At 46.5% G+C, this 144,179-nt stretch overlaps 2 protein-coding genes, 3 long non-coding RNA genes and 1 other non-coding gene across 10 annotated transcripts; 4 read left to right on the top strand and 2 right to left on the bottom strand.

Annotated features, from left to right (window-relative positions):
- The first annotated feature begins 20,384 nt into the window (after positions 1-20,384).
- On the top strand, positions 20,385-21,156 carry LOC120678613. The gene is made up of 2 exons (XR_005676650.1): positions 20,385-20,703; positions 20,861-21,156. It is a non-coding gene; the product is annotated as an uncharacterized LOC120678613 (long non-coding RNA).
- Positions 21,157-22,294: 1,138 nt separating this feature from the next.
- Positions 22,295-55,302, bottom strand: LOC120678615 (2-oxoglutarate-dependent dioxygenase AOP3-like). The gene is made up of 4 exons (XM_039959870.1): positions 54,886-55,302; positions 54,432-54,756; positions 54,016-54,334; positions 22,295-22,576 (listed from the first exon to the last, which is right to left on the bottom strand). Exons 1-3 carry the CDS (start codon positions 55,236-55,238, stop codon positions 54,068-54,070), a joined length of 945 nt encoding a protein of 314 aa, XP_039815804.1. The 5' UTR covers positions 55,239-55,302; the 3' UTR covers positions 22,295-22,576; positions 54,016-54,067.
- LOC120678614 (probable inactive 2-oxoglutarate-dependent dioxygenase AOP2) lies at positions 22,315-23,930 on the bottom strand. The gene is made up of 3 exons (XM_039959869.1): positions 23,451-23,930; positions 22,997-23,321; positions 22,315-22,895 (listed from the first exon to the last, which is right to left on the bottom strand). The coding sequence occupies exons 1-3, from the start codon at positions 23,801-23,803 to the stop codon at positions 22,629-22,631; spliced, it is 945 nt and encodes a 314-aa protein (XP_039815803.1). The 5' UTR covers positions 23,804-23,930; the 3' UTR covers positions 22,315-22,628.
- Positions 26,570-26,708, top strand: LOC120680349. The gene has a single exon (XR_005677618.1). It is a non-coding gene; the product is annotated as a small nucleolar RNA Z247 (small nucleolar RNA).
- LOC120678616 lies at positions 51,917-52,732 on the top strand. The gene is made up of 2 exons (XR_005676651.1): positions 51,917-52,214; positions 52,372-52,732. It is a non-coding gene; the product is annotated as an uncharacterized LOC120678616 (long non-coding RNA).
- Positions 55,303-64,541: 9,239 nt separating the features above from the next.
- Positions 64,542-77,155, top strand: LOC120678617. Of its 5 annotated transcripts, none has more exons than XR_005676655.1 (31): positions 64,542-64,754; positions 64,864-65,030; positions 65,111-65,163; positions 65,632-65,691; positions 65,901-65,960; positions 66,404-66,507; positions 66,652-67,042; positions 67,153-67,488; positions 67,922-67,981; positions 68,192-68,251; positions 68,697-68,800; positions 68,945-69,335; positions 69,444-69,610; positions 69,691-69,779; positions 70,213-70,272; positions 70,483-70,542; positions 70,986-71,089; positions 71,234-71,899; positions 71,980-72,032; positions 72,501-72,560; positions 72,771-72,830; positions 73,274-73,377; positions 73,522-73,997; positions 74,173-74,273; positions 74,515-74,553; positions 74,707-75,034; positions 75,314-75,416; positions 75,505-75,576; positions 76,118-76,440; positions 76,616-76,669; positions 76,959-77,155. It is a non-coding gene; the product is annotated as an uncharacterized LOC120678617 (long non-coding RNA). The 5 variants fall into 5 exon arrangements; XR_005676656.1 differs by having other exon boundaries at positions 74,786-75,034; XR_005676652.1 differs by lacking the exons at positions 73,522-73,997; positions 74,173-74,273 and having other exon boundaries at positions 64,543-64,754.
- Positions 77,156-144,179: the final 67,024 nt, after the last annotated feature.

Below are 144,179 nucleotides of genomic sequence, written 5' to 3' on the forward strand. Positions count from 1 at the left end.
TGGGACAGGTGTGGGTTTACTCTTGTACATACCATATTTCTTTAATATCTTTTCTAGGTATGTTTTCTGTGATAATGTCAACGCCCCAGTTCTTCTGTTTCGATGAATCTCAATTCCTAAAACGAATGAAGCTTCACCGAGATCTTTCATATCAAACTTTGAGGACAAGAATTTCTTTGTTTCCAGTAGTAGATCGACATCACTGCTAGCTAGAAGAATGTCATCCGCATGCTGGATGAGGAAAATGAATTTCCCGTTCTTGAACTTTGCATAAATGCAATTGTTCTATTCATTTTCTTTAAATCCAAACTTTCTTATTGTTTCATCAAATTTCAAATACCACTGCCTTGAGGCTTGCTTCAAGCCATACATTGATTTCTTTAGGCGGCACACTAGGTTTTCTTTGCCTTTCATGACAAAACCTTTTGGCTGTGCCATGTAGACATTTTCATATAAATCCCCATTCAGGAATGCTGTCTTCACATCCATCTGATGTAGTTCTTGATCATAATGTGCCACTAAGGCCATTATTATTCTGAAAGAATCTTTACATGAGACCGTGAAAAATGTCTCATTGTAATCTATCCCTTCTCTTTCCGTGAAGTCTTTTGCCACAAGTCGCGCTTTAAATCTTTCTATGTTCCCTTTGGACTCACATTTCCTCTTGTAGACCCATTTGCAGCCTACTGTTTTGGCTCCTTTAGGAATTTCTTCTAAGTCCCAAAACTTTATTGGCACTCATAGATTTTATTTCATCTTCCATGGTTGCAGTCCACTTGGATGAATTCATGCTTCTCATGGCTTCTTCAAAAGAGGTGGGATCATCCTCCATTTGAATTTCTTCGCTATTATAGACTTCATGGTCATCAGAAATATCTGGTCTTCTAATTCTTTGTGGCCTACTCAGGTTCACTGCAACTGGCATTTCTTGAACAGGAGGCTGCTGCTGCTCCCCCTCATCCGTGGCAATGTGTTCTATTGGATCTTGAGAAATAGGTTCCTCATTTCCAGTTGCAGCCACGACAGGAGAACTGACAACAGGCGTTGGCACTGCAGTTTCCTGTGCTATCGGTGCCACAATAATAGACAACGAAAAATAAGGCTCTTGAGTCATCGGAGTGGGAACGAATATCCGCTTCTCTTCAAGATCAATTTTTCTGGCTACCATGCTCCCCCTGATCATTCGATCTTCTAAGAAGGCAGCATGTCTTGTTTCTATAACTTTGTGTGTCTGTTGGGACAGTAGAAGCGATATCCCGTAGACTTTTCTGGATAGCCAATAAAATACCTTACTGGACAGCCCCACACACGAAAGTGATTAAGCGAGGGTTCTCTTTCTGTCCATAATTCATACTTCTGACCATATCCATCGGGATATGGTTCCTTCTTTCTGCTACTCCATTCTGCCGAGGCTCGCCCGGTGTCGAATACTAGGCAATTGTGCCATTTCCATAAAGAACCTCGCAAAAGGTCCAGGAACTTGATCATAAGGAGTGTGCCGACCGTAGTACTCTCCCCACGGTCGGATCTTACTATCTTGATCTTTAAATCATGTTGATTTTCTACTTCTGCTTTAAATATCTCAAATTTATCAAATGCTTCTAATCATTCTGTATTTTTTAGCAAATTTTCCTTTAATGCAATCAATACATTGTTCCAATTCTGAAAATTCTAATGGCGGAAGAATTGATGCTTTCACTAAGCGCTCTATTCTCCCCCTCGAAATATGGGCTAAACGACAGTGCCATAATTTTGACAAGATTGCATCAATTCATTTGCATTTCTTAGTAACATTCTCATGTGAGGAGGCATTCTTATTCTCAGGCAGTGATAGTAAATATAACTTGTCTTGTTGATAGGCAACTATATTTCACACTTGCCATCACCAAAACGACTTGTCATATTTCTTCTGATTTGTAGTAGGTGGGAAAAGTTTCTTATTGTTCTATAGTTCTTGTTTTTCTGCTGAACATGGAAGACAAGCTCACCTCCATTGGCGGCCTTGAATCTATCCACTTTTTGACTGCGCATGGTAAATGGTTTCTCAACATTCCTATTTTCTTGCTGGGTGTTATAATTGATAGGAAAAGTCGAAAAGTCCTTGGGAATAGACTTGAACACCAGCTGAACAACAAAGGGATCTGGAAGAGGCATGCTCATTGTCTTATGCTTGTTTGCCATGTGGCTCATTTCTAGAATGTATTCTTTTATTCCACCGCCAGCATATTTTTTGGTCATAAGCTGCTCAGTTAGAGTAGCAGCATAAGTCTTGGAAAAGTGACTCAGTAGAGGTGGTGCATTTTGGGATTGCCATTCTTATTCCATCTGAAATGGAACCTCCGATAATCATCAGGTACTTGCGGTTTGAAATATTCCAACGTGCCTGCTGAATATCCCATTTGGTCCAAGCAATATCATGGGCTTTCTCTCAAATGGCCCACACATCATCTGCTTCGTTCTGAGCCCTTATGGGGTTTTCTGGTTCTTCTGGTACTGGCATTATGATAGCCAAATTTATATTAGCCATCACCAGAGCAATTTGTAACTTTTGAAAATCATTTTCCATAGTTCTGGCCATTTAATTCTGGAATGGCATTCACATATGACATATGATTGGATCACAAAATTCAGAAATTTGAGTACAAATTCAAGATAACAATAATGGCATGTTTAACTTTAACTTTGGTCAAAATTCAAACATACAATATTCTGTGCATTAAGTCTAAATCACCTTTGGGCAGAGATAGAAAAAATGCATAAAACTTTTTGGGCAAGATTATAATATTGTAACATCAACTTTGGTCAGAAATTACAATATCATAATTCACAAAATTATGTATTCAAATCAAAATTCTATATTCAAAATTCAAACATACAATATTCTGTGCATTAAATCTAAATCACCTTTGGGCAAAGATAGAGAAAATGCATAAAAATTTCTACCCAAAATTATAATATTGCAATATCAACTTTGGTCAGAAATTACAATATCATAATTTACAAGATTTCTGAATTCAAAAATGAAATTCTATATGCCTCTATATTAATTATCCCATTGATTCAAATTAACATAGAGGGACAAATTAAATTCTTCGCGGCGGAAACATGTAAAATTCTAAATTTTCATAAACATATTTATGTAATTCTCTGCTCTTTAAATAATGCATGTTGGTGCATTTATTTGCAGAGAATAAATTCTAAGCAAATTCTTCCAAAATTCATATTCAAAATTCTTTCTAAAGAAGAAAAAAATCTTTTTCTTACTTGCGGCTTAGAGCCGAAAACGGCCCACGGCCCGCAGTGGGCAGCAGCCCCCTCCCCGCGCCCAGGGCGCAACCTGGGCCTGGGCCGGGAAACCGGCCTGGTGCAGGGTCCCTCTTGGGGCGCATCTAGCCCGATCGGCCGGCTGGCCACTCCTGGCCGTCGGATTGCATCCGACGGCTGGGAGCCATCCTCGGCGGGACAAAACATGAACCGGCCAATGATCCCGGAAACCCTAGGCTCATTTGCGCGCCCCTCCCCCGGTTTCTTCGCCGGTTCCGGCGGCGGCGCCGCCGCCGGCGACTCTCGCCGGCGCGCGGCCGGATCTGGTCGCCAGGCGACTCCTTCTTTTCTTTCTTGTCTTCCCCGTCCTCCCCCGTCCTTTCTCTGATCTGAGTGAGCGGCAGTCGCCGGGGCCGGCTGGAGGAAGAGCGGCGGCGCTGCCGCTAGCCCCCTCGTCGGCGCGCGCGCTCACCCGAGTGGGAGCGCGCCGCCGTCGAGCGGCCTGACGGCGGTGCCCGTGTTCTTGAACGAACAGCGAGAGGCGACTCGGCGTGGTTCTGCGCGCACACGCGTACCGGCGTCCCGGCGGCGCGACGCCTCTCCCGCGCGAGTGCTAACGACGCCGGCGGTGGTTCTGATCCGACCTCCTGCACGCTTGCGTCGGCATCCCAGCGTGGAGCGGCAGTTGATTCTTGTGCCCGCGCACTAATGTATGGATGGTTCTTGCGGTGCGACGGCCATTTAGACCGGCGAGTGCCACGGCGAGGACAAAACCCGTAGGTAAGTCCCAAATCTGAGTATTCTTAGGGTTAGGGTTTCTGGGGTTCCTCGATCTGAGAGTTCGATTCGCTTCTTCTGAGTTCAGTGCCATTCTCGAACTGAAAATTCATAGTAATTTCTTACCCCATTTGCCAATCTATGCCATTGATCGGCCACTGATACCATTGTTAGATTTCTAGGATGATCTAGGAATAGATCGGATGGGGTACAGTTCTAATCATTGATAAACAAGAGTGGATTTCCTTCTTGACCCGCAACTAGAAAGAGATAGGAGGTTACCAAAACGTGGTCTAGTAGCGACGGTGGCAGAGCTTCCCGTCATTGGCAGCACCCCCTCAAGATCGGGTTAGTGCTAGGGACTCTCGGTGGGGTTTGTGGCAGCAGTGAACCTCATGTTCACGCCCAGGCCCCCACCTCCCTTTTATACGGCGCTATGCGACAGGGGCCCGCCAGCCCATGGGCTGGTTGAGCGCCCCCGATCAGGGCGCGGACCAAGGGTCCAACTCGTCCGTTGGGCCGAGTCAGAGATCAATTCTAACAGGGACATCCCCGACCGTGCTGGGCAGGTCGGGCAAAGGCCGCTGGGGTGTAGTGCTCGTTATCTCCCCTAGTTCGAAACACAACAAGGCCAGTTGAACCACGTTAACTTTTAGGGGTCCGAGTCAGATGAGACAGTTGGGGGGGGACCGCACTGGGCAGGTCAGGCAAAGGCTGCTGGGGCTTGGTCCTCATTATCTCCCCCAGTTGTTAACATTGCACTGCTCGAGTAGAAATCCCCTTGAAGAATAACATAAGCTCTTGTTGCGGCTCGCCATGTGTCATTGTTCGGGTTTCTGCCCGAGTGAAAGTTCTCTGGTTCAACTTTTTGATGATACCCTTAATATATTCCTGGAGCTCGCAAATATGTGATTAGAAAAAAAAATGAACACTTGACTCTTAGTCATTCAGGAGAAAGAGTTTAATATTAACTTCCCTGTTTTCTGGAAGTTTTCTATCCGGCTGAGCGGTTTGCGCCAGTCGCCTGTCAGGCCCCCCGAGTTGGGGCGTGCAGGCGTGCTCGAGACATCCCGTCGCAGGCATTAACTGATTGAGCCTTGATGGAATCCAACCCGGGCTTCTCGTGGGAAGGTGAAGGGTTGTCTTAGGCATCGCACGTCCATTCTGAGTTCGAGTGTGACTATTTACCCTGTAGTTATAAGGAAATAGGGAGAAAAAAAGCCCATGCCTTTTCATCTTTGCCTCCCACCTATTGCCTTTCTCCAGTTTGCAACCACCTCTCTTGCTATCGCCATTATTGAGTTCAGGTGAAGCAAGAAGCGAGTCATGGCGCTGTGGAGGTCGTCTGTTGTCTCGGAAGATTGGCTCGAGGACGTCGCTGCGAAGGGGATCATTCCTCCAAACGAGGTTGCTGGATGGCGAGCGCTGCTGGCGGAGAATGAGTTGCCTGTGCTGGAGGTGGAAGAGATAGCCTCATTCGTGGCTTTCCACGAGCGGGGTTTGGGATACCCAGCACATGACTTCTTGCGCAGGCTCCTTCACCACTGAGAGATCAAGCTCCAACATCTCAACCCCAATCGCGTTCTGCATCTAGCGGGCTTCATGATGGTGTGCGAAGCACTCCTGAGTGTGGATGCCAATCCAAACCTGCTCTGCCACTATTTCATTACCTGTCAAGAGTCAGTGACTGGAGAGAAGAATGGAGCTCCAGTTGGCGGATTTAGAATCCAGCGCCGCCCCAAGCGAGAGGGTGATTATCCCGCATACATTCACACCGATTCCAATCGGTGGTGGCACGGTGAGTGGTTCTATCTGAAGAACCATGAGGTTTACTCTTTTTCGAATTTCATAGGAAGGCATCCAACAAAGTTGCCCTGCTGGTCCTGGGGCATACTAGGAGATAAGTAGAAGGAAGTTGACTTTGACTGCGGCGTTGCGGCGTTAGTTGGTGCGGGGATTGGACGGTGTGCGGTTGCTTGGTACCTTCCACAGCCGTTGCCTCTTTCCACTTGGGAGGCATTCGTACCTGTAGACGCAAAATCCGATCACACACTCGAATGCGCTAGAACTTGTAGTTGATCGTTGACACGATCTTCACAAATGAGCTCCTTGCGCACAAACCGATCAGGGCAACTGGTCAGACCGGTTCTACATAGAACACTGCGAAAACCAAAAACCTTGAGCTCGCGAGGGACCCCGTCGGAGCTCGTGGATCTTGGGTTGCTCTGAGGTCGACAGGCTACTCAGAACTCCTTGAACGCCATAGAGACAAGCGAAGAATAGCAGATGGGGATGGAAAAGTTAGGGTTTCGAGATAAAAGGTAAGGGTAAAGGTGTTGGATCGATTTGGATTTTTCAATCGGCCGTGACCCTTCATATATATAGGGTGGGAAGGCCTATACCCATTAGGAGTCGAAATCCTAACAAATCCCATGTAAAAATATAACTCCTAACTTGGATTGGGCATTTCGGACAGGTTTGACCGGTCTGACCGAGGTGTAGGGTCTTCCGGGAGGCATAACTTTCTCATCCGGACTCCAAATTGGATATTCTATATATGCATTTCGATCATCTCGATGAGATATACGCAATGGTGCAGTCCAATTAGAGATTTAGCAATACCTTCCAGATTGGTATGACCGGTTTCCAGGGTTCACAAAACCGTTGGGAACCGATCCGGTTTGACCGGTTACCGGTCAAACCGGTCCGGGCCGGTTCCGGTTTGGGCCAGTATCAAACTGGCCCAAATTCAAAATTCAAATTTGAATTCAAAAAATGAAAAATTCCTAAAACTACTTTAAGGTGCGATGAATCTAATGGTGTCAAATTTTCTCAAAAATTCGTTCATTTAGTATAGTTTGCGGGGATTTGAAGTTAAACAAAAAACAGTGTGTATACAAAAGTATACAAATACAATGTACAAAAGAGGGTTAGAGGGTTCATTTAGGCTAAAACATGTTATACAAACATTCATTTAGTATACTTTGCGGGCATTTGAATTTAAACCAAAAAAGAAAAAAAATTGAATTTGGCGGGTTACCAGTCAAACCGGCCGGTAAACTGGTCAAACCGACCGGTATACCGGTACGAACCGTTTGCACAGAAGATTTTAAATTCAAATTTGACTTCGACCAGTTTGGACCGGTTTCCGGCCAAACCGATCCGGTATACCGGTACCGGACCCCGCTGGTTTGGCCGGACCGGTCGGTAACATAAACCCTGCCGGTTTCTACACTCGGTCTGACCAGTTTGCCCAGATTGTCCAACAAACCTGAATTATGCCAATTTTGTGTATCAACATATGCCCCCTGTTTCTTGATAAAAGTTGCGTACCAATCTCTCAAATCCCAAAAATGCACTTGAACAACGAGAAGCACCTCTGCATCAATCATGTCTTGCTTTTTTGTATATCGATCATATCATCTTGTGTAAGTGAGACAAGCCTGAGTATATATTACCTCAACTGTGAACCAAGTTCTTCAAAGGAACTACTTCGGTCCATTTAGTAAAATAATCTGTAGCAACTAAGACGAAGCGATACCCCTCTCAAGATGGAGGATTAATCTGACCAATGAAATCCAATCCTCCATTTCTGAACGACCATGATTTGATAATAGGATGCATCAACGTAGCAGGCACTAATCACCAAACCGCAAAAATTCTTCACACCCCTTATACTACTTGAAACAATCATGGTAGGCCAATAAAAACTGGCTTTTCTTAAACAACCACTTCATCTTATGAGCTGATTGATGTTTACCACAAATGTCTTCAAGAACTTCCCTCATGGCAACTCTGGCCTCATCCGAGTTCAATCATTTAAGAAATAAATCTTCGGCGGTGCGACAATAGAGCTCATCATCAATAAAAACATATTTGGTTGCCATACATCGAATATTCTTAGAACCTGCAACTCCTGATCATCGGCTTTAGTGATTGAATCATCTTTCATAGCTGAATTGGTGTCACCAGCAGTCTGGGCGGTCAGACTGGTCCTATTGCTGGTCAGACCGGTCTGGGCGGTCAGACCAGTTGCATCGACCGGTCGAACCGGTTCGTCCAGAACCTGCAACTTGGCTTTTGCTTGCATCAGCTTTCGAATGTGAAAATATTTCTTCACAATTGGGTAGCCAGATGCTTGCTGAGCCATAGAGTTACCCTGCATTCTCTTCCTTTGGTATATGTCTAATAACAAATTCATCAAAGGAAAAAAATAATATCAAGGCACTTGTCAAGATATGCATTTAAAGATCCATTGTAACACTAGCATACCTTGGATACCTGCTGCACCACCAGAAGTGAATCACCAAAGGCTTCAATATGTTTCATGCCCATAGATTGCAAAAATTCCAAGGCAAATAGAAGTGCTTCATACTCAACTTGATTATTTGTGCTATCCTCTTTAAATCGGTTTGAGAACTCAAAAATAGCACCACTCAGAGAAATCAAGACAGTACTAATTCCTTGATCTTTATCACAAAACGATCCATCAAAATACAACTTTTATGGTGTGCAAGTAATGTAGCTGACATCTAAATCATGCTCATCATTAATCTGATGCTCAACAATGAAATCCACTACAATTTGGCTTCTCATAGATTTCAAAGGTTCACAAGACAAATCATATTCAACTAAAGCATAAGCCTACTTGCCAATCCTACCACTTGAAATCGGATTGTGCAACATATGTTTGATCACATCGGTTTGACATACTACTATGCAAGTACTAGATAGTAGATAATATCTCAATTTGGTACAAGCATAATATAGAGACAAGCATAACTTCTCAATAAAAAGTATACCTTGTTTTCGCATCAATAAGTTGTCGGCTTGTATAAGTGAAGATATACTCCTTGCCTTCGGTTTCGTTGAGTCAAAAAAACTCCAATAACTTTGTCTTCAGCTGCCACATAAAGCCTGAAAGGAACCCCTCTCCTAGGCGCGTTGGGTACCGGAAGTGAAGATAGATATTGCATGATCTTTTCAACTGCTTGTTGCTATTTTGCCCCCAAGTAAATTCGGCTTCATTCTTTAATCGAAGAATTAGAATAAAAGCATCAATCTTTCTAGATAAGTTGGATATAAATCTTCTTAATAAATTCACTTGGCCTAGAAATTTTGCAACTCTCTCTTGCAAGTAGGAGCATTTGCCAACTTTCTAGCCCGAATCAGAAAAAATTCTAAATCGGCTTCTATTTGCTGATGTTAAATCTTTCAACCGGCTCAAGTCCTCAAAACATAATTATATTGAGCATCCCATGCAAACCGATCTATTGAACAGAACCTTCATGAGGTAAATTATCGCTTGACAATATTTTACCCCCTCCCGGAGCACTAAAATGCTATTGAGCTCCATATTGCTGCTTTCTTGGTGTAGCATCATGATCCTCTAGCCCCTCATCGTCCTGTACTGAGCATATCAGTGGTGTTTTTCCATCACAAGGAATTGAAATAGGCATTGCAAATTCGGCTTTCTTCTCTGCTGCAACCTCAACCGGTCCGACCGGTTGCTCTGAGCAGTCAACCGGTCGATTGCACCACTCAAACTGGTCGCCTGAGGTGGTTCGACCGGTCGTGCTAGCTGGTCAGCTGCTTTGATCCTCCATACCTTGCCCTGGGGTACAAAAGGTCTATAGCGGTTGAATTTTTTGTTCCTCAGTGTCTTGAACTCCTGCTCCTTCTTCCCTTGAAAGCATAGGCGCTGCAACTTCCTCTTTTGAGTACGAGTCAACCCTGGAGGACACCACCTTGATTGAAAGTACTTCAATGTTGAACTACTGTTGCTGGTCTCATGATCATTAGCCATGATCGGCCCTTAGACAGAAGGATTGACTGATTTACCATAAACCATTGGTCTTTTACTCATATCTTCAACAACTACTTTAATATCACCGATGAGAACAAGAGAATTAGTTTTAACCTTCTCTGGATCAACAGTATGCTGCACTTCTACTTTCCTTCCATTGACATGACATTCCTATCTTGGAAAAGGAGCTTTTCCCGACCTTTGATGAGACCGATATGACCGGTGCAGGCTGTCGCCTCTGACCTGATTGGTGGGGTCCCAAACGGACGTGCACTGGTTGTATCACCCAGCCAAACACAGGCTTCTGTGATCCTCCTCCCTATGGTGAGATGTTGGGTGTAGAATCGGATAACAATAAATCCAAATACCTTCATGCTCCCATGCAGGACAACAAAAACCCAATGCCGGTGACGCCCATGACGTAGTAGCATACACCTTCTGAAGACAGAATACTGTAGTTCTATCACCTCTATGCTTGTTGGATTCTCCCCCTAGGAGAAGAACGCTTGCCTTGACGCGGAGGTGAACTTGATTCTTTTTTTAGTGGCCGATCTTTTGGAATGGCCTTCGTGAACTTGTTCAATAATTGATCAAAGGTGAGCTTCTACTTTGCAACTTTTCCTTCACCTTTGATTCATTAACCTTCCAAGTACCCACTTTCGGACGTTTGGCCTTAAACATGTTGGGCCGGCTCTGTGCCGGAACGATCTGACCGGTTAGGTAGACCAGTCTGACCGGTTGTACTTGAGAAGGAGGCCGACTCGAGTCTTGTGAGGAACTTGCTTGCCCCTTGAGTATAGAAGCTTTGGCAGTAATTTTCAATGACTCCTTACCATCAGGAGTCTTCTCCAATGTCACTTCCCTAGCCAGAATCGTATCATTGACATTCCTCAGCCTTGGCTCACCAATGATAACATTTTTTCCTTTAGCTCCTTCAGCTTGTTCCAACTGAATGAGCACCTTGGCGTTATCTTGATCAATAGGATCAACCGGGAATGACACCTTGTCAACTCGCATCTCATGCATCGTCTATTGTGCTTCATTAACGGACGGTTGGACTTTTCAATGAAAGATGTTGCAATCATTAGTTGTACGAGAAAATGTATTATGCCACTCGGCGGTATGGCATGAGACAACTTGATGTTTCCGCTTCTAAGAAATTCACTAAATATGCAATCACACTTACAAACATCAAAAGTGAAAAGAGCTTGTTCTTACTGATTTTTTGGAATAGGTTTAAGCGATGAACAAAAGTATGGCTTAGCTTTTGAGGAACATATGAACTCAGCAACTTCATTTTTCTCATCGTCCGAATTAGATTTACAATCAACATGTATGGACTGATGAGTCTCACAACTTTCTTTCGCATTTTTTTAATCTATATTCCAAACTCATGGCATAAAGTTGCAAATGATTTATGGAAAGAAAATCAAAGCCCTCAAGTTTTTCCTTATAATGCGAAACCAAACCATAAAAAACCAAGCTAGCCAAATCTTTTTCAGAAACTGTAAAATTAAAACATCGGTTTTTTATATCTTTAAATCTTTTAAAGTAATCTTGGATAGATTCTTCTCTACCCTATCTACCAATGTTAAATCTGACAATTTTGCCTCATTGTGCCCATTATAAAAATGATCCTAAAACTTGCGTTCTAGTTGATTCCAAGATTGAATAGAATTCGGGGGCCAATGAAGCAAACCAATAAAAAGCGGTTCCAGTCAAAGATAAAGAAAACAAACGAATTTGCAAAGCTTCATGGAAACCAGCTTTTTCCTAGTTGAAAAATATAATAGTCAATGTGTTCCCAAGGAGGTCTATTATCATCAGCACTAAATTTCACAAAATTTGGAACACAACATCCAACATGAAAAGAAACCAAATCAAATTAAGTGGGATATATGTTTTGGCATAATGGAGAATTATCCATATTCTCACCGAGTTTGGTTTTCATCGCAACAGCCAAATCTTCTTTTAACTCAACAAGATTGGCTTCATATCTATCACTCGTATACGCTTGTGCTGTGGAATTAAGACAATGTGCTATGGGATCATTTTATACCATCGTCTAAATTGTACTCATTGCTGTGCGGCCCAAAGAATTTTCATGTACATTTTCAGAAATCGGTTCGTCAAGAAAACCAGATTCCTGTGATGGCAAAGGCAGCACATAATTTATCAATTCATTTATTCGGCTAGGAGCCGCTATTGACGCTTGTTTAGAGACCAATTTCAGGAGTCAATTTGATCAGAAAATCTTAAGAGTTTAAATATTTTACATGCATATTTACCCCAAATAAAGTCTAAACCCACTATGCTCCTAGAAGTTATACAATGTTGGAAAAGAGCTAAATGCAGGTTGTGAGCACCTTATGATCCACGGCAAAAATTGTCAGACCAATAAGAGCATAGAATTCAGGCTTACATGGATCCAAGGGCCCACATGCAGCATCAAACCGATGTATCCAAAGGCCAGGCATGTGGAATAGGGTTAAGGAAGCAGGTGGCAGCCCTCCAGAGCAAATTGGGGGTGGTGGGGCCCAATGGGCCATCGGCCGATCACCCTGATCGGCCGATGTAAGACTCTAATTTAAATTTCAGTATTTAATAATAAATTTAATAGGCTTTGCTTAATTTTCTAAGGTTTATTATGATTAGTCTTGCATTTAATCTAATTTTGTTTCACAAGGAATTAAAATTTTTCCAAGATAAATATGTTTGTGCATTCATGCTAGTGCATAAGTTTTAATTGGTTGAGTGATTTGAATTCAAATTAGCTTGAGTGTGTTTGGTAAAGAAAAGAGTAAGAGAAAGAGAAAACCCCAACCAGACCCAAACCGCTCTGGAAACCCAACCCAAATCCTGCGCTAGGCCCAACCTGCCCGGCCCAGCTAAACCCAGCAACCCAGTTAGCCCAGCCCGTGTTCCTCTTCATTCCCGGCGGCCCATCCTTTCCCCTTGCAGCCCAAGCCAACTTCTTTCCTTCCGCGCGGGCCCAGTAACCAACGCCCGGCCCAGCGTCACGGGCCGCTCACTCTGTTCCCCGTCCCACCAAGCCCATGCATCAGCCAGTGCCATGTTCACCACGGACGCTCGCCGGTTCGCCGTTCACCTCGCTGACACCCTGGGCCCTCGCGTCAGATCCTCCCTCCCCTTCCTTTCTCCGTTCAGCGCAACGCCCGCGCTCGAGATCACTGGCGAAACCGCCGGGGATCCCCTTCCTCAACCACACCCTGCGATCACCGGCTCCCCTGCCTTTAAACCTTTCCCCGTGCCCCCCTCTGCCTCTACACTAAGCCAATCCCTCGCCGCAGCTACCCCGCCTTGCCTCTGCTCGGAGCAGAACACCCCGCCGCCGCGGCCACGCCGCCGCGGCCACGCCGCTCCGCCGTACCCCAGCCCCATCGGAGCCGCGCAGCAGCCTCGCCTTGACTCCAGTAACCTTTCCGAGCACACTGCCTCAACCCTAGTCCAAGCTCTCGCCAGAATCGAGTTCGGACCTCGCCGCGGGTGAGCTTCACCGCCATCGCAATTCCTTTCCGCCGTCGAGGTCCTGGCTTCCCTGACCCCGTGTGATCTCTCACAGGACCTACGCGGACCTCCCTAGTGGATTAGCAGGCCAGGACCCTCTCTGCAGCGCCCCTCCACGAGCTTCGTCCCCACTGCCGCCGCACGGCCTCGACGTCGCCGGCCCTGCACGTCAACGCCGCTCGAATTTGAGCCTCGGTAAGCACCCCCAGGCCTCCCTGTCCTTTTTGCGCTAGTTAAATTGGCCCTTGATGCACACTAGGTACCCAGGCATCGCACGCCGGCGTTCCCACCGCCGCGCACGCCTCTGCCCCGCCGTGGCGGATACCCCACAACACTGTGCTGCCCTGCACGACCCCTGCACAGCCTTTCCCATGTCTTGTGCAAGCCCCATGTCCTTTTTGCACACGCGCCCGAGCCACAGAACGGCTTGCACGCCGCACTCCGGCGAGCGTCACCACCCAGCGCCGCCCCTCGCCGTGGTGAGCTCTGACCAGGCCCTAATCCACCGCCATGAGTGCCTAGTTGGGTTACGCGCGTCACGTACTCCACCCACGGCCAAACCGCACCCTGAACCAAGCCCTGGAACACCGGATTGGCAAACTCCGGTGACCCTGTTGTCGTGCGCCGCCGCGCGCCAGCGCTTCCGCCGCCGCTCCCCCGCCCAACCTTCCCTGGACCAACCGATCGAGATCCTACGGCCGCAGTTAACCCGAGCCGAGTCAAACGGACAGTGTACCGGTCAGCGCCTGGATTCTTGCTATAGAGTTCCTGTCCTTTTAGGTTTTTAACCCGTGGTCCTAACCAGTGTAAAAGTAATTACATCTAGGCCCTGTTTTATTCACTTAGACCCCTGAACTTTCCCAGTTTTGAACCCACAGTCCGGCCGGCGTAGTTTTGCGCGTTAGCCCCTGGATCTACCCGTTAATTATGTATAGGTCCCTGGTTTTTGCAGAAAACCCCTGGAAACTCTGTTTTTCTTACAGTTTAGCCCATAGATCTTGTTTTAAGCCTAGTTTTCGCGTTCTAGCTCCGTTTTAGGTGTTCTTTATGTCCACGCGATCGTTGTAATGCGTAGTATAGCTTTAGCTCAGTTTTATACGCTGTTTTGATGTATTCGTGTACTGTTTCTTAGTGTTTGTTTTTGTTTCCATATATGTGTATGTTTTCGATGATTGTTCAGCGTTGCGATCGCGAGTAGACTTCGTGCTACCAGAGGAGTACCCGGAGCAGCCACCGTCTTCACAGCAGTTTGAGCAGAAGTAGGAGTAGTTTGAGGAAGGCAAGTATAACATGAACACCACCTATCACCTTTAAATACAATTTCATACTGCATTTTAATACTGTATGCCAATAAGGATCATCCTAGCCACTTTATTACCTTATATATCCCTTGGGTTGCATTTTGGATAGTTGTGCTAGGTGCCGCGCTATAACACACTTGGTCCTTTTTAATTAATTTGATTAATGGTATATGCAACTTAATTCTGGGAGTGGCCCGCTTGAGTGGCTCACGTCTCGTTAAAAGTGGTTTTTCTAGAAACATAGTTTAGGGGGCCAGCACGGTGCTTAGTGCTTGGTTGGCCACTCTCCCTAAGGACAGGTTCGTAGAGCGACAATCTGGGACAACAGCGCTACCACAAGACTGGAATGGGACGGTCTTGGCTTACTAATTAGGCCTTTTTGGTTTGGAGTAACTTACCTGCGGGGCAAGGGTGGTAAGCTTCAATGGTCCCTGCTCCTCCGGCTTGGTCTGTGCTACGTGTCTTGTACCCCCGTGAGGTGGGCCCCATCGTCGCTGATCCAACTCTTCGCGGTTACGCCTTATCAACGAGATTCTTTGTAACGGCCTCGTAGTGTGCTTGCTAGCCATCTCACCTAAGGAAGTGTGATGAACAACTAGCGTAGCTCACGACTTGTGGGTAAAGATGTGCAACCTCTGCAGAGTGTAAAACTGGTATACTAGCCGTGCTCACAGTTATGAGCGGCCCAGATCCTCCTTTAGTGAGGTTATCTTCCTTTGATTAGGGGGGTTCCCCGGGTGGTTTGGTTTGCTTTGCTTCTCAGTAGTATCATAATTAATTCTGATTAATTACTATGTAACTGGGGTATGGTAATTCATCAACTTGTAGCAAATATCTTTAATAAAATTTTGCCAAGATTAAAAGCTAATGCAGTTAAGTCAGCTAACCTTAGAGCCTCATAGTTTGTGTTATACTTGTTGAGTACAAGTTCTGTACTCACTCTTGCCTACTCTACCCTTTTCCTCTTGTTCTCTTTGGGGACACCCTAATGCTGCTCAGTTCCCGGTGACGCGGAGGAGTTCACCCGGAGCTACTAGGAGTATGAGGTCTTCTAGACATTCGTCTCCCAGTCGACGTCCCTGTGGCGCCCAGCTTCCGAGTTTCGTATTTGTTTTACGCTTCTGCATACTCTGTATCAGACATTTTTGCCATTAATGTAATAAATAACATTCGTACTCGCTTTATTACATCTTTTTATTTGATATGTGCTGTGATATACTGTTCATTCTGTTGTATATACGTGTGACTTGATCCTAGCACGTATATGATTGCTCAGTTTATGTCCTTTTGTAAACCGGGTGTTACAGCTGACTGGCCACTGGCGCCACCAACCTTCCCCCTTCGGCTGAAGCTTTCTTGCCGAGAGACCCACCGTGGCACCCTCTATAAATATGAGGGGGGGCTTAAGAATAGAGATACCACAAGTTGAAGCTCTAGCTCAAACACCCTCTTGTGTAACTCTAGGCTAGTAGAGTTTAGGTGAAGTAGTAGTCGGGTCCCCAGATGTGCTTCCGAGAATAGGTATGGGTTTGCTACTAGTTCTCTTTTGTAATGTTCGGTCGTATGTAATAAACTTATCTTACAGTTATTTATATCTGCATTATTTATACCCTGCAGTATCAGACATAGAATTCATGATTACTTTGCTTTGTTACTATATACTTTGCCTGGTTTGTGTTGGTATTTCTTAACTCTCACAGAGAAATCCGCAAGCGCACAGAAATACCGTTGTAGCATTTCACTCGGAGAGTATTCAGGGTATCCTATTTTCCACGAGGAACGGAGGTGCAATGCTCTTCTAACTAGTTTACCCGGAGGAAGAGAGAAGGGTGGCCTTTGGGTAGTGTGGTTGTCTAAGAGAAGAGATACTTAACAGAGATAAACTAGCTCTCGCTTGCTTGCTTCGGGCACCGGCTTACTCCTAGTCTGCCAAGAGTATCCGACTATTAGCTCTACATCCAACCCTCACGTGGGGAACTACAAAGGACGGACAGGGTTGTCACCACCTGCCGCCTACCCCCGACAGGCCGTGGAGAAGGTATGCAAACAACGGTAACCTCTAGCCTAGACACCACGTCTATGCTATCAATTACTACTCTAGCCCCGACTCCGTTCAAGGCTCGAGCCTTTAGACTAGAGCAACCGTCACGAGGACGGACGAAGATCCCACAAGAAAAAGATAACGAAAGCTTAACTTAGAAAAGAACTCAACAAGTAGACGATAACCCGAGTACTTACTCGAAAGAGGCTCGTATCCACTGAGGTACAAGCAGAGGGAAACCGACAACTCTGGCACTCCTCTGACTTCTCCTCACACACTCCCTAGCCTACTCTACAAGATAGCTCTAAAGGTGGACTATCCCCTTCTCCTTCTTCTTTCCAAAAATGTGTTGTGTTGTGAGGGGTGAGGGAGGCCCCTTTTATAGCCCAAGGAGGTCGGTTCCCGCCAGAATTAAATATGGAAACCTGCTCAACCGCCTTTGAGAGGATAAGAGCAAATCACCAGCCAAGATGCACCTAGACTGGTGTCAGTCCAGGTTCGACCGACCCTGTGGGTCGGCCGGCCCCACTCTGTCGCCTCTGGCCACCGCCTTTGGCTTGGTGACTGATAGGTGGGTCATCTTCTTTGATATGTGTGGGCCGGGGTCTTGTACATCGGTTTGCTCCGACGAATGGGCCCTTCTAGTAAGTGTGACATAGGATTGGATTTTCTGTGCTTTTGCGTTGAGTCTTGTGTACATTTACTTTGAATCTTTCTTTGTATTTTTGTCATCCTTTTTGCTGTCATCAAGCTCGCTTTTGACCAGATTTTTATTATCAAAATCGGTCATTGCGATGAACCACAATTTGGATATGTGGAAGAATATGGGATGATGTATGGTCGCATTTGCTTTCTACTATGATCCAATGGTGAGTAATAGCAAGGATATTACCAAAACCATGGAGTAACCAATCCAAATAATGAGTACGGTGCATCAACACTTGTACCTTGATGTAGGCAAGAATCCGATTGCTCTCGGGGTTTTGGTGATGATTTTGCGCTATTAACTTCATTTCGCCGATTCTTCTGCTTCTGAATAGCTCCCTTCTTGTATTTGGACAAGAGTTCTTCAAAGCTCGGCCATACTTTATTCTTGTATTGGGATCTGTTCTTAGAATTCCTACTATGACCGATCAGACCGGTCCTAGAACCTGTGAGATAGGTTCTTGCAGAACCGACACCATTGCTTCTATCTTGTCCTCGAGCGTCGAAGTCATCAATGTAGATCGAGGGGTCTTATCCATAGACCTTTCTTTACCAATTATGATATTTTCCCTTTAGCGGCCGAAACAACACTTTTGGATTTGTGAACTCAAGTGTGTTTACAGGAAAAGGACCTCGATCAACTTGCATTATCAATAACCAATTGTCCTACATCTATGGCCGATTGTATTTGTCTGCGGAAAAATATTATAATCATTAGTAGCATAAGAGAAAGAATTATGAAACTTACAATAACCATATGCTTCTTCAACTCATCATTGGTGGCATAGTATGAGAGAATTTAATCTTTCCAATTTTCATTAACTCATCGAACATCCTATCACACTTAGATACATCAAACGTGAATTTAATTTCATCATGCTGATTTTTCTGAATCGGCTAGGGAGAAGCACAAGTTCTTGGCTTATCTTTAGATGACCCTAAAAATTGAGCAGCATAAACCACTTTTCTCTCCTCATATGAAGAATCACAATTTACCACATGCATGCCAAGACAATCAGATTTAAGTTTAGAATCTTTACTTTGGCTTTCTTGAGCCAAAAATCTTTACAACACTTAATGGTTAGAAACTCATAGCCTTCAAGTAGAAGATACGGGGGTTGGAAGAGTTAGGGTTTGGAGGAGACAAAAGGTAATGAAAAGTAATAAATTGATATGTTTCTGATCAATTGGATACCCTCAATCGGCCATGGCCCTTTATATTTATAGGGAGTGGTGGTCTTGCCCCATTAGGTGTTGAAACCCTAATTAATTTCGTATCAAAATACAACTCCTAACTCGGACAGGGTTGTCTGTACCAGTCTGACCATCTTAGCCAACCAGTTTGACTGGTCCGATCTTGGTCAAGCCTTCATGAGCTCATAACTCTCTCATCTGAAGTCTAGATTAGGCGTTCTATATGTATGCATTTTGATTATCTCGATGAGAGATACACATTGGTGAATTCAAATTTACATTTTAACAAAGTCACCCAAACCGGTTTGGCAGGTTTGTGGGTACCGATCAGATCGGTCTGTATATATAGCCATGCCAATTTTGGTTGTCAACATCCCGCCTACACCATGAGTGCCTTCTGATGCTGAGCCACCGTTGGCGCCACTCAAGCGCTGGATCGACAGAGGTTTTGTGGGGAACGAGGTGGGCAGATCTGAGGTCAGGGAAGTGGTGGAGTCAACACCTTCCTGGAGAAGAAGCAGCATAGACTCGTCATCATGCGCCACATGGGCCTGCTCCTCCATCTTGACCTTACCGTGATAGTGTTGGGTCCAGTGGCCTTTTTGCCGCAGCGCTTGCACACATCTACAGAACCGGACTGACCCGAGCTGCCCCCCATCGGAGTTGTTGCTACCGCGTGGCTTGCCGCTGCGTTTGCCCCGGCCACCGGAGCTCAAACCTCTATGGTCGGAATCTGCCACCTTCTACTTGTACTTCTCCCGCCACTGCTCCTCCATGAGGAGGTAGCTTGCCGTTCACAGCCTAAGGTGGTGCCAGTTCGTCGTCAGTGGCTGCCATAAGCCGCCCAGTGACCTCCTTGATGGTGAGCTCATGGATGTCGAGGAGGGTTTGGATGGAGATTACCAGCTGCTTGTACCTTGCTCTGGCGACGCATAGGTAATTGGCGACAGCCTTGGGCTGCAGCTCTGGGTCACCGAGGACCCCAGTCGTTGGACGATTTTCATCAGATGAAGTGCGAAATCTTCAACGGACGCGCCTTCTCAGAATGTGGTCTTTTCATAATCAGCTCACAGGAACTGCACCGTCGACTTCTATAGCTGCTCATCATCGATGCGCATCATTTTGATCGCACGCAAGGTGTCTTGGCTGACAGTTTCGAAGCCAGGGCAGACACTATCTCCTGCGGCACCCCACTGCAGGGTGGTCCGGTCGTCATGGAAGTTGGTGTTCCCAACACCCCATAGGTGGCGTGCCTTGAGCCTGAGCTTCATCAACAACGACTAGAGTCTAGTTTGTCACCGGACGACCCGATCTTGCCCGCCGGCGGCAACCAACCTTGGCCCTTCGTGATGTCATCATGGCACGCTAGATCCTTCTTATGGCTCTGATGCCACTGGTTAGTCTGCCAAGCGTTGATCGCCGACGAACCTGCGAGCGTGTGGACACCGAGTTGAGCAAGTGCAAGAACAAAAACTGAAACACAAGTATTTTGTGATGTGGTGACTGATGAAGCTGCAGCGTTTTCTGTGATCTCTACTCCTTTTATAAGTCTTTTACCCGTGTACAATTAAAAAAGATAGTGCTGACCTATGTACCACTAAAAAGTTCGTTCACACCTGTGTACCATCACACGAACTTTTTTTTTGCTCTATTTACCATTCCGTCCATCTTCTGTTATTTAACGGTTTGAGAGCAATGAGAGGTAGGACCAGGGGTGTAAATTGACCATCTTGCCCTTTACACTTGCAGTTACCAAGGAAGGCAGCAATCCTATCCTCTCCATCGGGGATCGATTCCTAGACTCCAGATCGAGCACTGCCAAGCGCCACCCCTGTCGGCGTCGCGCATCCCCTGCCGCCGCCCGCCACGGCCAGCAAGAGCAGCGCCGCCCCATGGAGGAGACGTTCCGCTAGGAGGCCGCGCGGCTCGGGGGGCCGTGTGGGGAGGTGTCGGCCCGGCTGCCGGTCGGCCGCCGCGGGCGCCGGCGAGCTCGGGTCCCGGCTGCCGCAGGCGCGGGCGCGGGGGACCTTACTGGAAGTCTGGATGATACAGGCGTATGCTAGTAAAGTCAACCAACACCTTACTGGGTACTCTTTGTAGTTTCCAGTTTTCCACAAATCTTCCTTGAGAACCATTCATTCATGATTCATGGTTCATATTCGCATCGAGAATTGCCACATTCTCTTTGAGAATCAAGTCCCCAAATGCCAAACTGTGAACTGAGGCTTGCCTCTTTTTGTGCAGGTTGAATGGCAAGGAATGAGCTACCTTACCACCTTTTTAACTCCTGAAGGATCTGAGAAGTAGCATCGCAGGAAATCGCAAGCCCTTTTGGATTATGTACAAATATGCCATGACTTTAGTAGGCTAATGATTCTGCTTCATAGAAGCAGTACTAATGTAGTAAGTTCACGGCTCTTTGACTGGTGAAGAATCAGAGCGTAGGCTGTAGCAGGCTATCAGACAGATTATGACTTACGACTAGAACATATATCTGTATGACTATGTTAGAACTCTGATGAACCGGTTATCGGAACCTCTTTATCTTTAGTGTGTTCTGTCTGATGTCTGATAGCACTTGGCGGTGCTGGTGCACCATTGTTTTCGCTCTGAACTTGCCCTGTCGGTCTGTTTGTGCGAACTCGTGTCAGAACTTGAAAATGATGCCTGAGTTCCTCAGGCATCCAGCGTTCAAAACCTCGAGACCAGGTCGGCATGCCATGCCGGTTGGCACCATCGTCATCAAGCTGCTTGTCAGAAGGAGACAGAACAGCTCAGCTCCATCGCAGATTTATAAATTGGAGTCCAAGAATCCAAGATACAGCTTGAAATTAGAGGATATTTGGTTCACATGCACAGCAGCAAAGGCGTGCATGCTGCATTTGAAGGCACACAACAGAGTGGCATAGAGGGGCAAACCAATTTTGGGCACTCAAGGGTATAATTAAGGATGAGAAATGGATAACAGATATTTGAATTATCTGATATTCATATCCGCTTAAACATCAATATGGATATTCATATCTGTATTTGAATTTAATGTGGCATTAAAGTGGATATATCCGAATCCGATTTTCATTGATTTTCTCTATCCGATTCCGCATCCGTATTAGACAATATCCGACACTATCCGTATTCGTTTTCATTAAAAAACTATTTAGAAAATTATATTTGTTTCTCACCACCCATATTATTAATTTTTATACTTAAAATATAGAAAGATTAAATTTAATTTTAAATATTTTTTTATCTTAAAATTACTTCTATATTTTCTATTTATATATAATAAAAATTATTTATATGTTTGTTGCAATATATTTTTATTTTTATTTTTATGTATTTATTGATAAATAAATTAATTTTTAACTAGCTATCTTTATTACTTTAGTTTGTACATGTATGACGATTTTATAATCTAAAACTACTAATAAAGAAAATAGCTAAATGTTAGCTCATATGTCAAGTCAATATCCGAATTAAATCCGAATCTGAGGCATCCGTTTTGCATTCGTATCCGAGAATATCTGAATTCATATCCGTATTCGATTTAAAATGTGTTAAAAAGTGGTATCCAAATCCAATTCCGTGCGAATCCAATCCGTTTCCACCCTTAGGTATAATGGTGTTTTTGCGCTCTCGTTAGCCTATCCATTCATCCAAAATGATACACAGGGCAAAAAAAAAAGTTCGCGTGATGGTACACAGGTGCGAAGGAACTTTTTAGTGGTACACAGATAAGCACCATCTTTTTTAATGGTACATAAATAAAAAAACTCTCGTTTTATTCAGTACAACGAAAACGGAAAGGAAAGCAGTGTCCGAGTGCTCCTCACGCCGCGGCATGGTCGCGTCCATCCCCACGACGCGCGAGGCGAGAGCAACCCTCGGAGCGCTGGACTCGATCGTGAGAGCAATCCAACTATGGCATGCGGGGCCGCACAGGACGCGTGCTCAGCATGCCTGACTCAACACAAATGCATGTAAAAGAACCAAGCCCACGTACGAGGCTTGGCTAACAGACTCCGACTTTCTCCACACCGCAGAACTCCTTGAGTGGATCCTCGAGTTTGCGCCCTTCCTCGGAGAAACGCCACTTGGAGTACTCCTCGTGCCTCAGGGGGTTGTACAGCAGCGGGTGCTCCGCGTCGACGAGGTCGTCCGGCGGGCGCACCGGGACGCCGTCCTTCTGCCGGCGGCCGAACAGCACCGAGAACCGGTCGCGGTTGCTCGGCGTCCGCACGCGGTGGTAGCACGCCGGCACGCGCCCGTTCGTGGCGACCTGCGCGCACGGGTACACAACAAACTCAGTCGAGGAATCGGCGAACCGTGATGGCTCGGGCCTCCGAGAGCGAGGAGAGTGCTACTTAGATCGTAACGTACCCTGAGCTGGTCGCCGGCGACGAAGGCGAAGATGCCGGGCTCGGCAGGGACGGCGACCCAGCGCCCGTCCCCGACGTGCACCTCCAGGCCTTCCACCTCGTGCTGGACGATCGCGTTGACCATGATGTCGTCGTAGTGCGGCGGCAAGGTCACGGCGGTCTCCGTGTCCGCTGGCGCGCCGTAGTGCCAGATCCGAATGACGTCGATGAGCATGTCCAATTGGGCGCTGATGCTCTCTCCCCGGACGCCGAGGCCTTCCAGGACCAGCGTCTCCACCATCTCCTCCAGCTTCAGTATGTTCTTGGCGAACGACACCATGGTCTCACTGGGCATATAGGCGGACATCACGTCACGAAGAAAAGGGATCGATTTTGTTCTCCCCTATTCAGGACTACAGAGCATCGCAAGAAGACAGCAAAAGACAGACGAGAAAGGATCTACAGTGTGGTCTCACCAGAACTCCGGGTTGCCGTCCGGCCACATGAGGTCGGTGAAGCCGCGGACTCTGGCGGCGTCGGCGGACTCCTCGACGACGAGGCTCTCCCAGTTCATACCGTCGATCGGTCCGATGTAGCCTGTGAACTGCCCCCTGTTGTTCAAGTTGCGCTTCTTAGCTTCGATGGGGAGCGCGAAGAGCTCCGGCAGGGCGCGGGCGAACAGCGCCTGGTGGAGGTCGGGGCCGAGCGCGTCGTGCGCGACAACGACGAAGCCGTGCGCCACCATTGACGCGGTGACCGCGGCGCGGGCGGCCTCCCACCCCGGCCCGCCGGGCTCGACGCCGCGGAGGTCGACCTTGGTGAGTTCCATAGCTCGCACCTCTTTGCGCCTAAGATCCAATAGAAGCCGGAGGGAGTGGTGATTCTTTGCAATGTTTCTAGCGTAGAAGCTTGTTCTCTTATATGGCTGTTTGGATCCACCTAGTAATGTTTAGTCTCCATCATCCAACTCCTGTATGCATGTGATGGCCATTTATGAGCCCACGTCGGTGCGGTTTACCAGACATAGACGGCGAGCGAAGCGACGCCTTTGCAGCCTGGGGGCAGATGAGCTGTGGGCAGTCCACCGATCTTGCCTGGTAGTGAAAGATAGGAGTAAAATATTGGCACGCATTTTTCGATGATCTATGGAAATGCGTGTGTTAATGTGCATCCAGTAGGAAAGTCAGAGATTGTTAGGCCAATTTTAGTTTCTGTTTGGAACCAAATTTTTTTCGAAAGTCCCTATTACATCAAAAAGAATCTTACTATTTTATAGTATTAAATAAAATCTGTTTATAAATGTTTTTTAACAGCTGAGTGCTTTTTCGCGAGACGAATCTAATGAGCCTAATTAATTCATAATTTGCTACAAAAGAGGAATGCAGCCGATGTGCTAGGACTATCTTGTCTGCAGAAGATCGTTACTTTTCGTATGTTAGCTTATGGAGTACCGGCTGATGCTTTCACTACACCACATCACCAAATTAACGACGGCCCTTGCGGGGTTGTGGTGTAGTGGGATATGGTTGCATTACATGAATATTGACATAAGGCCATTCTCAGTGAGAGTGTCATAGCAGTATCATAAGTATTAAATTTGCTGACATGTCAAAGTTCTTATGCAGAGAGAGGATGGAAGGTGACATGTCATAGCAGCGGAGGCCACGGACGGTGTACGCGTCAGGTGCCGCGCATCCAATTCCCAACCCCTCCCGCGCGGCCGGATTCCTCGGCATCGGGGTCGCCGACGGCGAGGCGCTTAGCAACCGGCCCCTTGATGAGCAGCGCGATGAGCTGCTCCTCGAGGTACTGTTGCAGCACCTTCTCCGGAGGCGGCTGCAGCGGCGCGGAGGACTTGCGCCGGCACAGGATCAGCATCCTCGCCGGCGACGTGCTCACTCCAACCACATCAGTTTTTTATCAATTACTCACGAGAAATGGCAAATCACCCAAGAAGAAAGAGATGAACAATTTCCTTGCCTGCTCCCAGGTCGGGGTCCAAGGGCCGTCGGCGAGATCCCCTTCCTCGTCCATAACACTCAAGTGCATAAGTGATGAACACCAGCACAGGAGCGCTTGGTCCAGATATTTCTGGGAACAAGCGTTAGGAAGCCCAGACCTTCTTTTCTTTCTTATTTTAACCATATTGTGGGCCCGTATTTCGCTATTTGATACTCCGTATCACCGTATACTTTGAAAAAAAAAACTTGCACGCTTTCCCGAATCTCGAAAGCCGTCCGCTCCATGCCGCCAAAGTCTGGCGGCCGTCCCTCCGATTGACGCCCTCTGACTTGCTACGGTCTCTGCCGGGAAAACCACGCATCCCACGCGTATAAAGAATGCTCCGTCTTGAACACCACGCATCCCCCGCCAATAATAAAGAATGCTTGCCCATCCGTTTTGGATCCTGTATACACGAGAACCCTGCATACATATGAGCCCATGCACGTTCCGGTGCGGTAAACAGATCACACCAGTAAACTCCGTAAACGAAAACCCACATTAAATATTTCGACACATATATAGAGTACTAAATAAAATATATTTATAAAACTTTTTATATGAATGGGCTGTAAATCGCGAGACGAATCTAATGAGCCTATTTAATCCATGATTTGCAATAGCGATGCTACAGTAATCATCCGCTAATTATTGATTAATCATTGATTAATTAGCATCATTAGATTCGTCTCGCGATTTACAACACATATGTGCAAAAAAAATTATAAATAAATTTCATTTAGTACTTTAAATTAACAAGATTCCAACACAAAATTTTTGCGCGTAAAACTAAACACTGCCTTACTAGACCTAGACGTCGAGTGAAGCGACGCTTTTGCAGCCTGGGGGCAGAGCTTTGGGACGTGTGTTAAATGAACTTGTATTCTTCTGTTATCACGGGCACAATAACCTTGAGCTGTTAGTTGTACAAGATAGAGTTGTTACGTGTAATCTAGGAAGATCAGCCAGGTTGTTGTGCCGTGACTTGTAAGCTACGGTGGAGGCTATTTCCACCCCTATATAACACGTACAGTGGCCCCTAACGGGTTCAACGCTTCCGATATCTTCTCACATGGTATCAAGAGCCAACCTCAAATACATCTAGATGGCGACCTCCTCAAGCGTGCCGGCGATCCTTGCCTCGCCGCTAGGGCTCCCCGTCTCCGAGAAGCTCTCCAAAAATAATCTCCAACTATGGAAGCTTCAAGTCCTCCCGGCTATCCAAGGTGCCCAATTGCTAGGGTACCTTGATGGGTTGGTGGCTGCTCCGCCCAAGGATATCATCGGCGTTGATGAAAACAATAAGGAAGTCGAAGTCCCCAACCCTGAGTACGCAAAATGGGTGGTGATAGATCAGCAGGTTCTAAGCTACCTGCTGACCACGATTACACGGGAGGTTATGCTCCAAGTTGGAGCAGCAACAACTGCAGCCGGGCTATGGGCTGCGGTTGAAGAGATCTTCACTTCGCAGATCCGTGCTAGGGCTGTCAACACTCGCATCGCGATGGCAAACCTCAAGAAGAACAACCTGTCCGCAGATGAATATGTGGGCAAGATGAAGGCGCTAGCAGATGAGTTAGCCGCTGCTGGGAAACCCCTAGGCGAAGATGAGCTTGTGTCCTATGTTCTCACAGGCCTTGACGCAGACTATACACCGATTGTCGCCTCCCTCACCTCTCGACGTGAGCCGGTCACCTACAACGAGCTCCTGTCTCAGATTCAGAGCTTCGAGAGCCGCCTTGATCTGGTGCATGGCATCAATGGAGGAAGTGGATCTCAGTCCTCAGTAAATTCTGCATCTCGAAGTGGAGGAGGGCGTGGCAACGCTGACCCCAACTCTTCTGGTGGTAGTCAGCGTGGATGCGGCCACAACTCATAGGGAGGCCATGGCCGTAACTAGGGAGGACGAGGCCGTGGCAATGGAGGTCACAGGCCTCGCTTCAATGGTAGATGCCAAGTCTGTCTCAAGGAAGGGCACAGTGCGCAGCAATGCTGGCATCGCTTTGATCCCGACTATGTTCCAGATGAAAGGAACGTCAATGCAGCCATGTACTCCTATGCCGTTGACACTAATTGGTACACGGATACTGGTGCTACAGATCACGTGACCAGCGAGCTTGACCGGCTTGACCAGCAAATGGTGTAGGTATGAACATTAATCATATTGGTAATGCTATTGTTCGTACCCCTCATCGAGATTTGCATCTAAATAACGTCCTTCATGTTCCTGAAGCTAAAAATAATCTTGTTTTAGTACATCATCTTGCTGCTGATAATAGGGCTTTCCTTGAATTTCACCCAAACTTTTTCTTGATTAAGGATCAGGTCACGAGGAAAACTCTCCTGGAAGGCAAATGTAGAGATGGCCTTTATCCTCTTCCCCAACCGAGCCGAAGTGTCCTGAGTGCTACAAGACCGAGTCCTACCATCTGGCATAGCAGACTTGGCCATGTCTCTTTTCCAATAGTTGATCGTGTCATTCATGATAATAATCTCGCTTGTGATAGGAAAGACAGTATCAGTTTTGTGTGTGACGCCTGTCAGCAGGGTAAAAGTCACCAGCTTCCATATCCCAAGTCGTCTAGTGTTTCAAAGTTTCCTTTAGATTTGGTGTTCTCTGATGTATGGGGACCTGCAGTTGACTCGGTTGGGCGTAATCGTTTCTATGTTAGCTTCATTGATGATTACAGCAAATTTGTCTAGATTTATCTCATTCGGTATAAATCTGATGTGTTTAAGCGTTTTCATGAATTCCAACAACTTGTTGAGCGCTTATTCAATCGAAAAATTGTTGCTATGCAAACAGATTGGGGGGGGGGGTGAGTACACAAAACTCAATTCCTTCTTTAATCAGGTCGGGATCTCTCATCTTGTGTCATGCCCTCATGCGCATCAGCAAAATGGAGCTGCCGAGCTCAAGCATAGACATATAGTTGAGGTCGGTTTATCCCTTCTAGCCCATGCCTCTATGCCCTTAAAATTTTGGGACGAGGCCTTCCTTGCTGCAACTTACTTGATCAACCGCGCTCCCACCAAAATTCTTAATTTTTCTACACCTTTTGAAACCCTTCTTCATGAGAAACCTAATTACTCTATGCTTCGAGTATTTGGCTGTGCGTGTTGGCCGAATCTCCGGCCCTACAACTCACACAAACTCTCCTTTCGTTCCAAAAGGTGTGTCTTTTTAGGGTACAGTAATATGCACAAAGGCTTCAAATGTCTCGATATATCTACTGGTCGTATCTACATCTCACGGGATGTTATCTTTGATGAGCATGTTTTCCCTTTTTCTGAACTCCATGCTAATGCTGGTGCCAAACTCCGTGAAGAGATCAGTCTTTTTCCTTCACGTTTGCTTCATCCATCCTCTTTTCCTATGGGTACAACAATGCATACTGATGTGATTAATAGTTCCAATAATTTAACGGTTACTACTGATAAGAATTCTGCTGACAATAGTGGCCAGGAAGTTTCTGCTGCAGGATCAGCAGATGGACTAGGTGCTGAAAGCGAGGAGGATTTGGGTAGCGGCGCATCTTCCCTACCCGCGGGTGACACATCTCCATCGGCTCCCACGACAATGTCTTCAGTTCAGTAGCCTACATCGCCTGAATCTTCATCAGATCACGCGTCGTCTCTGTCAGGGGCCACGGGGTCTTCTGTGCATGTCCCTGCTGTAGCTCCGGTGGCTGCTCCTGCATCAACCCGACCTCATACTCGAATCCAGAGTGGGATTAGCAAACCAAAGGTGTACACCGATGGCACTATACGGTATGGTCTTTCTGCTATTGCCGAGTCTGAACCACAATCCCTTGAGGCTGCCTTGCGAGATCCGAACTGGCAACAAGCCATGCATGATGAGTATATGGCCCTAATGCGTAACAAGACATGGCATCTTGTTCCACCTAGTGCAGGGAGGAATATCATTGACTGCAAATGAGTGTACAAGATTAAAAGGAAATCAGATGGATCCATTGATAGATATAAGGCACGGCTTGTTGCTAAAGGGTTTAAACAACGCTACGGCATTGATTATGAGGACACATTTAGTCCAGTTGTCAAGGCAGCGACTATTCGCTTGATTCTGTCACTTGCAGTTTCCAACAATTGGTCGCTTCACCAACTAGATGTCAAGAATGCGTTTCTTCATGGATTACTTGAAGAAGAAGTGTTCATGAGGCAACCACCTGGGTATGAAAGCAAGGATAGACCGGGTTATGTGTGCAAGTTAGATAAGGCGTTGTATGGATTGAAACAGGCCCCTAGAGCCTGGTACTCTCGGCTCAGCGCAAAGCTGCAGCAGCTTGGTTTTAAACCGTCCAAAGCAGATGTATCCTTGTTCTATCTTAATAAAGGAGGAATTACAATGTTTCTTCTAATATATGTAGATGATATCATAGTTGCAAGTTCTTCTTCTGAAGCCACTGCAGCATTGCTCAAAGATCTTCAGGCGGAATTTGCACTAAAGGATCTTGGCAATCTTCACTATTTTCTGGGAACTGAGGTGAAAAATCTGCATACTGGTATTCTCCTAACACAAGAAAAATACACGTAGGAGTTATTGCAGCGTGTCAATATGAGTGACTGTAAACCTATGAATACTCCTATGGCAACTTCAGAGAAATTGTCAATATATGAAGGGGATCCACTTGGACCTCAAGATGCATCACGTTATAGGAGCATTGTTGGAGCACTTCAATATTTGACATTAACCCGACCAGATATATCATTTGCGGTTAATAAGGTGTGTCAATTCTTGCATATGCTGACTACTGTTCACTGGGGTGCAGTTAAGAGAATTCTTCGATACTTGAAACTCACAGCTGGGACAGGTCTTCGTATACATAGATCTCTGTCTACACTTGTGAGTGCATTTTCAGATGCTGATTGGGCAGGCTGTTCTGATGACAGAAAGTCTACAAGAGGTTTTGCTGTATTCTTGGGGTCTAATCTCATATCTTGGAGTGCTAGAAAACAGGTTATTGTATCAAGATCGAGCACTGAAGCTGAGTACAAATCTATGGCTAATGCCACAGCAGAGTTGATGTGGGTTCAGACCTTGTTAAGTGAACTTGGTGTTCAATCTCCAAAGCATGCGCGCTTGTGGTGTGATAATATAGGAGCGACCTATCTCTCAGCTAATCCTGTGTTTCATGCAAGGACTAAGCATATAGAGGTAGATTTTCATTTTGTTTGAGAAAGAGTAAGCCAAGGGCTTCTACAGATTCGGTTGGTGTCAACTGGAGATCAGATTGCAGATGGGTTCACCAAGATGCTTCCTGTTCGACAGCTTGAAAGCTTCAGGCGCAACCTCAACTTGGAAAAGTTGTGATTGAGGAGGAGTGTTAAATGAACTTGTATTCTTCTGTTATCACGGGCACAACAACCTTGAGCTGTTAGTTGTACAAGATAGAGTTGTTATGTGTAATCTAGAAAGATCAGCCAGGTTGTTGTGCCATGACTTGTAAGCTACGGTGGAGGCTATTTCCACCCCTATTTAACACGTACAGCGGCCCCTAACGGGGTTCAACGCTTCCGATATCTTCTCACAATGTGCACCTATCGACCCGATCTTGTCTGGTAGTAAAAGATGAAATATTGACACGCATTGTTGGATTAGCTGTGGAAATACCTAAGACCAATTCCAAGAGGTTTGCTAAATCTTCTTGAATAGTTAGAAATAAAAAGAAAAGGAGAAGAAATCGGCATCCAACAGATTGTCTATCTTCTTGGTCTTGCTATCTCGCTCGGAATACCGCCCACCTCACTCACTTTCTATACCGAGCCGCTCCGATTCGGCATCTGGCCTTCGATCTACGCGGTCCTGCTTTCCCGCATGCGCGCGCTCCCGCCCAGTCGCTCCTACAGCCTCACCCTCGCAGTCTTGCCCTCGCCTTCGCACCGTCGCGGCACCACTCCCACCGTCCCGCACCCTCGCCCTCACGCTGTCACGGCCCCACTCCCGCCGTCACCCTGCGCGCTCACGCTGTCATGGCCCCACACCCCTCCCCCCATCGCCCCCCTGCGCCCTCACCCTCCCATCGTCGAGCCCTAGAGTCGTCGCACCCTCCTTGCCCAGCGTGGTGGGCCTCAAAGTGGACGACGAGGTGGCATTGAGGCCGCGGACGAGGAGGAAGCACGCTCTCACGGCTTCGCCCTTGCCGCCATGCCCTCGTCGTCCCGCCGTTGCACCGCTCCTTTCGTCTCAAGACCTTGCCATCCCGCCGTGAGCCCCTGTGAACTCGCACCGTCATGGCCCCACGCCCGTCGTCGCCCCCAACGTCCTCACCTTCCCGCCATCGAGCCCTGCTGGCACCGTCGCGCCCTCCTTGCCCGGCGTGGTGGGCCTCAACGTGGATGACGGGGGCGACATCGAGGCTGCGGATGAGGAGGCGATAGCGAGGGTGAGCTAGTCGTCGGTGCGACGGTGAAGAGGAGGCAGTCCATGCGGCGCAGTGATTGGTAGGCGAGGAGTGCAGGCGTCGGTGGCCGCGGTGGGGACGGGAGGTGTGGACCAGGACGAGCAGGTGACGGCGTGGGTGTGTGGAGGAACGGCCGGCTATACTAGATGCACGTGGCCTACGGCCTCGTCGGACGCCAAGGAGGAGGACGGGGATGCGCACACGACACACTACTGCTGGGGCATGGCGAGGAGATGATGTGGAGGTGCCGCGGATGTGATTTCATTATGGATAGGCAAGGAATTTAGAGAGGTCGTTGGTTGGTTTCCTCACCGTTTGGAAACCTTTCTATTTTTTTTACACACCATCCAACTTGCTAAATTTATCTAGGATTATTGCTAGCCTATTGGAGTTGCCGTGCATCCACTAGTGAAGATCGTTGTTGTTACTCCTTGTTAAGTAGGAGTAAAATAAAAGAAACTTGCATGTTCGGCCTTGTTTTGGAGCAGTATAAAAAAATAAAAGAATACCCATCGGTTCGTTATATGTGGTGGAACTTGCCCACCCGAGTTGTGAGTCCTCAACTCGATATATATGCTTGTATTTTGTTGAATTTATTCTAGAATTAACCAGTGTTATTTCGGTGGTAAATGACGCTTTCGTCGACAGCGAGCTATATATATCATGACTTTATTAATCTTAAGGATATGCATGCTCTATTTCTCGAACGTGCTCATATATGGATGGAGTTGTATGAATATATGCGTAGAGATAAGTGTATGTGTGCGTATTTGTATGCATTTGTAATTTTGTACTTTGTTTCTTGAAAAATGAACTTGAGTGTGTGGTAAAATGAACTCGAGTTCGTGGTAAGTTACCCACTAATATAAAACTCAGATTGCCCCAAAAACATGTTATTTTATAAACTCCGATTGATGCCGTCTGACTCGCGTACTACTTGCTGTTGTCCCTGCAATCCACGTGAATAAAGAATGCTTACCCGTATTTCGCACCCACGTGAATAAAGAATGCTTACCCGTATTTTCCCATGTTAGGTTACTCAGTCGGGTGATGCTTATCGAGTTAGAGTAAATTCCCTGTATGTCATTGTAAAATTGAGGTGATCCCTTATGTGCCATTGAAAATTAGCTCATCCCTTCTATGTCATCGTTTATAATTTTCCATCCCCTCAATGCCATTGCTGTTAACTCTCCCTAACAGATCCGTTAAAGCTTACGGCGAAAAGACCAAAATACTCCTATGTAGGATGAAGCATATTTCTTACCTTCATTCCTCCTATGCCATTAGAAACAAGAACAGTATATATTGATCTGGTTATTTTATCAGGAGATGGAGGGCAAACATAATGACCGAACAACCCATATAGAGAGATGTCAAATATATAAAATTCATTGCAAGCTGCCAGTGGTGTTCATACAACTAGTTTTTGATTACCAAACATGCATCGTTACAAGCAACCAGTGCTGTCCATACATGCCAACAGTAGTACATGCCTCAATCTAGTAGCACCACCCTCAAAAGGTTGAGCTCTACAAGGTTCCAGCAAAATAACAATGCATAGACTAGGTTTCACAGAAGAAGAAGCAAAATATATCACATCAACTTGCAGCCCATACATAATGAATTGCATAACTAGACATTCAGATCTGGCAGGGAAAGCTTTCTTTTGCTTCTAGTATGTGAGGCAGGGCTATCCTTGTGGGGGGTTGTCTTGCTTCTAGTACCCATCGCTGGACTATCATGTGGCACTAGAACTTGATTCTTCTTCTTTTTCTTTGTTGCTGCCTTCCCTTCAGTCTTTGCCTTCCCTTTTGCTTTCTTCTCTTTTGTAGGCTTCAAGATAGCTACTGGTGGAGTGCTTTCATGTGTAGGTAGCATTGGGTACTCAATGCAAAGTTGCTCTATCTAGTTTGAGCCACTTCCAGACCTGCACATGTGTTTCATGGATGAGGACAGATTATGATTGTGATATGATCTAAATGGTGTTGAATAATTAAGTGGTGCACATGTACCTGAGAGAGTGTCCAGAACCTAAGCTAGCTGAGTCACTTTGGTTGTCATACAAATATATAAGATCTCAGGGATTTATGAAAATTTTCAGAAAACTAATGTAGAATGTAAGTGTTCAGATTCTTACCTAGGTGGAAATTGCATTGTTTTTTGTGTCGAGCCAATAGGTACAATGCTGCTCTCACTTGATGGGGCTGTAGTTTTCTTCTTTTTGTTTGGTGGACCCCTATATACCATGAACAACAATTAAATAATGTTAAGAAAAAGCAATTGTAGATAACATATGATGGAAAGGCTAAATCAATATTGTAATGCGTACTTTTCAGCTAGAAGAGCTGCAATGTCATCAGGATCACCATCCTTGCACTTTTACCAGCGATGGCCATATCCCTTGCAAATATGGCACTTATGTTTACCTTTGGGCCTTGTGCCTTTACTAGTCTCCGTACAGCCTTTGAACCTCTCGTTCTGCCTTCTACCCGCTGTAGACTTGATGAGTGGTGGATGCATGAAGAAATCATGGTCAGATTGTGCCCATTGTGCCTTGTCAGTCATGGCAGGGATTAGAGCCCCATATGCAGTTTTGAATTTCTCAACCGAGTAATATGTGTCAACATATTTCTCCAAAGGTTCTCTAAGAAATGTGATAAATGCAATGGCGTGTTTGCAAGGAATGCCTGTAACATCCCATTTTCTGCAAGAACAAGTCATTTCTTGTAGGTTGACAACACATTTATAGCCACTGCCACCTTTCACAGAAACCTCTCCAAGAATGTCCCCACTTCTCTGTACATTCATATCCAAATTCCTACTTTTCTCCCTCAAATCTTTGATGATGTGTGGCAAAATGGCTCCTTCCATCTTATTTGATATGTCCCTTCTAATATGACTCACTTTGCGCACCCAAACCACCACCCTCCACATGTGTTTTAGGAGCAGCATAGTACACACCTTCATCATGAACTCCCACATGTTCTTTGTGTGGTTTAGGATTTGGCAAGCAGCCATCATCATCATCAGGTTCATCACTAGGTTCTACAGGTTGTTTGCTAGTAGTTGGCTTACTATGTTGGCTGGATACATGCTCGGTTGACTGGCTTGTTGTTGGCCTACAATGTTGACTGCTTAAAGGCTGGGTTGATTGGCTTGCTGCAGCAAGAGATGGAGCAGCAAGGGATGGGGTGCAAGGGATATCAAGTCCCGCTGAAATTTCTGGATGGCAGCACTCAGCGATCGGCACATCTCTAGGTTCAGTGTATGTAATGGTCATGCGCACCTTCTTACTATCAACATGTTTGCTAAACATTGCAAGCAATTCCTGATCTGTTCTCACTTCTGAATATTTTTTGACATTATCATAATAAAAGACATGCACTATTTCCTGGTATCCATGAAGGAATTAATCCACAATTTCTCGTACAAAGTCCTTGAAATTGCATAGATCAGAGTCCACGACTTTGCTGAATCTATAGCATGGAATATCCTTCCTACAGTTTCTAGGATTGGCTTTGAGATGGATATCTAGTAGAAAACTGGTCTTAGGGTCCTTCCTGTTAATGAGGGACCATCAAAACTAATCGTTTCTGGTTCTAATTCAGATAATTAGGGGATGAAATTGGGAAACGAAGTAAAGAACTCACCCTTTAAGAAAGCCTATCGGGGTGGTTTTCTTCTGTTCCCATCGTGGCTGCCTACGCCTGCGTGAGGGGGGGGGGGGGCGGCTCGCTCCCGCCACCCGGTGCCCACGAGGCACGAGCCCCAGCGCTGGGCCGCCTGCCCAGCACCCGCAGCCAGCCGTTGCAGGCGCCGCCTAGCGCCCCCCAGTGCTCGCGCCCGCGCGAGGGGGCATAAGGGGCCCGCGTGAGGGAGGGAAGCGCGTGCCGCAGGGCCCGCGCGAGGGAGCCACGGCTGCTTCCCCTCCGCACCGGCGCGCCCTCGCTAGGGTTCGGGGACGGGAGGGGAGGATTGGTGTCGGGGAGGCGGGATTAGCGTCGGGGACGGGAGGGGGTGTGCACTCGGGGGATAAGGTGACAGAGAGATATTTTGGTCTTTTCGCCATAAGCTTTAACGGATCTGTTAGGGAGAGTTAACAGTAATGGCATTGAGGGGATGGAAAATTATAAACAATGGCATAGAAGGGATGAGCTAATTTTCAATGGCACATAAGGGATCACGTCAATTTTACAATGGCATATAGGGAATTTACTCATCGAGTTATCGTGCCCTGACTGGCTTTGACCCGTTGACTCACTCCCCGACACGGCTGTCCCAGCAAAATTGGGGATCCTCATAGCATCTCCAGTCGGAGACCTCAAATGAAGTCTCTAATTTTGTATTTAGGAGCTGACTTACATCTTTTAAGGATTTAAATTTTGCAACAACTCTAGCGGACTGAACAAATTAGAGACCCCATTCTTGCACACCTCTCTCTCCCGCACTGCTCTCTCGTCCGTCTTCACTGCTAAAGTGCTCTGCACGGTGGTGTGCTCGGCACCACGCCGGCTCCTCCGCAGGCAAGCTTCCAGGCTCGGACGGGCTGCCCTTTCGCCACCTAGCTTTGGCTAGCACAGGCCGCCACTAGCCTAGTTGCGTCATGCGCCCCCGGAAGGGGAGGTCAGAATTGAAGGGAGGGGCTGGTCGGCACACCTCCATGCCTGCCGCGGTTAAAACTCGAGCGCCGGGGTGGCGGAGGAAAGCAGTGCGGCAAATTGAGCTCGGCGCACAGCGAATCAAGATCGGAGAACAGTGAATCGAGCTTGGGGCTTGCCTTCCTGCGAGCTTGGGGATAGAGTGTATTAAGCTCGAAGTGGATCCAGGAGGAACCAAGAACTGCAGGATGACCCGCACGGCGGCGTGCACGAGTTGGGGCGGCGCTGCCGTCCCGGCTCACGGCGGCGGCACGGAGGAGCTTGGGCGGCGCTGCAGGCCCGGCCCGCTGCGGTGGCGCGGAGGAGCTGGGGCGGCACTGATGGCCCCAATTGCAGCCATGGCGCAAGGAGCCGAGGCAGTGGTGGCGGTGCGGACAAGCAGAGGAGGTGCTGCGAGCCCGGCCTGTGGCGGCACCGTGGAGCAACAGGGGCGACGCGGCGAGCCTGGCCCGCGTCCGGCGCGGAGAAGCGGGGACGGCGTTGCAGGCCCGGCCGGCGGCGGCTGTGTGGAGGAGCCAGGATGGCGGGGCGGCGCGTGTGGGGGGGGGGCAGGAGATGGGAGGCTCCTATTCCTTAGGACTTGAGGTGCTAATTTGAGAGTCCATCTAAAATAGGAGCTCATTTAGGAGGTCTACTGGAGTTCATTTTCTCTCTAAACTCTCAAAATTTAGAGTAGGGGTCCAAATGAGAGCATGGGCTGGAGTTGCTCTCAATCTCTATAAAATGAGGCCCCATGGTATGGTAGAAGTCAAATATACAGTAGAACATGAATAGCTTCAATTTGAAAAAGCTTTTATTATGCTTATGCAGCAATTAGAGCAAGGTTGGTAATTTAGCCTGCTGCTGGCTGCAACAATTCTTGCAACCTACTCCCTCCGTCCCAAAAAAACAAGTCATCCCACAAATTCTAGGACAAATTAACAAAAGGGTAAAATGATCATGTTTGCCCCTATTTACTTCCCATATTTGGCACTAATTGATTCTTGCATGCATGTGCACTTTCTAAATAGGGTGAATGACTTGTTTTTTGGGATGGAGAAAGTACCTCTCAGCCAACTCGTAGAGTGGTTAGTCTTTCATCAATAATGTACGGCCCACTTATCTTTCTCATAAAGTTTCTTGGTTTCTGTGTCGAAGCTGGCTGTAAGCTTACAACCTGCTTCTCCTCTCTCTCCTCTTCTATGTCCTCCATCTTAGCATTTAATCTGCTTACATCCTATTATAATACTTGCTCTTAGAAGTAGTGTCAACAAACTCTTTATATGTAATAATTGCATTGGAGAAACAATGCTATTGCTTTAAATATTTAGAATTTCAACAAGGCCTATATTTTCTTGGAACAAAATCTCTCAACTAAATCTAATCTCCATATATATTTTGTTAGCATCAATGTAAGATCTTCGATCTCTTTGAATTCCACCTCGAGATCATCACAAGAAGATTAAATGAACAAAGTTAAGAGAAACAAATCTCTACCTTGTCTAATTCATCTGAATTTTGAAGGACTTCGATGTCAAATTGAAGAAAAGACAAAAAAAAAACAACAAACGGATTAAAATAAACACAAGAAGATTGAAAAAATAAAGTACTAGTTATACTTGAACTTGTACACATTACGCATAAACATGAAAAGACTTTATGTATCGTCACTAATCACTACTACAATTCAGGATTAAGCGAGGTACTTAAAAAAGTGCTCAGAGGCGGGCAGGCCGGCAGCCCGCCTCTGTTAATGGTGGTCAGGCCGCCGGCCATACAACTGCCTCTGTTAATGCATTAACAGAGGCGGTTGCATTACGACGACCGCCTCAGTAAAATAATTAATAGAAGCTGTTGGCGTAAAGTAACCACCTCTGTTAATGAGTATTAACTGAAGTGGATTTCATAGGCTTGCCCGCCTCTGTTAAGTTCCCTATAAGTACCCCCAGACCCCTTCTTCCTCCCCACGACTCCACCTCCATTATTTCGTGTTTTGAGCTCAAAACACGAAATTTTGCCATTTGAGAGGGGGGGGGGGTTACCCTTGGATTTGGTGAAGGGGGCGCTAGAGGTTGATTTCTTAATCTCCAACTCTCATACTCTCTCTTTTCCATGATTTAGGTGTTTTTTCTAGATCTAGATCTAGATCTAGAATGAGGAGAGAGAAAACCAAATCTAGAGCTGACATCACTTTAATTTCTCGCTGTGTGTGCAAGGTCGCGTTCATGGACAAGTTACCGAGGGAAGAGTGGATGTACAAGATACCGCGGGTTGGCAACAATCTGTCTTTCCTGAATCATGTGACAAAATTTGTTGCCACAGCAAAATAGTATCGTGTTAGTCGGGGTGTGGAGCTGACCATTTGTTCGTGCCGTAGCTTCAAGAATAAACTTCTCGACAAAGATGACATAGTAAAATCTCATTTGATCCGCTATGGTTTCGTCGAGAACTACACCATGTGGAAGTTTCACGGCGAGGCAGATCCGAGTGTCATCGGTGCATCTGAACGAAACTCTTTGACGCCCTCGTCAGTGAACAAAAGAGGACAAGAACCCTCATCATCAACAGCAACAGCGGGCGATGATTTTGCACAGCGTGATTACATCAACATTGATGATCTTCTCCAAGACATGGGAGGTAGTGATGTTGGTGGAGTGAAGCGTCCCCTCATATGAGAAGACTTAAATATGATACAAATATCAGTCCCAGGAGGCTGATAATATATTTATTACATCAGATGGTACATCACTGTACAACTCTACGCGGTAATGGGCAGCGAAGCGCCACTATCGCGAGGATAACAACTAAAACCCACACAATGACATTAACTATGAAGAGGTCATCAGAGTCTTGCACCATACGGAGCTTCCTGCGGGTGACCCTATCCACAGGCAAGGTTGGGTGCAGGACGGAACCTCTACTCAACGTCTTTGGGAACGAAGTCTGGATCTTCCTCTGTAAAAATTAAGAATGGGGTGAGTACAAACATACTCAGCAAGTCCAACCACACCCACGGAGGGGTTATAAACAGAATATAATGCACAGGGTAAACCAAGGATAAGGCTAGGGTTTAATTTGCGGAAAGCTAATTTTTATGCATGGGTTTATTTGAACGAAAGGGATTTTCAAAAGCCATTATCTTGCACTGAGTAACACGTAGGGTTGATCCACACAGGATCCAAGTTTTAAATTGCTACCGGACTCCTTATCTGCCGTAGCACACGGTACAACTGCCGGATACTTTTCCAAAACAACTCACGCTAACCCATCCATTCCCAGAAGAAACACTAGTTGTGTGACCAAACCGTAACTCGCCCAGTACCGGGGGCACGGCTATTCGAATAGATTTTAATTCTGCAGAGGTGTGCAACTTTTCCCACAAGTGGGGTACCACAGCACGATCACCTTAGTGTCGGTGCAGATCCCAACAAAGCCATTACCCACCTTAGCTAGACCTGACTAGCCACCACGAGATCCACCAAGGGGTCATCGATCTATCACCGAGGTTTAATCGGGGCATAAGTCACACATAACTTATCCCTTCTCCTTGATCACCCGTTGCTCTCAGCTTTCCTGATGGCTATCAGACTAACTAGTGGGGTTTATGCTAAGCCTTTGCCCATACAACGGTCGAGTGGTTTGCACGATAGTGGAGTTAGGCAAGATGACACACCAACTCGGTCCTTAATTGTGACAAGATGGATATCTCCCTTCCTTCCACACAGGTACGAGCACACCATTCGGCAATTCACACAGAAGTGCCATCCATCTCGTCTAAACTCATCTTTCGAAATTCCACATTTTTCCCTTCCCACACACTCACACATTTTCCCTTTATAAAATAAGTTGTATCGTGTTTAAGGTCCTAAGCGTTCTAGCAGTGATTAACGTCCAAACAGATCACATTCAGACATTAATCTAGGTGGGCAAGGAATGGTTATGACAAATCAAGGGGTGGCTATCCAACCATGTTTTCAGTGGGCAAAACATATGCAGTTTTGTAAAATAGGCAAATAGGTTGTGTTTATAAAAACTAGGACAAAACATGCATCAAAGGATGGGATTGAACTTGCCGTTCTCAAAGCCTTCTGGGAAGTCCTGATCGAGGTATTGTCCTTCGGGTTCGGGGTCGCGGAACTGGTCCTTGTTCACTTACTCGCAGTACTGCTCATCAACGGGTTCTTCCTCGTTCACACCGTGATCTACGACGCACACAAGCAAGCGCATAATCAAGAAAAAGAAATAAAGATTTTATCGTTGAGCTCGAATCAGAAACAATTAAGATATGGAGACAGGAGTAATATTTTTGGGCAGTTTTCTAATGGCATGGCCAAAATTACATTAGAAATGGCATGGTAAAGTTTCAGGGCGATTGGAGGATTTTTGGTGCATGAAATGATAGGCCGAAGAGGGGTTTAGGGTTAAATAAGGATTAAGGGACCTGTTTGTATTTATTTTGGAAGAGAAAGGACTTAGTTGCAATTTCTAGAAATACACGGGTTACTCTAAAAAAGGGCAGGGGTTTATTTAGAATTAAGTTTACACGGTGTAAGGATCACCGGGGTGTCCGACCCTAGAGGGGGAGGGGGTGAATAGGGTCGCTAATCGCTTTTTAACCTAGGGCTCAATCTACTTGCATAAGATAAACCTAACATGTCCTATACATGCTAGTTATGACTAAGGTTTATCTATGCTACTCTCTACTTACCCTTAAAAGACTTGCAACCTAGCCAATCCTAATCATACTAACTAGGAAAGTAAAGGTACGCAAGATATAGTAAATGCGGAAACGTAATGCGGTAAGTAAAGAGGTAAGTGCAAGAGGGATGCAAACTCCCGAGTAGACACGGTCATGTAACGTGGTTCGGCATAAACGTCTATGTCCACGGGACACCGAGGCTCTTCCGATCACCGTCTTGCACTACGCCACCAATGGCGATGCCGGCAAGCAAAGGCAAGTGCCCACAAGACACCGAGTCTCGTGCACCGTCACCGTCTCTCTCGGTCACCCGGCCGAAATCCACTACGGAGCTTCTCCACCAAGGAAGGAGCCTCCTCTTCCCCCGCACAAAGTGTCGTTGCCACTCCACACCAAGACGGAGGGTCACACGACGGATCACAAGTTGCTTGCCGCAGCAAGGCTTCTCTCAAGGGAGCTCTCGCAAGAACTAATCCCTATTACAAGCGCTAAGCACTCTCACAAGTGTGCTTAAGCCTATATGATGTACAATGAAGCTCTATGGTGGTTGGAGATGTTCTTGGGTGTGTGTGGGATGTCCAGCAACTCCAGCAAACTTCAAATGGCTGGGGTGAGGCGTATATATAGGCCACTAAGTCTTGTAGCCGTTGCTCCAACGGTTAGCTGAAAATCTGCGTACCACCGGAAGAACCGATGCCTCTTGGCAGGGTAGCGTTGGTTCATCCGGTCACTCATAACCCGAAGTAGCCGTTGAAGTCCTAACAGCTGACGCAGAGACCACCGGTTGAACCGATGCTTTGTACCGATGCATCACCGGTTCATCCGGTGCTTAAGAATCTTCTCCTGGGCGCTGACGTCATTGCACCGATGCAATACTCCGATGTACCGTCGGTTCAACCGGTGCTGAAGAAACTTCTCCTGGGCACTTTGACATCGTCTCTGGAACATAGGATGCCCAATGCACCGATGCCCTTTCTTGGACCGTCGGTTCAACCGGTGCCTATAGGCTGACTTGGCTTCGTTTCCCTTCTGCACCAAAGTACCATGGCGTCGGTTCTTCCGACTACCATCGGATGCTCCGATGCCCGTCCGCTAACCGGGTAGCGGAACCCCCATAGGGGCGGCCCTTCGGGCCTTGCTACGCCTATCTTCTCTTTCTCTTTGTCATCACTTGAACCTAAAATCTTGAGAATGATCATCTTAACAATCATATTAGTCCAAGTGTTGTGTTGTCATTCGATCACCAAAATCACTCGAAATGACATAAATGGTGCCATGTTCGTTACACACGGTGAAGGGGTTTATTCTTTAAAAGGGAAAAGAAGGAGGTCTCTTTTGGAAAGAGCTCTAAAGGGAAAAGGGTTCATAAAAGAAAAGAAAGAAAGGCAGGGGCCTAAAGGCAAAACTGCCTTTCTTCTTCCTCTCCCCCACGACCAAAATAGAGGAGGGGGAAGGGGGCGACGGCGGCGCCGGTTCCCGGCGAGCTAGGGCTAGGCGGCGGTCATGGAGGGGGGCAAAGGCACGAGGGGGTCGAGGGCTTTTGATTCCCCCTCCTATCTCGGGCTAGGGCGAAGCGAGGCTGCGGCGCCACAAGGGCTGGCGGGCGGCGGACGGCGGTGCTGTGGGGCGTGGCGGTGGCCAGGGCTAGGGGGAAACGATGAGGGGAGCGAGGGCATTCTAGTGCCCTTCTCACCTTGGGATAGGATGGAGCGAGAAGATGCGCCCACGGTGGCCGGTGAGCGGCGGCCAGAGCTGTGTGTGGCGGCGGCGCTGGGATCTTGGGGAGGCGGCTAGCGGTGGCGGGGTGAGTGGTAGTGGTAGTGGGCGACGTCGAGGCCTGTTTATAGGCGTTGGAAGGCGGTGGGGAGGAGGGGCGCCGGTGGTGGCCGGTGAGCTCGTCGGGGCGGCCTTAATGGCGGCGGGACCGGTAGTGGCACTGTGCTACGCGGGTGTCGAGGCGAGCACAGGTGATGGGTTGGCTCGGACAGAGGCCGAGCGGCGCGCCGGGCACTGTACGCGTGTGGGCCGCGTGGGTGCAGTGCGCGCGTGTGCGTGGGCAGGGCACAGGAACGGCCGGCGGCGAAGGCGGCCACAGGAAGGTGGTGGCGGGGCTGATCAGCGGGCGGCGCGGTGAGCATCGGGGTCGCGTGGAACGCGTGCGGCACTCAGGGCGCGCGGCGGCGCGTGAACAAGAGGCTGTGGCATGGCACAGACGCGCGCGGGCGAGCGGGTGTCGCGGCGTGCGCGGCTCGGTACGCCGAGCGCGGCGAGCGCATGCGTGCGCAGCAGCGGCTCGCGCGGCTCGAGCACAGGGAGGCATCGGCGGTGTGTGCGTGCGTGCGTGCGCATGGCCCAGGGGGGTGCTCGGCGCGGCTGGGTGCATGGGCCAGGGGGCGTGCGCGCATGGGCAGGGAGCAAAGGAGAAGGAAGAAGAGAGGAGAAGGAGGGAGAAAAGAAAAGAAGAAAAGAAAAAGGAAAAGGAGAAGGAAAGAAAAAGAGAGAGGGGCGCGGTAGCCAGATGCTTGCTGAGCCAGAGCGTTACCCTGCATTCTCTTCCTTTGGTATATGTCTTATAACAAATTCATCAAAGGAAAAAATAATATCAAGGCACTTGTCAAGATATGCATTTATAGATCCATTGTAACACTATCATACCTTGGATACCTGCTGCACCACCAGAAGTGAATCACCAAAGGCTTTAATATGTTTCATGCCCATAGATTGCAAAAATTCCAAGGCAAATAGAAGTGCTTCATACTCAACTTGATTATTTGTGCAATCCTCTTTTAATCGGTTTGAGAACTCAAAAATAGCACAACTCGGAGAAATCAAGACATCACTAATTCCTTGATCTTTATCACAAAACGATCCATCAAAATACAACTTTCATGGTGTGGAAGTAACATAGCTGACTTCTAAATCATGCTCATCATTAATCTGATGCTCAACAATGAAATCCGCTACAATTTGGCTTCTCATAGATTTCAAAGGTTCACAAGCCAAATCATATTCAACTAAAGCATAAGCCTACTTGCCAATCCTACCACTTGAAATCGGATTGTGCAACATATGTTTGATCACATCGGTTTGACATACCACTATGCAAGTACTAGATAGTAGATAATATCTCAATTTGGTACAAGCATAATATGGAGACAAGCATAACTTCTCAATAAAAGTATACCTTGTTTTCGCATCAATAAATTGTCGGCTTGTATAAGTGAAGATATACTCCTTGCCTTCGGTTTCGTTGAGTCAAAACAACTCCAATAACTTTGTCTTCAGCTGCCACATAAAGCCTGAAAGGAACCCCTCTCCTAGGCGCGTTGGGTATCGGAAGTGAAGATAGATATTGCTTGATCTTTTCAACTGCTTGTTGCTATTTTGCCCCCAAGTAAATTCCGCTTCATTCTTTAATCGAAGAATTAGAATAAAAGCATCAATCTTTCTAGATAAGTTGGATATAAATCTTCTTAATAAATTCACTTGGCCTAGAAATTTTGCAACTCTCTCTTGCAAGTAGGAGCATTTGCCAACTTTCTAGCCCGAATCAGAAAAAATTCTAAATCGGCTTCTATTTGCTGATGTTAAATCTTTCAACCGGCTCAAGTCCTCAAAACATAATTATATTGAGCATCCCATGCAAACCGATCTATTGAACAGAACCTTCATGAGGTAAATTATCGCTTGACAATATTTTACCCCCTCCCGGAGCACTAAAATGCTATTGAGCTCCATATTGCTGCTTTCTTGGTGTAGCATCATGATCCTCTAGCCCCTCATCACCCTGTACTTAGCATATCAGTGGTGTTTTTCCATCACAAGGAATTGAAATAGGCATTGCAAATTCGGCTTTCTTCTCTACTACAACCTCAACCAGTCCGGCCGGTTGCTCTGAGCAGTCAACCGGTCGATTGCACCACTCAAACTGGACACCTGAGGTGGTTCGACCGGTCGTGCTAGCTGGTCAGCTGCTTTGATCCTCCATACCTTGCCCTGGGGTACTAAAGGTCTGTAGCGGTTGAATTTTTTGTTCCTCAGTGTCTTGAACTCCTGCTCCTTCTTCCCTTGAAAGCATAGGCACTGCAGCTTCCTCTTTTGAGTACGAGTCAACCCCGGAGGACACCACCTTGATTGAAAGTACTTCAATGTTGAACTACTGTTGCTGGTCTCATGATCATTAGCCATGATCGGCCCTTGGACAGAAGGATTGACCGATTTACCAGAAACCATTGGTCTTTTACTCATATCTTCAACAACTACTTTAATATCACCGATGAGAACAAGAGAATTAGTTTTAACCTTCTCTGGATCAACTGTAGGCTGCACTTCTACTTTCCTTCCATTGACATGATATTCCTATCTTGGAAAAGGAGCTTTTCCCGACCTTTGATGAGACCGATATGACCGGTGCAGGCTATCGCCTCTGACCTGATTGGTGGGATCCCAAACAGACATGCACTGGTCATATCACCCAGCCAAACACAGGCTTCTGTGATCCTCCTCCCTGTGGTGAGATGTTGGGTGTAGAATCGGATAACAATACATCCAAATACCTTCATGCTCCCATGCAGGACAACAAAAACCCGATGCCGGTGACGCCCATGACGTAGTAGCAAACACCTTCTGAAGACAGAATACTATAGTTCTATCACCTCTACGCTTGTTGGATTCTCCCCCTAGGAGAAGAACGCTTGCCTTGACGCGGAGGTGAACTTGATTCTTTTTTTAGTGGCCGATCTTTTGGAACGGCCTTCGTGTACTTGTTCAATAATTGATCAAAGGTGAGCTTCTACTTTGCAACTTTTCCTTCACCTTTGATTCATTAACCTTCCAAGTACCCACTTCCGGACGTTTGGCCTTAAACATGTTGGGCCGGCTCTGTGCCGGAACGGTCTGACCGGTTGGGTAGACCGGTCAGACCGGTTGTACCTGAGAAGGAGGCCGACTCGAGTCTTGTGAGGAACTTGCTTGCCCCTTGAGTATAGAAGCTTTGACAGTAATTTTCAACGACTCCTTACCATCAGAAGTCTTCTCCAATGTTACTTCCCTAGCCAGAATCATATCATTGACATTCCTCAGCCTTGGCTCACCAATGATAACATTTTTTTCCTTTAGCTCCTTCAGCTTGTTCCAACTGAATGAGCACCTTGGCGTTATCTTGATCAATAGGATCAACCGGGAATGACACCTTGTCAACTCGCATCTCATGCATCGTCTATTGTGCTTCATTAACAGACAGTTGGACTTTTCAATGAAAGATGTTGCAATCATTAGTTGTACGAGAAAATGTATTATGCCACTCGGTGGTATGGCATGAGATAACTTGATGTTTCCGCTTCTAAGAAATTCACTAAATATGCAATCACACTTACAAACATCAAAAGTGAAAAGAGCTTGTTCTTAATGATTTTTTGGAATAGGTTTAAGCGATGAACAAAAGTATGGCTTAGCTTTTGAGGACCATATGAACTCAGCAACTTCGTTTTTCTCATCGTCCGAATCAGATTTACAATCAACATGTATGGACTGATGAGTCTCACAACTTTCTTTCGCATTTTTTAATCTATATTCCAAACTCATGGCATAAAGTTGCAAATGATTTATGGAAAGAAAATCAAAGACCTCAAGTTTCTCCTTATAATGCGAAACCAAACCATAAAAAACCAAGCCAGCCAAATCTTTTTCAGAAACTGTCAAATTAAAACATCGGTTTTTTATATCTTTAAATCTTTTAAAGTAATCATGGATAGATTCCTCTCTACCCTATCTACCAATGTTAAATCTGACAATTTTGCCTCATTGTGCCCATTATAAAAATGATCCTGAAACTTGCGTTCTAGTTGATTCCAAGATTGAATAGAATTCGGGGGGCCAATGAAGCAAACCAATAAAAAGCGGTTCCAGTCAAAGATAAAGAAAACAAACGAATTTGCAAAGCTTCATGGAAACCAGCTTTTTCCTAGATGAAAAATATAATTGTCAATGTGTTCCCAAAGAGGTCTATTATCATCACCACTAAATTTCACAAAATTCGGAACACAACATCCAACATGAAAAGAAACCAAATTAAATTAAGCGTTATAAATGTTTTGGCATAATGGAGAATTATCCATATTCTCACCGAGTTTGGTTTTCATCGCACCAGCCAAATCTTCTTTTAACTCAACAAGATTGGCTTCATATCTATCACTCGTAGACGCTTGTGCTGTGAAATTAAGACAATGTGCTATGGGATCATTTTATACCATCGTCTGAATTGTACTCATTGGTGTGCGGCCCAAAGAATTTTCATGTACATTTTCAGAAATCGGTTCGTCAAGAAAACCAGATTCCTGTGATGGCAAAGGCAGCACATAAATTATCAATTCATTTATTCGGCTAGGAGCCGCTGTTGACGCTTGTTAGAGACCAATTTCAGGAGTCAATTTGATCAGAAAATCTTAAGAGTTTAAATATTTTACATGCATATTTATCCCAAATAAAGTCTAAATCCACTATGCTCCTAGAAATTATACAATGTTGGAAAAGAGCTAAATGCAGGTTGTGCGAACCTTATGATCCACGAGAAAAATTGTCGACCAATAAGAGCGCAGAATTCAGGCTCACATGGATCCAAGGGCCGACATGCAGCATCAAACCGATATATCCAAAGGCCAGGCTCGTGGAATAGGGTTAAGGAAGCAGGTTGCAGCCCACCAGAGCAAATTGGGGGTGGTGGGGCCCAGTGGGCCATCGGCCGATCACCCTGGTCGGCCGACTGGCCACTGGCGCCACTGACATTCCCCCTTCGGCTGAAGCTTTCTTGCCGAGAAACCCACCGTGGCACCCTCTATAAATATGAGGGGGGGGGCTTAAGAATAGAGATACCACAAGTTGAAGCTCTAGCTCAAACACCCTCTTGTGTAACTCTAGGCTAGTAGAGTTTAGGTGAAGTAGTTGTCGCGTCCCCGGATGTGCTTCCGAGAATAGGTATGGGTTTGCTACTAGTTCTCTTTTGTAATGTTCGGTCGTATGTAATAAACTTATCTTACAGTTATTTATATATGCATTATTTATACCCTGCAGTGTCAGACATAGAATTCATGATTACTTTGCTTTGTTACTATATACTTTGCCTGGTTTGTGTTGGTATTTCTTAACTCTCACAGAGAAATCTGCAAGCGCACGGAAATACCATTGTAGCACTTCACCCGGAGAGTATCCAGGGTATCGTATTTTCCACGAGGAACGGAGGTGCAATGCTCTTCTAACTAGTTTACCCGGAGGAAGAGAGAAGGGTGGCCTTTGGGTAGTGTGGTTGTCTAAGAGAAGAGATACTTAACAGAGATAAACTAGCTCTCGCTTGCTTGCTTCGGGCACCGGCTTACTCCTAGTTTGCCAAGAGTATCTGACTATTAGCTCTACACCCAACCCTCACGTGGGGAACTACAAAGGACGGACAGGGCTGTCACCACCTGCCGCCTACCCCGACAGACCGTGGAGAAGGTATGCAAACAACGGTAACCTCTAGCCAAGACACCACGTCTATGCTATCAATTACTACTCTAGCCCCTACTCCGTCCAAGACTCGAGCCTTTATACTAGAGCAACCGTCACGAGGACGGACGATGATCCCACAAGCAAAAGATAACGAAAGCTTAACTTAGAAAAGAACTCAACAAGTAGACGATAACCCGAATACTTACTCGAAAGAGGCTCGTATCCGCTGAGGTACAAGCAGAGGGAAACCGACAACTCTGGCACTCCTCTGACTTCTCCTCACACACTCCCTAGCCTACTCTACAAGATAGCTCTAAAGGTGGACTGTCCCCTTCTCCTTCTTCTTTCCAAAAATGTGTTGTGTTGTGAGGGGTGAGGGAGGCCCCTTTTATAGCCCAAGGAGGTCGGTTTCCGTCAGAATTAAATATGGAAACCTGCTCAACCGCCCTTGAGAGGATAAGAGCAAATCACCTGCCAAGATGCACCTGGACTAGTGTCAGTCCAGGTTCGACTGACCCTGTGGGTCGGCCGGCCCCACTCTGTCGCCTCTGGCTACCGCCTTTGGCTTGGTGACTGATAGGTGGGTCATCTTCTTTGATATGTGTGGGTTGGGGTCTTGTACGTCGGTTTGCTCTGACGAATGGGCCCTTCTTGTAAGTGTGACATAGGATTGGATTTTCTGTGCTTTTGTGTTGCGTCTTGTGTACATTTACTTTGAATCTTTCTTTGTATTTTTGTCATCCTCTTTGCTGTCATCAAGCTTGCTTTTGACCAGATTTTTATTACTAAAACCGATCATTGCGATGAACCACAATTTGGATATGTGGAAGAATATGGGATGATGTATGGTCGCATTTGCTTTCTACTATGATCCAATGGTGAGTAATAGCAAGGATATTACCAAAACCATGGAGTAACCAACCCAAATAATGAGTACGGTGCATCAACACTTGTACCTTGATGTAGGCAAGAATCCGGTTGCTCTCGGGGTTTTGGTGATGATTTTGCGCTATTAACTTCATTTGGCCGATTCTTCTGCCTCTGAGTAGCTCCCTTCTTGTATTTGGACAAGAGTTCTTCAAAGCTCGGCCGTACTTTATTCTTGTATTGGGATCTGTTCTTAGAATTCCTACTATGACCGATCAGACCGGTCCTAGAACCTGTGAGACAGGTTCATGCAGAACCGACACCTTTGCTTCTATCTTATCCTCAGGCGTCGCAGTCATCAATGTAGATCGAGGGGTCTTATCCATAGACCTTTCATTACCAATTATGATATTTTCCCTTTAGCGGCCGAAACAACACTTTTGGATTTGTGAACTCAAGTGTGTTTACAGGAAAAGGACCTCGATCAACTTGCATTATCGATAACCAATCGTCCTACATCTATGGCCGATTGTATTTGTCTGTGGAAAAATATTATAATCATTAGTAGCATGAGAGAAAGAATTATGAAACTTACAATAAGCATATGCTTCTTCAACTCATCATTGGTGGCATAGTACGAGAGAATTTAATCTTTCCAATTTTCACTAACTCATCGAACATCCTATCACACTTAGATACATCAAATGTGAATTAATTTCATCATGCTGATTTTTCTGAATTGGCTAGGGAGAAGCACAAGTTCTTGGCTTATCTTTAGATGACCCTAAAAATTGAGCAACATAAACCACTTTTCTCTCCTCATATGAAGAATCACAATTTACCACATGCATGCCAAGACAATCAGATTTAAGTTTAGAATATTTACTTTGGCTTTCTTTAGCCAAAAATCTTTACAACACTTGGTTAATGGTTAGAAACTCATAGCCTTCTAGTAGAAGATACGGGGGTTGGAAGAGTTAGGGTTTGGAGGAGACAAAAGGTAATGAAAAGTAATAAATTGATATGTTTGTGATCAATTGGATACCCTCAATCGGCCATGGCCCTTTATGTTTATAGGGAGTGGTGGTCTTGCCCCATTAGGTGTTGAAACCCTAATTAATTTTGTATCAAAATACAACTCCTAACTCGGACAGGGTTGTCTGTACCAGTCTGACCATCTTAGCCAACCAGTTTGACTGGTCCGATCTTGGTCAAGCCTTCATGAACTCATAACTCTCTCATCTGAAGTCTAGATTATGCATTCTATATGTATGCATTTTGATTATCTCGATGAGAGATACACATTGGTGAATTCAAATTTGCATTTTAACAAACTCACCCAAACCGGTTTGGCAGGTTTGTGGGTACCGATCAGATCGGTCTGTATATATAGCCATGCCAATTTTGGTTGTCAACATCCCGCCTGCACCACGAGTGCCTTCTGATGCTGAGCCACCGTTGGCGCCACTCAAGCGCTGGATCGACAGAGGTTTTGTGGGGAACGAGGTGGGCTGATCTGAGGTCAGGGAAGTGGCGGAGTCAACGCCTTCCTGGAGAAGAAGCAGCATGGACTCGTCATCATGCGCCACATGGGCCTGCTCCTCCATATTGACCTTACCGTGATAGTGTTGGGTCCAGTGGCCTTTTTGCCGCAGCACTTGCACACATCTACAGAACCGGCCTGACCCGAGCTGCCCCCCATCGGAGTTGTTGCTACCGCGCGGCTTGCCACTGTGTTTGCCCCGGCCACCGGAGCTCGAACCTCTGTGGTCGGAATCTGCCACCTTCTACTTGTACTTCTCCCGCCACTGCTCCTCCATGAGGAGGTAGCTTGCCGTTCACAGCCTAAGGTGGTGCCAGTTCGTCGTCAGTGGCTGCCATAAGCCGCCCAGTGACCTCCTTGATGGTGAGCTCATGGATGTCGAGGAGGGTTTGGATGGAGATTACCAGCTTCTTGTACCTTGCTCTGGCGACGCGTAGGTAATTGGCGACCGCCTTGGGCTGCAGCTCTGGGTCACCGAGGATCCCAGGCGTTGGACGATTTTCATCAGATGAAGTGCGAAATCTTCAACGGACGCACCTTCTCAGAATGTGGTCTTTTCATACTCGGCTCACAGGAACTGCACCGTTGACTTCTATAGCTGCTCATCATCGATGCACATCATCTTGATCGCATGCAAGGTGTCTTGGCTGACAGTTTCGTAGCCAGGGCAGACACTATCTCCTGCGGCAGCCCACTGCAGGGTGGTTCGGTCTTCATGGAAGTTGGTGTTCCCAACTGCACCCCATAGGTGGTGCCTTGAGCCTGAGCTTCATCAACAACGACTAGAGTCTAGTTTGTCACCGGACGACCCGATCTTGCCCGCTGGCGGCAACCAGCCTTGGCCCTTCAGTGATGTATCATGGCACGCTAGATCCTTCTTATGGCTCTGATGCCACTGGTTAGTCCGCCAAGCGTTGATCGCCGACGAACCTGCGAGAGTGTGGACACTGAGTTGAGCAAGTGCAAGAACAGAAACTGAAACACAAGTATTTTGTGATGTGATGACTGATGAAGCTGTATCGTTTTCTGTGATCTCTATTCTTTTTATAAGTCTTTTACCCGTGTACAATTAAAAAGATAGTGCTGACCTATGTACCACTAAAAAGTTCATTCGCACATGTGTACCATCGCACGAACTTTTTTTTGCTCTATTTACCATTCCGTCCATCTTCTGTTATTTAACGGTTTGAGAGCAATGAGAGGTAGGACCGGGGGGGTGTAAATTGACAATCTTGCCCTTTACACTTGCAGTTACCAAGGAAGGCAGCAATCCTATCCTCTCCATCGGGGATCGATTCCTAGATTCCAGATCGAGCACTGCCAAGCGCCACCCCTGTCGGCGTACCGCATCCCCTGCCGCCGCCCGCCACGGCCAGCAAGAGCAGCGCCGCCCCATGGAGGAGACGTTCCGCTAGGAGGCCGCGCGGCTCGGGGGGCCATGTGGGGAGGTGTCGGCCCGGCTGCTGGTCGGCAGCCGCGGGCGCCGGCGAGCTCGGGTCCCGGCTGCCGCAGGCGCGGGCGTGGGGGACCATACTGGAAGTCTGGATGATACAGGCGTATGCTAGTAAAGTCAACCAACACCTTACTGGGTACTCTTTGTAGTTTCCAGTTTTCCACAAATCTTCCTTGAGAACCATTCATTCATGATTCATGGTTCATATTCGCATCGAGAATTGCCACGTTCTCTTTGAGAATCAAGTCCCCAAATGCCAAACTGTGAACTGAGGCTTGCCTCTTTTTGTGCAGGTTGAATGGCAAGGAATGAGCTACCTTACCACCTTTTTAACTCCTGAAGGATCTGAGAAGTAGCATCGCAGGAAATCGCAAGCCCTTTTGGATTATGTACAAATATGCCATGACTTTAGTAGGCTAATGATTCTGCTTCATAGAAGCAGTACTAATGTAGTAAGTTCACGGCTCTTTGACTGGTGAAGAATCAGAGCGTAGGCTGTAGCAGGCTATCAGACAGATTATGACTTACGACTAGAACATATATCTGTATGACTATGTTAGAACTCTGATGAACCGGTTATCTGAACCTCTTTATCTTTAGTGTGTTCTGTCTGATGTCTGATAGCACTTGGCGGTGCTGGTGCACCATTGTTTTCGCTTTGAACTTGCCCTGTCGGTCTGTTTGTGCGAACTGGTGTCAGAACTTGAAAATGATGCCTGAGTTCCTCAGGCATCCAGCGTTCAAAACCTCGAGACCAGGTCGGCATGCCATGCCGGTTGGCACCTTCGTCATGCCATGCCATGCCGGTTGGCACCATCGTCATCAAGCTGCTTGTCAGAAGGAGACAGAACAGCTCAGCTCCATCGCAGATTTATAAATTGGAGTCCAAGAATCCAAGATACAGCTTGAAATTAGAGCATATTTGGTTCACATGCACAGCAGCAAAGGCGTGCATGCTGCATTTGAAGGCACACAACAGAGTGGCATCGAGGGGCAAACCAATTTTGGGCACTGAAGGGTATAATTAAGGATGGGAAATGGATAGCAGATATCTGAATTATCTGATATTCATATCCGCTTAAACATCAATATGAATATTCATATCTGTATTTGAATTTAATGTGGCAGTAAAGTGGATATATCCGAATCCGATTTTCATTGATTTTCTCTATCTAATTCCACATCCGTATTCGACCATATCCGTATTCGTTTTCATTAAAAAACTATTTAGAAAATTATATTTGTTTCTCACCACCCATATTATTAATTTTTATACTTAAATTATATAAAGATTAAATTTAATTTTAAATGTTTTTGTTTTATCTTAAAATTACTTCTATATTTTCTATTTATATATAATAAAAATTATTTATATGTTTGTTGCAATATATTTTGATTTTTATGTATTTATTGATAAATAAATTATTTTTTAACTAGCTATCTTTATTACTTTAGTTTGTACATGTATGACGATTTTATAATCTAAAACTTCTAATAAAGAAAATAGCTAAATGTTAGCTCATATGTCAAGTCAATATCCGAATTAAATCCGAATCCGAGGCATCCGTTTTGCATTCGTATCCGAGAATATCTAAATTCGTATCCGTATTCGATTTAAAATGTGTTAAAAAGTGGTATCCAAATCCGATTCCATACGAATCCAATCCGTTTCCACCTTTAGGTATAATGGTGTTTTTGCGCTCTCGTTAGCCTATCCATTCATCCAAAATGGTGGGCAAAAAAAGTTCGCGCGATGGTACATAGGTGCGAAGGAACTTTTAGTGGTACACAGATAAGCACCATCTTTTTTAATGGTACATAAATAAAAAAACTCTCCTTTCATTCAGTACAACGAAAACGGAAAGGAAAGCGGTGTCCGAGTGCTCCTCACGCCGCGGCATCGTCGCGTCCATCCCCACGACGCGTGCTCAGCATGCCTGACTCAACACAAATGCATGTAAAAGAACCAAGCCCACGTACGAGGCTTGGCTAACAGACTCCGACTTTCTCCACACCGCAGAACTCCTTGAGTGGATCCTCGAGTTTGCGCCCTTCCACGGAGAAACGCCACTTGGAGTACTCCTCGTGCCTCAGGGGGTTGTACAGCAGCGGGTGCTCCGCGTCGACGAGGTCGTCCAGCGGGCGCACCGGGACGCCGTCCTTCTGCCGGCGGCCGAACAGCACCGAGAACCGGTCGCGGTTGCTCGGCGTCCGCACGCGGTGGTAGCACGCCGGCACGCGCCCGTTCGTGGCGACCTGCGCGCACGGGTACACAAGAAACTCAGTCGAGGAATCGGCGAACCGTGATGGCTCGGGCCTCCGAGAGCGAGGAGAGTGCTAGATCGTATCGTACCCTGAGCTGGTCGCCGGCGACGAAGGCGATGGTGCCGGGCTCGGCAGGGACGGCGACCCAGCGCCCGTCCCCGACGTGCACCTCCAGGCCTTCCACCTCGTGCTGAACGATCGCGTTGACCATGATGTCGTCGTAGTGCGGCGACAAGGTCACGGCGGTCTCCGTGTTCGACGGCGCGCCGTAGTGCGACATCCGGATGCCGTGCCCGAGCATGTCCAAGTGGGCGCGGATGCTCTCTCCCCGGACGCAGAGGCCCTCCAGGACCAGCGTCTCCACCATCTCCTCCAGCTTCATTATGTTCTTGGCGAACGACACCATGGTCTCACTGGGCATATAGGCGGACATCACGTCACGAAGAAAAGGGATCGATTTTGTCCTCCCCTACTCAGAACTACAGAGCATCGCAAGATGACAGCAAAAGACAGACGAGAAAGGATCTACAGTGTGGTCTCACCAGAACTCCGGGTTGCCGTCCGGCCACATGAGGTCGGTGAAGCCGCGGACTCTGGCGGCGTCGGCGGACTCCTCGACGACGAGGCTCTCCCAGTTCATACCGTCGATCGGTCCGATGTAGCCTGTGAACTCCCCCTTGGTGTTCACGTTGCGCTTCTTAGCTTCGATGGGGAGCGCGAAGAGCTCCGGCAGGGCGCGGGCGAACAGCGCCTGGTGGAGGTCGGGACCGAGCGCGTCGTGCGCGACAACGACGAAGCCGTGCGCCACCATTGACGCGGTGACCGCTCCGCGGCCGGCCTCCCACCCCGGCCCGCCGGGCTCGACGCCGCGGAGGTCGACCTTGGTGAGTTCCATAGCTCGCACCTCTTTGCGCCTAAGATCCAATAGAAGCCGGAGGTAGTGGTGATTCTTTGCAATGTTTCTAGCGTAGCAGCTTGTTCTCTTATGTGTTGGAAATATGCCCTGGAGTCAATTATATTTCCTTGTATTCATGGTTAATAAAGTGTATCTTGAATATTCATGAATGACAACTTGTATTGATTAATGCTTACGTGAAGTATTTGTGAAACTCTATATTTGTATGAATATTCTAAAATATTCCTAGTCGGAGTTTATGTGAGGACACACATGAATATTAGACTAGCAATATGTATGTTTTGTCATAAGACCTGAGATCGTCGTATGTACTCAAGATGTGAACCGACTTACTTAGGAGCCATCAAACGCTGCACCGTAACAGGGTAGTCATAAAAGGTGGCTTTCGGATCTGTCAAGAAGCATGTGTGAGACATAGTCGGTCAAGATGGGATTTGCCCCTCTCTACAAGAGAGATATCTCTTGGCCCCTCGAGTGATTCGGATCAGGATTCCGAATCATAGGATAGAGAAAGAGTGGTTGGCTTTAAAGTAGACCAAATATCGTGAGGCAAAGGGAACATCATGTATATGATATTGTGGCGGCTCGTCTGATATGATCTTTGTGTGCGTATAGGAGTTGACATGTCTTGCTACAGGCCACTGTTTACTATTGGACCGAGTAAGAGTACTCGGGCTATGTCTATTCGCATATGAGCCCATAGGGTCACAAACATAAGGGAAAGAAGACTTATAAGGATGAGATACGAATTAGACTGGGCTTATGTGCATTAATGGGTCTTTTCGGCCCAAAAGAGGGCGCCCAAGGTGGGGCCCAAGGCAGCCCACCTAAGGGGCTATATAAACAGAGGGAGGGGGGCGATAGACCTTTTACTATTCACGGTTACTGTTTAGTAATGTTTAGTCTCCATCATCTTACTCCTGTGTGCATGTGATGGCCATTTATGAGCCCACGTCGGTGCGGTTTACTAGACAGACGGCGAGCGAAGCGACGCCTTTGCAGCCTGGGGGCAGATGAGCTGTGGGCAGTCCACCGATCTTGCCTGATAGTGAAAGATAGGAGTAAAATATTGGCATTCAAGGGATTGACGCACTACTACAAAAACGTTGATTTGTCCCGGTTGGGAAACCGCTGTTGTCCCGGTTTCCCAACCGGGAACGCCTGTCCGGGACAAAATGGGGTGCCCTTTTGTCCCGGGTGTGGAAACCGGGACAAAAGAGGACCTTTTGTCCCGGTTGGTAACACCAATCGGGACAAAAGGTGCAGCCAGCGCCCACGTGGCTGGCGCACCCTTTTGTCCCGGTTGGTGTTACCAACCGGGACAAAAGGTCTCTTTTTTTTCATGTTTTTCTTTTCTCAATTTTTTTTCTATTTCAATTATACTTTTGCATTTCAATTAAACTTATGTATTGGAATTCAGTGTGTATGATCTCCACTAATATATACATATATATAGTTACTTATATAATATTTGTCCTAGATAGTTTTCATATATAAATTAATTCACTTATATATATATGTATACACATATCTATACATGTGAATTCCTTTACATATGAAAATGTCTAGGACCAATATTATATAAATATATATATACACATATATATTATTGGAGTGCTTATATATATAATACATACATACTCCATCATATTTGCATAGGTATATTCGTTCTTAATTACATAGTAGAATTCGCCTTTTGGAAATTTAATACATACATACATACTCATAAATAGAAATTTAATACATAGACACACATGTATATTTACATAGTTATATTCGTTCTTAATTACATATATACGCGTATATTGTCATATTTGCTGTGATTGTCAATATTAGATATTCCATCATAGTAGAATTCGCCTTTTGGATCGAGGACTTGCTCAACAATAAATCCGGAGAATTGTTCTTGAATCGCCATAATCTTTTCCTCCGGTATGAGTTTATCGGGCATCTCCCCGACCTATGGAAAAAGGGGATAATTAATTTCGACTAATTAAAATACGAGTTCAAATATTAACAAGTTTTTTTACTTACTTCCTCCTCCCAATCTGTCCAGCCCTTTGGAGGACCTACCAGACCATGGATGTTCTCGCATACATAGTATGCGCACAATACAGTGCCTGGTTTCTGCCTCATACACTTTAAGAGAGAAGAAATTATCAGGTATTTACATGAATATATAATAAAACTAATGAATCGTGCAACGAATCATCCAAGCGCGTACCGGAAAATCTGTCTTATCTTCAATTCCTTGTCAAATTTGCCTGGATGATTTTTAGCGAATTCTTTCCAAACCCTGTGCATGATTAGAACAATTATAGTCAAGTAACAAAGTGATTCAAATTATCGGTCATGGACGGAGTAGTGGTAGAATTACTTTTTTATCATGTTAAGAAGATTTTCGTATTGTTCTGGAGGTCTCCTCAATGAGTCCATAACCACGAGTAGGCTCTTCTCAGGAATTATGACAATTAGGACAAAGTGTTCACTGCAAGATTATACGGAGGCAGTTCTTGGTAGTTAAGGTTTAAACAATTCGATTACAGAATAGAAAGAGTTAGACGGAAGGAATCACTCACGCAAAGTTGTAAGGAAACAATATCATTTGCTTGTTGTGATGAACGCTTATGTACTTGAACAAGTTTTGGAATATCTCATCGGAATTGTCACGTAGAAGCCTCCAATTACAAGTAATTGGGTCGATGGTGAGAGTATCCCTTTCTTCTGCAAGTATGTATCTCCATTCTACATGATACCGAATAAATCAAGAGATCAGTATGTTGAGATCATGCAAAACAATACGTAAGGAGAGTAAAATACTTACAGAACCCACAAGCCGACCATAGAGATGTCGAGGGCCTCCTGATGGAATAGTTGGTAAATTTCTTCCCAGTTTATCCATATAATGGCCTCCCCCCCGTAAGAAATCGTCATCTTTAATCTTTGCGCCCTGCATGAAGATGCAATCGGCCATCGCACGCATGTAGTGCTGGTGCAGCTTATACATTTGCGTTGGAAGCACAGACACTACTTCGGGGGGTACAAGAGTTTTGCCGATCTAAACGTCCATTTGACGACCACATCGGCCTTTGGAATATCTTCTCCCCCTGCAATCTGAGCGGCCGTCAGGTTTGATTCTTTCAGAAATGTAACAAAGTCTTGTTCTTGCGTCGTCTGTCCCACTACGAGAGGCTCTATTGATTGTTTCTTTTGGGCTCCGAGCTGTGGAACGTCGGACGACGACGACTTTGATTGTCTCTTCTTTTTCTCAGTAGTTTTGATAATTATGCGTTCGTAGTCTGAAGGGGGGTCTCTCGGAATGAATTTTCTCTTATTTGCTTCGCACATTCCCTTAAAAAATTTCAAATCTATCGGATTTATCACTTTCTCGGGCTCCGGCTTCGGCTTCGGCTTGAAGTGCTCTTTAACTCTTTCTTGAGTTATCCGATCGCATTCTTCAAGGCTCATGTCCCAGGGTTTAATAGGAGCCTCCTTGGTTTTCTTCTCCTTTTCCTTCTTCTTCTTTGGAGGCTCCTTAGCCGGTGCAGCTACCTTCTTTGCCGGCGGCCGTTTCTGCTTCTTTGCCGGCGGCGGATGGGGTGACCATGGAGGCGACGGTGACGCTTGAGTGTTCATCGGCGCTTGAGATGATGGTGATGGAGAATGTGCCGGTGAACCTTGCCGAGACAGTGCTGCCCTTGGGGAGTTTTGCGGAGATGCCGGTCTTGGAGAGGCATGCTGAGATGCCGGTCTTGGTGTTTGATCATCCGACTTTAGGACAATGTAGCGCTTATCCCATAGGATGTAGCCATGAATGACTTCTGCTAGTGTCCTCTCCCCATCTCCTCCAGGAATATCAAGCTCGAGCGTCTCCCAACCCTGGCACACCTGCTCCACGCCAACTCTTGTGTATCTAGGCGGAATTTGTTGGCCGTGGTACACGTCGCCTGGTTCGGTTGGCATGGCGGTACCATACGCAACAGTGAACATTAAGTTCTTAACGGTAGTCTGCAGGTCACAAGGTGTCCGGTGGGTGATCTCATCCACTGGAAATCGCTGTGGGGCCGACGCTTCAACTGCGGCCTGGATCCCCGTGGGCTCGGCGATGGCGACGTCTGTGGAAGCGCAGCTGCTTTTCCGCTGAGACAGGTGATCGGCTGCGACACTAGGCTCTGGAGGCACCGTTTGCGCTTGCTGTTGCTGGCTCATTGCTACGGCCACTTGGCGTTGAACCTCTTCCTCCAGTCTGTGATCGTGTGACATGAGCCGTTCCTCTAGCCTTCGCAAGTGCTCCCGCTCATCATTCTTTCTTCTTTGTCGGCTTCTATATGAATCAATGTAATCCCTGAACCCATACTTCCACGGAACCACGCCTTTGCCTCTTGTGCGGCCCGGATGCTCTGGATTCCCAAGGGCGTAAGTCAGCTCGTCCCTCTCTCTATCCGGCTGGAATGTTCCCTCGGCCGCTGCTTGTATGGCCTCCTGTAGTCTCTGGGCTGCTCGCTGGATGTTTGGCCCATAGATGCAGTCACCAGTCATTGGGTCCAAGCTTCCCCCGTGACCATAAAACCAGGTCCTTGACCTTTCAGGCCAGTTCATGGTCGCAGGTTGGATGCCTCTGTCAAGCAGATCCTGCTCCATCTTCTCCATTTGGGTACTGCAAGCTTGTAGCCTCCTTGGCCTAGAGTGTGATGGTACACTTTCTTCGAGACGTTGTCTTTAGCCTTCTGCACCTTCTGAAGCCCAAGCTCTGAAGACTTGTATTCCACAAATGCATCCCAGTGACCCCTGAGCTTTTCGAGCTCGCCGGTAAATACGGGTGTGGTCCCGGTCTTGATATATTTCTTCGTCAAAATTTTCTTGAATGATCGCAGCTATTCGGCCATCTTACTCAGGGTCCAGCGCTTGCATATCTCTTCGGATTCAGCTGGAACCGTGAAGTTTTTCTTAAGCTCCCGCCAGCACCATTCTTTTTCTCTTTCGGGTACCGCATCCCGTTCCTCGCTTGGATTGGAAGCTTTCCAGAGCCTGAAGCTGATCGGGATGTGGTCCCTGACAATACATCCGGATTGTCTTATGAATTTTTTGGCGGCAGCTTCTGGAGCGATCGGTTCGCCATCTGGACCAACTTCCGTTATAATGAACCGCCCTTCCAATTTTTTTTGTTGGGCCTCACTTCGTCTTTTTCTGCTGCGACGATGATCCAGACGGCTATAAAAAACATTCATAGTATTCATATAGATTCAGATGAAAATATGATTGTCACTACAAATAAGTATAGTTGTGATATGTACATTAGCACTTTGTTCAGCAGCAGCGTCATCCTGAATAGATGGTGCCTCAATTCCATCACCGGACATATTCAAATATATGTCGGTATTGCTGCCATCATCAGCTTGTTCAGCGACATCTCCTTGACCTTCGCCAATCATATTCAACAGGAACTGTTCGTCTTCCGCGTCTGTGTGTCGCGGGTCCATCGTAACTAAAATATGAATACAAATAAAACCCTTAAAAAATTATCTAAATAATCCACTCCAGAAATATGCGGCTGGGTATGCCGAATATAGAAAAAAAATTGAAGCTAATACGCAATATAGTTGACGATAAGTTGCATAACAAATCCATAATCGCACCGTTCGGCTGCTGTTACAGCTGCCACCGCCATTTTGCGCTGCCTCAACACGCGGTAGCTATAGCCAAGCGTTGTGGAACGGTGCGAATAATAATCGGTTGCGGCCTCCTTCGCACTGATGCTGGGGTACTGGCACTGGGACGGCGAGGGGCTTGCGGCTTGCCCCTGCCGGAGTTGCCGTTGCCGAGTTGGGGAGGTCATCAGTATGAGAGAGCCGGATGCCGGTCGCCGGAGTGCCGCCAAAGCCGATCCAGGGGATAGGCGGAGGGCCGAGGGCCGAAGGCGAAGGGCTCAAAGCCGAGGGCCGGAGGCGCACTGGGGCGAACGCGGAGCCGGAGGGACGGGGGCTCAGGGCGAGCTATGAGCAGAGACGGAGAGAATGATTCTTTTGCATTTGGGGCTTCCTTGCTAGGCTTTATTGAATTGGGTCCATAAGTTGTATATGATACTCTCTCCATGTCAAAATAAGTATAGTTTTTTGCATCCAAATTTTGTCCCACAAAGAATGTAGTTTTAGCTTGTAATGAGATTCATCTAATTAAAGCAATACTAATTATACCAAGAAAGCATTGCATAGAAAAACGTATAGAGCAAATCAAATATTCAGTAGATATTATTTTTCTAGTTTCAATGTGTATGCATTCATTAAGGATCTAGAAAACCAAATAAATAATACAGTTTTCAATCACAATTGGTAGAAGTAATTATAGGTAACAAAGTTATTTTTTTGAACGAGTATTGTGTTTGAAATTTTCTAAAACTACAATTTTTGTGCAATGGAGTATATACATCTATGCACCGGCGGAGCTACATGTCGGCAAACATGGGTTGTGGCCCCCCCTTGGCCCAAATGAAATCACATAACATCATTTCAAGTTTAATTGGTTCAGTGATTTTCCTTCTTAGTTAGAGTATTCAAAGACCAATCATTAAGCATATTGTCTTCTTTACTTCATTTCCCGTAAGAATATAAAGAGAAGAAGTAGTTTTGATGTCTTCGCAGTATATGATTTTGGCACACTTGAATGATATATTGTTTCGGTTGCTTCTTGTCTCTACCAGTTTCAACAGGGAGCATTGAGTGTGCTTTTTCTACCTTGAAGATCATCAAAATAGGACTGCGCAATACCAATACGATGAAAGACGAATTTTTTTTACAACAGCTTGCTAGTATATATGTTTATAAGTTAAGTAAAATGATATTTTTCTCTAAATTTTGGGTATGCCTAGACATAAAGGGGCATACCCCTGGCGCCGCCCCTGAGCGGAGAGGGTGGCGGCGCTGCGGCGTGCAGTGGAGGCCGCCGACGAGGGCGTGCGCGCGGAGTGGAGGCCGGGGGCGGCGAAGATGAGGGCGGCAGACGTCAACGGCGGCGGCGCTCGCAGGGACGACGGCGCTCGGTGACGTGGGCTCGCGCGGCGGGGCTCTGGGTCATGTATACAAGTACATCACATGAAGTGTCTACACTCATTCTAAAAATTTCTACTATCCACATACTCATCTAAATCTAAAAGAAAATCACAGCTACATATGCAATCTAGCTAAATGTCCAAGAAATGAGCTAGCTACACATTTTCTCTATTTCTAAAGCATGAAATGAGCTATACAAGCCAAGGAAGAAGAGAAAAACAAGCTCCAAACCTTTAGCGCCGATGGATGGACGGGGAATCAAAGATCTTCACAAATGTGGTGAAGAAATGAGCAAGAACTCCTCCCTCTCCCGAGCCGAGAACAGCATGAAACAAGTGAGCTGAATGGCTCGGGCGGGGGGAGAGGGAAGGGGATAAGGGGGCCAAGGCCTTTTTTCCCGGTTGGAGACACCAACCGGGACAAAATGGGGGCCTTTTGTCCCGGTTGGTAGTTCCAACCGGAACAAAAGGGTACGCGGGCCTTTTGTCCCGGTTGGAACCACCAACCGGGACAAAAGGCCCCCATTTTGTCCCGGTTGGTGTCTCCAACCGGGACAAAAGGCCTTGCCCCCCCCCCCCCCCGCTAACCCGGCTAGCCGTTGGACCCGGGACAAAAGCCACCTATTGTCCCGGGCCCAAAGGCTGCCGGGACAAATGGCCTGGAACGAAGGCCTATTCTGTAGTAGTGACGAAAATTTCAATGACATTCAAGGAATTAACTCTTTTTTTTTAATGTAGCACACATGATCACGAGGATTCAGTTAATCAACAGGTTGAACTGGTTCTGTCAAGGTGCATGTACTGGATCATAAAAGACTTTTACACCATGGTCTTCTTTATAAAGACTACTTCTCGAATAATCTTACGTTCAAAGCAAAAAAAATTAGATGGAGGTTCGCATGTTTTGTACATTTTTATCTAATTCTCAAGTTACGTCTACTATGGTATTGCTAATCCTTTAATTGCATCGTGACATATGTTTCGGATGAGCCAACCTGTATTTCTTTGCATAATGAAGGCTGTTAAGTAACATGACAACAAAAGAGGAATACAACCGATGTGCTAGGACTATCTTTTGTGCAGAAGGTCGTTACTTTTCGTATGTTAGCTTATGGAGTACCGGCTAATGCTTTCACTACACCACAACACCAAATTAACGACTGCCCTTGCGGGTTGCGGGGTTGTGGTGTAGTGGGATATGGTTGCATTACATGAATATTGGCATAAGACCATTCTCAGTGGGAGTGTCATAGCAGTATCATAAGTATTAAATTTGCTGACATGTCAAAGCTCTTATGAAGAGAGAGGATGGAAGGTGTCATGAAATATAAGAGAAGTGTCATCACCATGATACTTCTCCAGTTCGATTACCTAGTTGGTAATTGTGCCGGGGATATTTCCACTAAGACTGACCTAAGTGTATTGTGATTGTCTGCACTGTATTTCTTGGAAAATGAACTCGAGTGCGTGGTAAAATGAACTCAGGCTGTGTTTAGATGGAGGGAAAAGGGGATGCGAAAAGGCACACCGGACACTGTAGCACACTGTAGCACTATTTGTTTGTTTGTGGTAAATATTTTCCTACCATGACCTAACTAAGCTCAAAAGATTCGTCTCGCAACGTACATCAAAATTATGCAATTAGTTTTTTTATTTACCTACATTTAGTACTCCATGCATGAGTTATTTACTATATTTAATATTTCGATGTGATTTTGATATGATGGAAAGTTTGGATGGGGGATTTGTGAGATCTAAACACACCCTCAAGTGCGTGGTAAGTTGCCCACTAAATATAAAACTCAGATCGCCACAAAGCGTGTTCTTTCAAAAACTGCGATTGACGCCCTCTGACTTGCTACAGTCTCTGCCGGGAAAACCACGCATCCCACGCGTATAAAGAATGCTCCGTCTTGAACACCACGCATCCCACGCCAATAATAAAGAATGCTTGCCCATCCGTTTTGGATCCAGTATACACGAGAACCCTGCATTTCTATATATTATTCCCCCTCGGCTCCATGGACTTTGAGCGTATCCACGTCAGTAAAAAAACTTACTGCCCCTACGATTTCTATCTGATGGTGAAGATCGATTCCCAGCGTGGCAATTATAGCGCCGTCTTCCGTGTTGAGGCGTTCACACCGGCGCAGAGCTGCTTGCCGGTTCTTTTCTCCGTGTTCACACCATCCTCTGACATTTACAGCGGTAAGGTAAGGTCGTAAAGTGAGCAGTGCTCCTCGGCTTCCACGCTAGTGACCTTTCAAGTCAGCAGAACCTGCACCCCTCTCTCCTTCCTAGCAATTCCCATGAACTCTCGCCTCTCTTCTTTTCCGTTGCCATCCTGCCTCGCCTCTCTTCTTTTCCGTTGCCATCCTGCCTAGCGGCTCTCTTCTGCATTTCCATTCGCTTGGCTGAAGGCTCTCTCTGGGAGTTTTCTCATCGCCTCGGTACTCAACTCTTTCCCTTCTGTTTGTTTTTTTTTCATTTCTAGATGCTGAACGCTTTGGAACATCCTAGCTCCCGAATTTACAGGTTTGTTTCTCTTTCAATCTAAAGGTTTTTCAGTCGCGCAGCGATTCTCTTCTGCATTTTCCAGTCACGCGTCTGAAGCTTCTGTTTGAGAGATTTCTCATCGCCTCGGTTCTCAACCCTGTCACTTGCGCACGTTTTTAGAAATCTGAGTGCTGAAACGCTTTGGAACATTCTTGTTCTCGGGTTTACTGGTTTGTTCCTCTTCTAAACTAAAGCTTTGTATGTTTAGTTTGTATACATTCACTAATGTTTCCAGTGCTATGCATTTCAGCGCTGGTTTGGAGCTTTGTCAACACGCTTCGGTTGAATCTCATCTGTACCGAGGTGAGTTACCTGAAACAAAAAAAAATACCAAAGCAGTTAGATCTACATTTTAAATCTATGAGTTGTGCCCCGCGATTTAACTTTTGCATATTTTTCGATTCGACGTAGTTCAGATATCTAGAAAAACTTACTTTGTTATGGTTCACTTATTGAAATAGCATGCTTATTTTAAAAAAAGGGACTAGATTTTTTAATGGTTACTTTTTCTGTACTTTTGGTATGATTTATTATAAAAGAATAAAAACTATGACTTTTTATTGACTGGATTGACGAGGTTAACCTGATTAGGCTTATAAATGCCAGGTGGTCTTGTGGATAAGATTGTATATGTAGTGATGCCTTTTATATTACCACATTTTTATGACTACACAATTAATATGGATGATATAACTGTATCTGTGTTAACTATCAGTTTTGTTCCTCAATACTTGGTGGTTACTAATTAGTTTTTACCTGAAATTCTGGTAGGTTCCAACTGCTAAAGTATTCTCATCTCCTTTGTGATTTGGATCTACTATAATTAATCAGGTACATCACTCTAAATGCTTCTTGTGGATAAGATTGTATATGTAGTGATGACTTTTATATTACTATATTTTCATGGCTAAACAATTATTACGGGTAATATAACTGTTTCTGTGCCATCTATTATAACTGTTTCTGTGCCATCTATTTAGTTTTGTCCCTCAATACTTGGTGGTTACTAATTAGTTTTTTTTCCTATGAATTTCTGGTAGGTTCCAGCTGCTGAAGTATTCTTATCTCGTTTGTGACTTGGCTCCAGTTTAAATATTCGGGTACATCACTCTAAATGCTTAATAGTTGTTAATTTCAGAATTATGATTTTGACAATGCTGTCCTTACATCGAGCTAAAAAAATATTTATAGAGCAATATGTCCTCTTAAATACTATATTGCATATTATTGGTACAACAAATTGATGATTTTCTTGGTACACGTGTGTTTTTATTTGTCCAGTAACTATCTTAGATCGCTGCCTGCGTGTATACAATATGATTCCGTCCGGTGGGAGCTCCATAGATTTTTCTTGCTATCTTGTCTAGACATTACTGCCTGCCATATACCTCTCTGATAACCGAGATTGGATCTGACGGCGATATATTGTGCGGAGTTGAATTGGCATTACCTCAACTAGAGCTTGTTATACCTCGCCATCGTTATTTTTTTTAGTACTGTTACTACCTCTTTTGCTGTGGCTTATGAGCAGTCGGCTTTGCAGGCTATAGCTTTTACCTCCTCAAGAACTCCTCTCCTCCAGTGTGAACTCGGCATGCAACACTGAGAAGCTAGCATCTTCGCTCACAATTCGAAATCAGCAACCAGGTACGCACAGTTCGACAAAGTTGCAATTCCTAATTCAAAAGGAAAACTAAGAAACCTTGTATTAATATTCTCAGATCTGATATTTCAGCTGAACTATATGTTTGCTTGGCTTTCTAAACAGTTTTTATCTTTCCCCTCTCTTAGATTCTGTATCCATTTCTATCTGATTGTGAAGATCGATTCCCAGCGTGGCAATTATAGCGCCGTCTTCCGTGTTGAGGCGTTCACACCGGCGCAGAGCTGCTTGCCGGTTCTTTTCTCCGTGTTCACACCATCCTCTGACATTTACAGCGGTAAGGTAAGGTCGTAAAGTGAGCAGTGCTCCTCGGCTTCCACACTAGTGACCTTTCAAGTCAGCAGAACCTGCACCCCTCTCTCCTTCCTAGCAATTCCCATGAACTCTCGCCTCTCTTCTTTTCCGTTGCCATCCTGCCTCGCCTCTCTTCTTTTCCGTTGCCATCCTGCCTAGCGGCTCTCTTCTGCATTTCCATTCGCTTGGCTGAAGGCTCTCTCTGGGAGATTTCTCATCGCCTCGGTATTCAACTCTTTCCCTTCTGTTCGTTTTTTTTTTCATTTCTAGATGCTGAACGCTTTGGAACATCCTAGCTCCCGAATTTACAGGTTTGTTTCTCTTTCAATCTAAAGGTTTTTCAGTCGCGCAGCGATTCTCTTCTGCATTTTCCAGTCGCGCGTCTGAAGCTTCTGTTTGAGAGATTTCTCATCGCCTCGGTTCTCAACCCTGTCACTTGCACACGTTTTTAGAAATCTGAGTGCTGAAATGCTTTGGAACATTCTTGTTCTCGGGTTTACTGGTTTGTTCCTCTTCTAAACTAAAGCTTTGTATGTTTAGTTTGTATACATTCACTAATGTTTCCAGTGCTATGCATTTCAGTGCTGGTTTGGAGCTTTGTCAACACGCTTCGGTTGAATCTCATCTGTACCGAGGGGAGTTACCTGAAACAAAAAAAAAATACCAAAGCGGTTAGATCTACATTTTAAATCTATGAGTTGTGCCCCGCGATTTAACTTTTGCATATTTTTCGATTCGACGTAGTTCAGATATCTGGAAAAACTTACTTTGTTATGGTTCACTTATTGAAATAGCATGCTTATTTTAAAAAAAGGGACTAGATTTTTTAATGGTTACTTTTTCTGTACTTTTGGTATGATTTATTATAAAAGAATAAAAACTATGACTTTTTATTGACTGGATTGACGAGGTTAACCTGATTAGGCTTATAAATGCCAGGTGGTCTTGTGGATAAGATTGTATATGTAGTGATGCCTTTTATATTACCACATTTTTATGACTACACAATTAATATGGATGATATAACTGTATCTGTGTTAACTATCAGTTTTGTTCCTCAATACTTGGTGGTTACTAATTAATTTTTACCTGAAATTCTGGTAGGTTCCAACTGCTAAAGTATTCTCATCTCCTTTGTGATTTGGATCTACTATAATTAATCAGGTACATCACTCTAAATGCTTCTTGTGGATAAGATTGTATATGTAGTGATGACTTTTATATTACTATATTTTCATGGCTAAACAATTATTACGGGTAATATAACTGTTTCTGTGCCATCTATTATAACTGTTTCTGTGCCATCTATTTAGTTTTGTCCCTCAATACTTGGTGGTTACTAATTAGTTTTTTTTTCCTATGAATTTCTGGTAGGTTCCAGCTGCTGAAGTATTCTTATCTCGTTTGTGACTTGGCTCCAGTTTAAATATTCGGGTACATCACTCTAAATGCTTAATAGTTGTTAATTTCAGAATCATGATTTTGACAATGCTGTCCTTACATCGAGCTAAAAAAATATTTATAGAGCTATATGTCCTCTTAAATACTATATTGCATATTATTGGTACAACAAATTGATGATTTTCTTGGTACACGTGTGTTTTTATTTGTCCAGTAACTATCTTAGATCGCTGCCTGCGTGTATACAATATGATTCCGTCCGGTGGGAGCTCCATAGATTTTTCTTGCTATCTTGTCTAGACATTACTGCCTGCCATATACCTCTCTGATAATCGAGATTGGATCTGACGGCGATATATTGTGCGGAGTTTAATTGGCATTACCTCAACTAGAGCTTGTTATACCTCGCCATCGTTATTTTTTTTTAGTACTGTTACTACCTCTTTTGCTAGTGGCTTATGAGCAGTCGGCTTTGCAGGCTATAGCTTTTACCTCCTCAAGAACTCCTCTCCTCCAGTGTGAACTCGGCATGCAACACTGAGAAGCTAGCATCTTCGCTCACAATTCGAAATCAGCAACCAGGTACGCACAGTTCGACAAAGTTGCAATTCCTAATTCAAAAAGAAAACTAAGAAACCTTGTATTAATATTCTCAGATCTGATATTTCAGCTGAACTATATGTTTGCTTGGCTTTCTAAACAGTTTTTATCTTTCCCCTCTCTTAGATTCTGTATCCATTTCTATCTGATGGTGAAGATCGATTCCCAGCGTGGCAATTATAGCGCCGTCTTCCGTGTTGAGGCGTTCACACCGGCGCAGAGCTGCTTGCCGGTTCTTTTCTCCGTGTTCACACCATCCTCTGACATTTACAGCGGTAAGGTAAGGTCGTAAAGTGAGCAGTGCTCCTCGGCTTCCACACTAGTGACCTTTCAAGTCAGCAGAACCTGCACCCCTCTCTCCTTCCTAGCAATTCCCATGAACTCTCGCCTCTCTTCTTTTCCGTTGCCATCCTGCCTCGCCTCTCTTCTTTTCCGTTGCCATCCTGCCTAGCAGCTCTCTTCTGCATTTCCATTCGCTTGGCTGAAGGCTCCCTCTGGGAGATTTCTCATCGCCTCGGTATTCAACTCTTTCCCTTCTGTTCGTTTTTTTTCATTTCTAGATGCTGAACGCTTTGGAACATCCTAGCTCCCGAATTTACAGGTTTGTTTCTCTTTCAATCTAAAGGTTTTTCAGTCGCGCAGCGATTCTCTTCTGCATTTTCCAGTCGCGCGTCTGAAGCTTCTGTTTGAGAGATTTCTCATCGCCTCGGTTCTCAACCCTGTCACTTGCACACGTTTTTAGAAATCTGAGTGCTGAAATGCTTTGGAACATTCTTGTTCTCGGGTTTACTGGTTTGTTCCTCTTCTAAACTAAAGCTTTGTATGTTTAGTTTGTATACATTCACTAATGTTTCCAGTGCTATGCATTTCAGCGCTGGTTTGGAGCTTTGTCAACACGCTTCGGTTGAATCTCATCTGTACCGAGGGGAGTTACCTGAAACAAAAAAAAAATACCAAAGCGGTTAGATCTACATTTTAAATCTATGAGTTGTGCCCCGCGATTTAACTTTTGCATATTTTTCGATTCGACGTAGTTCAGATATCTGGAAAAACTTACTTTGTTATGCTTCACTTATTGAAATAGCATGCTTATTTTAAAAAAAGGGACTAGATTTTTTAATGGTTACTTTTTCTGTACTTTTGGTATGATTTATTATAAAAGAATAAAAACTATGACTTTTTATTGACTGGATTGACGAGGTTAACCTGATTAGGCTTATAAATGCCAGGTGGTCTTGTGGATAAGATTGTATATGTAGTGATGCCTTTTATATTACCACATTTTTATGACTACACAATTAATATGGATGATATAACTGTATCTGTGTTAACTATCAGTTTTGTTCCTCAATACTTGGTGGTTACTAATTAATTTTTACCTGAAATTCTGGTAGGTTCCAACTGCTAAAGTATTCTCATCTCCTTTGTGATTTGGATCTACTATAATTAATCAGGTACATCACTCTAAATGCTTCTTGTGGATAAGATTGTATATGTAGTGATGACTTTTATATTACTATATTTTCATGGCTAAACAATTATTACGGGTAATATAACTGTTTCTGTGCCATCTATTATAACTGTTTCTGTGCCATCTATTTAGTTTTGTCCCTCAATACTTGGTGGTTACTAATTAGTTTTTTTTTCCTATGAATTTCTGGTAGGTTCCAGCTGCTGAAGTATTCTTATCTCGTTTGTGACTTGGCTCCAGTTTAAATATTCGGGTACATCACTCTAAATGCTTAATAGTTGTTAATTTCAGAATCATGATTTTGACAATGCTGTCCTTACATCGAGCTAAAAAAATATTTATAGAGCTATATGTCCTCTTAAATACTATATTGCATATTATTGGTACAACAAATTGATGATTTTCTTGGTACACGTGTGTTTTTATTTGTCCAGTAACTATCTTAGATCGCTGCCTGCGTGTATACAATATGATTTCGTCCGGTGGGAGCTCCATAGATTTTTCTTGCTATCTTGTCTAGACATTACTGCCTGCCATATACCTCTCTGATAACCGAGATTGGATCTGACGGCGATATATTGTGCGGAGTTTAATTGGCATTACCTCAACTAGAGCTTGTTATACCTCGCCATCGTTATTTTTTTTAGTACTGTTACTACCTCTTTTGCTGTGGCTTATGAGCAGTCGGCTTTGCAGGCTATAGCTTTTACCTCCTCAAGAACTCCTCTCCTCCAGTGTGAACTCGGCATGCAACACTGAGAAGCTAGCATCTTCGCTCACAATTCGAAATCAGCAACCAGGTACGCACAGTTCGACAAAGTTGCAATTCCTAATTCAAAAAGAAAACTAAGAAACCTTGTATTAATATTCTCAGATCTGATATTTCAGCTGAACTATATGTTTGCTTGGCTTTCTAAACAGTTTTTATCTTTCCCCTCTCTTAGATTCTGTATCCATTTCTATCTGATGGTGAAGATCGATTCCCAGCGTGGCAATTATAGCGCCGTCTTCCGTGTTGAGGCGTTCACACCGGCGCAGAGCTGCTTGCCGGTTCTTTTCTCCGTGTTCACACCATCCTCTGACATTTACAGCGGTAAGGTAAGGTCGTAAAGTGAGCAGTGCTCCTCGGCTTCCACACTAGTGACCTTTCAAGTCAGCAGAACCTGCACCCCTCTCTCCTTCCTAGCAATTCCCATGAACTCTCGCCTCTCTTCTTTTCCGTTGCCATCCTGCCTCGCCTCTCTTCTTTTCCGTTGCCATCCTGCCTAGCGGCTCTCTTCTGCATTTCCATTCGCTTGGCTGAAGGCTCTCTCTGGGAGATTTCTCATCACCTCGGTACTCAACTCTTTCCCTTCTGTTCGTTTTTTTTCATTTCTAGATGCTGAACGCTTTGGAACATCCTAGCTCCCGAATTTACAGGTTTGTTTCTCTTTCAATCTAAAGGTTTTTCAGTCGCGCAGCGATTCTCTTCTGCATTTTCCAGTCGCACGTCTGAAGCTTCTGTTTGAGAGATTTCTCATCGCCTCGGTTCTCAACCCTGTCACTTGCGCACGTTTTTAGAAATCTGAGTGCTGAAATGCTTTGGAACATTCTTGTTCTCGGGTTTACTGGTTTGTTCCTCTTCTAAACTAAAGCTTTGTATGTTTAGTTTGTATACATTCACTAATGTTTCCAGTGCTATGCATTTCAGCGCTGGTTTGGAGCTTTGTCAACACGCTTCGGTTGAATCTCATCTGTACCGAGGTGAGTTACCTGAAACAAAAAAAAATACCAAAGCAGTTAGATCTACATTTTAAATCTATGAGTTGTGCCCCGCGATTTAACTTTTGCATATTTTTCGATTCGACGTAGTTCAGATATCTGGAAAAACTTACTTTGTTATGGTTCACTTATTGAAATAGCATGCTTATTTTAAAAAAAGGGACTAGATTTTTTAATGGTTACTTTTTCTGTACTTTTGGTATGATTTATTATAAAAGAATAAAAACTATGACTTTTTATTGACTGGATTGACGAGGTTAACCTGATTAGGCTTATAAATGCCAGGTGGTCTTGTGGATAAGATTGTATATGTAGTGATGCCTTTTATATTACCACATTTTTATGACTACACAATTAATATGGATGATATAACTGTATCTGTGTTAACTATCAGTTTTGTTCCTCAATACTTGGTGGTTACTAATTAGTTTTTACCTGAAATTCTGGTAGGTTCCAACTGCTAAAGTATTCTCATCTCCTTTGTCATTTGGATCTACTATAATTAATCAGGTACATCACTCTAAATGCTTCTTGTGGATAAGATTGTATATGTAGTGATGACTTTTATATTACTATATTTTCATGGCTAAACAATTATTACGGGTAATATAACTGTTTCTGTGCCATCTATTATAACTGTTTCTGTGCCATCTATTTAGTTTTGTCCCTCAATACTTGGTGGTTACTAATTAGTTTTTTTTTCCTATGAATTTCTGGTAGGTTCCAGCTGCTGAAGTATTCTTATCTCGTTTGTGACTTGGCTCCAGTTTAAATATTCAGGTACATCACTCTAAATGCTTAATAGTTGTTAATTTCAGAATTATGATTTTGACAATGCTGTCCTTACATCGAGCTAAAAAAATATTTATAGAGCTATATGTCCTCTTAAATACTATATTGCATATTATTGGTACAACAAATTGATGATTTTCTTGGTACACGTGTGTTTTTATTTGTCCAGTAACTATCTTAGATCGCTGCCTGCGTGTATACAATATGATTCCGTCCGGTGGGAGCTCCATAGATTTTTCTTGCTATCTTGTCTAGACATTACTGCCTGCCATATACCTCTCTGATAACCGAGATTGGATCTGACGGCGATATATTGTGCGGAGTTGAATTGGCATTACCTCAACTAGAGCTTGTTATACCTCGCCATCGTTATTTTTTTTAGTACTGTTACTACCTCTTTTGCTGTGGCTTATGAGCAGTCGGCTTTGCAGGCTATAGCTTTTACCTCCTCAAGAACTCCTCTCCTCCAGTGTGAACTCGGCATGCAACACTGAGAAGCTAGCATCTTCGCTCACAATTCGAAATCAGCAACCAGGTACGCACAGTTCGACAAAGTTGCAATTCCTAATTCAAAAGGAAAACTAAGAAACCTTGTATTAATATTCTCAGATCTGATATTTCAGCTGAACTATATGTTTGCTTGGCTTTCTAAACAGTTTTTATCTTTCCCCTCTCTTAGATTCTGTATCCATTTCTATCTGATGGTGAAGATCGATTCCCAGCGTGGCAATTATAGCGCCGTCTTCCGTGTTGAGGCGTTCACACCGGCGCAGAGCTGCTTGCCGGTTCTTTTCTCCGTGTTCACACCATCCTCTGACATTTACAGCGGTAAGGTAAGGTCGTAAAGTGAGCAGTGCTCCTCGGCTTCCACACTAGTGACCTTTCAAGTCAGCAGAACCTGCACCCCTCTCTCCTTCCTAGCAATTCCCATGAACTCTCGCCTCTCTTCTTTTCCGTTGCCATCCTGCCTCGCCTCTCTTCTTTTCCGTTGCCATCCTGCCTAGCGGCTCTCTTCTGCATTTCCATTCGCTTGGCTGAAGGCTCTCTTTGGGAGATTTCTCATCGCCTCGGTACTCAACTCTTTCCCTTCTGTTCGTTTTTTTTTCATTTCTTGATGCTGAACGCTTTGGAACATCCTAGCTCCCGAATTTACAGGTTTGTTTCTCTTTCAATCTAAAGGTTTTTAGAATTAGGAATTGCAACTTTGTCGAACTGTGCGGAGTTGAATTGGCATTACCTCAACTAGAGCTTGTTATACCTCGCCATCGTTATTTTTTTTAGTACTGTTACTACCTCTTTTGCTGTGGCTTATGAGCAGTCGGCTTTGCAGGCTATAGCTTTTACCTCCTCAAGTACTCTCCTCCAGTGTGAACTCGGCATGCAACACTGAAAAGCTAGCATCTTCGCTCACAATTCGAAATCAGCAACCAGGTACGCACAGTTCGACAAAGTTGCAATTCCTAATTCAAAAGGAAAACTAAGAAACCTTGTATTAATATTCTCAGATCTGATATTTCAGCTGAACTATATGTTTACTTGGCTTTCTAAACAGTTTTTATCTTTCCCCTCTCTTAGATTCTGTATCCATTTTTAGATCTCCAAGTTCTTCCTCATATAGATGCCTCTGAGAAACAAGTACAATGGTGATGTTGACTAAATTTGCTTGCTGCAGGTGTATAGCAGTTGCTGACGCCAAGCACCACTTTCCAAGGTACTCCATAAATTTTTACCCTACGCTACTACTGAATGCCGAAACAAATACTGTTTTCCATAGGATGTCATCATAGTCTATAACTTCTGTCATATCTTATAATGTTGTCCAAATGACAATCTCATTGATATATGAATCCATTAATAATTGCAGAACGGAAAAACTTCTACTCACTCTTTTCTCCATCTGACTACTACTACAACTTCCAATGCTGCTCCATCCACCAATAAAGGAAGTCCTACTGGACAGCTCCTCACCCTTGTACTCTCTTCCTCCTACGTCTACTCCTTCCAAGCTAGGAGAAGCAAGTTTCATGGACCAAAACTCGCAGCCCCCCTTCCCAGTTAACAAACCCATGGAACCAACCACTAAGAGGTCGACCAAACTCACCAAAATGCACACTACTCCAAGATGCATACCATTAGATCTTGAAATGAGAACAACTCGAGAATGTCCGCACGAAATAGAAGAAGAAACAGAGGTAATTTTCATTTGAGCAAGCAATACTTAATCTGTTCTTAATCCTTTGTTTTGCTTTAGAAAAAATAATCTTTACATCTCTCTGATTTTGACATTTCAGTTTCTTGGCAAGAGTCTGACTTAATCCGCTCTTACTTCTTTGTTTTGTTTTATGAAAAATAACCTTTGCATCTCTCTAACATTTCAGTTTGTTGGCAAGAATCTGACTTAATCTGTTCTTACTCCTTTGTTTTGCTTTATGAAAAATAACCTTCACGTCTCTCTGATTTTGACATTTCAGTTTCTTGGAAAGAGTCTGCAACGCAGCAAAAATGAAGATGAATCTGCCCATATCACTAGCAGCAATACTACTCTGCTCAGCCAGCGCAAAAGACAAACAAAAGGTACTTTCATTTATGTATATCATATTTGTGTTACCCAGCCCAGAATATTAACTATTGGAATTTTTATTTTCTTTCCATTTCATTGTAGGAAAATCAGACCAAATTGTTTCATGGGTAGAAAGCAAATCTGTTGGTGAAATGACCATTGCTATTGACACTGGTAAAAAATTCAAGAAACCAAAGATAGAGTTATCAGTTGCTGTCATAGGCTCCGCAATTAGCTTTGTTGCTTCAGTGGATGTTGAAAAATGTTTAGAGAACAAGCTGAAATTTACTTTAGCAGTCTTCTTGGCCACCATTCTTTCTCTACTTTTTTCGACCTTAATCATGTTGTTCAGCATCTTTTATCTTGATAAGGCAGCCTACATATCAAAATACATCACTCTGTCTATCACCATAGTTACTGATCATCTACCTGCCACTCTAGAGAAGACCACACCTTATCTTATATCATTCTATCAAGATCTATGTCGCACACTTACATCGGAAACTCTCGTATGGATATTAACATTTTGGTGTCTCATGCCATCTACTGAGGGTTCGTTCCAACTTAGATTTAGGTATGCCATCCTAATTCATGTAGTCCATGTTTGCTATACATATGGTGAAATCTTTAAAATAAACTTGGAATGTTGCCTTAAACTCGATTATACCATTCTCACTTTCTTGTTCTTAACCCATTTGCTTGTGAACCTATGCAGAATCAAAGCAAGGAAAAAAAAAGACTGCCATTCTACTGTATTTGAAAGACTTGATGGTGTCCTGCCCCTCCTGCACCTACAACACTTGACCTGTACCTGGCGTTCTCCAATTTTGACTGCCCTGCCTTCTTTTCCCATCTGGTCCGGTGCAGGCAAGGAAGGGGGCGTCTCTTGCATCATGGAGTCTCTGGTTCACATTCTGTTCCTTCCCCAGCTCCTCCACATGATTCAGGTGTTCTCATCATGTGCTGCTTCTGCCCTCCCTCCATTGCAAGGGAAAAAATATGCCACTGCTTTGGCCCCGTTCCTCATAAGTCAAAAAGGTAACACTCTCGTTCCTTCCATGAAATTTCTCACTGCTCCTGCTGTTCCTGCTTGCCTTCGTACACCATTGGTCAATTTTACTGTTTGTCCACCTTCCCCACGCCAAACATGTACTGATTTGCAAAGTGAAATAATATAAAAACCCAATATTTTAACTCCAGTGTGCTCATTCAGGTCAAGCGCTACACAAGGGTGCATAAATAAGCACTGATTATCTCTAACAAGCAGGTTAGTGCTTCTTCATGTGACTTTAGTTATCGTACAATATAATATCATATATAGGTATCATATATAGTTATTGAATCATATATAGGTATCGCATAAACATAATAACATTAATTTTTTTTACAGCATGCTAGACTCATTTGCCCTCCTATAGAGTTTTCAGTGATTCTTTACAGCATGCATACTGTTAATCCAGATTTTATTACTCTCCCCAGGCCTCTAACTTAATTATAGTACTAATATTTCTTGCATTATAATATTACATGATACTATTTACATTATAATATTACAGGACATCTCCACTCCTTCTGTGAATTATGAAGCCCCTTGCAGAAGTCTTTTGTTCCGTTGTAATAACTATATCCATATTTTAGATTTTTATCCTAGACTATGAAGCTGATAGCTACTATCTCAATAAATCTAAAACTCCTTGTAAATAACTCTTATATTTCGTTGTGACATAACCAGAAAATTCTTATTTGTCCTCTATGACAATATAAGTCTACTAAATGTACAAATTTTATTATTCAGATCGACATGAGCGTGTGCAAATTTATTCTGAAACTTCGATTTCTTGTTCCATCTGCAAGATTACATCTTTTACTACCATAGTAATTACCTAAAAAAATTACAAAGAAATTATGCGCGCGCAACGCAATGCACTAGTACATATATGAGCATGTACTGGATGCGTGCTACGTCAAGTCAGAGGGCGTCAAGTCTCTGCAGGGAAAACCACGCATCCCACGCGTATAAAGAATGCTCCGTCTTGAACACCACGCATCCCACGCCAATAATAAAGAATGCTTCCACATCAGTTTTGGATACACGAGAACCCTGCATACATATGAACCCATGCACGTTCCGGTGGGGTTTAGGCGATCACACCCTTAAACTCCGTAAAGGAAAAAAAACATCACATCGAATGTTTCGACACATATATGGAGTACTAAATAAAGTCTATTTATAAAACTTTTTGTATGGATGGGCTGTAAATCGCGAGACGAATCTAATGAGCCTACTTAATCCATGATTTGCAACAGTGATGCTACAGTAACCATCCGCTAATTATTGATTAATCATGGATTAATTAGCATCATTAGATTCGTCTCGCGATTTACAACACATATGTGCAAAAAGTTTTATAAATAAACTTCATTTAGTACTTCAAATTAACAAAATTCCAACATAAAAAATTTTGCGCGTGGAACTAAACACGGACCTAGACGTCGAGTGAAGCGACGCTTTTGCAGCCTGGGGGCAGAGCTTTGGGACGTGTGTTAAATGAACTTGTATTCTTCTGTTATCACGGGCACAACAACCTTGAGCTGTTAGTTGTACAAGATAGAGTTGTTACGTGTAATCTAGGAAGATCAGCCAGATTGTTGTGCCGTGACAGCTACGGTGGAGGCTATTTCCACCCCTATATAACATGTACAGCGGCCACGTTAGTTCAACGCTTCTGATATCTTCTCACATAGTATCAAGAGCCAACCTCAAACACATCTAGATGGCGACCTCCTCAAGCGCGCCGGCGATCCTTGCCTCGCCTCTAGGGCTCCCCGTCTCCGAGAAGCTCTCCAAAAATAATCTCCAACTATGGAAGCTTCAAGTCCTCCCGGCTATCCAAGGTGCCCAATTGCTAGGGTACCATGATGGGTTGGTGGCTGCTCCGCCCAAGGAGATCATCGGCGTTGATGAAAACAATAAGGAAGTCGAAGTCCCCAACCCTAAGTACGCAAAATGGGTGGCAATAGATCAGCAGGTTCTGAGCTACCTGCTGACCACGATGACACGGGATGTTATGCTCCAAGTTGGAGCAGCAACAACTGCGGCCGGGCTATGGGCTGCGGTTGAAGAGATCTTCACTTCGCAGACCCGTGCTAGGGCTGTCAACACTCGCATCACGATGGCAAACCTCAAGAAGAACAACCTGTCCGCAGATGAATATGTGGGCAAGATGAAGGGGCTACCAGATGAGTTAGCCGCTGCTGGGAAACCCCTAGGCGAAGACGAGCTTGTGTCCTATGTTCCCACAGGCCTTGACGCAGACTATACACCGATTGTCGCCTCCCTCACCTCTCGACGTGAGCCGGTCACCTACAACGAGCTCCTGTCTCAGATTCAGAGCTTTGAGAGCCGCCTTGATCTGGTGCATGGCATCAATGGAGGAAGTGGATCTCAGTCCTCAGTAAATTCTGCATCTCGAAGTGGAGGAGGGCGTGGCAACACTGGCCCCAACTCGTCTGGTGGTGGTCAGCGTGGACGCGGCCGCAACTCGTAGGGAGGCCATGGCCGTAACCAGGGAGGACGAGGCCGTGGCAATGGAGGTCACAGGCCTCGCTTCAATGGTAGATGCCAAGTCTGTCTCAAGGAAGGGCACAGTGCGCAGTAATGCTGGCATCGCTTTGATCCCGACTATGTTCCAGATGAAAGGAACGTCAATGCAGCCATGTACTCCTATGGCGTTGACACTAATTGGTACACGGATACTGGTGCTACAGATCACGTGACCAGCGAGCTTGACCGGCTGACTGCGAAGTACGCCGGCAATGATAAGATCCGCACAGCAAATGGTGTAGGTATGAACATTAATCATATTGGTAATGCTATTGTTCGTACCCCTCATCGAGATTTGCATCTAAATAACGTCCTTCATGTTCCTGAAGCTAAAAAGAATCTTGTTTTAGTACATCATCTTGCTGCTGATAATAGGGCTTTCCTTGAATTTCACCCAAACTTTTTCTTGATTAAGGATCAGGTCACGAGGAAAACTCTCCTGGAAGGCAGATGTAGAGATGGCCTTTATCCTCTTCCCCAACCGAGCCGAAGTGTCCTGAGTGCTACAAGACCGAGTCCTACCATCTGGCATAGCAGACTTGGCCATGCCTCTTTTCCAATAGTTGATCGTGTCATTCGTGATAATAATCTCGCTTGTGATAGGAAAGACAGTATCAGTTTTGTGTGTGACGCCTGTCAGCAGGGTAAAAGTCACCAGCTTCCATATCCCAAGTCGTCTAGTGTTTCAAAGTTTCCTTAAGATTTGGTGCTCTCTGATGTATGGGGACCTGCAGTTGACTCGGTTGGGCGTAATCGTTTCTATGTTAGCTTCATTGATGATTACAACAAATTTGTCTGGATTTATCTCATTAAGTATAAATCTGATGTGTTTAAGCGTTTTCATGAATTCCAACAACTTGTTGAGCGCTTATTCAATCGAAAAATTGTTGCTATGCAAACAGATTGGGGGGGGGGGGAGAGTACACAAAACTCAATTCCTTCTTTAATCAGGTCGGGATCTCTCATCTTGTGTCATGCCCTCATGCGCATCAGCAAAATGGAGCTGCCGAGCGCAAACATAGACATATAGTTGAGGTCGGTTTATCCCTTCTAGCCCATGCCTCTATGCCCTTAAAATTTTGGGACGAGGCCTTCCTTGCTGCAACTTGATCAACCGCACTCCCACCAAAATTCTTAATTTTTCTACACCTTTTGAAACCCTTCTTCATGAGAAACCTAATTACTCTATGCTTCGAGTATTTGGCTGTGCGTGTTGGCCGAATCTCCGGCCCTACAACTCACACAAACTCTCCTTTCGTTCCAAAAGGTGTGTCTTTTTAGGGTACAGTAATATGCACAAAGGCTTCAAATGTCTCGATATATCTACTGGTCGTATCTACATCTCACGGGATGTTATCTTTGATGAGCATGTTTTCCCTTTTTCTGAACTCCATGCTAATGCTGGTGCCAAACTCCGTGAAGAGATCAGTCTTTTTCCTTCACGTTTGCTTCATCCATCCTCTTTTCCTATGGGTACAACAATGCATACTGATGTGATTAATAGTTCCAATAATTTACCTGTTACTACTGATAAGAATTCTGCTAACAATAGTGGCCAGGAAGTTTCTGCTGCAGGATCAGCAGAAGGACTAGGTGCTGAAAGCGAGGAGGATTCGGGCAGCAGCGCATCTTCCCTACCCGCGGGTGACACGTCTACATCGGCTCCCACGACAATGTCTTCAGGTCAGTAGCCTACATCGCCTGAATCTTCATCGGATCACGCGTCGTCTCTATCAGGGGCCATGGGGTCTTCTGTGCATGTCCCTGTTGTAGCTCCGGTGGCTGCTCCTGCATCAACTCGACCTCATACTCGAATCCAGAGTGGGATTAGCAAACCAAAGGTGTACACCGATGGCACTATACGGTATGGTCTTTCTGCTATTGCCGAGTCTGAACCACAATCCTGTAACACCCCAGTGTTAATTTGAACGCTAATCTCGTGCTTAATCACTAATTAAGGCCAATCACCATCATTAGCGCTAATCGAGTCCGCTTAGAAAACTTTGTTTTAATCGTTTTCGATCGTGTTTTTCCCCATGATCCGAGCTTCAAATCAACTTTCGCCCAAAATGAAAGATGTAGATCTTCTCTTCCTCTACAAGTTCTATTTTGGCCAAATTTCAAGTTCCTATATCAAAATTTGAGTTTTGGCCGGTCAAACACGGGTCAAAATCAGTCAAAACGTGTCACTGTGAGCTCCTGTTCTCCTGTGCGTGCCCATGCCGGCGAACTGGCAGCCGCCGGGGACGCCACGCATCGCCGCGCTGGTGATCCTCGCCCTCCGCGCAAGCCGTTCTCATCCGTTCGCGGACCCTGGAAGCTTCCCGTCCCGTCCTATCCCTTCCCTTCCCTTCCTCGAGCTCGAGACGAGCAGACCGAGCAGAGCCGCCATCGAGCCTTGTACCGGCCGTTCCTCGCCGCCCCGCCTCGATCCTCCGCACTCCGAGTTGCTCCACCTCGCCCCGAACCCACTCCACACCTCCCCGAGCTCGGCCGTGCCCTACGCCAGCCGAAATCGAGCCGCCACCGCCGCCCGCCATTGCCGTTCTTCCCCGAGCTCCGCCCCCGTCCATCAAGCTCCCTCTCCCGAACCACCTCCGCCCAAATCGAGCCCTCGGTGAGCTCCCCCGCAACCCTCTCGTCCTTCCCGACCCCTCCCCCTTCCGATTCCGGCGCCACCGCCGCGCCGCCGTGGTCGCGCCGCCACCGCGCGTGCACGCGCGCGGGCCGCCCTGCGCAGGTCCCACAAGCTGCTGCCGCGCGCCCCGCAGCCGCCAGCCTCTGCAGACCGCTACCCCGCTGCCTCACCCTGCCTGCGCCGCCGGCCGGGCCGGAACGGCCGCGCGCCGCCGCTACCCTGCCCTTGCGCCGCCGCGAGCCGTGTCGCGCGCGGGTCCTGCTGCGCCGCTGCGCGCGCCGGCACCACCAGCCTGCCTGGGCCGCGGGCGGGTCAAGCCGTGCCGCCGGCGAGCCGCGGCCCGGCGAGGACGCCGGGCCGCCGCCACTGTGCCTGGCCGCCACGCCGGCCACGGCCCTAGTGCGGGGAGCAGAGGAGGGAGCTGGGAGCTGGGAGCTGGGCCGGCGCCCACTTACATGTGGGGCCCGGCTGTCAGCCCCCCTTTTTATTTTGTTTTTATTTCCAGAAATTGTTATTTCAGCTGAAAGCTATGAAAAATTGTAGAAAAATATATAAAAATGCAAAATAAATTTTTTTAGGTTTCTAAAATTGAGATCTTCAGAAGAAAAATACTTGTGCATGGGAAATGTCACTTTTGCCCCTACTAAAAATTTAGTTTGTGTTTAAGCTAGTTTGTTTAATACCGGTTGTTCAGTTGCTCTAAAAATTATGAAATTTATTCAGTAGATTACTCTTTGTATGTGTAGTCCACTTAAAAATTTTCAGGTGCATGGCCTATGTGCATGTTTGGGGACCTTTTGTTGTTTGATTTTCTTTGCTAGGGTTAAAGGAAATACTTTTCTATATCAATAAATGTTGGTAATTTTATTTATGCACTCCTTATCAGTAGTTTTTCATGATAGAAAAGTTGTGCTACTAGATCCTTGCGGCTTGTTAAGTTTTTGTGTTTAGCTAGTTCCTAGCTTTAGTCTTTCTTTATTTTTTTGCCGTGGCTAAGCAATGCCTTAGTGCTTCTTTCTGTTTATGGTGCACCTAGCTTTCTTAAAGCAAGTTTAGTAGTGTTGTTGAAAGGAAACACTTCAGGCTAAAATGAGTTAAACTTCTGAACCGCATGGCATTGCATCGTTTTGAAATGCATCGCATCATAAGCACTCATGCGTCGCGCCCACTTGCGAAGAAGTTGCTAACCCCGCTGACCTGCAAGGCAAGCCCCGGAGCATAACCCTAATTTAAGTATATTAATGTTTAATTAAGTAATTGTGCATTTATGTTCTAGGAGTTGTATGGAACCCTAGTATGCATGTTTTCCTAGGTACCCGTGAGTCAATACTAGTATGCAGGTGTCGATAGAAATGCTCTGCTAAGTAGGATATCGGTAGAAGTCGAGTGATTCCTATCACTCGCGAGATTTTAAGATAGTGTTACTTATGGCAATGTGGTTGAGAATGAATCAATGAGGAAAAAGAAATGAAGACCGGGCGGAGATGAAATGGTTCTGGATATAGAATGGATGGAATTTAGCCACCGCCTGTGTCGATTGAGGACCGTACCGTTGTTGGCATTGTTGATCGAGGATAGAACAGTACTAACGACATGCCGGAAGTAGGAGGTAGTCGAAACCGGTAAGCTGTGTACCGCTTTACAATGATAGTTTGAATTCCGACGTGCTACGCTGGGCGTGGGAGTTGGCGGGTGTTGGATAGGATGCCGCCTTCGGGTTCTCTGGGAGTTCACCGGGAGGGGCCCATCACCTAGGTTTTAGCAGGCGTGGATCAGATGTCGTGGTAATGATGGAAACAGTTGACGCGCGTGGCCCGACGGGGCTTACATATGTCGTGTTGGTTAGGTCCACCTTGCAAGGTTAAATCGGATCGATTCGCCGTGACTCGCGGATATGAGAGCCTTGGTCACTGTGTCACATCGTAGTAAGAAAGTGGAATGAGAACGAAATGGAAAAGTTTGGTTTGTGAGTTACTGAAGGATAATCTGATCCACCATGTGTGCTCTAGATACTTAAGTGAATTTAGTTAATACTCGCTATACTAAATGGAGCTAAAATATTGAAAGTAAGGATTCACTGCTAGAAGCCTTTCTGCAAAAGAACTCCAGAGCCAAAAAGCCTTGCATGTCTAAGTAATGGGTTAAGTATACCCAGAGTCGGGTAAGTCTTTCTGAGTATTAGTATACTCAGGGTTGTTGTTGTAACCCTTCTGAGCAGGTTGTGTCCCCGCTGACTTTGAGGAGATATGTGCGTCCTGGATTGGACAGTCGCTTCCTCCTGGGTGGACCGTCGAGTGGGCCCCGTCTTCCCCGTGAAGATCGGGCAGGTTGGCATCACATCGGTGGGCAGGATGTGGAGCTCACCTTGTATCGTCGTCGTGGTTACCGTATTGTATTTCGAACTCAGTTTTTAAACTTCCGCTGTGTTTTTGAACTTTATCGTTTGTATTTAAACCTTTTATGTAAAACTCGTGTTGTAAATTAATTTGAGGTTTTCTGTATGCTTGTATCACCTGTGCTCGTCTTCGTACGGGTCTACTAGTGCAATTGTGATCCTGGAGTACAGTAGTTAATCGGGATTTACCCGACAGCCTGTCAGATTACACCGTTTTAAGTGCACAGTAACTTGATTAAGTATTAAGATGATGGTGAGTGCATTTAAGCCGGTCTAATTTAGGTGGTGCTGCTACTGCTGGCATCAGAGCTAAATTGCACTGGGGTGATTACTTGCATGCTTAATTAAGTTAAGCAACTCTTGTTTTGCAAAACTTTTGGGTTTTTCGAATAGTTGACGCTAGATGCGCTAAGGAATAGGATAGATAGTTCGTATGCCCTAATTATGTGTTACAAGTTAGGTCGCATCTAAGTATCTATTTTATTCCAGCACTTCCAGCATTTACTTTCCATTAAACCTTACTTTTGTGCACAACTACTATTCTGTAACGACGCACCTACGCTGAGGTAAGCATTCTGATAGTCCTTAGAATAGCCCACGTGTTTCATACGTGCGCGGGTCCCGTATGATGAGCATACGAGGAGGTGATAAGGCTCAATTCAAACGAGCCTGTCGCTATCTGCCACCTGATATGGAGTGCGGATTTCCTACCGTGTGATTGTGATCACGGCCATTTCTTAAGGCAATGTTACGAGATGTAAACCTGTCATGCGGTTGGCCATGACCGTGACCCTTGGGACACGTCTACCCTTGGATGTCCCGTAAGGTGAGTGTATGGGAAGTGAATACGTTGTTATGACGTATGTAGCGCTGCCCATTCAGCGTCGAACGTCTGGGTGCCATCTCTATAGTGGATGGTAATGTATGTGTGAATATGTGGGAAACTGCATATGCGTTACCCGTGTGGCATAGGACACATGGGGGCCATTCATGAGTGCTGGCACGAAGGGTCCATAAGTGGTTATATACTCTGTGTTCTTCTGCAGGAAACTAACCACGTTAAGTGCCTAATGAAATCCTTGATCGTAGGAACGACTGGTATATATAGGGAGAGTACGTAATTGTGCCACCGATTGTCCTCGTATACCATATTTTGGTACTTGTTTGGGTGAGAAACGATAGAACGTGCATGCATCTTGCATAATTGAGTGGTTTGATCGCCTTGTTGTTTAGTGTTGCGCTTCAGTAAAATTTTAATTATGTTTTTTTACAAAATGTTACTCTGCGGGTACTTGGAAATTTTGTAATCTCTGGTGAGGAGTTGTGCATTGGATATCTACGAATCCGAAATCCTATTTCAGAGATGTTCAGTGCCACCTACGCTAGAGCTACTCTGGTCGGAAATTGTGCAACCCCGAGTTACCAATCTACGGTTCAAGTTGCGCAGATGCGGTTTCAACCGAAGCAAGTCATTTTATTTATTTTTTCCCTTGGTGAACCATATCACGAGGGAAATGATTCATGCCGTGTGTTCATACTATATATGCACTTTCTTTATTTGCATGAATTAGTCCTGATAGCGGGATGGCTAACCAAGGGGTGGTTATTTTGCAGATGGGTGATAACCACCCTGCCAACCATGATAATGAGAATCACGAAGCATTGCCCCAACCACCTCCCTCTTTGGCTCAGGCTATTGCTGCTCTTATCGCCGACCGCAATGAGCAGACTGAGTTGATGAGGCAACTGGTGCAAGCCAATGCCAGCAAAGGTCGACAAGCTCCGCCACCACCAGCAGAAACTGACTATGTCAGTTTTCTGGCCACCCAGCCACCTCTGTTCCACAAAGCAGATGATCCCCTTGAAACAGACACTTGGATTCGCACCATTGAGGATAAGTTCAGCATTCTCAATTGCACCGAGATGAACAAGACTACATTTGCAGTGCAACAGCTGAGAGGACCTGCAAAGATATGGTGGGTCAATCATAAGGCTCTACTTCTCGCCAATACGCGTCTCACTTGGGATGAGTTTGTGGCAGCTTTCAAAGCCCACCACATCCCTACAAGTTTGATGAGAAGGAAGATGGCAGAGTTCCTAGCCCTGAAGCAAGGGAACAACACCGTTCTCCAGTACGCTCAAACCTTCAATCAGTTAGCCCAATATGGTGGCTTTCATGTGGATACTGATGAGAAGAGGCAGGACTGCTTTAAGAGAGGGCTCAACACCAAGCTTCAGGACAAACTAGCTCTAGTGACTTGTAACAACTTTACTGAACTAGTCAATAAGGCCATCACCCAGGAAGATGCCACACTAGCACACAAGGCTGACAAGAAAAGGAAGGCACCTATGGGATCCTCCAGCAACGCACCTCAGAAGTACAAGCTGATTCAGACAGGGACTCAACAGGCTTCAAACCGTCCTCCGCAACAGGGTCGTTGGGTCGCTAGGCCGCCACAGCAGTAGTGGGCACCACGTCCCTCGACACAACAACAAGGGCAGCAAGCTACACGCCCCAGCAACTACCCCTGTTACAATTGAAGTAACTATGGGCACTTTGCACGTGACTGCCGTATGCCGCCTAAGCAGAGCAACTACAAGATCCCCGCACCAGTTCAAGGTCCTATCCAGCAGACTCAGAAGAAAAAGGTTGCACCTGTTAAGACTAGACGTGTGAACTACACCACTCTGGAGGATGTTCCTGAGGGTACTCAAGTGATGGCGGGTATGTTTTCCATCCATCACCGCCCCGCTATTGTGTTATTTGACTCTGGAGCATCTCATACATTCATCAGTCAAGCATGTGTAGCACGGCTTAATTTGCAAGTAACACACATGATAAGACCTTATATCATTCATGCACCGGGCGCACACTTAAGTACCAGCCAATTAGTTCGAGATGTGCCCCTTGACTTGAGCGGGACGATTTTTCAGACCACACCCATTGTCCTTCCAAGCCAAGGGATAGATGTCATACTTGGAATGAATTGGATGAAGGAACATGGTGCTATCATCAATACCTCCTCTCGTATCATTCAGTTAAAATCTCCCACATATGGTTCTATGGATATTCATCTTTCCCAGCACGAGATTCCAACAGGAGCGGTATTCCATCTTGAGGCAAAACCCTTAGAAGAAATTCCTATGGTTTGTGAATACCCCGATGTGTTTCCAGAGGACTTGCCAGGCATGCCTCCCGATCGGGATATTGAGTTTGTTATTGAGTTACAGCCTGGCACAGCACCCATATCTCGGAGGCCATATAGAATGACTCCAAGTGAGTTAGCTGAATTAAAAGTCCAGTTGCAAGAGTTGCAAGATAAAGGTTTTATTCGACCAAGCACCTCACCTTGGGGATGCCCTGCTTTGTTTGTAAAGAAGAAAGATCACGGGTTAAGGTTATGTGTGGATTATCGACCTCTGAATGCAGTCACCATCAAAAATAAATATCCACTTCCCCGTATTGATCTTCTTTTTGATCAATTAGCTGGAACGAAAGTGTTCTCAAAGATAGATCTTCGATCTGGCTATCATCAAATCAAAATCAGACCGGCTGATATACCAAAAACAACTTTCTCTACTTGTTATGGTCTCTATGAGTATTTGGTGATGTCTTTCGGATTAACCAATGCTCCAACTTACTTCATGTACCTCATGAATTCAGTATTCATGCCAGAGTTAGATAAGTTCGTCGTGGTCTTCATTGATGATATCTTGATCTACTCCAAGAATGAGGAAGAACATGCTCGTCATCTTCACATAGTTCTTCAACGTCTTAGAGAGCACCAGCTTTATGCCAAATTCAGCAAGTGTGACTTCTGGCTGAAAGAAGTTCCATTCGTCGGTCATGTCATATCTGCTGAGGGCATCTCTGTGGATCCCAGTAAAGTACAGGATGTACTCGATTGGGAAGCCCCAACTTCAGTTCCTGAAATCCGCAGTTTCTTGGGTTTAGCTTGGTATTATCGTCGGTTCATCCCAGAATTCTCCAAAATTGCGAAGCCGATGACTGAACTTCTTAAGAAATGTGTCAAGTTCTATTGGAGTAATCATTGTGAAGAAGCTTTCCTGAAATTGAAAACGCTCCTTACTTCGGCACCAATCTTGGCCCAGCCGGACACTACAAAACCTTTTGATGTCTACTGTGATGCCTCAGGCACAGGACTCGGCTGTGTCTTGATGCAGGAGAACCGAGTGATTGCTTATGCTTCTCGATCACTCAAGCGTCATGAAGAGAACTATCCCACTCATGATCTTGAATTAGCTGCTGTGGCCCATGCTCTGAAGATCTGGCGACACTATCTTTTGGGTACATTGTGCAACATCTATACTAATCACAAGAGTCACAAATATCTTTTCACTCAAGCTGATTTGAACATGCGTCAAAGAAGATGGCTTGAGTTGATTAAAGATTATGAGCTCGAAGTACATTATCATCCGGGAAAGGCAAATGTAGTTGCCGATGCACTAAGTCGCAAAGCTCACTGTCATTGCATTTCAGCTATACCATTAAACGAGTCTCTTTGCTATGAAATGGAAATGCTGAATTTAAGCATTGTACCACATGGCACATTGGCTCATCTAGAGCTTACTCCTACTCTTTGTGATCTCATCATCGTGGCACAAAAGCAAGATAAAGGGGTGAAGGAAATTCAGAGAAGACTATCAGAGGGAGACCCTAAAGTGAATTGCTTCCACCAAGATAGTGAGAATGTGTTATGGTTCAAGAACCGATTGGTGGTGCCTAAGGATTTTGAGCTCAGAAAACAAATTCTTGATGAGGCACATACCTCTCGACTATCAATCCATCCGAGTAGCAACAAGATGTATCAAGATCTTAAACAATGATTTTGGTGGACTCGGATGAAAAGAGAAATTGCCATGTGTCCGAATGTGACATCTGTCGAAGGGTTAAGGCCAGTCATCTCAGGCCAGCTGGAACTCTTCAACCCTTAAACATTCCTGAATGGAAATGGGAGGATATCAGCATGGATTTCATCGTCGGATTACCTCGAACTCAAAAGGGATATGACTCCATTTGGGTTGTGGTGGACAGACTGACCAAGTCAGCACATTTACTGCCAGTCAAAACTCTATATCCAGCAAAGAAATATGCCGAGTTGTACGTGGATCGCATACTATGTTTACATGGTGTGCCAAAAACCATCATCTCTGATCGAGGGACTCAGTTCGTTGCTCGCTTTTGGGAGCAATTACATACTAGCTTGGGAACCCATCTTATTCGCAGCTCTGCATATCATCCTCAAATCGATGGCCAAACGGAGAGGATAAATCAAAATTTGGAGGATATGCTCCGTGATTGTGTCTTAGCTTACCCGCAGAAATGGGATGAATGCTTGCCATAAGCTGAATTTTCTTATAACAATAGCTATCAAGAAAGCATCAAAATGGCACCATTTGAAGCACTATACGGTCGTCGATGCCGTACACCTCTCAATTGGTCTGAAACCGGAGAAAGAACTATCTTTGGGCCCGACATGGTTCAAGAGGCCGAAGAACAAGTCCATCTTATTCAAGCAAACTTAAATATCGCACAGTCTCGGCAGAAGAGCTATGCTGATAAAAGGAGTAGTCCACTCGTGTTTGAAGTCGGTGATCACGTCTATCTGAAGGTCTCACCCTAGAAAGGCGTGCAAAGGTTTGGAATAAAAGGGAAGTTAGCTCCCTGCTACATCGGTCCCTATCCAATTGTGGAAAGATGTGGTCCGGTAGCTTACCGATTAAATCTTCCAGCGAATGTTTCCGCAGTTCATAATATTTTCCATGTATCACAACTCAGAAAGTGCCTTAGAGTTCCGACTGAAGTTGTTGAGAGTGACTCGATTCAATTAGAGTCTGATCTCACTTATCCTGGGCATCCTATCAAGATTATTGATCGCAAGGATCGAGTTACTCGTCGCACCACCAACCGATTCTACAAAGTTCAATGGAGCAATCACTCCGAAGAAGAAGCTACTTGGGAGAAAGAGGAATTTCTGAGATCCAAGTATCCGGACTTTTTAAACGCTCATCCAGGTACTTCATCTTCGAACCTTCTCGCCTTTTATATTCTCTCGTGCCTGAATCTCGGGATGAGATTCTTTTAAGGGGGAAGGGCTGTAACACCCCGGTGTTAATTTGAACGCTAATCTCGTGCTTAATCACTAATTAAGGCCAATCACCGTCATTAGCGCTAATCGAGTCCGCTTAGTAAACTTCGTTTTAATCGTTTTCGATCGTGTTTTTCCAAATGATCCGAGCTTCAAATCAACTTTCGCCCAAAATGAAAGTTGTAGATCTTCTCTTCCTCTACAACTTCTATTTTGGCCAAATTTCAAGTTCCTATATCAAAATTTGAGTTTTGGCCGGTCAAACACGGGTCAAAATCAGTCAAAATGTGTCACTGTGAGCTCCTGTTGTCCTGTGCGTGCCCATGCCGGCGAACTGGCAGCCGCCGGCGATGCCACGCGTCGCCGCGCCGGCGATCCTCGCCCTCCGCGCACGCCGTTCTCATCCGTTCGCGGACCCTGGATGCTTCCCGTCCCATCCTGTCCCTTCCCTTCCCTTCCTCGAGCTCGAGACGAGCAGACCGAGCAGAGCCGCCGCCGAGCCTTGTGCCGGCCGTTCCTCGCCGCCCCGCCTCGATCCTCCGCACTCCGAGTTGCTCCACCTCACCCCGAACCCACTCCACACCTCCCCGAGCTCGGCCATTCCCTACGCCGGCCGAAATCAAGCCGCCACCGCCGCCCGCCATTGCCGTTCTTCACCGAGCTCCGCCCCCCTCCATCAAGCTCCCTCTCCCGAACCTCCCCCGCCCAAATCGAGCCCTCGGTGAGCTCCCCCGCAACCCTCTCGTCCTTCCCGACCCCTTCCCCTTCCGATTCCGGTGCCGCCGCCGCCGCAGCACCGCCGCGCCGCCGTGGTCGCGCCGCCACGCGCGCTCACGCCGCGGGCCGCCCTGTGCGGGGCCCCGCAAGCTGCTGCCGCACGCCCCGCATCCGCCAGCCTCCGCGGACCGCTACCCCGCCGCCTGACCCCGCCTCCGCCACCGGCCGGGCCAGAACGGCCGCGCGCCGCTGCTGCCCTGCCCTTGCGTCGCCGCGCGCGCCGGCTCCGCCAGCCTGCCTGGGCCGCGGGCGGGCCAAGCCGCGCCGCCGGCGAGCCGCGGCCCGGCGAGGACGCCGCCGCCGCCGTTGTACCTGGCCACCACGCCTGCCACGGCCCTAGCGCGGGGAGCCGAGGAGGGAGCTGGGAGCTGGGCCGGCGCCCACTTACATGTGGGGCCCGGCTGTCAGCCCCCCCTTTTTATTTTGTTTTTATTTCCAGAAATTGTAATTTCAGCTGAAAGCTATGAAAAATTGTAGAAAAATATAGAAAAATGCGAAAAATGCAAAATAAATTTTGTTAGGTTTCTAAAATTGAAATCTTCAGAAGAAAAATACTTGTGCATGGGAAATTTCACTTTTGCTCCTGCTAAAAATTCAGTTTGTGTTTAAGCTAGTTTGTTTAATTCAGTTTTGCTCCTGCTAAAAATTCGGCGCTCTTATTGACCATGCTCTTATCGTGCCCTGACTGGCTTTGACCCATTGACTCACTCCCCGACACAGCTGTCCCAGCAAAATTGGGGATCCTCAGAGCATCTCCAGTCAGAGACCTCAAATGAAGTCTCTAATTTTGTATTTAAGAGCTCACTTACATCTTTTAAGGATTTAAATTTTGCAACAACTCTAGTGGACTGAACAAATTAGAGACCCCATTCTTGCACACCTCTCTCTCCTGCACTGCTCTCTCGTCCGTCTTCACTGCTAAAGTACTCTGCACGGTGGTGTGCTCGGCACCACGCCGGCTCCTCCGCAGGCAAGCTTCCAGGCTCGGACGGGCTGCCCTTTCTCCGCCTAGCTTTGGCTAGCACAGGCCGCCACCAGCCTAGTTGCGCCATGCGGCCCGGGGAAGGGGAGGTCAGCATTAAAGGGAGGGGCTGGTCAGCAACCCTCCATGCCTGCCGCGGTTAAAACTCGAGCGCCGGGGCGGTGGAGGAAAGCAGTGCGGCAAATCGAGCTTGGCGCACAGCGAATCAAGATCGGGGAATGGTGAATCGAGCTTGGGGCTTGCCTGCCTGCGAGCTTGGGGATAGAGTGTATCAAGCTCGAAGTGGATCCAGGAGGAACCAAGAACTGCAGGATGACCCGCGCGGCGGCGTGGACGAGATGGGGCGGCGCTGCCATCCCGGCTCACGGCGGCGGCACGGAGGAGCTTGGGCGGCGCTGCCGGCCCGGCCCGCTGCGGTGGCGCGGAGGAGCTGGGGCGGCGCTGATGGCCCCGATTGCGGCCATGGCGCAAGGAGCCGAGGCGGTGGTGGCGGCGCGGACAAGCAGAGGAGGTACTGCGAGCCCGGCCTGTGGCGGCGCCGTGGAGCAGCAGGGTCGACGCGGCGAGCCTGGCCCGCGTCCGGCGCGGAGAAGCAGGGACGGCGTTGCAGGCCCGGCCGGCGGCGGCTGTGTGGAGGAGCCAGGATGGCAGGGCGGGGCGTGGGGGGCAGGAGATGAGAGGCTCGACTCGAGGTGCTAATTTGAGGAGCCCATTTAGGAGGACTGTTGGAGTTCGTTTTCTCTCTAAACTCTCAAAATTTAGAGTAAGAGTCCAAATGAGAGCCTGGGCTAGAGTTGCTCTCAATTTCTTTAAAATGAGGCCCCATGGTATGGTAGAAGTCAAATATACAGTAGAACATGAATAGCTTCAATTTTGAAAAGCTTTTATTATGCTTATGCAGCAATTAGAGCAAGGTTAGTAATTTAGCCTACTGCTGGCTGCAACAATTCTTGCAACCTACTCCCTCCGTCCCAAAAAACAAGTCATCCCAGAAATTCTAGGAAAAATTAACAAAAGGGTAAAATGATCATGTTTGCCTCTATTTACTTCCCATATTGGGCACTAATTGATTCTTGCATGCATGTGCACTTTCTAAATAGGGTAAATGACTTGTTTTTTGGGATGGAGAAAGTACCTCTCAGCCAACTCGTAGAGTGGTTAGTCTTTCATCAATAATGTACGGCACACTTATCTTTCTCACAAAGTTTCTTGGTTTCTGTGTCGAAGCTGGCTGTAAGCTTACAACCCGCTTCTCCTCTCTCTCCTCTTCTATGTCCTCCATCTTAGCATTTAATCTGCTTACATCCTATTATAATACTTGCTCTTAGAAGTAGTGTCAACAAACTCTTTATATGTAATAATTGCATTGGAGAAACAATGCTATTGCTTTAAATATTTAGAATTTCAACAAGGCCTATATTTTCTTGGAACAAAATCTCTCAACTAAATCTAATCTCCATATATATTTTGTTAGCATCAATGTAAGATCTTCGATCTCTTTGAATTCCGCCTCGAGATCATCACAAGAAGACTAAATGAACAAAGTTAAGAGAAACAAATCTCTACCTTGTCCAATTCATCTGAATTTTGAAGGACTTCGATGTCAAATTGAAGAAAAGACAAAAAAAACACCAAATGGATTAAAATAAACACAAGAAGATTGAAAAAATAAAGTACTAGTTATACTTGAACTTGTACACATTACCCATAAACATGAAAAGACTTTATGCATCGTCACTAATCACTACTACAATTCAGGATTAAGCGAGGTACTTAAAAAAGTGCTCAGAGGAGGGCAGGCCGGCAGCCCGCCTCTGTTAATGGTGGCCAGGCCGCCGGCCGTACAACTGCCTCTGTTAATGCATTAACAGAGGCGGTTGCATTACGACGACCGCCTCAGTAAAATAATTAACAGAAGCTGTTGGCGTAAAGTAACCACCTCTGTTAATGTGTATTAACTGAAGTGGTTTTCATAGGCTTGCCCGCCTCTGTTAAGTTCCCTATAAGTACCCCCATCCCCCTTCTTCCTCCCCGCGACTCCACCTCCATTATTTCATGTTTTGACCTCAAAACACGAAATTTTGCCATTTGAGAGGGGGAGGTTTTGCCCTTGGATTTGGTGAAGGGGGTGCTAGAGGTTGATTTCTTACTCTCCAACTCTCATACTCTCTCTTTTCCATGATTTAGGTGTTTTTTCTAGATCTAGATCTAGATCTAGAATGAGGAGAGAGAAAACCAAATCTAGAGCTGACATCACTTTAATTTCTCGCTGTGTGTGCAAGGTCGCGTTCATGGACAGGTTACCGAGGGAAGAGTGGATGTACGAGATACCGAGGGTTGGCAACAATCTGTCTTTCCTGAATCATGCGACAAAATTTGTTGCCACAACAAAATAGTATCGTGTTAGTCGGGGTGTGGAGCTGACCATTTGTCTGTGCCGTAGCTTCAAGAACAAACTTCTCCACGAAGATGACATAGTAAAATCTCACTTGATCCGCTATGGTTTCGTCGAGAACTACACCATGTGGAAGTTTCACGGTGAGGCAGATCCGAGTGTCATCGGTGCATCTGAACGAAACTCTTTGATGCCCACGTCAGTGAACAAAAGAGGACAAGAACCCTCATCATCAACAGCAACAGCGGGCGATGATTTTGCGCAGCGTGATTACATCAACATTGATGATCTTCTCCAAGACATGGGAGGTAGTGATGGTGGTGGAGTGAAGCGTCCCCTCATACGAGAAGACTTAAATGTGATACAAATATCAGTCCTAGGAGGCTGATAACATAATTATTACATCAGATGGTACATCACCATACAACTCTACCCGGTAATGGGCAGTGAAGCGCCATTATCGCGAGGATAACAACTAAAACCCACACAACGACATTAACTACGAAGAGGTCATCAGAGTCTTGTGCCATACGGAGCTTCCTGCGGGTGACCCTATCCACAGGCAAGGTTGGGTGCAGGATGGAACCTCTACTCAACGTCTTCGGGAACGAAATCTAGTTCTTCCTCTGTAAAAATTGAGAATGGGGTGAGTACAAACGTACTCAGCAAATCCAACCACACCCACGGAGGGGGTATAAACAGAATATAATGCACAGGATAAACCAAGGATAAGGCTAGGTTTTAATTTGCGGAAAGCTAATTTTTATACATGGGTTTATTTGAACGAAAGGGATTTTCAAAAGCCATTATCTTGCACTGTGTAACACGTAGGGTTGATCTATACAAGATCCAAATTTTAAATTGCTACCGGACTCCTCATCCGCCGTAGCACACGGCACAACTGCCGGACACTTTTCCAAAACAACTCACGCCAACCCATCCATTCCGATAAGAAACACTAGTTGTGTGACCAAACCGTAACTCGCCCAGTACCGTGGGCACGGCTATTCGAATAGATTTTAATTCTGCAGAGGTGTGCAACTTTACCCACAAGTGGGGTACCACAGCGCGATCACCTTAGTGTCGGTGCAGATCCCAACCAAGCCATTACTCACCTTAGCTAAACCTGACTAGCCACCACGGGATCCACCAAGGGGTCGTCGATCTATCACCGAGGTTTAACCGGGGCATAAGTCACACAGAGCTTATCCCTTCTCCTAGATCGCCCGTTGCTCTCAGCTCTCCTGATGGCTATCAGACTAACTAGTGGGGTTTATACTAAGCCGTTGCCCATACAACGGACGAGTGGTTTGCATGATAGTGGAGTTAGGCAAGATGACACACCAACTTGGTCCTTAATTGTGACAAGATGGATATCTCACTTCCTTGCTCAACCACACAGGTACGAGCACACCATTCGACAATTCACACAGGAGTGACATCCATCCCGTCTAAACTCATCTTTTGAAATTCCACATTTTTCCCTTCCCACACACTCACACATTTTCCCTTTATAAAATAAGTTGTATCATGTTTAAGGTCCTAAGCGTTCTAGCAGCGATTAACGTCCAAACAGATCACATTCAAACATTAATCTAGGTGGGCAAGGAATGGTTATAACAAATCAAGGGGTGGCTATCCAACCATGTTTTCAACAGGCAAAACATATGCAGTTTTGTAAAATAGACCAATAGGTTGTGTTTATAAAAACTAGGACAAAACATTCATCAAAGGATGGGATTGAACTTGCCGTTCTCAAAGCCTTCCGGGAAGTCCTGATCGAGGTACTATCCTTCGGGTTCAGGGGTCGCGGAACTGGTCCTTGTTCACTTGCTCGCAGTACTGCTCGTCAACGGGTTCTCCCTCGTTCACACCGTGATCTATGACGCACACAAGCAAGCGCATAATCAAGAAAAAGAAATAAAGATTTTATCGTTGAGCTCGAATCGGAAACAATTAAGATATGGAGATAGGAGTAATATTTTTGGGTGGTTTTCTAATGGCATGGCCAAAATTACATTAGAAATGGCGTGGTAAAGTTTCAGGGTGATTGGAGGATTTTTAGCGCATGAAATGATAGGCCGAAGAGGGGTTTAGGGTTAAATAAGGATTCAGGGACCTGTTTGTAATTATTTTGGAAGAGAAAGGACTTGGTTGCAATTTCTGGAAATACACGGGTTACTCTGAAAAAGGGCAGGGGTTTATTTGGTGAAGGGGTTTACTCTTTAAAAGGGAAAAGAAAAGAAAGAAAGGCAGGGGCCTAAAGCCAAAATCGCCTTTCTTCTTCCCCTCCCCCGCGACCAAAACAGAGGAGGGGGAAGGGGGCGACGGCGGCGTCGGTTCCTGGCGATCCAGGGCTAGGCGGCGGTCATGGAGGGGGCAAAGGCACGAGGGGGTCGAGGGCTTTTGATTCCCCCTCCTATCTTGGGCTAGGGCGAAGCGAGGCTGCGGCGCCACAAGGGCCGGCGTGCGGCAGACGGCGGCGCTTTGGCGGCAGTGCTGTGGGGCGCGGCGGCGGCCAAGGCTAGGGGGAAACGATGAGGGGAGCGAGGGCATCCTAGTGCCCTTCTCACCTTGGGCTAGGATGGAGCGAGAAGATGCGCCCACGGTGGCAGGCGGGCGGCGGCCAGAGTTGTGTGTGTCGGCGGCGCTGGGAGCTTGGGGAGGCGGCTAGCGGTGGCGGGGTGAGTGGTGGTGGTAGTGGGCGATGTCGAGGCCTATTTAAAGGCGTTGGAAAGCGGTGGCGAGGAGGGGCGCCGGTGGTGGCCAGTGAGCTCGTCGGGGCAGCCTTAATGGCCGCGGGACCGGCGGTGGCGCTGTGTTGCGCGTGTGGGGCGCGTGGGTGCAGTGCGCGCGTGTGCGTGGGTAGGGCATAGGAACGGACGGCGGCGAAGGCGGGCACAGGAAGGTGGTGGCGGGGCTGATCAGCGGGTGGCGCGGTGAGCATCGGGGTCGCGTGGAACACGTGCGGTGCTCAGGGCGCGCGCGCGGCGCGTGAGCAAGCGGCCGTGGCATGGCACAGACGCGCGTGGGCGAGCGGGTGTCGCGGCGTGCGCGGCTCGGGGCGACGAGCGCGGTGAGCTCATGCGTGCGCAGCAACGGCTCGCGCGGCACGAGAAGTGGGAGTCAGCGGCGGTGCGTGCGAGCGCGCGTGCGCACGGCCCAGGGGGGTGCTCAGTGAGGCTGGGTGCACAGGCCAGGGGGGCGTGCGCGCGTGGGTAGGGAGCAGAGGAGAAGGAAGGAGAGAGGAGAAGGAGGGAGAAAAGAAAAGAAAAGAAAAAAAAGAAAAAGGGAAAGGAGAAGCAAAGAAAAAGAGAGAGGAAAAAGAGAGAGGGGCGCGGCAAATTTCTCGGTGGCGACCGCGGGGCCGGTCGGGCACGCGCGGCGGTCGGGCCACACGCAGCGCGTCGCGTGGAACGAGGAAAAGAAAAGATGGAACAACGATTGAAATCGGGTGTCGGGACGGCGAAAATTTCTGGGAAGGAATTAGGGTTTAGGCATAATTGAGCTCAACGATGAAAAAGTTTTGAAAATTATTTTTAGCGCATGATTTATTTTGGTAGATTTTTCGGGATGTCACAAACCTACCCCACTTAAATTGAATCTCGTCCTCGAGATTCGGCTGGCTCCTAAACAGATGGGGAAACTCTTTCTTCAAAGCGTCTTCATGTTCCCATGTGGCTTCTTCTACTCCGTGTCTGCTCCACTGAACCCTGCAAATTCGTACTTCGGAGTTTCTTGTCCTCCTAGTGACTGTGTCCAAAATTTTGACAGGTACTTCCTGGTGCCGGAGGTCTGTTTGTAGATCTATCTCTTCTTCTGGCATATGCTCTTTCTCCGGTACCCTCAAACATCTCCTTAGTTGAGATACGTGGAACACCGGGTGTATGTCTGACATTCCTTCTGGTAGCTGTCGGTGTTTACCGCCAAGCCTGCTCAGGGATACCCTTAGCAGTAGGGTTTGTAGGTAGGGATCGACGGCTCTGGAACTCGATGGTGCAAGGAACACAAATATTTAGACAGGTTCGGGCCACGAGTTGCGTAATACCCTACGTCCTGTGCGGTGGTTTGTATTGCCTTAGGTGTAGATGCGTTTCGAGGGGGTCCCTGCCCGCCCTTATATATTCGAGGGGGACAGGGTTACATGGAAAGTCCTAGCTGAGTACAGTTGGAGTCCTTCTAGAACACGATCGGGTTGTTTCCTTGTACTGCAGCTAGTTCTACGCCTATTCGGGTAGTTACAAAAGAGGTAAGGTACATCCATGAGCTATCTCTTACTCTACAACATTCTATGTATGTAAGCAGTTTCGCTGCCCCGGGTCTGACAAGCCCCCGAGCTCTTCGTAGCTGAGTCATGCAGGCGTCGAGTACTTGGCTGGGCGTCTTCGAGTTCTTCGAGTAGTCAGAACATCCTTCTGGTTGCTTCTGACTCTTTCTTTAGATACGTCGAGTAGTCCTTCAAGTACTTCCGTTTGCTTCGAGGCTGTGAGGTGCTGAAGCCCCAAAATCTTGATCATATATGGTGCGCGAAGTACTCGTGCTCCATATGGAGTAGCCCCCGAGCCTTAGGTTGAATCGTAGAATCAGGCTGAGGGTCACTTCAGTCTTTTTCTTCTTCTTTATTTTTCAAAAAATTTAAAAAATAAATCTCTGATACATATATTCCACAACCCCCCGAGTCTTGAATTTAAATCCCACCATTTAGATTTAAGAATCAATATAAACTCGTGGCCAAAACTGAAAACTTCCCTGAGAAGGAGAGAATCCGTTGGCATCCCAAATATTCACAAAATTGCCCCTGAAAACTGTATAAAGCCGGTTGAAAACTTTCAAGTGTTTCACCCCTTGAACTCCTGGCCGCCGTCAAACTCAGATTTCACATTTGCCTCTTCTCAGTCAAAATCAAAAAGCCCCTCTCGTAGCCCCCGAGCTAAAACTCGTGACTTTGAGATGGCTACCAAGAAGAACAAATCCAAAGTTGATGAGGGAACTGTCTCCAAGATGTCCACAGGTTGGCGTAAAAGCAAGATGTCTGAATCATTGGTCCGGGAGTTGGAGAATATGGGTCTCCTCCAAGAGCAGGGCGTGAGCCAATGGCACGCTGGTGAAGGAGAAGATTACCCCATGGAAGGTACCCTTGAGACTATTATGTTTTGCGATTTTGTAGAACGTGGTCTCACTCTTCCTGTGTCAGAATTTTTCTATAGACTTCGCACCCATTTCAGTTTTTCTATAGACTTCTCACCCATTTCAAGTTTTGGGGAATTCAGTTACATCAACTCACTCCCCAATCCATCTTGCATCTTTCAATTTTCACTCATTTCTGTGAGGCATTCCTTGGACTTCTCACCCATTTCCATCTTTTCCAACATTTCTTCTTTCTTGTTCCAATCCCGGATGCCGCCAATCCCACCGTCGTCGGGGGATGTGAATTGGTACTCCGACCTGAGAACCGAGGCGAGTACTTGGCTTATGATCCGTCAGGTCAAGGAGCCGAATGGAAGAAATTCTGGTTCCATGTTGGGAACTTTGAATCCCCTCTTCCAGAAAGGACTGCTGGTGCCCCCCAAGTCCAGGAGAGCTGGTCGAGTAGAGGACCTGGTGGCAAGCAAGTTGAAGCCATTCTTCGTGCCATTGCCATTCTTAGCGTACAGCTAATGCTCTCTCAATCTCTGCAACACGAGCCTCAGATGCTCTTCATGCTCTTCCTCTGTCTTGGAGAAATCAGAATATCATCAATGAAGATCACCACGAAGACATCCAGATAATCCATGAAAACCATGTTCATCAAGTGCATGAAGAAAGCTGGGGCATTAGTCAAGCCGAAGGACATGGCCGTGTACTCATATAGCCAGTACTTGCAAGTGAATGCCGTCTTCGGAATATCCCCAGGACGGATCCTCAGCTGAAAATAACCCAAACGCAGATCAATCTTCGAGAATATACGAGCACCTCGAAGCAGATCGAAGAGATCCTCAATACGGGGCAGTGGATGCTTGTTCTTGATGGCAACTGCATTCAGCTCCCGATAATCGACACACATTCTCTTCGAGCCATCCTTCTTATCTACTAGCAACAATGGAAAAGCCCAAGGAGAGAAGCTGCGACGGATATAGCCCTTGGCTAGCAACTCATCAATAGTCTTCTTAACTTCCTCATGCTCTATAGGTGCCATGCGGTAGGGCCGCTTTGCAATCGGAGCTGTGCCAGGCAAGAGATCAAAAGAAAACTCGATGTCGCGTTCAGGCGGCATACCTGGCAAATCATCCGGAAAGACATCAGGGAATTCAGACACTACGCGAATACCGTCCGTGGGTCTAGCCTCCATCTGATGAAGAAATCTCGAGGGCTCTGAAGCACTGACTATCACCTCTTGGCCATCAGATGCCAACAAGTGAACTGTCCACTGAGCACAATCAATACGGACTCCCCATCTGGTAAGGGTCTCCATGCCCAAAATCACATCTATCCCCGAGGAATCAATGACGATCAACCCAGTGCGGAACTCTGCCCCCTTTATGACAATATTAATTCTGGAGCATATAGAACATGTGTGTATCTGGCCCCCAGGTGAGTTAACCACCATAGCTGTCCTCATACAAGAAACTGCTATACCATGCTTCTCGGCAAATGACTTGGAAATGAAAGAATGAGTAGCACCGGTATCGAAAAGCACTGTAGCGGGGTGAGAGTTGACCATGAACGTACCAATAACCACATTAGGAGCCTCGGCCGCTAACTCGGCCGTCACGTGGTTCACCCGACCCTGTGCTGGCGCCCAGGGCTGAGCTGGGCGCCCCTGCTGTCCCGACTGCGCCTTCCGGGGGCAAGAGTTGGCGTAGTGCCCCGGATGGCCGTAGTGATAGCACACGCGAGGAGTTGCTGGAGCCTGCTGTCCGGCAGGAGGAGCTGCCTGCCGTGGAGCCTGCGGTGCTGGCGGAGCTGGTGGAGCAGCACGAGCTGGAGGTGCCGGTAACCTCGGGCCCTGACCTGCCTGCTGCTGTCGAGGCTGGTACTGCTGCGGCCTCTGCTGGTACTGCTGGGGCGGCTGGAGGCGAGGACGAGTGTTGCTGCTAGAAGCAACGGGAACGATCTTCCTCTTCTTGTCCTCCATCTCCAGGATGGTTGAAGTCGTCGAAGCGGAGGTTGAGCAGCGCGTACTAGAGGTAGTCCTCAAGACCCTCCATGAAGTGCTCCTGCTTCTTGCGGTCATCCGCAACCTCGGCAGGGGCGTAGCGAGCAAGCTGCAGAAAACGATCACGATACTCCGTGACTGTCATAGTCCCCTGAAGTGAAAAAGATAGATATATGTATCGAAGGATTAATTCATGACTCAGAAAGATATAACAAGGGGGTATTAGCTCAAAAGGAAACGCTGAATGATTATATCTGAGATTACCTGCTTCAGTGCAAGGAACTCCTTCTGCTTCATCTTCATAACGCCCGCGGGGACGTTGTGACTGCGGAACCGCTCCCGGAACTGGAGCCAGGTGAGAGCCTCGCGGTCCTGAACTGGGTGGGACTCCCACCAATCCAAAGTTGCCCCTCGCAGCTGTCCTGCTGCGTACAAGACTCGCTCCCGATCATCGCACTGAGCGATGTCCAGCTGGCGCTCCACTGCACGGAGCCAGTCGTCAGCCTAAAGAGGGTCGGACGTGTGAGAGAACGTCGGTGGGTAACCCCTCAGGAACTCAGCACACCTGTCACGGGTCTGCGGCGGTGGAGGAGGCGGAGACTGAGTGTGAGCCTGCTGAAGTGCCTGAAAATTGTTGTTTAGGGTAGCCATCATCTGCATCTGGAGCTAGAAGTACTGCTCCGGGGTCAGAGGCGGAGGCATCGGGATCCCATTTGGACAAAAGATTTCATGAGTAAGGATATTGCTGAAATAAATTCAGATGGATACGACATTTTTCTGCAAGAAAGCTTGGTTATGATAAAGTGGACAAGATAGAGTGGACGGTTTTACCCCCAACGATCTAACTCGTTTTATTAATTAATTAACTTTAACTTATGTAACACCCTAATTTAAATTTCAGCTTTTAATAATAAATTTATTTGGTTTTTTTAATTTTCGAAGGTTTATTGTGTTTAGACTTGCATTTAAATTAATTTTCTCTCATAAGTAATTAATTTTTTTTTCTAGGTTTAAATTGGTTGTTGCATTCATGCTGGTGCATTGTTCTTTTGATTGAGTGTTAGAGTGAATTCAAATTTGAATTTGAATTCAATTAGGTTTGAGTTGACTAGAATAGAAATAGAAAAGGGGTAGAAAAAAAACCAGAAAATAGGAAACCCAGCCCAGCACTAAACAGGCCCAGCCCTTCTCCCTCTCCCTTTCCCGCGCTCGGGCCGACCCAGCCACTCCCTCCGCTCGGCCCACCGCCTCCCGCTCGGCCTAGCAAGTCCGCGCGCCAGCTCCCCCACTCGCGGCCCGCACCGCACTCTCGCCCGTAGGACGCCTCCCCCGCTGACTTCCCGGCCCCACTGGCCAGAACCTTCCCCTTCCTCCGCCCAAGATCCTCGCCGTGACGCCCGTGCCTCTACTCCGCACCGCGACCCGCTGCCCCATGGACCACCCTAGCTCTACAGGACCCTTTGGCCAGCCTCCCGCGCACGCCCTCCTTCCAGAAGATTCCTCACCCGAACCCCGGGATCGCGCAACAGCCGTTGTTGTGATCCGCTTCCTCCACCGTGACGCCCGCGATCTCCGCGCTACGCCAGCGCCGGGCACACACGACCAAGATCCCCTGCGCCACCTCTTTAAACGCCACCCTGGCCTTCCTCCTGCGCCCATCCTTCCACAAACCACAGCTCAGACCCGAGATCCACCGCGCCGCCACAGCTCCGCTGCGCCGAGTCCCCTGCGCCACCGTGGTCCGGCCGCTCCGCCGCGCCTCTGCCACCAATAACCCCCGCAGAAGCTTCGCCTGAGCACCAGGGACCTCTCCGAGCTTGTTGCCCCGGCCCCGGACCACGCCATCGCCGGAATCGAGCCAGACTGCAACTCTGGTGAGCTCAGACCGCCATGGCGATTCCACGCCGCCGGAGCACCTCGGACCGCCCTGACCATCGTGATTCCCTTCGCAAGACCCCGACGCATCGATCAGTGAGGTCCAGAAGCCCGGGACGCCTTCCTTCGGTCCTGTCCACGGGCACCGCACCGCGCGCCGCCGCTCGCCATCGACGCCGGTGACTCCGCGCTGCAGCTTCACCGGTCTTGACCCTCGGTAAGCACCCCAAGCCCCCAAACCCCCTTTGCGCTAGTTATTTCCACCCGCGGCGCACACCATCCAGCACCCGCATGGCACGAACGCTGCTCACCGGCGGTCACGACCCGCAGAGCCACCGCCACCCACGCGAGCGCAGCTCCGAGCCTTCCCGAATCCAAATAACCCCCCAGGTGGATTACGCATGCTGCGCACTCCATCCACGGCCAAGCGGCAGCCCGAACGGACCACTGGAGCACCGGATTAGCTTTCTCCGGTGCTGCTCCGCCACGGGAAGTCGGCGGCGGCGGCCTTCCGCCGCCGCCCCGCACGCCCTTTGCCCCTGGCCGCCCGATCTGGAAGTAACGCCCAGGATTAGAACGTGAGCTGATCAGATCTGAGCCACCGGATAGTGATCCAACGGCTGAGATCCACCCGTACCCTTTCGCCCTGGTTCTTTGCGTAAAGACCCCCCCATCTTTCTTAGAATCAACCCGTGGTCTAGCTGTGTTCAAAAGTAATTACAGATGGGCCCAAAACTTTGCAAGGACCCCCCTGAGCTTCCTAGAAATAGAACCCGCCATCCTAGCTTGGTAATTTCGCGAGTTAGACCCCAGAACTACCCTTTAATTATGTTTTAGTCCTCGGTTTTGCCCAGAAACCCCCTGGAACTCCAGTTTTCATACAAATAGGTCCCTGGAACTTGTTTTTGGCCTAGATTTTACGTTTTAGCTCCGTTTCAGGCGTTCTTTATGTCCACGGGATCGTTGTAATGCGTAGAATAGTTTTAGACTAGTTTAGTGTGCTGTTTTTATGTATTGATGTACTATTTCTTAGCTTTTGTTAGTGTTTGCTTGTATGCTTATTGTGTGCCTTGTTTTTGGCCATGTGTTCGTGAGTAGACGTTGAGCTACCGGAGGAGCCCCAGTACCAGTACTCGGAGCAGCCGTCTTCCGACCAGTTTGAGCAGTAGCAAGAGCAGTACGAGGAAGGCAAGTATAACATGAACAACCTATCACTTCTAAATACACTTTCATACTGCATTTTAATATTGTATGCCTATAAGGATTTCCTAGCCACATTTATCCTTTATATAATTACCTTGGGTTGCATCTTGGTTAGTTGTGCTAGGTGCCACGCTATAACACACTTGGTCCTTTTTAATTAATTTGATTAATGGTTTATGCAACTTAATTCTGGGAGTGGCCTGTTTGAGGGACTCACGTCTCGTTAAAATTGGTTTTTGTTAGACACATGGTTTAGGGGGCTAGCACGGTGCTTACTGGTGGGTTGGCCACTCTCCATAAGGACCGGTTCATAGAGCGATAACCTGGGACAACAGCGCTACCACAAGACTGGAATGGGACGGTCTTGGCGTAATAATTAGGTCTTTTTGGTTTGGAGTAACTTACCTGCGGGGCAAGGGTGGTAAGCTTCTATGTCCCTCGTACTGAGTGGCCTCGTCTGTGGTATTCTTGACGCCCACTAGACCTGCTCCATAGTCGCCGATCCAACCCTCGCGGTTATTCCTTACCAACGAGATTCTTTGTAAAGGCCTCGTAGTGAGTTTGCTAGTCATCTCACCTAAGGAAGTGTGATGAACAACTAGCGTAGCTCACAACTTGTGGGTAAAGATGTGCAACCTCTGCAGAGTGTAAAACTGGTATACTAGCCGTGCTCACGGTCATGAGCGGCCTAGATCCTCGTTTTGATTAGTGGGGTTATCTTCCTTTCACGAGGCAGGTTTCCCCGGGTGGCTTGGTTCGGTTTGGTTCTCAGTAGTTCTTATTTAATTTTGATTAATTATTATGTAACTGGGTTTATGGTAATTCATCAACTTGTAGTAAATAGCTTTAATAAAATTGTGCCAAGACTTTAAAGCTAATGCAGTCAGTCAGCCAACCTTAGAGCCTCATAGTTTGTGTTATACTTGTTGAGTACAAGTTGTGTACTCACTCTTGCCTATTCTACTCTTTTTCCTCTTGGGGACACTCAACTGCTGCTCAGTTCCTACCAACGCGAGGGAGTTCGCTCAGCGCTACCAGGACTACGAGGACTTCTAGGCGTTCGTCTCCCAGTCGACGTCCCTATGGCGCCCTGCTTCCGAGAGTTATCGTATATGTTTTACGCTTCCGCTGTATCAGACATTTTGTCATTAATGTAATAAATAACATTCGTATTTGTTTTATTATGTCTTTTTACGTGATATGTGATATGATATACTATTCATTCTGTTGTATATATGTGTGACTTGATCCTGGCACGTATATGATTGCTCGGTTTATGTCCTTTTATAAACCGGGTGTTACAAAGTGGTATCAGAGCCGTATCGACTGTAGGACGAAAGCCTAGATAGAACTGGTCGAGTTTTAGGACTTCTCCTCTCTCAGCCTTGTCTGCTAAAACTATTTTGCTATTATATTCCTTGAATTCCAAGATTTTTACTCGTCTTGCCTTGATTTCTCTCTATAGAATTAGTATCCGTAGATTCTGGCCTGGAGTAAGTCGTCTGACCATCATAGGTATAAGCTAAATGACACATTTATAATAATACGATAGCACGTTCCACGACGCGTTGTGGTTAGTCGAGTTGGATGTTAAACTCAGCTAAGTTGTGAAATTGTATGCTTGTTATTATGCTACATGTTTGATTTGGATTTTTGGTTGATTGCATAGCTTAGTAGTTAAATTTGTTTAATGAAAATCAGTATTAAGTTAAAGTCAATTAATTAATAAAACGAGTTAGATCGTTGGGGGTAAAACCGTTCACTCTATCTTGTCCACTTTATCATGCCCAAGCTTTCTGGCAGAAAAATGTCGTATCCATCTGAATTTATTTCAGCAATATCCTTACTCATGAAATCTTTTGTCCAAAAAATCAGATGGTGAACACCAGGCGTGGTTCTGACTAGCACGGACAGAACAACCAGGGGCAGAACAACCAGGGTACTGGGATCCCGATGCCTCCGCCTCTGACCCCGGAGCAGTACTTCCAGCTCCAGATGCAGATGATGGCTACCCTGAACAACACTGTTCAGGCACTTCAGCAGGCTCACACTCAGTCTCTGCCTCCTCCACCGCCGCAGACCCACGACAGGCATGCTGAGTTCCTGAGGGGTTACCCGTCGACGTTCTCTCACACGTCCGACCCTCTTCAGGCTGACGACTGGCTCCGTGCAGTGGAGCGCCAGCTGGACATCGCCCAGTGCGATGATCGGGAGCGAGTCTTGTACGCAGCAGGACAGCTGCGAGGGGCAGCTTTGGACTGGTGGGAGTCCCACCCAGTTCAGGACCGCGAGACTCTCACCTGGCTCCAGTTCCGGGAGCGGTTCCGCAGTCACAACGTCCCCGCGGGCGTTATGAAGATGAAGCAGAAGGAGTTCCTTGCACTGAAGCAGGTAATCTCAGATATAATCATTCAGCGTTTCCTTTTGAGCTAATACCCCCTTGTTATATCTTTCTGAGTCATGAATTAATCCTTCGATACATATATCTATCTTTTTCACTTCAGGGGACTATGACGGTCACGGAGTAACGTGATCGTTTTCTGCAGCTTGCTCGCTACGCCCCTGCCGAGGTTGCGGATGACCTCAAGAAGCAGGAGCACTTCATGGAGGGTCTTGAGGACTACCTCCAGTACGCGCTGCTCAACCACCGCTTCGACAACTTCAACCATCTGGTTGACAGCGCACTCAACACGGAGCGCAAGCACCTAAAGATGGAGGACAAGAAGAGGAAGATCGTTCCCGTTGCTTCCGGCAGCAACACTCATCCTTGCCTCCAGCCGCCCCAGCAGTACTAGCAGCAGCAGTACCGGCCTCCCCAGCAGTACCAGCAGAGGCCGCAGCAGTACCCGCCTCGACAGCAACAGGCAGGTCAGGGCCCGAGGTTATCGGCACCTCCGGCTCGCGCTGCTCCACCAGCTCCGCCAGCACCGCAGGCTCCATGGCAGGCAGCTCCTCCTGCCGGACAGCAGGCTCTAGCAACTCCTCGCGTGTGCTATCACTGCGGCCATCCGGGGCACTACGCCAGCTCTTGCCCCCGGAAGGCGCAGTCGGGACAGCAGGGGCGCCCAGCTCAGCCCAGGGCGCTAGCACAGGGTCGGGTGAACCACGTGACGGCCGAGTCAGCGGCCGAGGCTCCTAATGTGGTTATTGGTACGTTCATGGTCAACTCTCACCCCGCTACAGTGCTTTTCGATACCGGTGCTACTCGTTCTTTCATTTCCAAGTCATTTGCCGAGAAGCATGGTATACCAGTTTCTTGTATGAGGACAGCTATGGTGGTTAACTCACCTGGGGCCAGATACACACATGTTCTATATGCTGCAGAATTAATATTGTCATAAAGGGGGCAGAGTTCCGCACTGGTTTGATCGTCATTGATTCCTCGGGGATAGATGTGATTTTGGGCATGGAGACCCTTACCAGATGGGGAGTCCGTATTGATTGTGCTCAGCGGACAGTTCACTTGTCGGCATCTAATGGCCAAGAGGTGACAGTCAGTGCTTCAGAGCCCTTGGGATTTCTTCATCAGATGGTGGCTAGACCCACGGACGGTATTCGCGTGGTGTCTGAATTCCCTGATGTCTTTCCGGATGATTTGCCAGATATGCCGTGTGAACGCGACATCAAGTTTTCTATTGATCTCTTGCCTGGCACAGCTCCTGTTGCAAAGCGGCCCTACTGCATGGCACCTATAGAGCATGAGGAAGTTAAGAAGACAATTGATGAGTTGCTAGCCAAGGGCTATATCCGTCGCAGCTTCTCTCCTTGGGCTTTTCAATTGTTGCTAGTAGATAAGAAGGATGGCTCGAAGAGAATGTGTGTCGATTATCGGGAGCTGAATGCAGTTGCCATCAAGAACAAGCATCCACTGCCCCGTATTGAGGATCTCTTCGATCTGCTTCGAGGTGCTCGTATATTCTCGAAGATTGATCTGCGTTCGGGTTATTTTCAGCTGAGGATCCGTCCTGGGGATATTCCGAAGACGGCATTCACTTGCAAGTACGGGCTATATGAGTACACGGTCATGTCCTTCGGCTTGACTAATGCCCCGGCTTTCTTCATGCACTTGATGAACATGGTTTTCATGGATTATCTGGATGTCTTCGTGGTGATCTTCATTGATGATATTCTGATCTTCTCCAAGACAGAGGAAGAGCATGAAGAGCATCTGAGGCTCGTGTTGCAGAGATTGAGAGAGCATTAGCTATACGCTAAGTTTAGCAAGTGCGAGTTCTGGATTGACGAGGTTCCATTCCTCGATCATGTCATCTCCAAGGGAGGCATTGCAGTTGATCCGAGAAAGGTGAAGGATGTGCTCGAGTGGGAGACACCGCAGACGGTGAAGGAAGTCCGGTCATTCTTGGGCTTAGTAGGATATTATCGGAGGTTCATTGAGAATTTCTCCAAGATCGCGAAGCCTTTGACTTCTTTGCTAGAGAAGAATGCGGCATTTATATGGACTGATGAGCGTCAGATGGCCTTTGATGAGCTGAAGAAGAGGTTGACTACGGCGCTAGTCCTTACTCTGCCAGACCAGAGCAAGAGGTTCACGGTGTATTGTGATGCTTCGAAGGATGGTCTTGGTTGTGTTCTGATGCAGGAGGGCAGAGTGATTGCTTATGCTTCACGGCAGTTACGTCGGCATGAGCTGAACTATCCCACTCATGATCTTGAGTTAGCCGCAGTTGTGCATGCTCTGAAGATTTGGAGGCATTACTTGTATGGGCAGCAGTGTGATATCTACACTGGTCACAAGAGCCTCAAGTATATTTTCACGCAGAATGAGCTGAACATGAGGTAGAGGAGATGGTTAGAGTTGGTCATGGATTATGACCTGGAGATTCACTATCATCCGGGTAAGGCCAATGTTGTGGCAGATGCTCTGAGCAGAAGAAGCTATGTCAACATGGCCGTGGCTTTCCAGATGTCTCAGGAGTTATGTGAGGAGTTTGAGCAGTTGAGTCTGGGTTTCTTGCATCATACTTCGAGTGCAGCATTCGAGGCAGTACCCACTCTAGAGGCAGAGATCAGGCAGCATCAGAAAGAAGATGAGAAGCTGCAGGAGATCCGTGAGTTGCTCAAGAAGGGCAAGGCTCCCCATTTCAGAGAGGATGATCAGGGTACCTTGTGGTACAAGAACCGGATCTGTGTTCCAGATGTGAAGGATCTCTGGAAGTTGATTCTGAGTGAAGCCCATGATACAGCTTACTCTATTCATCCGGGCAGCACAAAGATGTATTATGATCTGAAGGAACGTTTTTGGTGGTATGGGATGAAGCGTTCAGTGGCAGAGTACGTGGCTATTTGTGACACCTGTCAGCGTGTCAAGGCTGAGCATCAGAGGCCAGCAGGTCTGTTACAGCCTTTGAAGATTCCAGAGTGGAAATGGGAGGAAATCACTATGGACTTCATTGTTGGATTGCCTCGTACTCAGAAAAGGTACAACTCTATATGGGTAGTAGTGGATCGTCTGACGAAGGTTGCTCACTTCATTCTAGTGAACACTACTTACTCCGGTGCTAGACTTGCAGAGTTGTACATCTCTCGGATTGTCTGCTTGCATGGTGTGGCCAAGAAGATTATATCAGACAGAGGATCTCAGTTCACTTCACGGTTTTGGGAGCAGCTCCATGATTCGTTGGATACTAAGTTGCGCTTCAGTACCACTTATCATCCTCGAACAGATGGGCAGACGGAGAGAACCAACCAGGTGTTGGAAGATATGTTGCTAGCCTGTGCTATTCAGTATGGTACTAGTTGGGATAAGTGCCTGTCGTATGCTGAGTTTTCATACAACAACAGCTACCAGGCCAGTCTGAAGAAGTCCCCCTTTGAGGCATTGTATGGCAGAAAGTGCAGGACTCCTCTCTATTGGGATCAGATTGGTGAGAAGCAACTCTTTGGCCCTGACATTATAAAAGATGCAGAGCAGATGGTACAAGCTGTGCGGGAAAATCTGAGGATTGCACAGAGTAGGCAAAAGAGCTATGCAGATGGCAAACGGAGAGACCCGATTTTCAGTGTTGGTGATCATGTATACCTGAAGGTGTCTCCGATGAGAGGAATCCGCAGGTTTAATGTCAAGGGGAAGTTAGCACCTCGGTATGTTGGTCCATTCAAGGTGCTAGAGAGGAAAGGTGAAGTTGCTTATCGCCTGGAGTTGCCCACCAGCCTCTCAGGAGTTCACGATGTCTTCCATATATCTCAGCTGAAGAAGTGCCTACAAGTACCCGAGGAGCAGGCACCACTAGATGGAGTAGATGTGCAGGAAGATCTGACTTATACTGAGCATCCGGTGAAGATTCTGGAGACATCAGAAAGGGTTACTCGGAACAAGCGCATCAAGATGTGCATAGTTCAGTGGAGTCACCACAGTGAAGCTGAGGCTACATGGGAGCGAGAAGATGAGCTAAGGAAGACCTATCCAGATCTCTTTGCTAGCCAGCCCAGCTAAATCTCGGGGACGAGATTTCTTTAAGGGTGTAGGGTCTGTAACACCCTAATTTAAATTTCAGCTTTTAATAATAAATTTATTTGGTTTTTTTTAATTTTCGAAGGTTTATTGTGTTTAGACTTGCATTTAAATTAATTTTCTCTCATAAGTAATTAATTTTTTTTTCTAGGTTTAAATTGGTTGTTGCATTCATGCTGGTGCATTGTTCTTTTGATTGAGTGTTAGAGTGAATTCAAATTTGAATTTGAATTCAATTAGGTTTAAGTTGACTAGAATAGAAATAGAAAAGGGGTAGAAAAAAAAACCAGAAAATAGGAAACCCAGCCCAGCACCAAACCGGCCAGAACCTTCCCCTTCCTCCACCCAAGATCCTCGCCGTGACGCCCGCGCCTCTGCTCCGCGCTGCGACCCGCTGCCCGCTGCCCCGTGGACCACCCTAGCTCTGCAGGACCCTTTGGCCAGAGTCCCGCGCACGCCCTCCTTCCAGAAGATTCCCCACCCGAACCCCGAGATCGCGCAACAGCCATTGCTGTGATCCGCTTCCTCCGTCGTGACGCCCGCGATCTCCGCGCTACGCCAGCGCCGGGCACACATGCCCAAGATCCCTGGCGCCACCTCTTTAAACGCCACCCTGGCCTTCCTCCTGTGCCCATCCTTCCACAAACCACAGCTCAGACCCGAGATCCACCGCGCCGCCATAGCTCCGCTGCGCCGAGTCCCCTGCGCCACCGTGGTCTGGCCGCTACGCCGCGCCTCTGCCACAAATAACCCCCGCAGGAGCTTCGCCTGAGCACCAGGGACCTCTCCGAGCTTGTTGCCCTGGCCCCGGACCACGCCATCGCTGGAATCGAGCCAGACTGCAACTCCGGTGAGCTCGGACCGCCATGGCGATTCCACGCCGCCGGAGCACCTCGGACCGCCCTGACCACCGTGATTCCCTTCGCAGGACCCCCACGCATCGATCAGTGAGGTCCAAAAGCCTGGGACGCCTTCCTTCGGTCCTGTCCACGGGCACCGCACCGCGCGCCGCCGCTCGCCATCGACGCCGGTCACTCCGTGCTACAGCTTCACCGGTCTTGACCATTGGTAAGCACCCCAAGCCCCCAAACCCCCTTTGCGCTAGTTATTTCCACCCGCGATGCACACCATCCAGCACCCGCACGGCACGAACGCCGCTCACCGGCGGTCACGACCCGCAGAGCCGCCGCCGCCCACGCGAGCGCAGCTCCGAGCCTTCCCGAATCCAAATAACCCCCCAGGTGGATTACGCATGCTGCGCACTCCATCCACGGCCAAGCGGCAGCCCGAACGGACCCCAGGAGCACCGGATTGGCTTTCTCCGGTGTTGCTCCGCCGCGGGAAGTCGTCGCCGGCGGCCTTCCGCCGCCGCCCCGCGCGCCCTTTGCCCCTGGCCGCCCGATCTGGAAGTAACGCCCAGGATTAGAACGTGAGCTGATCAGATCTGAGCCACCGGATTGTGATCCAACGGCTGAGATCCACCCGTACCCTTTTGCCCTGGTTCTTTTGGTAAAGACCCCCCATCTTTCCTCGAATCAACCCGCGGTCCAGCTGTGTTCAAAAGTAATTACAGATGGGCCCAAAACTTTGCAAGGACCCCCCTGAGCTTCCTAGAAATAGAACCCGCTGTCCTAGCTTGGTAATTTCGCAAGTTAGACCCCAGAACTACCCTTTAATTACATTTTAGTCCTCGGTTTTGCCCAGAAACCCCCTGGAACTCCAGTTTTCTTACAAATAGGTCCCTGGAACTTGTTTTTGGCCTAGATTTTGCGTTTTAGCTCCGTTTTAGGCGTTCTTTATGTCAACGGGATCGTTGTAATGCGTAGAATAGTTTTAGACTAGTTTAGTGTGCTGTTTTTATGTATTGATGTACTGTTTCTTAGCTTTTGTTAGTGTTTGCTTGTATGCTTATTGTGTGCCTTGTTTTTGGCCATGTGTTCGTGAGTAGACGTTGAGCTACCGGAGGAGCCCCAGTACCAGTACCCGGAGCAGCCGTCTTCCGACCAGTTTGAGCAGTAGCAAGAGCAGTGCGAGGAAGGCAAGTATAACATGAACAACCTATCACTTCTAAATACACTTTCATACTGCATTTTAATATTGTATGCCTATAAGGATTTCCTAGCCACATTTATCCTTTATATAATTACCTTGGGTTGCATCTTGGTTAGTTGTGCTAGGTGCCGCGCTATAACACACTTGGTCCTTTTTAATTAATTTGATTAATGGTTTATGCAACTTAATTCTGGGAGTGGCCTGTTTGAGGGACTCACGTCTCGTTAAAATTGGTTTTTGTTAGACACATGGTTTAGGGGGCTAGCACGGTGCTTACTGGTGGGTTGGCCACTCTCCATAAGGACCGGTTCATAGAGCGACAACCTGGGACAACAGCGCTACCACAAGACTGGAATGGGACGGTCTTAGCGTAATAATTAGGTCTTTTTGGTTTGGAGTAACTTACCTGCGGGGCAAGGGTGGTAAGCTTCTATGTCCCTCGTACTGAGTGGCCTCGTCTGTGGTATTCTTGACGCCCACTAGACCTGCTCCATAGTCGCCGATCCAACCCTCGCGGTTATTCCTTACCAACGAGATTCTTTGTAAAGGCCTCGTAGTGAGTTTGCTAGTCATCTCACCTAAGGAAGTGTGATGAACAACTAGCGTAGCTCACAACTTGTGGGTAAAGATGTGCAACCTCTGCAGAGTGTAAAACTGGTATACTAGCCGTGCTCACGGTCATGAGCGGCCCAGATCCTCGTTTTGATTAGTGGGGTTATCTTCCTTTCACGAGGCAGGTTTCCCCGGGTGGCTTGGTTCGGTTTGGTTCTCAGTAGTTCTTAATTAATTTTGATTAATTATTATGTAACTGGGTTTATGGTAATTCATCAACTTGTAGTAAATAGCTTTAATAAAATTTTGCCAAGACTTAAAAGCTAATGCAGTCAGTCAGCCAACCTTAGAGCCTCATAGTTTGTGTTATACTTGTTGAGTACAAGTTGTGTACTCACTCTTGCCTACTCTACTCTTTTTCCTCTTGGGGACACTCAACTGCTGCTCAGTTCCTGCCGACGCGAGGGAGTTCGCTCAGCGCTACCAGGACTACGAGGACTTCTAGGCGTTCGTCTCCCAGTCGACGTCCCTGTGGCGCCCTGCTTCCGAGAGTTATCGTATATGTTTTACGCTTCCGCTGTATCAGACATTTTTTCATTAATGTAATAAATAACATTCGTATTCGCTTTATTATCTCTTTTTACGTGATATGTGCACGTATATGATTGCTCGGTTTATGTCCTTTTATAAACCGGGTGTAACAAGTGAGCGAGTAGTTTTGCATTGACAACAATGCTGGAGTTCCTCATAGTTGACCTGTTAGGATGAACTCCGTCGAGTTATCCAAGATGGACAAATAGTAAAGGTATCCATTCACCTTCTCGAGCTAGGCGAGTAGGTTGTGCACTTTAAGGGAAAGGATGCGGCTTGTCTAGTTGTTCTGATGGAAAACTGTGTAAGCTTATCCCGAACTGGTGATGCTGTCAGATTGCATTTAATGTAGTCGATATGTCGATAAGAATCCTTACTTTATTAAAGAAATCAACTGACACCACTAGTCAGCTTGGATCAAGGATAAAACTTGCGCAAGTGCTCAATGTTCCACGAATTCGGTACCTCATTGCCATCTGCATCAGTGATTCTGTATGAACCTAGTTTTGTAACCTTAGTTACGATGAAGGGACCTTATCATCTGGAATTTAACTTGTGCAGTCCTGTTTCATCCTGAATGCGGCGAAGTACTAGATCACCAATGTTGAAGGATCTTTGCTGGACGTTGCGGTCTTGATAGCTTCTGACTCCTTGAACATATCTAGCCGATTGAGTTAAGGCGTTGACTCTGGCCTCTTCGACTGAATCTAGCTCCAGTTGTCGAGCTTCATCTGCTTCTCCTTCTTGATAGGCTTCTACTCTTGGGGATCTCCACATGATAGCCGCGGGTAGTATAGCCTCTGACCCATAGGTAAGGAAGAAAGGAGATTGTCCAGTTGCTTTGCTAGGCTGGGTTCGCAGCCCCCAGACTACATGAGGTAGTTCTTGAATCCACTTGCCACCTTTCTTGGTGTTGGCGTCGTAGAGTCTTTTCTTCAAGCCGTCGAGTACTAAACCATTGATGCGCTCAACTTGACCGTTTGCCTGAGGATGAGCCACGGAAGCATATTTGACCTCGATGCAGGAGTTGTCACAGAAATCCCAAAATGATTGTGACGTGAAGTTGGAGCCAAGATTTGTAATAATGGTGTGAGGAAAACCAAACCGATGGATAATGTCAGAGATGAAGTCCACTGCTCTATCTGATGAGATCTTGACAATAGGCTTGTACTCGATCCATTTGGTGAACTTGTCGACTGCTACCAGCACATGATTGAATCCTCCTGGAGCGACAGTTAATGGTCCGATCATGTCCAAACTCCAACAGGCGAACGGCCATGATGGAGGGATTGTTATGAGGTTGTGTGCTGGGACGTGAGTCTTCTTCCCAAATAATTGGCAGCCAAGGCACCGTCTGACCAAGTCTTCTGCGTCCGAAACAGCTGTTGGCCAGAAGAATCCAGACCTATACACCTTGCCGACTAGTGTCCGTGATGCAGCATGATTGCCGCAAACTCCTTCGTGTATTTCTCGGAGGATGTCTTTGCCTTCTTCAAGGGTAACACACTTCATGAGGATGCCTGAAGCAGAGCGCTTGTATAAGTTGTCACCGACGAGGACGAAACCATTGCTGCGCCTGGTGATGCGGGCAACTTCAGCGCTTTTAGGATCAACGTGTGGTGGAAGCTTGAATTCCTTTATGAAATCAATAAACTAAGTTCGCCAATCTTCATCAATTGTCAGCACTTCTCTAACTGTGGCCGGGGCCTGTGTGTTAGTGGCTTGTTGGCTTTGTTCCTTGATTGATGGGTGGTGAAGTTCATGGACAAAAACTCCTGGTGGAACAGCTGCTCGAGTGGACCCAAGTTTGGAGAGGACATCAGATTCCACGTTGTTGTTCCGATCGACGTGGTGGATTTCCAATCCTGAGAACTTGTTTTTCGAGCTTTCTGATTTCTGCAACGTATGCGTCCATTGTATCCTTGTTGACATCCCATTCTTTATTGACTTGTTGAACGACGAGTAGAGAATCACCGTAGACAAGTAGTCGCTTGATGCCGAGAGATACTGCTAGTCGGAGGCCGTGTAGCAATGCCTCATATTCAGCTTCATTGTTGGAGACCTTGAACAAGATTTGGAACACATACTTTAATTGTTCTCCCTTGGGGGAGATGAACAAAACTCCTGCGCCGCCTCCATCGATCTTGAGTGAACCATCGAAGTACATCACCCAATGCTCTGGAATGTTCTGGGGTGCTGGAATTTGATTTTCCTGCCATTCAGCCAAGAAGTCGACTAGTGCCTGTGACTTAATTGCTGTTCTTGGCTTTAAGTTGATTTCCAAAGCTCCTAGTTCAACTGCCCACTTTGAGATTCGTCCAGTGGCATCCCGATTGTGGAGTATATCCCCCAATGGGAAGTCAGTTATGACTGAGTTCTTGTATTCGTCGAAGTAATGCCGGAGCTTCCTGGAAGTGATTAGAATTCCATACAGAAATTTCTGAATTGATGGGTCTCTAACCTTTGATTCAGAGAGTACTTCACTGATGAAGTAGACTAGTCTCTGAACACCGTAAGCATGGCCTTCCTCCGGGTGTTCGACTACTATCGCCGTACTGACCACATGGGTAGTCGCGGCGATGTAGAGGAGTAATTCCTCACCGGGTAGAGGGGCTATTAGAATCGGCGGTGGCTGGAGATGATTCTTGAGATTCTCGAGTGCTTCCGCGGCTTCTGTAGTCCACTCGAATTTATCTTGTCGCTTTAGGAGTTTGAAGAAGGGTAATCCCCGTTCGCCAATCCTGGACAAGAATCGATTCAAGGCTACCATGCAGCCTGTAAGCTTCTGGACATCCTTGATGGTAGCTGGAGCGTCCAAGGCCATGATGGCATTGATCTTCTCTGGATTAGCTTCAATTCCTCGATTACTGATGATGAATCCGAGTAATTTTCCAGAGGGTACACCAAAGGCGCACTTGGTTGGGTTGAGCTTCCAGCGGAATTTTCAGAGGCTGTTGAAAGTCTCTTCTAGGTCAGTAATGAATTGATCCTGGGTCTTTGTTTTGACAATGACGTCATCGACATAAGCTTCAACATTGCGATGTAGCTGGTTGGAGAAGCACAGCTGTATCGCGCGCAGGTAAGTAGCGCCAGCGTTCTTCAACCCGAAGGACATGGTCTTGTAGGCGTATGCCCCATAAGGGGTGATGAAGGCCATCTTGATTTGGTCTTCTTCTTTTAGGGCGTTCTGATGATACCCTGAGTAGCAGTCGAGGAAGGATAATAGGACACATCCTGCTGTCAAGTCGATTACTGGATCAATACGTGGTAGCCCGAAAGGATCCTTCGGGCAATTCTTGTTTAGATCAGTGTAGTCGACGCACATCCTCCACTCGTTGTTGTTCTTCTTCTGGACGATCACAGGGTTGGCCAACCAATCAGGGTGGTAGACTTCCTTGATGAACCCAGCTGCGAGTAGTTTTGTCAGCTCTTTCTTGATGGCTTCTCGCTTGTCCGGTGACAACCGCCATAACCGTTGCTTTTTTGGTGTTGCTTTAGGGTCGACCTTCATGGCATGCTCGATCAACTCCTTGGGCACCCCTGGCATATCCACTGGTTTCCACGCGAATACGTCTCGGTTGGCCCTAAGGAAGTTGACGAGCTCGAGTTCCTATTTGTCACCCAGTCCTGCTCCGATGATGGGTGTTTTGGAGTCATCTCCCTCTTGTAGCTGGATAGTCTTAGTGCCCACACCATTGGTTGGTTTAACCGATGATTGGCTTGGCTTCTTGGAAGGCATCGACTCCTTGAGTGAGAGTTCTTTAATAGCGGCAAGTATTTCGCTGACAGAGCTAGGAACCCGGATAGTAGAAGCATGATCTATTGCTTCCTTGTCACACTCGAAGGATTTGAGGAGGTCTCCCCGTAGTGAAAGGACTCCTGTGTTGCCTGGCATCTTGAGGAGTAGGTAGACATAATGTGGCACTGCCATGAACTTGGCTAGTGCAGGTCTTCCCAAGATAGCATGGTAAGAGGACTCGAAGTCGGCTACTTCGAATTTGATGTACTATGTCCGAAAGTTCTGTTCTGTACAAAATGTGACTGGGAGGGTAACCGAGCCAATTGAAGTGGAGGAATTTCCGGGGACGATGCCGTAAAACAGAGCCTTGCTTGGAGTAAGCAGACTCATATAGTTGAGGCCCATCTTTACCAGTGTGCTTGCAAAGATTAGGTTGAGCCCACTTCCACCGTCGATGAGTACTCGAGTAAGCTTGGAGCCCTGAACGACTGGATCGAGTACTAGCGGGAACTTTCCAGGTTCAGAGAAGCTGGTCCACTGATCCTCCCTGGAGAAGGTAATGGGGACCTCGCTATATTTGAGTGGCCTCTAAATTGCTTGTTCGACTGAGAGGTTCTCTCTGAGTAGGAGCTTCTGAGCTCGCTTGGAGAAGCTAGAGTCTCCTCCAAATATGATGTTGACGATGTTTTGCTATTGTTGGAAACCATCACTGTCTTTTTTGTCGTCTTCATCATCTTTGTCTTGTTCATTCTTTGGAGCAGTTGCAGGTGCCGACTGTAAGGATTTGCGCAGGATCGTACATTCCCACATCGAGTAGTTGCTCTTGGGGTGGATTGGACATCTTTTGTTGTGAAGTATCTTGTCGAACTGGTCCTGCGGTTTGTCGCCCTTCTTACCACGCGGTGTGCGATCCATAGTGCCGACGGTGTCGTCAGGTTTATGCTCACGCGTAGTATCTCGCTGGTTGCTGGACCCTCCACGGTTGTTGTGGCGCTTCCTGTTGTTGTCGTTGTTGCAAAGGGGAAAGCGACTGCGTTCTTGCTCCTCTTCATCTGCCCAGTGCTGCATCATGTCACGTAGATCTACTGCCGTTTTGGGGCGATTACGCCCAGAGTCGAGGTATAGTGACTGGACAGTGATGTCGCTCTGGAAGTAGTCGATGATGTCATCGTCGGCAACATTGGGGATGGTGGCTCTTGTGTCGAAGAAGCGCTTGACGTAGGATCTGATCGACTAACTTTGCTCCTGCTTGATCATGGATAGGGCGTGACGAGTAGCTACTCGATGTAGCGACCCTTGGAAGTTGTCGACGAACGCCTTCTTGAGGTCCTCCCACGAGTGGATTGACTCGCGCGCCAAGCTTTCGAGCCACATGAGGGGTGTGGGCTCCAGGGCCATCAGGAGGTAGAGGACCTTGGTGTTGGTGTCTCCCCCTGCAACACTAATAGCGGTCGAGTATAAACGTAACCATTGAGCAGCGTCTTGCTTACCATCATACTTTTGAATGTTCGTAGGCTTGAAATCCTTCGGGTACTCCATGTTGTCGAAAACCTTGCTCAAGGCTGGGAAACAGTCGGAGTTGTCCGCAAGTTGCACTCTGCGTCTTGCGTTGATGATGTCCCGTGCATCCACAATGGAATCAGCTACCTCTTCCCTGTTGTTCCCACGGTTGTTATTGTTGCGGTTTGGCTGAGGGCCAGGAGCTTGATTTGCTTGTGGTTGGCCACCTCTGGGGCGATGACTACTCGCAGCTTCCTGATCCTCTTGGTTTCTTCAGTTCTGCTGTTCCTGCTGCTGTTGACGCTGGTGGCCTCCGGGGGTACGGCTTGCTTGAGGTATTACTGTTGCAGTAGCCCTTTATCGCGTACCGTGAAGCGAGGACAGGGGGTTCTGTTTCTCGAGTTGTTCAACAGCATTTTTGGTGAGATTTATGACTCGTTCCAACTCAGGATTCTGGGGCATCGTCATGAGTCGTAGGGTTGCTTCTGTCATTGCGGTGATCGGTGTTCTGAAGATGGGATCCGCAGCATTGTGGAATTCGTTGTTGAGGTTGCGTGGCAGGAGATGAGTACGTTCAGCCGCACGAGTCCTGCGCACTTTTTTGCATTGATTCCTTTCCCTGCGGGCTGTACAAGTGACTTCGTCTTCATCAGCTGGAGCGTCTTGGGTCAGGTTGTCTGCTGAGATCTGATCTAAGGTTTCGTTTGGATCATGGTGGCTTGGAGCACCTCCGGGCTGGATGATTACCGAAACCAAACACTCGTGAGAGAAGCTTTCCAGGTCTGATCCATAATCAGCTAGGACAGTTCCACCGGAGCCAGTTTCCCTCTCGGTTTCGAGGGGAGTGCCATGTTGAAATGGGAGATCATCAATGCTAGCGAGTTCTCGTAGGTTGTCGAGTAGTTCTGCGAGGGTATGACCTCGGCAAGACTTGAGTTGCATCTTAGCCAGCGCCTTGGTGATGAAATCCAGGCTGTCTTGAGGTGACTCGACTGGATCTGGGTAAACGTCAAAAACGGGTGCCTCCCGGCTAGCGGTGGCTGATTGGTTTTCGACGTGAAGTAGGCGATCCAAGCTATTTTCATAGGAGGATCTAATCATCTATTCGTAAACAGACGATGAATTGCGCAAACCAAGGATGGGTTGTGCAATACGAGTCCCAATCCGAGTGGATTTCGGTTTGAGATCAATCTGAGTCCGAGTAGAACTCGAGTTGTTTTCGAGTTTCGACTCGATCTCCTTGGCGAGGTTGGGAAGCAGCATAACGCCGCGATCATGAGATCTGGCAAGCTTGTTGGAGTCTTCTGACATGGAGCTCTTCAGCGTGGGAGAGTTGGTTAAGTGGCTATCGAAGCCGCCTGAACCATTGGCGACGCAGACCCACGAACAAAAGATGAAGGTGGCGCCTCTGGGAGGCGTCATGGTGCTGAAAGCGAAAGTGGCCATCGAACTCGCCGATGAACTAGCCGAGTCCCCTACCTGGCGCACCAGCTATCGGTGTTTACCGCCCAGCCTGCTCAGGGCTACCCTTAGCAGTAGGGTTTGTAGGTAGGGATCTACGGCTCTGGAACTCGATGGTGCAAGGAACACAAAGATTTAGACAGGTTCGGGCCGCGAGTTGTGTAATACCCTACGTGCTGTGTGGTGGTTTGTATTGCCTTAGGTGTAGATGCGTTTCGAGGGGTCTCTGTCCGCCCTTATATATTCGGGGCGACAGTGTTACACGGAAAGTCCTTGCTGAGTACAGTTGGAGTCCTTCTACAACACGACCAGGTTGTTTTCTTGTACTGCAGCTAGTTCTATGCCTATTCGGGTAGTTACAAAAGAGGTAAGGTACATCCATGAGCTATCCCTTACTCTAGAACATTCTATGTCTGTAAGCAGTCCCGCTGCCCCGGGTCTGACTGTAGCTCCAGTTGGTATGCTACAGCTCCGACTTTCTTCAGAACTTAGTACAGTCCAATGTACCGAAGAGCTAACTTTCCTTGTACTTGAAATCTTCGAGTTCCCCGAATAGGTGAAACCTTAAGGTAGACGAACTCTCCCGGGTTGAAACTTATTTCTCGTCTCTTCTTGTCTGCGTAGATCTTCAGTCGAGACTGGGCGGCCTTCAGCTTTTCTCTAATCTCGGCCACACTTTCTTCTGCTTCCTTTATGAGTGCGGGTCCTACTAAGGCACGTTCTCCAACTTCTGACCACATCAGAGGAGTTCTGCAATTTCTTCCATAAAGAGCTTCGAACGGTGACATACCCAAGCTTGCTTTATAACCGTTGTTGTATGAAAATTCCGCATAGGACAAACTCTGCTCTCAATCCTTGCCATAGGTGAGGATACATGCTCTCAACATATCTTCCATAATCTGATTTACCCTTTCTGTTTGGCCATCCGTTTGTGGGTGATAGGCGAAGCTGAAATCCAATTTGGTGCCCATGGCTTTATGCAAACTTTTCCAAAACCTAGAGGTGAATTGGGTCCCTCTATCTGAAACAATTCTGCTAGGCATACCATGCAACTTTACTATGTTTTCCATATAAATCTTGGCTAGCTTTTCTCCACCGTAATTCGTCCGCACGGGTATGAAATGAGCCGCTTTAGTGAGTCGGTCCACTATTACCCATATGGAGTCATGTCCTTTCTATGTTCTGGGCAAACCCACTACAAAGTCCATTCCTATCTCATCCCATTTCCAAACCAAGATGGGTAGGGGTTGCAACAATCCTGCTGGCTTCTGATGTTCGGCTTTGATCCTTTGACAAGTATCACAATGGGCGACAAACCGTGCAATATCCGCCTTCATTGTCTTCCACCAATATTTTTGTTTTAAGTCCATATACATCTTGGTGGATCCTGGGTGGATGGAGTAGGCCGAGTTATGGGCTTCATACATGATTATTTGCCGGAATTCTCCTTCCTGGGGCACACAAATCCTATTTTTATACCATAAAGTTCCCTCATTATCTACTCTAAATCCGGTGCCTTATTTTCTCCAGTCTGCATTCAGATTTCCATCAAGTCCTTGTCCGAACTTTGGGCCTTTCTGATTTTATCCTCCAGAGTGGGTTGAATGCTCATCTTGCGATTGGAACCTCGAGGGACAATGTGCACATTCAATCGTGCCATTTCTTCCTGCAGATGGCATCTTTGGGTCCATAAGATTTCCGGCTTAAGGCATCAGCTACCACATTAGCCTTGCTAGGGTGGTAATGAATTTCCACATTATAATCTTTAACTAGTTCTAACCACCTTCTTTGCCTTAAGTTCAAATCTGGCTAGGTGAAAATATACTTCAAACTCTTATGGTCGGTGTAGATCTCACACTTATTTCCAATTAGATAATGTCTCCAAATCTTGAGGGCATGCACTACGGCTGCAAACTCCAGATCATGTGTTGGGCAATTCTGCTCATGAGGCCTGAGCTATCGGGAAGCATAAGCTACTACCTTCCCGTCTTGCATGAGGACACATCCTAATCCTTGTCGGGATGCATCACAATAGATGACAAAATCTCGATGAATATCCGGTAGGGTCAGCACTGGGGCAGTTGTCAACCTATTCTTCAATTCTTGAAAAGTTCTTTCACAAGACTCTATCCAGGTGAATTTCTTATCCTTCTTGAGCAGCTCTGTCATAGGCGGCTATCTTGGAAAATCCTTCAATGAATCTCCGATAATACCCAGCTAATCCAAGAAAGCTTCTGATTTCACTAACATTTGGTCGGTTGCTGCCAGTTGGAGACTGCTTCGACCTTCTTAGAGTCCACTGCTACTCCTTCTGTGGTCAGAATATGACCAAGGAAAGCTAATTTCTCAAGCCAGAATTCACACTTGCTGAATTTGGCATATAGCTTATGTACTCTCAGCTTTTCCAATACTACCCGCAGATGTTGCTCGTGATCCTGGACACTCTTGGAGCAAATAAGTACGTCGTCGATGAAGACTACGACAAACTTATCTAGCTCATCCATAAACATCTAGTTCATGGGATTCATGAAATAAGCAGGTGCATTGGTGAGTCCAAAAGACATCACCGTAAACTCAAACTGCCCGTAATGGGTGACAAAAGCTGTCTTTGGAATGTCACTTTCTCTAATCTTGAGCTGAAAATATCCTGACCTCAGATCAATCTTGGAGAAGTACTTGGCTCCTTTTAGTTGATCGAAAAGGTCATCAATCCTGGGGAGGGGGTACTTATTCTTGATGGTAACTTCATTCAGTGCCCGGTAATCTACACATAACCTCATACTCCCATCCTTCTTCTTAACAAATAGGACTGGGGCTCCCCAAGGCGACGAGCTTGGTCTAATGAAGCCAATTCGTTGTAGTTCTTCCAGTTACTTCTTCAATTCTGCCAATTCAGAGGCTACCATCCTATAGGGTCTCTTGGCTGTAGGAGAGGTTCCAGGGACAAGGTCGATGACAAACTCTATATCCCTATCTGGTGGCATTCCGAGAAGTTCTCCACGGAAAACATCTAGGTATTCGTTTACTATCGGGACTTCTTTCAAGGACTTGGCTTCCATGCTAAACACCATTGGGTCTGGTCCACTTCCCCGGGTATGGCAGGTCACTCGTACTCCTTCTGGGTTCGTTAGGTGTACCATCTTGTCAGTACAACCTATGAGACCATTGTGCAGGCTTAACCAGTCCATTCCAAGGATCACGTCTATTCCCTTAGACTTAAGTACTACTAGGTCTGCTAGAAATTCTACCCCACTTAAATTGATCCTTACCCGTAGACAACCTAGTTGACACTTGATGTCACCTCTAGGCGTCCGGGTTAATAGGGGTGTTTTTAGTAGTACTGTAGGTATTTTATGCTTATCCACAAAGCTTGACGATATGAATGAATGTGATGCTCCAAAATCAAATAATACTATTGCCAGAGTTGAGCTGACTAGGAACTCACCAAGTACTACTCCTTGTGCACCCCGAGCCTCCTGCGCGTTGATGTGGTTGACGCGGGCTCGTCCATAAGGCTGCTGGCTGTTGTTGTTGTTGCCCTTGTTGTTGCTACCGATGGGGACACGGTTGGCTCCCGACACAGGTGGCCTAGGCCCATTCGCCGAGTTGGAGAAGATCGACGCAGCAGGCCTGTTTTTGGTATACAGGCAGTTGGCAATGTAATGCCCTGTCTCACGGCAGTTGAAACAGGCCCTAGCATTGTTGTTGGTGGTGGTGACTTGGCTGGCATTGCTTTGCGGGGCCTTCATGGTGGTCTGGCTCCAAAACTATGTGTTAGGAACCTGGGAGCCTGTCACCTGAGACTGGGTCCTATATTGCATTGGGGCATGAGATCTTGGTGTAGTATAGCGGAAGCTTCTTGGTTTCTGAAAGCGGTCCTGCTGGCGGGCCTTCCTTTCCAGAAACTTGCGCTTGTTATCCTTTCTTTCTTCAGCTTTGGCCCTTTCTGTGAGAATGACCTTGTTCATCAGAGTGTTGAAGTCCAGGTAGATTTGAGGGGTAAGCAGGGTCCGGAGTTCTGGGTTCAATCCCTTCTTGAATATGTCCTGCTTCTTTTCATCATTGTCCACTTCCTCTGGTGCATATCAGGCCAGCTCCATGAACTGGTAGGTGTACTCTTCTACTGACATACTTCCATGCTGCAGTGTGTGGAACTCATCCGCCTTGCGCTTCATGGTGGCCGAGGGGATATGATAGCGGCGGAACTCCTTCACAAATTCCTTCCAAGTGATGGTGGAGGCATCTTCGGCAGCGGCACAGTAATTCTCCCACTAGGCTAAGGCAGTCCCGGTGAGTTGGTGGGCTGCCAGAAGAACTTTGTCTCGATCTTGGCATTCAAACGGCTCGAGCTTCCTCTGGATCACACGCAGCCAGTCATCTGCATCCAAGGGGTTGCTGGATCCGGCAAAGGTGGGTGGTTTGGTCCTCAGAAAAGCTGTCAGCTTGTCATTCATGGTCTGCTCTTGTGGCCGCTTGTTGACGAGGACATTGGCCAGTGTTTCCAGTATGAGGGTCTGGTTGTGTATTATCTGTGCCAGGTCCCCGAGGGGTGGTGGTGGTGGCAGTGGCACTTCTCCTTGATTTCCTCCTCCGTTCTGGCTCACTTCCTGTTCTTCCTGAAGAGGGTTCTGTCCATTAGGATGTCCTCCCGCGCCAGCGGCTGCAGGGGTCCGGTTGCGGGAGGCCCTCGTACCGCTTCGGGAAGCCATCTGTAGATTTGGTAGAGTCTTTGTGAGATTGGGATTACGATTAAGTGATGTTTAAGTTGTTTAATTTGTATTTTTGAAAAGGCAGAATCTATCTTCCGCCGAAAAGCACACAACCTAACAACAAGCACACAAGCTAGCAAGCAACAAGCACAAACAACTTTATTACTGCGGGGGGGGGGCACAACATTGGCGCAAGGCCAAAATGCGTACTACACAATCGGGTACAAAGGTCACAACTAAAGGTACAACTTAAGCCAAAGGGGCCGGGAGGGTACAACACTAGGGTGGCGTCGGGCATTCTACTCGCGGGGCGAGCCTTCTTCCGGGGCGGAACGTGCTTCCAGGGGAACGGACAACTCGCCGTCTTCTAGGTTTCTGTTTTCCAGGGGTTGCGCAGCAGCTTCTCCTTCAACGGCGGCAGTAGACCCTTCAGGGTTCTCGGGCGGGGCTTGTGGGGTTCCCAACAGTGGTCCCCATCCTATGACGGGTGTCCCGAGTAGAACATGGTCTTCCCCAATTGCCGGGACTGACGTTCCACTTCTGGTCCATTCTTGCATACGCCGGTCCCGGGCCTGCCTGAGGCTCTCCAGGGCAACCGCTTCGCTGCTGACCGCGGCTGCGGCTCTTGCCTCGGCTTGGGCTGCCCGGATCTGTTGCAATCTTACCGCGAGCTCGGCTTGCTCGGCTCGATGGGTCTGCTCCCTCAGGATGCTGGCTTGCTCGTCAAAGAGCTGATCCAAGGAGGCTAGGTAGGTAGCCACTTGGTACAAGAGGTCTTCTTCATGGCGGCGCCGTTCTAGGCTTCTCATACGAGCTTCCCAAACTGGGGTTCTGATGGCCGGAGGGAAGAACCTTATTGGTGTGGGGGCGAGGTGTCCTTCAAAAATCCGGCATAGATAACGGAGCGCCTTCCTGACGGCCAAGGGATAGGTGTCTTGGTGCCTAAACCCTGTGGCGGTCACTCGCCATGGCTGGATGTCGGGGTAGCGGTCACTTCTGGCGATGACCAGGATCACCATGCAGCGGAGGGTACCATGGTGCTCGTACTCTCTGCTATAGTACCTTGGGCGTTTCGTAACGCCAAGGCTTTCCAGGGCGTTGATCAAAAGGCTGGGGAAGCCAGGTGCAGCTTGGCAATTGCCCTGGGTCCATCCTTCCTCAGCCATCTGAAAACAAAGATAGGGTGAACAAGCTTGCATAAATATTTAGGTACAAAGGGGATATATGATACTTATTATTACAACATGATGGGGTACAGATTCCATGGATACACGATTATTAGGATAGAGGCTCTAGCTTAGGTGTGCTACTCTCCTCTCATGGGGACTCTTCCTCGATCCGGATAGGGCATTTCTTTGGTGGAAGACACTGCTCCATCACATCATCTTCGGTCTGAGTACCCCTATCCCAATGGGTTTCTTTGGATTCTTCTTCTATCCACCCACCTACTCCTCTGTGAGCCTCGTGTTCTTGCCACTGGGCTTGGAGAGTGGCTAGGGAATACTCGGCTCGCACGGCTCAGGTCCGTTGTTCCTCCATATCTTGGATTGCTTTTTCTGCCATGCGGATTTGGTGCTTTAGTTGTTCCGCCTGTTCGCGGTAGAGTTCATCCAGGCTAGTGAGGTAGATGGATAGGTGGGAGACTGTATCTTCTAGGCCTTCTTCTTCTCTCCCAAGTCTTCTCATCCGGGCAATCCATGAGCGTCCTCTTCCTCCAGTAGGCAGGAAAAATCCCATAGGAGTCCGCTGAAGATGATGCTTGTAGACCACGCGCAGACGTCGCAGGGCTTTTCGGGCGGCCTTTCGATAGGTGTCTGGGAAGTGAAAGGCAGTGGTGGAGATGAACCAGGGGTCCACGTCAGGGTAGCGGGTGCTTTTTCCCACGAAGATCATCATGTCGCACCGAAGGGTGCCCCTGGAGTCGTACTCCCGGTAGACGTACTCTGGTGGGTCCACAACTCCGACGCGTTCAAGGCTGAGTAGCAATAACTTAGGAAGGCCGGGATCTGCGTAGCAGATTCCACCACTCCATCCATTATCAGCCATCTGGAACAGGGCAAGAACCAGCGGTGAGTACTTGTGTGGAAAAAGGATTAAGCAAGGAAAGTCCTAATGTGGGAAGATTCGAAAAAAAAGGTCTCGATCCTAGGGTCACGCCCTACGGCCAACCTACGGCTTTGATACCACTAGACGCATCCCCTCATATGAGAAGACTTAAATGTGATACAAATATCAGCCCCAGGAGGCTGATAACACATTTATTACATCAGATGGTACATCACCGTACAACTCTACGTGGTAATGGGCAGTGAAGTACCACTATCGCGAGGATAACAACTAAAACCCACAGAACGACATTAACTATGAAGAGGTCATCAGAGTCTTGCGCCATACGGAGCTTCCTGCTGGTGACCCTATCCACAGGCAAAGTTGGGTGCAGGACGGAACCTCTACTCAACGTCTTCGGGAACGAAGTCTGGATCTTCCTCTGTAAAAATTAAGAATGGGGTGAGTACAAATGTACTCAGCAAGTTCAACCACACCCACGGAGGGGGTATAAACAGAATATAATGCACAGGGTAAACCAAGAATAAGGCTAGGGTTTAATTTGCAGAAAGCTAATTTTTATGCATGGGTTTATTTGAACGAAAGGTATTATCAAAAGCCATTATCTTGCACTGAGTAACACGTAGGGTTGATCCACACAGGATCCAAGTTTTAAATTGCTACCGGACCCCTCATCTGCCGGACACTTTTCCAAATCAACTCACGCCAACCATCCATTCCCAGAAGAAACACTAGTTGTGTGACCAAACCGTAACTCGCCCAGTACCGTGGGCACAGCTATTCGAATAGATTTTAACTCTGCAGAGGTGTGCAACTTTACCCACAAGCGAGGTACCACAGCACGATCACCTTAGTGTCGATACAGATCCCAACAAAGCCATTACCCACCTTAGCTAGACCTGACTAGCCACCACGGGATCCACCAAGGGGTCATCGATCTATCACCGAGGTTTAACCGGGGCATAAGTCACACAGAGCTTATCCCTTCTCCTTGATCACTCGTTGCTCTCAGCTCTCCTGATGGCTATCAGACTAACTAGTGGGGTTTATGCTAAGCCGTTACCCATACAACGGTCGAGTGGTTTGCACGATAGTGGAGTTAGGCAAGATGACACACCAACTTGATCCTTAATTGTGACAAGATGGATATCTCCCTTCCTTGCTCAACCACACAGGTACGAGTACACCATTCGGCAATTCACACAGAAGTGTCATCCATCCCATCTAAACTCATCTTTCGAAATTCCACATTTTTCCCTTCCCACACACTCACACATTTTCCCTTTATAAATAAAATAGGTTGTATCGTGTTTAAGGTCCTAAGCATTCTAGCAGCGATTAACATCCAAACAGATCACATTCAGACATTAATCTAGGTGGGCAAGGAATGGTTATAACAAATCAAGGGGTGGCTATCCAACCATGTTTTCAGCAGGCAAAACATATGCAGTTTTGTAAAATAGGCCAATAGGTTGTGCTTATAAAAACTAGGACAAAACATGCATCAAAGGATGGGATTGAACTTGCCGTTCTCAAAGCCTTCCGGGAAGTCCTGATCGAGGTACTGTCCTTCGGGTTCGGGGTTGCGGAACTGGTCCTCGTTCACTTGCTCGCAGTACTGCTCATCAAGGGTTCTCCCTCTTTCACACCATGATCTACGACGCACACAAGCAAGCGCATAATCAGGAAAAAGAAATAAAGATTTTATCGTTGAGCTCGAATAAGAAATAATTAAGATATGGAGACAGGAGTAATATTTTTGGGCGATTTTCTAATGGCATGGCCAAAATTACATTAGAAATGGTGTGGTAAAGTTTCAGGGCGATTGGAGGATTTTTGGCGCATGAAATGATAGGCTGAAGAGGTGTTTAGAGTTAAATAAGGATTTAAGGACATGTTTGTAATTATTTTGGAATAGAAAGGACTTGGTTGCAATTTCTAGAAATACACGGGTTACTCTGAAAAAGGGCAGGGGTTTATTTAGAATTAAGTTTACACGGTGAAGGGGTTTATTCTTTAAAAGGGAAAAGAAGGAGGTCTCTTTTGGAAAAAGCTCTAAAGGGAGAAGGGTTCATAAAAGAAAAGAAAGGAAGGCAGGGGCCTAAAGGCAAAATTGCCTTTCTTCTTCGTCTCCCCAGCGACCAAAATAGAGGAGGGGGAAGGGGGCGATGGCAGCGCCAGTTCCCGGCGAGCCAGGGCTAGGCGGCGGTCATGGAGGGGGCCAAGGCACGAGGAGGTCGAGGGCTTTTGATTCCCCCTCCTATCTCGGGCTAGGGCGAAGCGAGGTTGCGGCGCCATGAGGGCCGGCGGATGGCGGCGCTGTGGCGGCGGTGTTGTGGGGCACGGCGGCGGCCAGGGCTAGGGGGAAACGATGAGGGGAGCGAGGGCATCCTAGTGCCCTTCTCACCTTGGGCTTGGATGGAGCGAGAAGATGTGCCCACGGTGGCCGGTGGGCGGCGGCCAGAGCTGTGTGTGGCGGCGGCGCTGGGAGCTTGGGGAGGCGGCTAGCGGTGGCGGGGTGAGTGGTGGTGGTAGTGGGCGACATCGAGGCCTATTTATAGGTGTTGGAAGGCGGTGGGGAGGAGGGGCGTCGGTGGTGGCCGGTGAGCTCGTCGCGGCGGCCTTAATGGCCGCGGGACCGGCGGTGGCACTGTGCTGCGCGGGTGTAAAGGCGAGCACAGGCGATGGGATGGCTCGGACAGAGGCCGAGCGGCGCGCCGGGCACAACAGGCGTGTGGGGCGCGTGGGTGCAGTGCGCGTGTGTACGTGGGCAGGGCACAGGAACGGCCGACGGCGAAGGCGGGCACAAGAAGGCAATGGCGGGGCTGATCAGTGGGCGCCGCGGCAAGCTTCGGGGTCGCGTGGAACGCGTGCGGCACTCAGGGCGTGCGCACGGCGCATGAGCAAGCGGCCGTGGCGTGCCACAAACGCGCGCGGGCGAGCGGGAGTCGCAGCATGCGCGGCTCGGTACGCCGAGCACGGCTCGCGCGGCGCGAGCAGAGGGAGGCAGCGGCGGTGCGTGCGCGCGCGCGTGCGCACGGCCCAGGGGGGTGCTCGGTGCGGCTGGGTGCATGGGCCAGGGGGCGTGCACGTGTGGGCAGGGAGCAGAGGAGAAGGAATGAGAGAGGAGAAGGAGGGAGAAAAGAAAAGAAGAAAAGAAAAAGGAAAAGGAGAAGGAAAGAAAAAGAGGGAGGAAAAAGAGAGAGGGGTGCGGCGGATTTCTCGGCGGCGACCGTGGGGCCAGTCGGGCACGCGCGGCAGTCGGGCTACACGCAGCGCGTCGCGCGGAACGAGGAAAAGAAAAGATGGAACGACGATTGAAATCGGGTGTCGGGATGGCGAAAATTTCTGGGAAGGAATTAGGGTTTAGGGATAATTGAGCTCAGCGATGAAAAAGTTTTGAAAATTATTTTTAGCGCGTGTTTTATTTTGGTAGATTTTTCGGGATGTCACATGGAGTTGGTGATTACATCAACACCTTGGTGAAGATTGCCCCGTTAACTTTGAGAATGGCAAGTTCATGTTGCCCTTGGGTGAGCTCGTCGAGGAGCCATGGCCGGTTCGGAGGTTCCATCTCTGGTATATGCATGCATCGAAGTTAGGTATGAAAGAATTCATTGTGAGGGCCCCCAAGGAGTACTTCCACTTGGAAGAGGATTGTGATTTCATCATTGACTTCCATGACATGCATAGGCTGTTGCATTGCAAGGATCTCGACGTCGCACAAGTTACCCTTTTTGCCTTGTAAGTGATTACACCTCTGCATCACTAAAAGCATGCTCACTATGATCAAACTAACAATGCCATGATGATGAGTTGTGCTTGCAGGATGCAATCATATATAGTGAACGAGCTAGAGGATAGTATTATCTACCTATCTCCTATGCATATAACCCAAAGGGCCATCATTGGGCACGATGTACCGAACACGCACCCTAAGATGGTGAATTTTAGCCCAATCGAGCGAATGGAAGTCCGGGTTAGAATGTGAGGTGAGATCATGTGGAGAAAAGGACAGTACATCTTACAAGCCATGAAGAAGATCGATGGAAACGGGTGTATCCTTGCCGCGCACCAATTCGGGTAAGTTAAAACGACACTTGCAATAGCTATTGGGTTCATCACTTTTCTTGTTTCAAGATTTGAGATCCATATTGTTTCATTTGTGTAGGTTGGGCTTCGTAGGCCACTGGATTGTATTTATGACCTATCCTCAGGATGGAAAGGTTGTCATTTCGACTCCTTGCATGAGACGAACAAAGAGGGGTACAAGGATTTCGAATACTATTTGCGATAGTAAGTGACGACATATTCTTTTATGCACTCAAAGAACATATCAAAATTATTGCTGACACTAGTGGTCTGCATATAGCGCTTATAGGAAATACGTGGAAGACCCGAATCTTATGATCGGAGGTCCGAGCATAAGAAGTAGAAGTATGGCACAAAATTGCGCATTAGGTGACAATTGCTGGTACGTATGAAGAATCATATGTGGTACTACATCATGCATTATATAATGTCAGTTCTATGTGGATATTATGCTTGTGACTACCTCAGGCATTGCGGAGAGTACAGCCGCAGCTAGCGGCAACTCAAAAAAATCTACGGGATGGTGGAGAAGGCAAAAGGTGGACAAAACGGTGGAGAAGGCAAAAGGTGGACAAAACAATCATCAATTACACAGTAGCTGACATTTGTAAGTTTGTTTGACGGGAAGTTCTTTAATCACGAGAACGAGCTCGCAACGGAGGCGAAGTACAAGAGCCTGCGCAACTGGAGAACCGACCTCAACAAGATCGACTACAAGTTACCGGATCTCTTTTGATTTTTGTGAACTTGTGTTGTTTGTGAACTATGAACTTTGTGAATGTAATATGAACTTTTTAACATGCATGCATGGATCGTGGATATTCATATGAATGGATGTATATATGTTTTTACCCTTTATATGCATGTCTACTGATTTGATTTTTGTATGTGTTTCAAATTCAAATTTTCTATGTGTTTCAAATTCAAATCACAAATAAAATAGGTTTTTTTATTTGTGAAAATCATAACAGAGGCGGTCAAACATAAACTGAACGCCTCAGTTAATACTCATTAACTGACAGAGGCGGTTGTCATAATTGAACAGCCTCTGTTAATGAGTATTAACAGCGGCAATTTTGTTACGACAACCGTCTTTGTTATTCAGTATTAACAGAGGCGGTTGCATGACCGCCTCAGTAAATGCTTGAATAATAGTGATGATAGGTCTGAGGCGTTTGTTATGACCGTCTCAGAAAATCGATTTTGACCGCCTCAGTTAAGTTTACTGTAGTAGCGAATTGTACCTTATTAAGCACTACAGATCCAATCTATAGGACCAAATTCACGTGAAAACCAATCTGCATATAATCTGTTCATCTAATTGTGCATAGTCAGATCTAATCTGATTGATAGAAGTATTAAGATGGCTCTAGATTAGGATGATGATAGAACTAAAAAGGCTCTTGATACCGATTATTATATTTAATCAACTATAAATAGGATCTTGACTTAGCCTAATTATGATCACTAATTAATCATTAATGCAGAATTAATCACTTAAGGACTAATCAGGGCATGTAGTCATCCTGGAAGCCTCTGTTCTTATAGGTTTGTTTACATAGATGAAGTAGCACTTGAAGCTTCCCCATCTTAGGAACCTATAGCCCCTGGTTTATGACAAACCCCCCTAGTGCCCTAATCGATTGATGTTGGACTAACCTCGTGATTAGATAGGAATTAGGGTTACATAGGGTACCTCTCCAACTCATATATATATTGCACTATGGGGGCGAAGCCCACTTATAAATGGAAACCTTAGGTGTACTCCGTCCATCCTGAAATGTAAGTCATCGGATGGTTAAAAATTTGTATCTAAATATAAGACATCCTACGGTCCTTTGGACAAAAAAGCATACTGATAATCTCTTTGGTTTTGGTGCTAGTTTTTGTAATAAAATCAATTGCGGTGGGCCGGGGAGTAAAAAAGCATGGTAATCTCTTTGGTTTTGGTGCTGGCACTGAAAATTAAGCAATTGATTAACTGAATAATGCATTAATAAGGAATACATGCGTCTTTCTCTACCTCCATAATCTGTCTGCAAAAACACAGAACATCCAACATTTTAGGACGGAGGGAGTCCCTGCCAATCACAGTACATGATATGACTTATATGTGGTATGTTATCTCAAATTTATGGAATTAATTTGCCATGTAGATCTTGGTTGTTATCCTGAGGTCACAAATTTCCAACAGAGTGTAATGCGTAGATTTGCTTAATTGTTTAGCTTCACCAGAAATTGGTATGTGTTCAGTATTTCAATGATTAAGGATTTGCTTAGCTACTCTGCACCTCGTGTCAGGAGCAATTTAAAGGGTCAAACAGTGGTAAAGAGGATTCTAAATCTTTTGTTGATGAATTGTATTCCCGTCTACGAGAAACAAATGCTATATAATGCTACTGCTGCAGACATGTAGGCATGGCACTGGCTTGTTGGCATGTCATCTCTCATGTTAATATACACTGATATTTTTTTCTAAATGAATATACACTGATATAGTTGGTGTTACCTGTGTTCTATAATGCTTGCAGTTAACTAGAGAATTAGTCTAGCTATCGACTTTGACTAAAAATGACGCATGAGTTAGGGACTGCCTGTAGTTTCAGAGTAACATTTGGTATATCTTTCACGCTGTGCAACCAGAGTTACATGTTGGAAAATATCACTTGTCTTATTCTTTCACATTTCTGATTGCGCCAATATGATGATATGTGTCAATCTGAACATCATACTACAGTCCTATTATAACATTAGCATTTCTTGAAGACAAAATTGATGAGATGGCTTGAATAGCTACAAAAATTTCCTTCACATTGCAGAAATGAAGTTCTGATGAAAATTTCTATTTTTCCAGATTTGAGACAAGATGCCTGGAGGGATAAAATGTTCTGTAGTTTTTTTATTAGGAGCTTACAATTATTAGTGTACTCTATCCTTATTTGATTACCCGTGATGTAATCTATCTGAATTTGGTTATCCATAATGCTTTATTGGTTACTAGGGAGTATCAAAAGACACTTAGATGTGGAAGAAGCTAGCTTTCTGGAAGGAGCTAATTGTTCTTTTTATTCTTGATGGTGTAATCTAATCCTGGTCTGACTGATGCTAGAACGATACAGTTGTTCTAAAAATTAATACCCTTTTTTTACTTTTGTTTTCATTCAGCATTTTATTTTGTTTCTTAGCAAATGTACTCTATAATTAGGGCATGTTTGGCACGGTTTATTTTGGCTTTCAAATCACTTGTTTCACGTAAATCGTGACAACCATTTTATAAACTAGCTAGTGCTAAAACGAACTAGAGGCCAGGTGAAACCAGTTTTCTGGCATCACCGGCATTCACTTCACTAGTGAAGCCGTTTTGGCATAAGCTATGCCAAACAGCCTCTTATTGATCGATCAAATGGATCGGACTAATATATACTGTGCAAGCAAGCTAGCAGGCTAGCTACCTGTCCGAGCAAGCAACAAACTAGCTGTCTGTATATGCGGGAGATGCAGTGTCTGCCACAAAACCCGCGAACTGTTTGTTGCCCACGTATTGATCATTGTGGGAAGCCTCAAATCCCCAAAAATAACATTAGTGACAAGCTTTGCGGGTTTGCGGCGCCTACATGTTGATCGTCTACCCACTCAGCCCCTCATCATCGCTTGCCAGCTGAATCGGTATCGACATCAGCGGACAACATTGCTGCTTCATCATCGGTTCCACTTCACATTCTTCTCCAGCAGTTCCAGAAGAGGACGATGCCATAATCCTTGAAGCCTCTCCAGCCACCACTCCTTATGACGAGGTATATTTCTTAACGGATGCCTACAGATGCCCTCTTTATCAAATCCTTTCCTTAACTAAATCAACTCAACTGCATCGATAATAACAAGGGTGGTTGATCGAACCGTCTCCAAGACTCCAACCCTTTCTCCAACAAGAAATATTCCTGTTGACGCCTTTTACGGGCCAACACACGATCGCGCTAGGTCGCGCGGTGCGAAGAGGGGCTCCTTGCAGCACCTCCTGCGTGGAGCGGTCAGACCGGTCCGAGGGACCGGTCAGACCGGTCGCCGTGCAGAACGGCGACGATCCTACGAACGCTAGCCCGGGAGGGACCCGTCGAGGCAAGCGCGTGTAGGGTTACCCTAGGCTCGGCAGGCCAGCTAGGGTGTCCTCAAACGCCATGGAGACGAGAGAAGAACAGCATGTCGAGGTTGGAAAAATAGGGTAAAAGTAAAGAAATAAAAGATATGTTTTTGATAGATTCGATTGGATTCTTTAATCGGTCGTGACCCTTTATATTTATAGGGTGGGGTGGACTTATCCCGCAAGAAATCCTATTACAGATCTAAATCTACAAAGAGTTCTAGTTGTACTCGGATTCCAGGTAGACCGGTCTGACCGGTCGGACCTACCGGTCAGACCGGTTGGTCATGCCAGATCGTCTACAGACACCTAGACCGGTCAGACCACCTGGACACACCGGTCAGACCGGTCTGTTCAGGTTACTGCCAATTTTGGTCGTCAACATATGCCCCCCTGTTCTTTGGCAAAGCTTGCGTGCCAAAGAACACTTCTCTGGACCAAAATTGTCTAAGGGCGACGATTAACAATACGTCGGCCATACATTATATTTAACCATACTAAAATAGCCGAACTAAGAGAACTAGCATGTAACAATTTCTAGCTTACGATCAGCAAACTATTTCGGCTTTATATTCCTTAGCATGTTCAATAACAAAAATCTTGAGATGGCCAATGCGGCCGATTATACAAATCATAGCTCCTTGGTAAAGTATAAAACTGATAATCATAATATGGCAGCCAAGGATTATGACCAAGCCATGGATTAAGCAAACCTGAATATGCAGACCATGGTACATACATCGACGAGATGAATGACGAAGACCAATACCATGACCATTGATGCTTTCTTGATCTTGGTGATGAAGAACTCCTTTTTCGTTTGCCTTCCAATTGATTGCTTTGTTTTTGCGCAGATATCTTCTTGTATTTATCCAGAAGCTCCTCAAAGGTTGGCTTTGATCCTATTTTTTGCACCACCAGACTTTCCAGGTTCAGATCGGTCTGACGAACCGGTCAAACCGGTCCTGTCAGAACCGATATGGATGCTCTTATCTTGCCCCCCAGCCAAACTTGAACATTGTTCGACTATATTGTTTGAAGTATGATCTCCATTGGGGACAATCTGAGCAACGGAACTAGCCGATGTTTCTTCAACGGTCGGCTTCTCTTTATCTTGTGTCAAATCTGAATTTTTATTCAATCGCCCATCTTTTTTGACACGATAAACTTGCTTGATCACCATGTGTTTCTTTTTCTGCACATGCCGATTTTTTGGATCAAAATGGCCATTATTTGTAGGTGGTGGCTTACTAATTGCCGGCTCCCTATAGGTAATATAATTTGGGCACAAATATGTAGGAAGAGACGGCATATAGGAATTAAAATACCATGACGGATAAAAACAAGGCATGCCGTATGGTATATGTGTACACGACCTATGTGATGAAAACGACACTGAATTAGGAAAATTATTTGTCTGCCGATTCCGATCATGGAATTGTTGTCTTGGAGTAGATCTTGAGTGTTTTGGATGTTTTAGCCGACTAGCATCATTATTTCGTTTTCTGAATTTAGCCGGAAGATCTCCAAGAAAGGGCTTCGGCATTTCCTTTTGATGCTTGTGACGGCCTTTGGATTCAACAGTTTTCCAAACACCAATCTCGGGTTTTTTGGGCTTAACCATCTTAGGTTTTGAATTATTTGGTGAAACCCTAGATGAGGCGGTTAGACCGGTCGGATAACCGGTCAGACCGGTTGCGGTGCAACCGGAGCCTTTGACTATGTTTTGTTGCCCCCCGAGCGTAGAAGTACTAAACTTAGTTTCTGTGCTCTTGCTAGGGAAATTTGGCTCAACAATTTCGGCTTGGGATGGCCGAATTGTATCTTGACTAGCAACATTATGCAAAATTTCGCAAGGATTACTAGTCAGCTTTTCAATAGCCGATTTTTGAATAACAGGAATTGCAACTGAACTATCTTTCTTATCAATCAAATGCTTGACAAAACCAGATAGAATGTTAGATAAAGTACCTGAAGATTGCATCTCCATTAATATATCAATGGTAGATGGTGTCTGCAACTCCTTTATCTTAACGACTCCATGCTCTGTTATACGAAAGCAAGACAAAAGTAGACCTTCGACTGCTTTGTCGTATTCTCGCCGATACTCTTCAAGTAGTTCTTCAGATGATGCTGGATTGCTAGGGTTTGACAAATCGGCCATGATAGCCTGATTCTCGTCCCCAGCGGAGTAGCCAATTTGTGTTGACGCCTTTTACGGGCCAACACACGATCGCGCTAGGTCGCGCGGTGCGAAGAGGGGCTCCTTGCAGCACCTCCTGCGTGGAGCGGTCAGACTGATCCGAGGGACCGGTCAGACCGGTCACCGTGCAGAACGGCGACGATCCTACGAACGCTAGCCCGGGAGGGACCCCGTCGAGGCAAGCGCGTGTAGGGTTGCCCTAGGCTCGGCAGGCCAGCTAGGGCATCCTCAAACGCCATGGAGACGAGAGAAGAACAGCATGTCGATGTTGGAAAAATAGGGTAAAAGTAAAAAAAATAAAAGATATGTTTTTGATAGATTCGATTGGGTTCTTTAATCGGCCATGACCCTTTATATTTATAGGGTGGGGTGGACTTATCCCGCAAGAAATCCTATTACAGATCTAAATCTACAAAGAGTTCTAGTTGTACTCGGATTCCAGGTAGACCGGTCTGACCAGTCGGACCTACCGGTCAGACCGGTTGGTCATGCCAGATCGTCTACAGACGCCTAGACCGGTCAGACCGCCTGGACACACCGGTCAGACCGGTCTGTTCAGGTTACTGCCAATTTTGGTCGTCAACAATTCCACAATGAAAAAAAATGTTTGAGCCATCGGCAGCTGCTGAAGCAACAACTGATGTACCCTCTTGTTGCGCTTAATCGACCAGCTGCTGTCTTTAACCCTGAGGTGGAGCTTCGTTGGAAACATATACCTTCCTTAGCTCTACTCAGCATTTTATCGTTGTGTATGACATCCTTTATTCATCCTTCGCAGGAACAAGACACACCTTCGAGCAGCCTCTTCTCCTTTTAAGTAGAGGAAATTTCCGATGATGGCGAAGCCAGTTCTCAGCAAGCCTCAAATAAAATATCTGATGACGCACTACTGAAGAAAGGGCCATAGGTACCTGGAGAAAGGGTCATAAGTACCGGTTCTTCAGCCGGTACTGAGAAACCAAAAGCCTCGGTTTTTGTCACCGGGTCAATTACCCGCTGATCTCTCATGTCTCAGTGGATCAAATCGGCTTGGCATCCTACACTAACACACTCATGTCATGGCCCTAAAATTGAAGCATATCCTTGAGTTTGGCCATTGCGTTGCTAGTAGAAAGAGAGCTATTGGTCCACCCCAAAAATATTGGTATGAACTAGACTTGGTACTAATACCTCATCCACACTGGTAACACAGAAACACCATCCGGTACTAATGTAAAGCTTTTAGTACTGGGTGGTGTTATCACGCGGTACAAAAAGGTTTTTCTTGGGTTACTTCAAAAAAAATATTCCTCTCTCAACCACAACTGCTGTGTAGGTGAGATGGTAAGAAAGATGTGTGTGAGCCAAGAGGTTGCGAGTTCTAATCTCATGGCCAAGAAGAAAGTGACCCATCTAGAAGCATCCACGAACCTTATCTCTTCTTAGTTGAATCGGCTGAAGGCCAAGAAAGCGGAGTCGTTACTGACATGGAATTGGAGAATATCCAAGGGGCCATTGACACTGAAGAAAAAGAGACTGGAGCGGACCCCGATCCTAATCGCCAGGCGAAAGAAGAGTTATCAACTCTGGTCCGCCAAGCCAGACATCGCCATCTTCCTACACATGGCTAAAGCGATCCAAGATGCTTTTGGGATCGTTGTAAAAACAATCTGCTATACATCTCTATATACGATTATGTTGACGTCAATTTAGGACCAACACACGAATGTGCTTGATCGCGCGGTGAGCGACGGCACAATTGCAGCGCCGGTGCTCAGACCGGTCGAGGTAACCGGTCAGACTGGTTCGCCGGTGCAGAACGGCGAAATCCGACGAACGCTCGCGGGGGAGGGACCCCGTCAGGGCAAGCGCGTGTAGAGTTGTTCTAAGATCGGCAGGCCACCTAGAACGCCTTCAGACGTCGCGAAGACGAAGGAAGAACAGCAGAAAAGGGTTGGAAGGAGCTAAGGTTTGGAGATAAAAATAAAGGCAATAAACATAAAGAAAAGTAATGTATTGATGTGTTTTTAATCGATTAGATTTTTCAATGGGCCGTGGCCCTTTATATTTATAGGGTGGGTGGACTTGTCCCGCAATAAATCCTATTACAAGATCTAAATCTATGAAAATCTCTAGTTGTACTCGGACTCTGCTCGGACGGATCAGACCGGCCGGTCTCCTGCCGGGCAGGCTACAACGCCCTACCGGTCAGACCGCTCGGTCAGACCGGTCGATGCCAATTTTGCCAATCAACAAATTCATACACCAAACTAGCACATTTGGTTGGGCCACGTCATCTATTTTTCTCTCGGGCGTTGGATGAGAATCTGACATCATCAAGCCCTACAACGTGGCTGGTAGGTATTTGCTGGTTCTAATCCCTTTGGGAAGTTTTAAGGAAATCCCAGCCAGAAGAGGAAACAATTTACCCTAATCCTTCCCCTCTTCCCTTACCGGTTGAATTATTTTCATACATGGATTGATAATAATATTGTGCCGCCTATAACAACACACGGACATGAACCTAGCGTAAAAAAAGATGGCATCACATTCGAGATCTGAAAAAAGTTTTGCTTCCTCACCTCCTGATCTGTAGGAATGAAATAATTGGGAAAACAATCTATCAATCACCAAGGATCGAGCACAATACATCAAGGTGATACATTGTTTTGAAATTTTCCCGACCTCTGCATAACCAGCACACAGCCTAAAAAGTTTGACAAAAAAAACCTTAAACACTAATGACTGTCAATCCTAAGACTAGACCGCCACCCTGTGCCCGGGCAAAAAAATTCTTGGCCACCTGTGCCAAGAAATGAGATACCGCTACAAGCTTGTCCTGCAAGGTATGCTTCTGAAGGATAGCCCACGAACGAAGCCAGTGTGTAATTGAGTAGATAACCTGCAAAAAAGAATATTTTTTGTTATCAAACACCACAACATTTCTGCATAGCCAAACAGACCAACACAAGGCTGCCGCGCCCAGAAGTACTAGTGGCTTATATTCTTTAAAAATTCCATTGAGCCAGCTCCCAAACATAATAGCCATATTATAAGGTTTTGATATGCCCCAGGCCGCATAGACCGAAGCCCATACCATTCTCGTGAATCGGCAGTCAAAAAACAGATGTTGTATCGTTTCATTTTCATGACAGAAACAGCACCATTGATTCCCCGGCCAATTCTGTTTTGCAAGATTATCCTTTGTAAGAATAACACCTCGTCTAAGATACTAGAGGAATATTTTTATCTTGAGTGGAGCTTTTAATTTCCATATTCTCTTATTTAGGTTAGGAGTGTTCTGATTGATTAATCCCAGATAATGTGACTTTACCGAAAAAAACACCTGTCTGGTTTATGTTCCATTTGAAGTCATCCCTTTCTTGGCTTAGATCGATAGTTGATAGATGTGAGACAAGATTGTTCCACATCATCAACTTATTGCCAATTAAATCTCTACTCCAGCAGAGATTCGGGATCTGTGTACTTAGTACATCAGCCACCGTATCCTGCTTCTTACTGACTATGTTATAAAGTTATGGGTATTGATCCCGTAAAGGGCTATTTCCTAACCAAGTGTCTTCCCAGAATCTTACTTGAGACCCATCTTTTATTATGAAAGTTCCGAATCTTAAAAAATCTCGTTTTACCTTCATCAGGCTCGCCCAGAAATGTGAATCTCCACTCTTCTATTGGACCTATACCAACGGTTTAGACCCTAAGTATTTATTGCGTAAGATCTGCTGCCATGTACCGTCTATTGTTAACAGGCAGTATAGCCACTTACTAAGCAAAGCTATATTTTTTAATTCCATGAATCCCTAGTCCCCCTTGATCCTTAAGTTGACACAGGATGTCCCACTCTGCTAGCTGATACTTTCTTTTATGCTCGTCACTTTGCCAAAAAAATCTAGATCGAAAATAATCCAACTTTGCCTCTCCAAAGCAGAAAATTTCACTCTAATGGAAATTAATTTTAAGGCCCGATAGTTGCTCGAAAGCACAAAGAATAGTCTTCATGTTATGAGCTTGCTCCAGGTTATGGTCCATAAAGAGGATTGTGTCATCAGCATATTGTAATATTGATAGCCCATCATCTACCAAATGGGGCACCACACCACTCAACAAACCCTCTGCTTTTGCTCTCTTTATGAAAAGTGTGAGAATATCGGCAACTATATTAAAAAAAAGTATGGGTAAAAGTGGATCTCCTTGGCTAAGTCCTTTCTTCGTTTGAAAATAAGGGCCCACCTCATCGTTAACATTTATTGCTACACTTCCGCCTGAGATAAAAGACTCAATCCACTTGTGTGAAAAGCCTTTCAACCGAAGCGTCTGAATCAAAAAGTTCCACCTAACTTTATCATAGGCCTTTTCAAAATCTATTTTGAAAATTACCCCACTCTGATTCTTGCGATGCAATTCGTGAACTGTCTCGTGCAAGATCACAACTCCTTCTAAAATGTTTCGGCCACGCATAAAAGCCGTCTGTGAAGGGCTAATTATATTCTTTGCGACCGAGTTGACACGGATTGTCACCACTTTTGTGAAGATTTTGAAACTCACATTCAGGAGACAGATTGGCCTGTATTGCTGGATTTTAGTGGCTTCTTGTATTTTTGGCAATAACGTTATAACACCAAAATTTAGACTGAAGAGAGGAATATCACCTTTGTGCAGATCATGGAACGTTTGCATGAGGTCCCCTTTGATGACATCCCAAAACTGCTGATAGAATTCAGCTGGGAAGCATCTGGTCCTGGCGCTTTGTTATGATCCATATCAAAGATTGCATCACGAATCTCCTTTTTAGTGAAAGGAGCTACAAGAAATGCATTCTCTAGTGGACTGACTTGAGGGATATCATACGTCCTATTGCCTAGAGTAAAATTATTCTCTTCGGGAGGACCAAATAATTCTTTGTAAAATTGGGTGATATAACCTTTTAGGTTATGCTGACCTTCAATTTTCCCGCCCTCGTATGTGTTCTAGAGAGAAGATACGTTTCTTACGATGTTTGCCATTTGCAACCATCTGAAAGTATCGAGTGTTATTATCCCCCAAAAGAACATCAGTCGCTTTGGCTCATTGATAATACTTGAGTTCCTATTCCAGTTGATTCCCCTCCTCGTCCGTGAGTGTTCTATTTTCAGCTTGGGTGTCTAGGTTCATTACTATCGATTGGAGGTTCTCCTTTTGTGCTTTATACACCCCATGGTGGTGGCGAGCCCACCCCACAAGTGCTTTCTAAGTGCCCCCAATTTTCTATTCCAGCGTTGCACTGAGTTTTGTCCGCTAACTGGTTTATTCCAAATTTCTGTGACCCGCTCTTTAAAATCATCATGGGATAGCCAACTGAGTTCCATTTTGAACTGCTTTGCATGTCCCGTATAGGATGAATCACCTATTTTCAGAAGTAACAGGGTATGATCTGAGACGCCTCTATCCAGCGCATGCACTGTTACCATAAGATATTTAAATTCCCATTCAGTTGTCAGTAGAACTCTATCGAGCTTATCATAGGTCGGACCCCGTAGAGAGTTTGCAAAGGTGTACTATCTCTCTGTCAAATCTATCTCCCAAAGATCAAAGCTATCAATGACAGCGTTGAACAGGAACGGCCGGCGAGGGTTAAAGTTATCTTTATTCTTTTCTTTATTGTGCCTCATGATGTTAAAATCACCCCCTATTAAGGTGGGCAACGGATTTTGTTGAAACGTACGAACGAGTTCCGACAGAAAAGCTGATTTGAATTCATCCTGTGCCGGACCATATACTGCCATCAAAATCCATTCAAAGTCATCATTTCTATTTCGGAGATGGAACTTCATAAAAAATCCCCTTCCACAATAATGGACAGATAGATCAAGGACCGTTGAGTTAATTCCTAGTAGAATACTGCCCGACCGTCCCCTGGGTGGGAGGCAATGCCAGATAAAATCCGCATTGCCAGAAAGACGGTTAAGATTTAATCTAGACATGTCCTGTTTCCCGGTCTCCATGACGGCAACAAAGTCAAGGTCTCCATGACGGCAACAAAGTCAAGTTTGTGATCCCTGATTGCATCTAAGATGTATCTATATTTAGCCAAGTCTGAAAGACCTCTGC

Source organism: Panicum virgatum, chromosome 6N, assembly GCF_016808335.1.
Source record: "Panicum virgatum strain AP13 chromosome 6N, P.virgatum_v5, whole genome shotgun sequence".
In the NCBI taxonomy this organism is placed as follows: Eukaryota; Viridiplantae; Streptophyta; class Magnoliopsida; order Poales; family Poaceae; genus Panicum; species Panicum virgatum.

Bases quoted from the DNA above. Each gene is read 5' to 3' on its own strand.
- LOC120678614 (XM_039959869.1), bottom strand. From the start codon at position 23,803: ATGGAACTCACCAAGGTCGACCTCCGCGGCGTCGAGCCCGGCGGGCCG. The intron at 23,322-23,450 runs GTGAGACCACAC...CTATATGCCCAG, and splicing joins GACGGCAACCCGGAGTTCTG to TGAGACCATGGTGTCGTTCG. The intron at 22,896-22,996 runs GTACGTTACGAT...CCGTGCGCGCAG, and splicing joins TCGCCGGCGACCAGCTCAGG to GTCGCCACGAACGGGCGCGT.
- LOC120678615 (XM_039959870.1), bottom strand. From the start codon at position 55,238: ATGGAACTCACCAAGGTCGACCTCCGCGGCGTCGAGCCCGGCGGGCCG. The intron at 54,757-54,885 runs GTGAGACCACAC...CTATATGCCCAG, and splicing joins GACGGCAACCCGGAGTTCTG to TGAGACCATGGTGTCGTTCG. The intron at 54,335-54,431 runs GTACGATACGAT...CCGTGCGCGCAG, and splicing joins TCGCCGGCGACCAGCTCAGG to GTCGCCACGAACGGGCGCGT.